Source organism: Pelophylax lessonae (assembly GCF_965119305.1).
Source record: "Pelophylax lessonae genome assembly, chromosome: 2".
Classification (NCBI taxonomy): domain Eukaryota; kingdom Metazoa; phylum Chordata; class Amphibia; order Anura; family Ranidae; genus Pelophylax; species Pelophylax lessonae.
Genome location: NC_138769.1, coordinates 237,306,747 through 237,450,925, shown reverse-complemented (window position 1 = coordinate 237,450,925; position 144,179 = coordinate 237,306,747).

Here is a 144,179-nt window from a genome sequence, read left to right as displayed (position 1 = left end):
GTCAGTACCCTGTTCCCACTTGCTGCACCTAAGCTGCCTTTAACCCATTGAGGATGATCTCCTCACCGCTGTCTGCGACAATTCCACAAAAACCCTCTTTAGCAACTGCTCCCTCATTTTCACCATTCCTCAGCTCTTCTCTTCCATCACCTGCCCCTCTAACTCCCAGCCCTGCGTTCACATGCAGAACCTCAGTGGTTAAAACCAAAAAGAAACAAACATTTTTTTCCAATTTGCACAATCCTGCCATCATCCAATCCTGCTTCTATGCTAGCCCATATGTTTCAGTCTGCTTCCACACTGACCGATCTGCTCCAGCCCGATGATCTGGTGCCTGCTGCCCAGACTGATGTGCCTCTGCCTGCTAACTTGTTTTTATGGCTCCAAAGCCTGGTGGCCTGGACATACCCTTGGTAACTGGTTGCTGCATTTGCCTTCATGACCCTGGTCATGGTAAGCTCCTGGGGAATGGCAGAGCACTATCTGTGCCTTGCCATGATCTGGATGCAATTGCTGCAGTTCCAGGTGCACTAGGGGACCCAGGTCGGGTAAACAGTGCCTCAGAGGTGCCTAGGTGGCTTTTGAAGTGCAGAGTAAGTCCTGGAAACCAGGCAAGCTACTTGGTTATGGCGAGACACTTCAGTGTCAGAGTTCTGGTATTGTCAAATGACCTCAGGGCAAAGTCTGCAGATAACTCATGGGACCCCCAACATTGAGTTACCTGATGTTTTGAGGGACTTGGAGTATTGAATTCTGTACATCTCAGAGGATCTGGCCACCCAGTCATTTGCTTGACCCGAGCGGTAGGGTACCCAGTCAGTCACCAGGCCCAGGCGGTGGAACACTTTGCCTATTGTTAGATCTTGGCAGTGGGGCATCTCATTAGGAATCCGGCACTTCTTCAGCCTACGAGATACTTATGTAACAGATGACTGTCTTTTATGGACTGGTTTAGCTATGGCTGTGTGGGGTACTGTCAGGAAAGGGCTCATCTGCTGGTGGACCTGTGGCTCAAAGATCCATAGGCTGCAGTTCCAGCATCCACCAGCAGGTGTCTCTCAGCAGCCAGAAGCTCATATCATTAGTAAATACCTGATGCTCATTGCAGGAAGTATATTTAAATCCTGTCTTTCCTTCTTGTTGCCTTGGTGTTGTCCATATGCGCCCACATGATCACATAGCCTCTGTGCTTACATCAGGGAGAATGACAGACGGCTGTGTTTACATCAGCCGCCCGTCCTTCTCCCTCTCCTGTGGAAGATCGCCAGTGGCCGGTGGACATCGGAGCCACCGGTCACACGTGCGAGGAAGGCAGGGAACGAGCGGGGGTCAGAGCGTGCCTCTGGCATAGGTCTATGTGGCTTTGCCCAGGAGTGGCTGACTGCCGCAGTAAATAGTCCCCGGAGGATATGGCTGCTCAAAGACCAGGCCCTAGTTTGCGATTCGGCACTGCGTGACTTTAACGGATAATTGCGTGGTCGTGCGACGATGTACCCAAATTAAATTGGCGTCTTTTTTTCCCCACAAACAGAGCTTTCTTTTGGTGGTATTTGATCACCTGTGTGATTTTTAGCGACAATTTTGAAAAAATAACAATATTTTTCATCTTTTTTTTATATGAAATTCTCAAAAAAATATGTAAAAATCATAATTTTTTAACATTTTAGGCCAATTTGTTTTCTCCTACATATTTTTGGTAAAAAAAATCGCAATAAGCATATTTTGATTGGTTTGCGCAAAAGTTATTGCATTTACTAACTATGGGAAAGATTTATGTAATTTTTATTGTTTTTTTTAACTAGTAATGGCGGCAATCTGCGATTTTTTTTTGCGGGACTGCGGCATTTCGGCAGACAGATCAGACCCCTGACTGACATTTTTGACACGTTTGGGAGTACCAGTGACATTACTACAGTAATCAGTGCTATAAATATGCACTGCTACTGTAAAAATGTCACTGGCAGGAAAGGGGTTAACTTTATTGGTGATCAGTGGGTTAAATGTATCCCTAGGGGCATGATTCTAACTATGGGGGGGGGCGTGGCTTGTGATGTAACCACAGAGACATACGATCCTACGTAGCAGGATCACATAGCCTCTGTGCTTACATTAGGGAGAATGACAGATGGCTGTGTTTACATCAGCCGCCCGTCCTTCTCCCTCTCCTGTGGAAGATCGCGAGTGGCCGGCGGACATCGGAGCCGCCGGTCACACGTGCGGGGAAGGCAGGGAACGAGCGGGGGCGGGAGAGCGCCTCTGGCATAGGTCTATGTCACTTTGCCCAGGAGTGGCTGACTGCCACAGTAAATAGTCGTGCGGCGGTCGGCAAGTGGTTAAGTCCTGTCTGTCCTTCTCTTGTGGCCTTGGTGTTGTCTCCATGTGCCCCTGACCTGCGTTCCTGTGTTCCTGTATTTTGCATCCTGTTTCCTGTTCCTGGACCCTGATCCAAGCCCTGCCGCCTGTATGTGGTGTTATGGAACAGTACAATGTTCAGTGTCAGCAACATTGTATTCTGACATCAAATATTTTGGATGTATGATTCATTTTTTATTATTCACAGTAAGGTTAGCTTGAATAAAGCAGCAACACTGTAACCAATCTGATTGATTTTAACTTGAAAAAAAAAAATATGTTTTTTTCGTAATTTTGGCTGCATCACCTGATTTTTTGAATAAGTAGTAAAAGATCCTAAATGACCAGTAGCAGCCACAACAGTTCTAACAACTTTAAGAAAGTTTTTCTTTTAAAAAAAGGTCCTCAAGTTCATACAAATTGGCCATTTACAAAAAAATTTTGTAGTATTGTTTGTCAGCTTTTCCTTTATTTAATGCAGCACCACACTGCCCTGTGTAAGGCTGGGTTCATACTTAAATCTGATATGGCTGACAGCAGGGGTCCAGTGCGTCCCTGTTCTCCATTTTAGGGATGAATCAGGTACACATTTTTGCCTGAATTCAGACCTGCAATGGAGCCAAAGACACACAGGACCCCTGTGCAATTCTCTCCAATGCCACCCCAGAGGCGGTCACAATCTCCCTTCATGCGAATTGGATGCGGGGAAACCTTAAAAGTTTAGTTAAATATCAAAACACCACCCACAGTATATGTACATCAATATTTAGACGTCTAATACTGGGGTTATGGCAGCAGCTAGTTTTTTTCTGTGGCCGATTCAGCATCTGATGAAAGTGATCCCAGCGACACATTTCCCGCTGGATCACTTTTAGATGCGGCCGGAGAGGTGCCCTCTTCCTGCTGCTTCCCAGTCATTTCTGGGTTTACCAGAGCCGTTGGTAAACCCGAAAGCAATCCAATGCGCAGGCAGGAAGTCGAGTGAGGGCAAGATGGCTCCCACTCGGATCTATGTCCTTGGAGGACCAGAGAAATTTCTGATGTCACTTCTAGTTTTCGGGAACAAATAAATTTTTTTTTTTTTTTTTTTGTCAAATGTGTCAAATGTATTTTTTTTTCTTTTGCTCTTAAAAAAGAGGACCTGCCATGCATATTTCTATTACAAGCGATGTTTGCATTCCTTGTAATAGGAATAAAAATGATAAAAAATGATAAGTAAAATAAATAAGAAAAAAAAAAGTGCCCCATCCCTCTGTGTTTGCGAGCAGAAGCACACACATACATAAGTTGTGCCCACATATGTAAATGATGTTCAAACCATACATGTGAGGTATCACCTCGATCGTTTAGGCAAAAGCAAAAATTCTAGCACAAGACCTCCTCTGTAGCTCTAAACAGGCTACCTGTAAAAAATATTAAAGAGTCGCCTATGGAGATTTTTAAGTACCTTAGATTGTCACCATTCCATAAACGTGCACAATTTTAAAGCATGGCATTTAAGGTATCTATTTACTCAGATGTAACCTCATCTTTCATATTATACAAAAAAAATGGGGGTAACTATTGTGCTTTGTTTTTTTTATTCATTAAAGTGTATTTTTTTTAAAGGATTCCATTGCCAAAGAGTCTGTTCTTATTGTGATTAATGACATGGGTACTAAGTGATGGCACACTGCTGTTAGTGCACCTTCTGCAGCATGGCCAATGTTGAGGTCTATCATGTGGGGGTGTCACAGGTGAGGAATTTTGCAGGATGAGCATGTTGGTGTTGCATTTCTGCCAGATGTACCATGGCTGGATATGACTACCTAAGTAGCCACATACTGTAATCTTCTGGTATGATTAAAAACTTCCTGAAAGTCAGGCTTTCCAACTACCAGGGTGAGGACATGTGCCAGGCAAGGTACATGTGTGTTTTTTTTCCAGGCCAGAAGGTAAGTTACTTTGTCACACACATTCTTCATGGATGAATATGGTGTAGGTTCTGCCACTTCTCAAACTGGGCCTGGAGAGCTGTAAGCAGCTGTGACTTCTGTCCCCAGTAGAGCAGTAGAGATGTCGCGAACCTAAAATTTGCCGTTCGCGAACGCGAAACGCGAACCTCCGCAAATGTTCGCGAACCGGGCGAACCACCATAGACGTCAATAGGCAGGCGAATTTTAAAACCCACAGGGACTCTTTCTGGCCACAATAGTGATGGAAAAGTTGTTTCAAGGGGACAAACACCTGGACTGTGGCATGCTGGAGGGGGATCCATGACAAAACTCCCATGGAAAATTACGTAGTTGACGCAGAGTCGGGTTTTAATCCATAAAGGTCATAAATCACCTAGCATTCCTAAATTGTTTGGAATAACGTGCTTTAAAACATCCAGTGTGTGTATACGATCAGGTATGATGTTGTATCGATCAGGTAGTGTAAGGGTTACGCCCGCTTCACAGTGACAGACCAAACTCTGACAGACCAAACTTAGTGGTGGGCACTGCAATGGGCACAGTACACTCTGTGGACCTGACACTCACTGGCAGCCCAGGCAACTGCAATTAGAAAAAATAAATATTTTTTTTATTTATCAAGGTGCTGTGCCACCGTATATATGAGTGGTTGGCACTGCAGTGGGCACAGTACACTCTGTGGATCTGACACTCACTGGCAGCCCAGGCAACTGCAATTACAAAAAGTATATATTTTTTTTAATTTGCAAGGTGCTGTGCCACCGTATATATCAGTGGTGGGCACTGCAGTGGACACAGTACACTCTGTGGACCTGACACTCACTGGCAGCCGGCAGGTAACTGCAATTATGACAGAGCTAAAAAAAAATATTTTTTAAACTGCAAGGTACTGTGCCACCCGATATGAGTGTGGTGTGCGCACAGTACAGTCTGTGGTGGGTCTGTGACCTCTCACACACGGCGGGCAGGCAACTGCACAATAGATATATAAAAAAAATTGACTGAAATACCAGCCCTAAAAAGGGCTTTTTGGGGTGCTGTCAGGATGCTGTCCTTACAGCAGGAGTGGACCGAGAACACTATCTAACAACTGTCCCTATTAACAGCAGCAGCAGCAGCAGCACTCTCCCTGCTCTCACTAACACACTGCTTCAGAATGATCTAAGATGGATGCTGCCCTTGCTTTTTTATAGGAGGTGGGAGGGTGTGGGAGGGAGGGTATGCTGATTGGCTGGAATGTGTCTGCTGACTGTGAGGTACAGGGTCAAAGTTTGCCTCAATGATGAAGTATAGGGGGCGGACCGAACATCACATATGTTCGCCCGCAGCGGTGGACGCGAACAAGCGATGTTCACCGGGAACTGTTCGCCGGCGAATAGTTCGGGACATCTCCATATAGCAGCTGCACAGCAACCATTGTAACATATAGCCTGTGATGTTGCACATGTTCTGAGGCACTTGGAGGAACTTCTGGGGCCCTTGGGGACCAGTGAGGAGGAGGGGGTACTTACCATCCTAACATAAGCCAGTGCTTCTGTCACACAAACAGGAATGTGTCCTGGACAGGAGATATATGTCCCCATTATTTAGATTGTGTTCCATTTAAGGGGAATGACGAAAGACATTTTTTATAGTACTCATGGGTTCTCAAAGATGCAGGGGGAAGGAGAGGATACAACTGATACACAGTTCTCTCAGGATAGGTAAGTCCTTATTTTGGACCTAAATTAAGAGGCTCTGAGAGACTTTGGGTGTGCCAGAAAAGAAACTGGAAACAGCCAGCAGGTGTCTGTGATGTGGAGTGTGTAGCAGGACACATTTAGGAGTCAGAGTGGTGGCTGTTGATTGCTGCTAAGTGGCTGGAGAAACCCTCTTTTGGATCCTTGAAGCAGATGGGGATGTAACCCTGTTATGGGATAAGTTTTTGGGCAGACTGTTTGTATTTACTTTGCTGAAGAAAACTTTTGTTTGCTTGATTTGAAGTAAAAATACAGATTGTTTACTTTTACAAGCAGCTGGCTGGTGATCCCAAGCTATCCATATTACAATTGGTGCTTGGATGCGGGTAATCCAGCAATAAAAGTAATTTGAAGTAAAAACTTACTTTCAAAAGGCCAGTGCCTGTTGTGTATGTCTTGGGTTAGAGCAGCACAGGTGCTGTAAACCTGTGAGGGCAACATGGAGGAGGTTCTAAAGCCTAGATTTAGGCCAAAGTTGCCCAGCAAGAGGCCACCCAGGCACAAATGCAGGCCCAGCAGGAGGCTGTTTTGGCACAACAGGTCACAACAATTAAGCTCAGGCACATCAGGACCAGTCCCTGGTCATACTAATACAGGTAGTATAGCTGGAGTGTTAAAAGGAGTCAGTGCAGACCCAGTTGACCACTATAACAGAGCGTCTAAAGATGGGGGTTGCCCCTAGTGACCCAGTAACAGTGAGGGCCAGCCACTTCCTACAGAAATGTAATTCCCATGATTATCCAAAGGCTTTTTTGACCACATTAGAGCACATGAGGAAGGCGTGTTCTCAAGATCAGTGGACCAGCTTTAACCACTTTAGCCCCGGAGGATTTGGCTGCTCAATGACCAGGCCCTATTTTGCGATTCAGCACTGTATGATTTTGAAGAACAATTGCGCAGTCGTGCGACGCTGTACCCAAACAAAATTGACATCCTTTTTTTCTCACAAACAGAGCTTTCTTTTGGTGGTATTTGATCACCTGTGCAATTTTTATTTTTTGCGCTATAAACTAAAAAAGAGCGACAATGTTGAAAAAATAACAATATTTTTCAATTTTTTTATATGAAATAAAAAAAAATGTAAATATCAAAATTTTTTAACATTTTAGGCAAATTTGTTTTCTGTTCCATATTTTTGGTAAAAAAAATCACAATAAGCGTATTTTGATTGGTTTGCGCAAAAGTTATTGCGTTTACTAACTACGGGAAAGATTTATGTCATTTTTATTGGTTTTTTTTTTACTAGTAATGGCGGTGATCTGCGATTTTTTTGCGGGACTGCGACATTGCGGCGGACGGATCGGACCCCTAACTGACCTTTTTGACACTTTTGTGGGTACCAGTGACATTACTACAGTAATTAGTGCTAAAAATGTGCACTATGAAAAAAGTAAAGGATCTGCGCTTAGGATATTTTAGATTCCTATTATAGCTGGCTGCAGCCTACCTCTGAGACTATAATCCTAGGATTAATAGTACAGTGATAGAATAGGAGGGAGGTTATGGCGCTGCCTGTAGCTTCCTGATTGGTTAAGATAAAAAGTGCTATGGTGCAAATAAATAGTCAATGACCTGGTGTAAAAAGTGCTGTAGTGCAAGTAAACAGTGAGATAAATAGCTGCTATTAAAACTGATATAAAAAAATTGGTGAGTAAATAAGGTATTAAATACATATAATGTATGCAAAAAATGTATATATATATGTGAAATATCAAATTGGGTGATAAAAGGGGGCGGAGCCGGCAGCCGGAGCGGATGGACGCCTGATCACACCGCTCTGCTACAACGGGACTGATTAAGCCTTCCTAAGCGATCAACCAGCTTCTCCATCCGGTCGGTTACCCCGTTAAAGGTGCCTGGAATCGTTATGGCCTCAACCGGGAAGCGCAAACAGCGTGACAAGCCCAAAAAACTGACTGAATTCTTCAGCCCTGCATCGGGCCGCCTCAGCCAAAATGGCGCCGGCGCGAGGTCCGGCACTCCCGCCTCGAGCAGGGGAGGATCAAGCCACTCCACTACGGCAACCCTGGAAACTGGTGAGTCCTCAACAGACCCTACTGCACAGCCTTTCTCTCCCTTTAAAAGCCCTCTCAAGCAGCGGAGACGGCTGACAGGAGATAGTGAGGACAGGGAGCAGGATGGCCCTGATATGGAGGAGGGGGAGGATATGGAGCAGACCGTTTCATATGGCCAGCAACTTGATGCTTATCCCACCACTGGACAGGCTATTACAGATACGGCAATGAAGGACATGATGAGGACACTGAGAGGGGCTCTACAGCAAGACATGGTAGCTTTCATGAGGGCTACTAAGAGAGAAATAGCTTCTTTGGGAGACAGGGTGAACTATACAGAGAATAAGCTGTGTGAATTCACTGGAGCACATAATGACTTAGTGGATGCCCACTTTGAATTGGAAGACAAGCTCAAGAATCTTAAACTGAAGGTAGCTGATCTGGAGGATAGAGCACGCAGAAATAACATTAAATTCCGGGGGATCCCAGAATCAGTGAAGCCAGCGGAGCTCACCCCCTTCCTGCAACAACTTATGCAAGCTGCTCTACCCACGCTTAGCCCTGCAGACCTTCTCATTGATAGGGCTCACAGGTTACCGAAGCCATCTCATATCCCTGATGCGGTCCCTAGGGATGTGATTGCCCGCATACATTTTTTTCATGTAAAGGACCAATTAATGCGCTTCTCCAGGCAGCATCCTGCTCTCCCAGACCCGTACGCCGGTATCTCTCTGTTCACTGACCTATCTCAGGCCACCCTCTCAGCCAGACACAATTTGGTTCCTATAACCAAGATACTCAGGAATCACAAAATCCTGTACAAGTGGGGTTTTCCTGCCAAAATCACTGTTACAGTTAACAACATGTCCCACACTATCTCATCCCTAGCCAAGGGTCTGGAACTCCTCCGGAAGTGGGGATATCTCCCTCAGGATGAAGACAAGAATGCAGTTCCACCCCAGGGACACCCACGTCACGCATTCACCTCCCAGACAGCAACTACTTGAACCTGCTACATGCCATCCAGGCATCACCGATCTTTTAAATCCACAAGCCGATCGGATAACAGCGTACCCGTTGTGCGGTTCATATGACTTGGTTTCCCCCTATGTCTGTGTGCGGGATTGCCCGCACCCTTGTTGGAACTCTTTTGTTTTGCCTAACTACTTGTTTCTCTTTTTATGATTATTTTGCACTACTCCAGGTTCTATGTTTCCCGTGTGAATTCCTGACACTCTCCATGTCTACCTGGACTTGGATGGGCTGCATCGGCGCCCAATGTTCTTTTTTCTTCCCTACCCTTCTTTTCCCTTCTGCCACCAGGAGCTATACTCGCTTTGTCTCCCACAGCAATGGTCGTTAGAGTGATGTCCCTCAATGTCAGGGGTCTCAACAGCCCTTACAAAAGAAGAAGCCTCTGGAAAACAGCATTACAGCAACACTGTGACGTTCTCTGCATAGAAGAAACACACTTTGCAGGTACTAAAGCCCCTTTATGCTCTCACCCTAAATTCCCTCACGTCTTTTCGGCTAATAACTCTGGCAAGAAGAATGGAGTCCTTGTGGCTTTTAACCACTTTAGCCCCAGCCCTATTTCGGACACTTTTTGTTCACAAGTTAAAACCAGTATTTTTTCCTAGAAAACTACTTAGAACCCCCAAACATTATATATATTTTTTTAGCAAAGACTCTGGAGAATAAAATGTCGGTCATTGCAAAATTTTTTGTCACGCGGTATTTGCGCAGCGGTCTTTAAAACGCCATTTTTTTGGAAAAAATTAGAAAAATCACATTTCACTGCATTTAAAAAATACTAAACAGTAAAGTTAGCCCATTTTTTTTGTATATTGTGAAAGATGATGTCACGCCGAGTAAATAGATACCAAACATGTTACGGTTTAAAATTGCGCCCCCCCGTGGGATGGCGACAAACTACGGTCAATAGAGATCTCAATCTGCGACGCTTTAAATTTATTTAACGGTTACCAGTTTAGAGTTAGAGTGTAGCTCTTTTTTTTTAATTATTGCCCACGCTCTGGCGATCGCGGCGATACCTCACATGTGTGGTTTGAACAGCGATTTCATTTGCGGCTCGACTTGCGTATACGTTTTTTTTTTGTGCGCGAGCTAACGGTGACGGGGACGGCTAAATTTTTTTTTTTTTTTTTTTTCCTATTTATTTTTTCTTTTTTTTTAAACTTTATTACAGGTTTTTAAAAAAAAAAAAAAATCTGATCACTTTTATTGCTGTCACAAGCAATGTAAACATCCCTGGTGACAGCAATATGTCGTGACAGGTACTCTTTATGGAGGGATCGAGGGTCTAAAAGACCCTAGACCCCTCCACTACACTTCCCTGTATGCAAAACGCCGAAAACGGCATTTTTGCATACAGCCGTTTTTCAAATCTGCCGCCTTTTGCAGCACAGTAACCCGGACGTGACGTCATGGACGCCGCCTCCGGGTTACGTCATCGGAGACCCGATCGATGCCGTTTCCGGCATTCATCGGGACTCCATCCAGCCGGCGGACGTGCCGGCTGGGTGCTCGGGGCTCCCGGTGGGACGGTAGCCCCGAGCAAAGCCGCGGAAGGCGGCGGGAGGGGGGGGACGTCCCCTCCCGCCCCCCCGGGTAACGATCGAGCGGCTCCCGAGCCGCATCGATCGTTACCGACGGAAAGCCGACCGTCGGCTTCAAACAACGGTACCGGGATGATGCCTCTAGCTAGAGGCATCATCCCGGTATAACCCCGCAAAGTCTGATCACGTAGAGGTTACGTGACTGGTAGTAAAGTGGTTAAGGATACATTGTCATTTAAATTGTTACATAGAGCGGAAGCTCTCCATGGCAGGGCTCTCCTGCTGATGGTTGAAATTAACGACACGTTATATACTATTGTGAACATTTACGCACCCAATCGGCATCCACTGAAATTTCTACGCAAAACTTTCTTGTGGGCTAAAAAACAAGCTAAAGGGCGTCTGTTGTTTTGCAGGGATTTTAATGTAATTATGAATGCGGATTTGGATTGCTCATCAGTGGGGCGTAGACGCAGACCAATTTTAGGCCCTCTTTGTGTAGAGGAGGAATTGTACGATCCGTGGAGGTGTCTGCGAACCACTGAGAGAGACTATTCATTTTTCTCAGCTGTTCATGGTAGCTATTCTAGAATAGATCTATTTTTGACGGATAAGTACCTTTTACAGCAGGTTGTCAGGGCAGACATCCATTCTATCACATGGTCGGACCATGCCCCTATCACTATGGATATAATGGATGGTTCTAACAGACGCCATGCTCCCATCTGGCGCAATGATACCTTTGTGTTGGCCCACCCGGAGTACAGTGCAGAAGTTAAGGCTAAGATTGATGAATACTTTCTTATTAACGCTAATGGTACAACAGCCCCTGAGGTGGTCTGGTGTGCCCACAAGGCGGTGGCTAGGGGTCTCTTAATTCAGCAGACGGCTAGAGATAGGAAGAAAAGAACAGCACACATTACAGATTTACAATCTAAAATTGCAGAATTGGAGAGAATCCACAAAGCTGGGGGAGCTACTTCCCCCGACGTTGTGACCGACCTCACAAACTTAAGGAACGACCCGCGGGCTACCCTGTTACGTGACCATGACATTTTTTTTAAGAGGTTAAAATTGACTTGGTACTCCCAAAGCAATAAAACTTCTGGCCTCTCAGCTTAGGAAGAAGCGCCTTAAATCTAATATCCCCCTGATTAAACACCATAATACGGGCAAAGTGTTCAAAAACCCAAAGGATGTAGCCAACGTATTTAGAGATTATTATAGTTCCTTGTATAACCTTAAGGATGACCCAGACACGTACGCCCCTTCTGACCAAGACATTGACAAATTTCTGTCCTCACTCTCTCTGCCCTCAATAGATGACGCCTCACTGGAAATCTTGAATAGACCCATCACCCAGGACGAAATTCATAAAGTAATCGACTCCCTCCCACTACACAAATCTCCGGGACCAGACGGATTTTCAGCAGAATATTACAAATTGATGGCCCCAGTAATTGTTCCCCATCTAGTCCCCCTTTTCAACTCGGCCCCGATGACTGGCAATCTCCCGCATGAAATGCTCCAGGCTACAATTGTGACTATACCTAAACCAGGAAAAACGACGGACACCCCCCTTAACTTTAGGCCCATATCGCTTTTGAATGTAGACCTGAAAATATATGCAAAGGTAATAGCTAATAGACTCCTGTTATGCACACCCTATCTGCTGGGATTAGACCAAGTGGGATTCGTGAAGGGCAGGCAGGCGACGGACGGCACCCGTCGCATGATTGACCTTTTATCGTATACTGAGGAACATTCCACTCCAACGGTCTTTTTGGCATTAGATGCTGAAAAGGCCTTTGATAGGGTCCATTGGGGCTACCTGTCCAGGACTCTCGCTAGGTTTGGGCTTCAAGGATTTATACACTCGGCTGTTATGGCCCTCTACACTAAGCCCTCGGCGAGAGTCCTCACAGATGGCATCCTATCGGACACATTCGACCTGACCAATGGCACGTGTCAGGGGTGTCCCCTCTCCCCAATCATCTTTTCCTTAGCAATAGAACCTCTTGCAGAGGCTATTAGATCCAATGTTTGTATTAAAGGTATAACAATTGGTCAGACTGAACACAAATTAGGACTCTTTGCCGACGATATAATTCTGACCCTGACTAAGCCGACTGAGTCGTTGCGCAAACTTCAATCTATTATCCAATCGTTCGGTCAAATATCGTATTATAAGGTTAACACTGCTAAATGCTGTGCCCTTTCGATCTCTATCCCGTCTGCTGACCTCACCACCCTTACAAAGATGTTTCCATGTAACTGGGAGGCACCCTCGATAACTTACCTGGGCATCCAACTCACCTCACCGGTTGCGAAGCTATATGAATGTAATATGTTGCCACTATTGGATCGTGTTAAAGAGGAATTCTCCCAAATCAGGAAGGTCCACCTTTCCTGGCTAGGCAGAATTGCAGCGTATAAAATGCAAGTGCTTCCGAAGATACTGTACTTTTTTAGGACGCTCCCCATCCCTATCCCCCAATTGTTCTTCAACAACCTGGCTTCTCAATTGAGAAAATTTATCTGGGATGGGAGACCTCCTAGAATAGCACTATCCACTCTATATAAACCCCATAATTTGGGGAGAGTGGGTCTTCCTGATGCGCAGGCTTACTACCGTGCTGCAGTCTTGACACAGGCCCGCTATTGGTTTGTGCACCAGGAAGATAATCTATGGAATCAGATAGAGAGACGATATATATTAGTAACAATCAAAATAAAAAAGTAACCAGTGTATGCGTCATAGACCAATAGGATGTTAAGAGATACTCAGTATATAATAATAAACTTATAAAACAGCAGGGAATCCCACATAAAACCTGACAGGATTCAATTGTTTGGACGGCACTGGACTAACAGGATGAATCCTGTTAGTCCAGTGCCGTCCAAACAATACTCCTCTATGTGAGGCCCTTTCTTCCCCATATACATCTGCGGAGTGCATATGCAGTGTACAGTAAAAGTGGACCCGGGCAGGCTATAGGACAGCGCACAGGGTAGAGAGGATCGGCTGGAGAGTCCTTCTGGTATCCGGAGGCATCTGAGGCGATACTATACCCAAGGCTTGTCACCCCTGCAGGGGTAATCATTTCTGGTGAGTGCGGCATAGGGGTCATGGGGAGCACTGAGTGATCACCATAGCCAGCACCTTAAGGAATTACTGGAACACCTGCACTGAAGTCACCTTATTGGGAAATTGTTTCTCTCAGAGTCATTTGGGACAGTTATATTTCTGCTCTGTGGATTATAAACTATTGGACATTTATTGTGGGACTGTGTATATTCAGCTTCAATTAATTTTTGATCCTATTGATTGAAAGTGGTTTTTGTATTTTTATATATTTATTCCTGCACCTACCTCAGGTTTTATGTGGGATTCCCTGCTGTTTTATAAGTTTATTATTATATACTGAGTATCTCTTAACATCCTATTGGTCTATGACGCATACACTGGTTACTTTTTTATTTTGATTGTTACTAATATTTATTGATATAACTTTATCACAGATTTACATGGATTCACCTTTTTATCACCCAATTTGATATTTCACATAATTATATACATTTTTTGGATACATTATATGTATTTAATACCTTATTTACTCACCAATTTTTTTAATATCAGTTTTAATAGCAGCTATTTATCTCACTGTTTACTTGCACTACAGCACTTTTTACACCAGGTCATTGACTATTTATTTGCACCATAGCACCTTTTATCTTAACCAATCAGGAAGCTACAGGCAGCGCCATAACCTCCCTTCTATTCTAAAAATGTGCACTGTTACTGTAAAAATGACACTGGCAGGGAAGGGGTTAAATGTGTCCCTAGGGGCGTGATTCTAACTGTGGAGGTGCGTGGCTTGTGAAGTAATCACAGAGACATGCGATCTTATATAGCAGGATCACATAGCCTCTGTGATCACTTCAGGGAGAATGGCAGACGGCTGTGTTTACTTCAGCCGTCTGGCCTTCTCTCTCTGCTGTGGGAGATCACGTGTGGCCGGTGGCCATTGGAGCCACCGGTCACACGCGCTGGCTCACCAGCTAACGAGCGGGGGCGGGAGTGTGCCGATGCGCGATCGCCCCCTACAGTCTCCTGAGCGAGCGACATAGTACTACGTCACTTTGCCCAGGAGCGCCTGCCTGCCACATTAAAACTGTGGTGGGCAGGGCTGAAGTGGTTAATGCCTCATTCCTATCAGAGGAACCACAAAAACCATACTATGACCTGCTGGTGGTGGCTGACATCAAGAACTCCACTATCTACATACGGGTGCTTCCTTAAGAGCTACAGCATTGGGTCAGCCATGGAGACAGCCATGGGTCAGCCATGGAGAGCCCCAGACGATGGAACCAACTGATGAAGTGCCTGGCTAGCGATATTGCCATAGATAGATAGATAGATAGATAGATAGATAGATAGATAGATAGATAGATAGATAGATAGATAGATAGATAGATAGATAGATAGATAGATAGATAGATAGATAGATAGATCAGGTACTTTGTATAAAAAAATGTTTAAATAGAAAAAGCGTGTGGAAATTTTGAAACAAGTAAACAAGGATACACTAATTTACTAGGCTATTTAATGTAATCCCAAAAAATGCCCTATAAACATTAGGTAATTTCTCTGATACACAACTAAGAAGCATGAACAAAATATATAGAAAGAAGTTGCTGGAAGCGCACAATTCCGAACTGTATGAACAACTGCTGATTAGTGACATGACCACTAGGGGGGCTATATGGTTAAAATTACTATAATGGCAGAAATGATGTAGCAATTTGGAAATGATAATCTGTCAAATAGTTAGTAAGAAGTAATCGTTAATAGCCAACAAAGCACTCATGAATGGGGGGTGATGATAAGGAACTAAAGTAAAATATAGAAAACACAGAAATTATCTGAGTGAGTAAAAATGGCTACTAGCTGTGCTGCTACAATGAGCTATGGCTGGAGTGACTGGATAATGGAAGACAAAAGAAAAAAAGGAGTGTTGATGAGTAAGATCAAAACAATGTGTAATACACTCACAATTGTGGCAGGATGAAAGCCATTAAGCATGAGAAGTCTCTGTATACTGTATATAGCACAGTCTCTGATGAAGACTGATGACGAGGAGTTTTTTTGCTCTCTGACACCGGCAGGAGGAGACCCGAGCAGAAACTGGAGCGGCAGGTATGACCGGAGAAGTTTTTTGCAGGCTTGGGCCACAGTGTCCACCAGCACACCAGCGACAATCAATGTCTATCTCTCCCCCCCCCCCCACAATTGTGACCGCATTACCCATTGTTTTAGACATGACTATGTTAGGAGGCTGTTGACACCCGTCTCTTTCTTTTGTCTTTAATAAACAAAATTTAATAAAATTATAGCACAATAAAAAGAAATACATGTGCTGCGTAGCTTATTGTTTGATTAATGACATACATTTTTCTACAAAATGTCAGCTTAAATGCATCAGAGAGGTGATGTGGCAGATTTGACAGTATGTTTTCATGATAGAAATTCAGTCATCTGGCTATTGAGAAATGACAAGATAACTAAAACATGTAAATGCAATTAAATGATCCTCGTTAATTTATTAAAAAGTTGAAATAAAGTACAGCATGTACAACATGCAAGACAAGCAACAAGAAGTGATTATATTGCCAAAATATTCACATCAAAGAAGAATGCACTTGAATACTATTTTATTAGCACACATATTTATATATAGGGGTTTCAAAGATGTTCTTTTATTATCAGAATGTATCTGGTAAACAGTATCTATAGGGATATAGAATTTAGGATAGAGCTTCAAGCAGCTGTGTTACAAATAGGACTAGATTAAAATATTTTTTTTTCTGACTCTAGTCAATAGGTATAAAAAAACATGCTTCGACATTTTTTTTATTGCTGCAGACCCTTCAATTAGATGCACACAAAACTAAAAAAAAAAAAAAAAAAAAAAAACAATTGAAAAAAAATTATGCTAAGTCTCCTTCCTGCCATCCTTGTTAAAAATAACAAAGGCATGAACATTACATGAAAACAGAAAGTGCAAATTTTAGAGTAATAAAAACATTTGTTTATCAATGTTTTCACCCAAGATTCACACATTTTTCATGAATGCTTTGTGAAGGGCTAAGTAAAAGAGGAGATTTAAAAAAAAAAAAAAAAAGAATTTTGGAATGGGATAGAAGAGAGGGAAATTTAGAAAGCTCAGGAACAGTATGTCTCTACTGGGTGTATTCAGAAAAGTTGTTTGAGAATGCAAGGCTGAAACAACCTAATTAAATGCTAATTCCAGTATTTAGTAAAATGTGATATAAAAGATCAATTCTTGTGGGATCTAGTAAGTGTTTAAAAAACAGAGTTACTTTAAAAACATATTGAGGATAACTTTTCCCATCACCCTGTTCATCTCAAAGAAATGTGTCTCCACTGAAAAAAATGAAAAGTAAAATTAATCAAAAACGAATATAGATGTAATTTAGGTTTCTTAACTTTACACACGTCCCATTGTCGGAAAACAAGGCTCCTGATGCATTAATCAAAATATATACCATATTTTAGAGGTTTATTATAATAATGCGTATTCCCTGCCCTTGTTAATATAGAAACATTACAGTACTACAGTATTACACTGTAATTTAAAGTAACAATCTATTATGTAAGAATTTTCTAAACCTTTTGTTCAGATTTTGAACTTGTATCTGGTTGACACTCTAGTCCCCGTTCACACTGGGGCGACCTGTCAGGCGACCTGGTCGCCTGACAGGTCGCCGTAGGTCGCCTTCCATAGAGAAGCTGCGGACCCGTTCTAATAGGAGCGACACAAGTCGCTCCGACTTAGAAAAAGGGTCCGGAGCTTCTTTGGGGCGACCCGGAGCAACCTGCATAGACTTCAATGTTATGAGGTCCGTGCCGGCCGCTCCGAGGTCGCGGTGCGAGCAGCGCGCCGCGGCCTATGAGGTCGCCCCGGCAAGTAGCATTGCCCCAGTGTGAACAGGGCCTTATAAGAAATGATTGACCTTCATTTATTGAATGTTGATAAAACAATTTATTTAAGGAAAAACAAGACACATGTTGAACAAATGCAGAAGCAGATTATACTTGGATGCCTATTGTTTGACAACACATGGAAGGGACTCAGTGGATTCAGCAGGCAGAGTACAGTTACCAGTTTGTAGAAGGCTAACTATAGCCTGATACAAGGTTACAGTGGAGTGCTTGTTCAAACAGCAAGAATTTATCACATAGGGAATAAACCCTTAGTGACTATATCATAACTAGGACATATGAGCAGCAAGAAACAAGTGATCCATTTGATTCCATATTTAACAGCATTACTCAACGTTGATCTTCAATAACCACTAACAGGTCCAGTTTTCTAGATACTCCCTAATATTAGTCCTTGTTGCAAAACTTGTTACAATATGTATGTGCATAATATGTGTCCCAACATCTGATACAGGCTTGATCCAGTTCACAATGTAGTGAAGGCAAAATAAGTATAACTACACATTGAAAAGCTAGGTAGCCAAGGTGACTCCTATGTTTTCAGTCCTTACTTTTTAAGATGGCACTTACCTGAAAGGTTTCATTTAAATTGTGTAGACTGTGTAAGTGCCTTGAGGTTTGGAAAGTAAGACCTGCTAGTGATTCTTGAGGACTGTAAATGAGTAGTATTTTATTATGCTTTCACATTGACCCAAATTGTTGTCGCTACATCCTAGCACTAAAGTAATTTGGTGTGTACAAATCATTATAAAAAAATTGCTTAAGTGACAATGTTTATACACAAGGTGAAAACATCTGTTAAAGCGGTAGTAAACCACGGCAGGGTTTAACAAAAAAAATAAAACCTGTAAGGCAATTACATAATGTGCTAGATTGCATTGAATTCTAGCACATTATGAAATACTTACCTTAGAATGAAGTCCTCCAGTGGCACGCTGTCACCACTGAGGGGGCTGACATCCTCCCCTGTGTCTTTTTTCTGGGTTTGCGGGCTCCGGCGCTGTGAGTGGTCAGAGCCGCTGGAGCCCTTGGTTCCGGCATGACCCTCTGAAAGGTCTGGCACAGCATGCCTGACCTTTAGAGCGCATGCGCCGGTGATATCACCGGCTGCATCCAGGGTGAATATCTCCTAAACAGTGCACATTAAGGAGATATTCATTTTACCTACAGGCAAGCCTTATTATAGGCTTACTTGCAGGTAAAAATCACAAAGCGGGGTTTACTACGGCTTTATGTATATTGTCCTCTAACCCAGTATTCTAACACAAGCCAGAAAAACCACATTACTGAAAAAAATATCCTAAATACCTGAAAATGTCTTTTATTAATTATTATTTTTACTTCCATCTTGACAAGGACTTGGTGCTTGGAATTCATCCACTAGTATTGATAACATAACTCCAGCCAGGAGCTTCTGTTATTCAGGCTCTGAAGGTCTGGATGGGAAGTGTGTCACCTTGTGATGTTACAGGTTGACAACTAGACTACAGTCCTGTAGGTCTCAAGGACAGCACACAGGATGCAACCTGACAATGGTACCAAAGTCAGAACAAAGCAGAAAGCCATGCTATGTGGAGGGGACTGGCGGGATCACAAGGTTTTTGTTGTACAGAGTGAAGTCCAATAAAAATTAAAGCCAGAAGGGGGGGCGTGGCTGCCCGAAGACTAAGATGGATGCTGGTCTTTGAGGCTCTGCCCACCGGACCGGGCAATAGCGAATACCTGCCGCATCCAACAGCACTTGAACCCTAGTAGAAGGGTCCTCTAAACACTGTCCATCCCCGCATAATGGCAGCGAAACAGAAAGAGGAGTGGCGGCACCCTCAGAAGCTCACTGTCTTCCTCTTCCAGCTGGCAGAGATGGCACGACTTACTGTCAACCACGAGCGACTCCCCGGCCATCCCCAGCTCACCAGCAATCTACATCAGCAGCTGCTGAATGTGACAATATGGAGCTGCAGCACCAGGCAACCCACCCAAATGGCTCTCCTCCTCACACGCCGATATCAGGCAGCCCTGCCAAGGCACACATGAGGCTTAACTCCCCTGCTCCAGACACAGACCACATGAGCTATTCTTCTCCTTTCAATGGGTTACTACCAACTCCCCGTGATGCAATTTCCACGTTCTCTACTTCAAATCAGCCAGTGCTAGATTCCACCCTCAAGGAAATGTTACAGTCACATCTTAGCTCCCTACAAGCTGACATTCTCCATCTTATACAGCAATTTAAACAGGATATTTCCACACTGGGAAACAGGGTTGAACACATGGAGACAAAATTGGGAGACTATGCAAATACTATAAATGATGTAATTTATGCTCAAGAAGCTTATGTGGAGGAACAAAATTGGATTAAAGATAAAATAGCTGACATTGAAAACCGGTCCCGCTGGAACAATGTCAAGATAAGAGGCATACCTGAAGAGATACAAGACCTGTCCACGTATGCCCGCTGCTTGAGCAAAACACTCCTACCAGAGCTCAATAGACACCCCAAACCTAAACATCTACCTGACTTGATACCCAGGGATGTCATCATGCGTATACATTTTTTCCATACCTGAGCCCTATGTGAATATACAACTCTTCGCGGATCTATTGCAACATACCCTACAATGCCAAAGGCAACTAAATACCATTCCAAAGGCATTACGCAACTATCATATACCATACCAATGGGCCAACCCAGCCAAACCCTGGTCCCCTATCATGGTTCCAAACATGATATCTACTCTCTCCATAGTGGTCTCCAACAATTGCATGCATGGGGCATAATTCCTGATCCTTCTGTCTCGCAGAACCCATTCTCACTACAAGCAGCACCCACTTATTACCAACCTCAAAGGATTCTTACAAGATCCAAACCCTGCTAGAGGGCACTATGGGCCACCTGTCAACAAACTGCCCACTATGGCAAACCTTAGCCTCCGGATTCTCGCAGAACTTATTTCTCACCCGATTGTTCTTTTAGGACACTGCAGTGTCCCCGCTGTTGCAAGCTTTTCTTTTTCTTTTTTTGCAGTAGTCAACTGTCTCTTACTCAGCTTGAATACACATCCACTGACATCCTCACTTAATTGGTATTGCCATACCTTAGTCTTTAAACTCCAATTGCTTCCTTTGCCACACTCACTTTAATTGTCGACCACATCCTTCGGCCCCAACAGATTGCTCACCTCTGACACGATGACCATCAAAATCGTATCTATTAATACAAAAGGACTAAACCACCCAGTTAAAAGAGCTTCTCTTTGGCAATTAGCCTTGTTTACCAAAAGTGACATTGTTTGTGCACAAGAAACGCACTTTCATTCTCAGCACCAACCCAAATGCTCCCACAGATCGTTCCCGAAAATCTTTAACGCTAGTGCCCCAGCAAAAAGAAAGTGGGTCCTACTGGCGATCAAGGACACTATCTCCTTTCAATTACAAAAATGCATTGAAGATACTGAGGGCCGTTATATCATTCTAGTATGCCTTCTAAACAACTCGCCCTACACAGTTGTCAATGTGTACACTCCCAACACCCACCAAATCCGCTTTTTGAAGAACCTCTGCAATAAAGTCAGCCAAATCCAACATGGTTCAACTATCTGGTGTGGAGACTTCAATATTACTCTGGAACCCCAATTCGACTCCTCCAACCCTTCTAAAAGAAAAAGGCCATCCTTAAAGGCCTTTCTCTGTGATTCCTAACTCCACGATATTTGGCGATGCCTACATGCCTCAGAGCGCGATTATACATTCTTGTCCTTCTACCACAATGTCTTTTCCCGTATCAACCTCTTCCTAGCAGACAAATGAACTCTGCAGAAAATATCAGCATTGAATATTCTTCCCAGCACATGGTCTGACCATGCATCAATATCTATAACTATTGAGGACACCTCAAGCTCTAACCAGGATTTTAACTGCAAAATGAACACTCATCGCACCCTCTTAGTCGAAAGATCTCTGCCGCCACATTGAAGAATTTTTTTAATTAACTCGACCCCAACAACAGATCCGGCCGTTATTTGGACCGCTCACAAAGCATACATGCATAGGATCTTTATCCCATTAGGAGCAAAAATGAAAAGGGAAATGGCGCAGCACGTTGAAAATGTATTGAAAGACATCCAATCTACAGACACCCAAAACAAGCATCACCCTAACCCGCAATTAAAATCTAAATTGGGTAATCTTAGACTAAAACTTAGAACATTTTAAAGAAATATTGCTAGAGATGAAGTAGAAAGCACCACATCCCTTTGTTTAAAGTAGCTACAATGGAGGGGGGCAAAGTGGGACTTTAACGGTGCAAAATGATGGAGAAAAATGAAATCTTCTAAACCCTGCTTCTCTCCTTACATCTTTTGTATATTAGATGCTGACTATGTCCTTCCATGCCTCTCTCTTCTTTCTCCTCCCGTGCAGTCTCTTTCATTTTGAGCGTACTATTGGAAAATTTGTTCAATTACAATGGCGGTGAACTTTTGAATACTGCATGATAATCCATGTGCCCAATTTTGCCAATTTTGGGTAAGTATGCATATCCTCAAAACTTGACAGACCCGCATTGCGTTTGTCATTGTCATTAATAAACTCCATTTTTCTCTTTAAGGGATACCTCCCATTTGGGGATACTAAGGAAACTTTGTTTTCTCTCCCTGCTTTTTTACATTGGGGTACCTAGTGAATCAACTGCACATTCATTATAATCAGGTGAATATTTTAGCAATTTTTCAACCTGATATTTAGTCCTATACAACTGGAGATATAGCAATCTTGGGTTGAAGTGTATTTCCATGCTCTGGTCTCATTATTTCTACCCATCATTCCTAGCTTGGCTGTCACCCTCTCTATGGGTCAACTTTAAGAGGTTGGATGTCTCGGTTCCCCTCCCCCTCTGTGCTCGCTTGGGTGGCGTCACCTTTATTGCCTCCACCTTCGGCATAAGAAAGGGTTCAGGTCATCTTAAGGTACTTTTATTGGTATCATTGTCTTTCTAATATGTAAATCAATTGGGCACTCAACTTTAGGACCATTGAGATAAGCCCTATGTATATACACATGCTATGTCTTTTATGTTCTTTCCTTTTGTTACCTAGAAATGTTCACTCGAGAAATGTCTATGAAAACTCCTGAAGAAGCTATTATGAAGATGGCGAAACATGTAGAGGTGATATTTTCGAGTGCATTTTCTTGATTTTATCATTTTATATTGATGTACTGTCTTGTCCTCACCTCCTATGTGTAATAAAATTTACAATTTTTGAGAATTCAGATTTTTCTCCATCATTTTGCACCATTAAAGTCCCACTTTGCCCCCCTCCATTGTAGCTACTTAAAACTTAGAACAATTCTGCTAGAAAAAAAATTGAAAAACAGCAGAAACGCGTAAAATTATCTTTCTACGCATCTGGCAATAAAGCTGGCAAACTCTTATCTTTGCAATTAAAATGCCACTGCCAAAAATCCCACATTCCCTTCCTATTCGATCCAACCACAAAATAAATTCCTAACTAATCCACAAGGCATTGCAGATGCATTCAGTATTTATTATAGTACTCTATATAATTTGAAAGAAGACCCTTCCTTCCCAGTTCCAAATTCTGACAACATTTAGTCTTTTCTCGATGCCATTAAACTTCCAACCCTTACCCAAGCCCAATTAACAAACCTAAATCTACCCTTTCGTATTTCAGAGATCAAAAAGGTGATAGGAGCCTTACAAAATAACAAATCCCCAGGCCCAGATTCGTAGGGGAATACTTTAAACAGTCCATGGATATCCTCTTAAACCCTTTGTCCCAATCTATTCAATGCTGCTGCCTCCTCGTCCTTTTTGCCACAGGAAATGGTGAATGCCTTGATTGTTACTTTGCCAAAGCCAGGGAAGGAGCCTACCTACCCCCAAAACTTTAGACCCATGTCCCTCCTCAACCAAAACCTTAAAATGTAGGCCAAGATCATAGCCAATCGCTTAATTGATATCCTACCTACTTTAATCCACGAAGTTCAATCATGCTTTACCAAAGGCCGGCAAACATCAGGCACCACACGGCATATGATTAATATCATCCACTCTGCCAAAAAATCTCAAATGCCCTCCATGCTACTATCCTTAGATGCAGAAAAGGCATTTGATAGGGTTCACTGGCCCTACCTATCCCGTACCCTACAGAAATTTGGCTTCCAAGGTCATATCTTATCCACCATTATGGCTCTATGCTCCCCCCCTCCCCCCGTCAGCCCAAGTCTATAATTTGTGAATGCTTTCTAAACCTTTCAAAATTTCCAGTGGGACAAGATAAAGTTGCCCTCTTTCCCCTCTATGTTTTAATCTTTTAATGGAACCCCTAGCTGAAACCATTAGATCTCACAAAAACATTTCAGGGTTAATCATCGGCTCCTCCGAACATAAGATACATTTATTCATGGGTGATATTACCCTAATATTCATGAACCTGGCTCCTTCCCTGGCTTTGATTCAAAAAGTGTTATCCAATTTTAGTGATATATCTTATTACAAAGTAAATGCTTCTAAGTCTTCAATATTGGACCTAGGAATCCCCATATCCCTAAAATCCACTTTGAAAACACAATATCCATACCAATGGGCCACAGACTTAATCCCCTATCTGGACATACAATTAACCAAATAAACATTGTCTTTATATCAAGCAAACTATTCTCCTCTTCTACACTCCCTCCCCAAAGATTTGGATGTCTTAGCCAAAATATCCCTTTCCTGGGCAGGAAGATTAGCTGCATTTAAAATTACTATATATATTTAGAGCTCTCCCCTTCCCCATCAAAATCTCACAGTCTTTTTACAGCACCATCCAAACTATCCTTGGTCTCTTTATCTGTAAAGGAAAACCTTGATGCTCCTGCTCTTCACTAATCAAACATACGTGATCCTATGTTGGTGTCTTTGGTGCCATCACTTTGTCAGCACTTTGGAAATTAAAGACAATTTGAATTCCTTGATGTGCGGCCGTTTTTATCTTACAAGTTTTCCATGGAGGCGGGCCGGGGCTAGCACTCTGTGGGATATTCCACCTCCAAGCCACCATCACACACCTGGAGCAGCATTTTCTCCCTTCAGTAAATCAAACTGAGGAGAGTGGGCAGTATGGGCTTAGTAGGTATTAAAGATTTTTATCATGCAGCTGTCCTGGCTCAACTCAGAGCTTGGTTTCTGCCTGACCACCATAGTCCCTGGAAGGTCATAGAATCTTCCCAAATGGTATATTTCAACCTTATTTCTTGGCTACATGCTCTCTCCTCCTCCAAATGATCCGCATCCAATGTATTACCTACCATTCTAGCCTCAGCAGCTGCATTTTATCACTTGTGGTACGATGTACCTCTGGGGCCTAACAACTGCAAACCCTCTCTTCCTCTCACCATACTCTACCAAGGAATCCCAAACCTCTCCCTTCAACTATGGTTGCTTAAAGGTATCACTTATCTGTCAGACTTATATATGCTTGACTTGCTTAAACCTTTTCCCCAGCTACAAGAAGAATATGCCTTATCCAAATCAGAATACTATAGATACTTGCAGATAACCCATTGTCTATTACATAATGCTCATCTACTCAAATCACTTCCTACGAAAGCATGGCATTATCTAACCTACAATGATGCCGAAAAGGCATCACAATATTTTATGACCTACTACAAAACAAATTAAGCTTCCAAAAACTACCTCCTCTGAACAAATTAGAAGAAGACCTAGGTCAAACCTTTACAGAATCCCAATGGCTAACTGCCACTTTTAAAACTACTCGCTGCACCAACTTATGGGAACTATCCTATTAAATCACCCTATGTTGGTACCTAACCCCTTCCCGAATTAATGCTTGGGACCCCTCAACCCCATCTAAATGCTGGAAGGACTGTGGGGAACCATCATCACATTTTTTTGGAGATGCCCTAAACTATTTAGCTTTTGGTGTGAAGTCTCCCACTTACTCCAAGAAATTCTAAATATGCCCTGCAACATAACCACCCATTATGACAACAGTCATCACACTAACCTACACTCATGTCAGCTATCAACCTTTGCTCTCCTCTGCAGAAGAGATTGCACTGAAATCTGAGAATGATTGGTCCCCTTGGACCATATGGTACAGATACTACACCCAATCCTTACTATAAAACGATGCTCTCTCTTCCAATTTCATTACCCTTACACTTTAACCCGAGCAACCTAAGACAAACATCTCTTATTATGGAGTTTACTGAACCAAATCTATATTATCCGTTTCAAATGGTTATCGGTTTTCTCTAGTTGACTCTGTGTACATTTATGCATTGTCTTTTCTACTTGTAAAATTGCACGCCATCATCTGAAAATGCTTGTCGTGCACTTGTTGTTCACCTTTCTTTTAAAACTCAATAAAAAACGATTGAAATGTGAAATTAAAGCAAGCAATAGTATTTTTGTGAGAGACAGAGGAATTGACTTCCTTTTTTAGGTTTAGATACATATTAGGGTAAAGTTGAACTCCAGGAAGCAGCTAAAAATATACAGTAGATAAAATACATACATATATAACAGCTGTTTTACCTGCTAAAGGATTTGTATTTATGTCTATTCAGTTCAGAGATTTACCCAGAACTGCAAGACATCACATCCAGCCTGAAGATCTAACTTTACTTCAGTTAAGGCATGTGTCAACAGGTTTTGGTTCTGTGGCATTGGTGTCAGTTCAACATCCGAGGTGCTTTTTAGATCTCAGAAATGCACTTGACCTGGGGGGCATGGCTGGCTTGCAGGCAAGATGGATGCCTGACTGAGGAGCTCCTGATACCGGGCTGTATTCCCAGCAACTGTCAGCGATCCACAGAGCTATTCACCACCCAGCAAGCACCTGATCTGCTCTGCAACAGCGGTGGGATGTCCTCCGAAAGAAAAGGAGAATGGCACCTGCAAAAAATCATGGCTTATCTGCTCCAGCCGGCAGGCTGGCGCCTCCAAGATGACGTAGAAGCCAAGCTCATAGCAAGGAGAACTTTGAATCCAGTAATGGAAGCGATCTCCCAGGATGGATCTATAGCAGACACCCACAACACAGCCTGCTCCTCTCCTTCACTTCCTGGTACTTCAGCATCAGGCAGCCCTGCAAAAGCTAGATTGAGACTGGATCCTCTCCCTTCTAAAAAAAACATGAGGTGAGACACTTATTTTCTTCTCCCGGGGCACAGGACTCACGTCAGGATGCCATATCATAGTTTCCCACCACTAACCAGCCTGTCATGGACACCATTCTCAAGGATATGCTAATGTCCCGAAATTGCTCCTTACAAACTGACATGATCTCAAGATCTCAATTGTGCAGCCGTTCAAACAAGATATCACTTCCTTAGGGAACAGAGTGTGCCACATTGAAATAAAAATGCATCCACTGTAAATGATCTTGTCAATGCTCATGAAGACCATGTTGAGGAACACTAATGGAATAAAGATATATTGGCAGACCTAGAAGATAGGTCCCGCCACAACAATATAAAAATTTGCGGTATATCCGAATCGGTACAGGCTCTTAAGCTATCGTCCTACGTTCACAACTTGATAAAAAAAATTACTCCAGCTCATCGCAGACTTATTCCAGCATATGCTCCAACATCGCAGACAGCTTAATACCCTGACGAAGGCCACGGGGAACCACAAGATCCAATACCAATGGGTAGCCCCAGCTAAGTTGCTGATTACGTATAACGGCGCTAAACATGCAGTGTCTTTACTACCCGATGGTTTGAACCTACTAAACACAAGGGGCATCCTCATTGAACCTCCTGATACCTCGTCAGCAAGACCAACTGCAAATAATACACGTTAAGACAGGCAGCTGCCCCAATGTACCTCCAGGTGCCACCATCACGGATTAAGCACTATCGATTCAATGCTTCTGAAACACACAGTCTGGTGTAGGACCACCCCAGGCCTTTTGGGCTTTTTCACCCCCAAATTCTCTTTCTTGACACAAGGAGTGCCTACCGCTCAGGAAGTTACTTATGGCATAGACCCTCCTTTTTTCTTTTCTTTTAGTTACGTTCGCTGTTTTATTTGTTTTTTTCTACTTCTGAATACACTTCTGAAGCATTTTTCTCGCACAACTACAGTATATAGTGTGCTAAATAAGAAAATCCATCTTAGCAACACCCTCTCAGAGCTTTCAGTATGCATGGTAAACAACCAGCTCCCTTAGCCCACTGTCACGTACCTGACTGGAGGCTGAGCTGATGAGAGGGCTCCCCTTGAAGCTGAGTGCAGAGTACCCCTGAAGGTGGTGACAGAGGGTGCTTTGCCCAAAGGTGCATGGGTTGCCTGCTGGTGAAGCTCCCTGATGAAACCAGATGCAAGGACACCCACGGGTAGAGAAGGTGGTCACAGCAGCCAATGGTTCTCTGTAGGTGCTGGCAGATCTTGACAGAGGAATAAGCAGGAGCAAGGTTAGAAGCTAGGCCGGGGGTCAAACATAGCAAGTCAGCCAGGAGCAGAGGCAAGCAGCGAAGTTGAGATCAAGCCAGGGTCAAACACGGGATATCAATCTGGAATAGACAGGAGCAAGTCCAAGAAGCAAGCCGGGTTCAGAGCCAGGAGAGAAGCCAGAGCAGGTCAGGAGTAAGCCGGGTTGGTAACTGGTAATAAAACAGAAGCACAAGGCACAGGAACACAGGATACAAAGCTGAAGATAATCTATTAATTTATAATAGCCACTGTTGTCCTTATATAGGTCAGTGAACGCTGGCAATTAGCATGCTTTGTGTACGCCACTGCGTGCCTTTCGCTAATGTGCATGTGCAAATTAGCACGACCATATTGGGCATTGGCATATTTGCCACTTGCTTGTACTTCCTGGACTTCTTCCCTGACACCCACTGGGAAACCAACCAGCACCATGACCATACAGCTTCTCTCTATCAATGCTAAATTGCTGAATCATCCAGTGATAAGATCATCTCCCTGGAAGTTAGCCAAAGACTCTCATTGCAGCATCATTTGTGTGCAGGAGACACACTTACATGTGTCCCATCAGCCTCTCTGTACCAACAAAAATGTCCCTCACATATTCACAGCGCTTGCCCCGGCGAAAAAAAAGGGAGTCCTCCTGGCAATTAAAACACAATATCGTTCCAACTCCATGATGTCTTTGCAGATCCAGATAAATGATATATTATCCTCTTATGCACTCTTAACATCTTCTGATTAACTATAGTTAACGTGTACGCACTTAACACTCACCAGTTGAGCGTTCTATGGAAATTCCTCAAGAAGGTCAATACTATGCAAAAAAGATCTCTTCTGTGGTGCAGAGACTTCAACTTAGTCCCTGACCCACAGCTCGACTCTTCGCCCTCAACCAGGCAAGGCAAACCTAATTTAGGGCCACTCCTAACAAAGTTTCAACTGCACAATGTTTGGAGATGCCAACATGCAGGGGACATAGATTACACATTTTTTCAGCATACTCTCGAATCGACCTCTTTCTAGTGGACCAATGGCTCTTACAAAAAGTGGCATCACCCCATCACCTGGTAAGACCATTCGCCTCTCTGCATCACCATTGCAGATAACCTAAAATCCAACCCCTCATATCTATGGCGGATGAACACCCACATCTTGCAATCTGATCCCTATACTAAAGACCTCAAGAAAAATCTAAAAGAGTTCTTCTAGATAAACAAAGACCCGGTTTCTGACCCAAATATGCTTTGGGTCGCGCATAAAGCCTTTATGTGTGGTCTCTTCATTCAGTTTGGTACCAGAGCAAAAAAACAGATGACGCAGCGCATTGATAGTCTATTTGTCGAAATTAGGGTCATCAATGCATTAAATAAACAACAACCCCATTCTGACCTCAAATCCAAATTAGGTAAATTGAGACTGGAGCTTTGATCCCTCTTTTTAGAAGGGTTTGCGAAATCTCAAAAACGTCTTAAAATTACCTTTCATGGTACCGGAAATAAAGCAGGAAAACTTTTGGCCCAATAAACCAAAGGCATTCGCATTATCCCACATATCGCACATATCCCTCATCTTTACCACCCAACTACACAAGAAAAGCTGACCAATCCACAAGCAATAGCTAATGCATCAGAGAATATTAGATTTGACAGGTACCCACTCACACTTCCGCTCGAGCCGCCTAGGCGGCTCGAGCGGAAGTTCTCCTCTCCCCATGCAATCTTCTGGGACAGGTCACAGGTTCCAGAAGATTGCTGGTTAACTCAGGATGCACACAAGCCGGTTAACTCAGGTTGCGCACAAGCCACAAGCTGTCCAGCTATGTGACTGCACTAGAGATGCCGATGCCAGGGAGGAGAGGAAGAGAACCGAAGCTCCCGCCGGCCTTCACTTTAAGTACTGTACAACATTGTGTATAGAGTGCAGTCAGGATGAGAGGGGGAAAGAAGGATGCAAAGAGAATGGGGGCGGGGGGGCTGAGCAGGAGGTAGAGAGAAAGGGGGAGGGAGAGGTGGAAGAGGGGATGGAGGGAAAGGGATGGAAGGAGGGAGGAGAGAGGGGGATAGAAGAAGGTACGGAGAGAGAGAGAGCGGAGTGGGATAGAGAAGGGGGCTGGGAGGAAGAGAAATGGGGGAAAAGGGAAACAGGGGATATAGATGGGGAGGCAAGAGAGAGAGATGGTATGAGGGGAGGGAGGAAGGGGGAAAAAGAGGGGGGGAGAGGGAAGGAGAAAATAAAGTGGGATGAGAGAGAATGAGCACAGACTGGTTTACAAAGGTACAGGTAAATAATAATAGTCCAAAATCAAATGACACATATTAGTAGCGCAAACAATAATAAATTGTCAAAAACTCTTGGCATAAAAGATAGAGACACCAGTGAACAATGATTGTATAAAATCACTAAAAACACTAAACAGTCCCACAGTCCTTTCAGCCAAATAATGCAGGAAAAATGATGTGAAGTGCACCAGGGATCCACATTTTCGTGAAGCACAAGAGGATCACCACTGTTTCCACCACCAAGTGCCAGGGATAATGTGAAATGGCAACTCACCAGACACCCATGCTCATTGACTCTCGTAAATGAGCAAAAATCACTTAAAGCAATGTGGTCCAATAGAGGAGTAATCCTTCTTATTCACCATTCATTCACCATTAACCGGAACTCCAAACATGTGGGGAAATAAATAAAGCCTCCACTAGTGCAGCATGTCCAAACTGTCATTTATTAAAATACACAGTACAGATTGCACTCACTTGTAAAACGCTGAAAACAGGCACATCATCATAAGTAGCGGTGGGGATAGACAGCCCTTGCCGCCTGTACTGTGTATTTTAATAAATGACGGTTTGGACATGCTGCACTAGTGGAGGCTTTATTTATTTCCCCACATGTTTGGAGTTCCGGTTAATGGTGAATGAATGGTGAATAAGAAGGATTACTCCTCTATTGGACCACATTGCTTTAAGTGATTTTTGCTCATTTACGAGAGTCAATAAGCATGGGTGTCTGGTGAGTTGCCATTTCACATTATCCCTGGCACTTGGTGGTGGAAACAGTGGTGAACCTCTTGTGGTTCACGAAAATTTGAATCCCTGGTGCACTTCACATCATTTTTCATGCATTATTTGGCTGAAAGGACTGTGAGACTGTTTAGTGTTTTTAGTGATTTTATACAATCATTGTTCACTGGTGTCTCTATCTTTTATGCCAAGAGTTTTTGACAATTTATTATTGTTTGCGCTACTAATATGTGTCATTTGATTTTGGACTATTATTATTTACTTGTACTTATTTTTAAAGTAGCAGCATTTATAGATTGGTCAGTTAGCAACTGCAGCTGACACCTCCTAAAGCGCAGAGATTTCTCCATAGGTACTCGGCGGTTCTGTGAGATTTATTATACAGTTTGTTTACAAAGGTCACTTCCAGTGGTATACATGCAGTGGTTACTCCTTTTATAAGACTCTGCAGCTGTGCTTTTGTTTCTCAATCAAGACTATTTCACATGTGTGGTTGGAGGCAGTAAAACCATGTAGTTTAGCAATGGCTTTACTGCTCCCCCTTTAGTAGCACCACATGCATGAGGACTGTGTTGGGTGGCTATTTCAGCACAGTCCCACTGCATGACAAGGCAAAATGCCTTGTCTCTGGTATGTCCGGTTTAAACCACTGCATTGTACATTTAAAAAAGTAGTGCATGCACTATGTTTTTGAGCACAGTGCAGTGAGAGGCAATCCACCACCTCCTACTGTGCCAACTGAACTTTTGAACTTTTTATGTAACATTTTAATAAAGTTGTTTAAAGGAACAGTATGATGCACCACAATCAGTGCATTAACAATGTACTAATGCTACACCACAAATCATTGTCTCACCATGCATTATAACACAGTGGATGTTGTAAATGGACCCTTTACTAAAAAGGTCAGTGCCCGGGTGTACTAAAGTGGCAAATAGCTGTGACAGGAATTATACCCACTGTTGCATTTGGTGAGCACTACTGCCCACTGAATGTGACCTATTCAAATGAAATGGTCCCCACAAACATGTGTAACATACATAGTTGTGTGAGTGGTGGGTGGTGGGTGGTGGAGCATTTAGAGGGTTAAAGCAGGCAGTGAAGAGGCAAAATATCTTCTCTTCACTATCTATCAAATGTCTCTGAGAAGCAAGCCTTTTTTTCAGTCAGAGCAGCAAAGAGAGGGACAAATGCAAATGTCAAGAGATAAACCACAACACAATCCACTGGAATTCATAATGTGTAAAAGTTTGTCATGAAAGTGTGCCCCAATAGGCCTATATGGACACCCCTGGTAGGGGCACTAACACATGGCCAAACATAATCAGGTAAGCAAAATCCTCCAAGTGATAGCCAAACTAGAATGAATAGTATAGTAAGGGTACAGTGTCATCTAGATGTTGCCAACATATCAAGATCAACTGGAAGGCTTGTTGTAACGGAACCACAACCCCCACTGTACTTGTGCACTTCCATCAGTATACGGCTTCCTCCCAGTTGTGAACATAGATATCAGATTTTTCAGCTGCACCCATACAAAGCTAGCTGACAACTTAGCTTGTACTGTAATCTTCTGTTTATTGAACAGTCACACAGAATTTATATACAGCATGGACCTCCCCCTTCTGAACAGATTACCACACACAGGTCAGGGGATGCCTGATTACATTATCATATGCAGATAAAATTGTATACAGAAATAGAATTAACCTGAACTAATTATCTAGCCATCTGGACAGAAACAATATGTGAGTTCATTAACATTTAACAATGGGACAGACAAGCTTAACAGAATCCACATCACATCTCAATACACAAACAATAGGGAGAGCCTGTATCTGACATTGAAGTTCAATACACATTATCATAATTGTAAACACAGAACCCATTTGAAGCAACTGGGATGTTCATCCTCAGCAGAAAAGTCTATTAAATCCCCAGCCTCTGGAATTGCTGAAAGTCCAGGGCATGGGCTGGTGGCACTCGGGCCCAGTGTCAATACTTTGGCAGTGATTTATCATCTATATCATCTTCCGATGGAAAGTCAATTGAATCTGTGATCAGTTATTGTGGAATAAAGATGGCTTCCTCTTCTCCCATATCTTTATCCAGTGGTGGACAGATGCATTCCTCTATCCAAGCTCGTCCTGTGCAGAAACAGGTTCATCAAGGTGAGTCAGCACTTGCTGCATCCGCCATAAGACCTCCGCATCATAGACCGTGGGTGCAGGTGAGCAAAGCACACTATTACTGTGCCACATTGTCCATTCTTCAGTCTGGATTTCTAACTGGTACTTCTGGATATTTCCAGACAAGGGGAGCCCAGGCCCAGTGCTGAGCAGAGTTCAGCAGCCGTTTTGTAGGCAATCTCCAGCTCCCATTCCTGATTGGCTAGAAATTTCAAATCTTCCAGTGCCCAGAATACTTCCAAGATGTTCAGGATCTCTTCTCTGTAATCCTCACTTTCCTCTAACCACCACTCCAAATCGGCCTCGAAGTTGGGGTCCTAGGACAGCCTCTCTAGTAACAGCGTTGGGCCGCTGTAGCAAAATCCTTCCATTGGGCTGTTGTCTGCTGTCCATGGGCACACTTGGGTAACATACCAGCAAGGGGCTCTGTAGCTCTCATCCAACAGCATCTCCACCTGGACCAGCCTGCTTAACTCAGCTTTCCATTCCTTGTGCGGTTATCTCCCCAAAAACACCATTCAAACTTTGTACTGCGACCAGTACTTTTCCTGGAAGGAGGGGAGGATTTTTCACTGGTGTCGCTGCTCACGGGCTAGCGCTTTCTTCCAGAGTTCCCAGTGGATTACATCATGCCATCCTAGCAGGACCTTCTCTGACACTCTTCCTCTGTGCTGTATCTGCATCTCTCACAACCTCCTTCCGAATTCCTCTTTTATGGCGGCTGATATCTGTACCTCTCCTCTTCAGCTATCTGGACCTTGGATCCCGGGGGAGGTTTGGATGTTCCAGACTGCAGGAAGCATCCCACCGTTTGCCACCAATGTAACGGAACCACAACCCACACTGTACTTGTGGACTTCCATCAGTATACGGCTTTCTCCAAGTCGTGAACATAGATATCAGATATTCCACCTGCCCCCATACAAAGCTAGACGACAACTTAGCTTGTACTGGAATCTTCTGTTTATTGAACAGTCACACAGAATTTAAATACAGCATGGACCTCCCCCTTCTGATCAGATTACCACACACAGGTCAGGAGCTGCCTGATTACATTATCATATGCAGATGAAATTGTATGCAGAAATAGAATTAACCTGAACTAATTATCTAGCCATCTGGACAGAAACAATAAGTGAGTTCATTAACATTTAACAATGGGACAGACAAGCTTAACAGAATCCACATCACATCTCAATACTCAAACAATAGGGAGAGCCTGTCTCTGACATTGAAGTTCAATACAAATTATCATAATTGTAAACACAGAACCCATTTGATGCAATCCAAACCATTAAGTATCTGTCTTTCACTCCCAGTTACCATGAGAATCGTCACACTTGTATACACAGATAATACCAAAGGCTTCCAATCCAAACCCACCAAACAAAGGGACATATCTATAGATGCTAAATCTTCCACATCATTCCAGCATATAGTGAACCCTTTATTGTATCAATTCACTCAATCCATCATCATTTTTTAAAAGGATTACATTAAAATTCATGGAAGTGTATGTTTCCCTAAAATTTGTGTTTGATAAATGGCTGCACCAATATCATGCAGCATTTTACTGTACATAGCCTGCACTTTCAGAAAAGATATAATGCTTGGAGTTTCTAAGTAATTTTCTAGCAAAAAATGCTGATTTTAAGATGCACGTGAAAAATTTCAAAATTGTTCTGGGTGGCAAGTGGTTAAAATTCATATGCACATATCCATAAGGAGTCATTTAATAGTGGAATACTAGAAGATTACCCTTCACACATGGGTATTCCTGAAGAAATCACAAAGACTTAATGCATAGGGTGGAGTCTTGAGTAATGACAGCACATTGGAAGGAAATAGTGGTTGTATCTGAGGAAAAGATGAGAAATACTGCATCTATTAAGACATTTATCTGAGTGTACAGATTTAGTGCTCTTTTAATGTGGGCATCTCCTCTTTTATAATGCATTAAAGGTTACAGTACAGAAAACATTGTGCTTTTGTCTTAATGAAATACCTTGTTGGGAAGAGAGTATTTGCAATGTGACCGGACAATGGCGTGCATTTAACCCATTAGGATAAATAAGCTCTATTTAACCTTTTACTCCATATGAGGTCTACCTAAGGGGGTATACACTGGAGGAGCAAGTCTTACACATTTGGTGATATTTCTATATGTGTATTCAATCACTGGTCACATTATTAAAATGCCAGTGATGCACTGTTGCTTGTTTAAGTTATTAGCATACCCATTACACACCAGCCCATTGTATGTGATGCTGAACCTTTTCATACTTTAAACTAACCACTAAATAACTATAAGAAGGCATCATTTAATACTTGAACACAAGCTCATTACCCACTACACATTAGTCTATTGTAGGTGGTGCTGAGTGTCCTGCAAATGCTAACATATAATACCGCTGTCCACCCTAATCTTGTTAACCTGTTGGTGCCGACGGCATGCAAATATTTGGCCTTTTGGTGGGTGGGCCTTGGTGTCAAGTGGCCGCATATTTGCGTACCACATTGCAAACATAACTATGCTGAGAGCATGCATCCTGCTCGCTTCGGCACAGTTACCGGTGGCTAAAGGAAAGCTCTTGATTGCTGCTTGCAAAAGTTTTGTGATCATGTGACTGCCATGATTGGATTATAGACCCTGCCTCATCTTCCGGCATCTGGAAACCCTTAAAGGGCTGAGATGTGGGCAGTACATATAAACCATAATGGGTCATTCAATGCTGTAATACTTGCCAATTACGTTGTACACAATAGTACATAGTAGGTGGTGCTGATTAGTCTGCAGACTCTAACTTCTTGTATTACTTGGTAAGCTTATTATCATGTAACCTGTGTGGCTATTACATAAGCCTAAGGAGACAATTCATACTGAAATACTAAAACAATTAAAAGGTATGTTTACCCTTTTAGGCAAACATAATAAATGCATGTATATTTGCAGGATAAAGAATGTCCATGTATTATTATTTTTTTCCTACAGGAGGCAGCAAAGCATTGCACCTGCAATCAGTGGATCGCAATGTCAGGCTCCAGCACACTCCCCTTCCAACTCTCTGTCTGTACCTCTGTATGGGCTTTCAGTTAGAAAGCTAGGGGAAGTGTGAATGGACTATGAGCACACTGATCTTGCCCTCATAATCCATTGAGAACTACAAGTCTGTCTGCTGTGGGACTTGTAGTTTCTTCATTCACAGATCACTGTGAAGGAATGACATGGATGTGCAGGTAGGGTCCTGTACAGCCACATTCATTTTAAATATGATAGCAGCTGTGGGGGAGGTACCCTGATTATCTTCCTACAGAGGAAGGGAGTCAGGGGGAGGGGAATGAGCTGAAACATGTATAGCACCCTCTAGCTTAGTAAACCAATAGTTTTTTAGAGTAGGTAAATTGTTTGGTTTGGCTACCAGTCAAGCCTGTGTTGAATCTGGGTCAGGGTGAGTGACTCAGGGAGATTGGATGACTCATCAGACAGCACCTCTGGTACCTCCCCTACTTGCTGGAACCTTGGAAAAGTTTCCAGAAGAATAGAAGGACAGTTAGGAAGAGCTGTTGGATTATTGAGAAGGGCCCCAGCCAATCTCCAACAAATGGGGGTAGGCCCCTCTTTTATACTCAAGGTTAGCCCAGTCGGGGCAGTGGTGATGGGTGAAAGATTGGAGATGGAGTGCTGAGGAGGCTGGAGGAGGCCCTTGAGGGTGCCCCCCCAGTCTGAGGGGGGGTTGACCTCGGGCCTGGGGCTCGGGTGCTAAAGGGAAAACAAAGCTGCTAGACTATTTCCTGACTCAAGTGTGCCTGTGGAATTCAGTGTGCCCAGCTGTGCAGAGTCGGGGATACTATTCACCAGCGGCTCCTACCAGCGTCGCTGCACATGTTATAAATGAACTTATCCTTTAACCATTTTTAGACTAGCTTTAAAACATCATGGTCTAAAGATGGTCATTTACTGTTAGTTATTTTTTCATTCAGTCAGTGTCCTAGATGAAAAAAACAAACAGATTCCTCCGTTCACACAAACAAGGTGGATGGAGGAATTCCCCCCAGCCAGAACATTATACTCTGACATGAGTACCCGTGCTGTCAGAATATACTGATCAAAGGCTGTACCTGTTTTTTTTTTAATCATGTCCCTGTTGGGATTGGACTGCCACACACCAATCATAATTTAGCCAGTCCCTGCTCTATAACTTCATTAACTGGTATTGGAAGACTGCAACAAGTTAAGTGGTTTACTCATTTCTAATTTGGGAACTATTTTTTAATGATGGAAAAATATTCAATGATTTACAGTATACCAAGCTTAACAATAAACACACAAACTCAAGTAATAGAACATCATTTTGTTTCTTATAGTTCTGCCTGTCTTATAAAAAGAAAAAACATTTGTATTCTGAACAGCATAAAATGTGTCTGTCCTACACCAAGTATAATAATTTTGTATTATATTTTCTGCTGCTACAGACAACATTTTCAAAATGTGATTTTGTCAGCAGCTCTCAAAAACACACATCAAAGATGACAAAAGCACAGGATATTTATGACAATAAATTGTACCAAACAATCCAAAGGTTGTGCTCATATTTGGGGGAAGTTTAATAAGTCTGCGCAAGCAGTAAATAGAAGGCAAAAGTGTTTTCTTTTCTTTGTTTTATTCTAATGCTGCTGTAAGTAGTGCTTAAGTGTCAAAATGCTAAAACTAAATACGATTAAGTAATTAGAATTTTTATAAACTGTTGAAAAATAAGTTGTTAATATGTTAGAAAGAGTTGTACTTTGGTAGGTATTTTACAAAAAAGGCTGCAAGTTATTACATAAAGGAAGACCTTAGACTAAAGCTGGATACACACTATACAACTTTTGTTGTTAGATTTCCTTTAGATTTAAGCCCCGTACACACGTGCAGATTGTCGGCCGAACGATCGGCCGTCTATTGTCCCCGGGCTGTCGTGTCTGCTGAAAAGTGCAAAAGACTGCACACGAATTTTGTCCGCCAACAACAGCCGACTGCAGAAGTGATGTCATGTGATGGTTAACTTTCCCTGTGTTTTTTCTTTTCTGAGCATGCCCAGTCTTGCAAATCTGCTGTCTGTCGGCCGAAATCTGTACTGACTAGCGAACAATCGGCCGTTCTGGTGTCGGCATACAAAAATTTTAATGCTTGCGTGACAGATTCTGTTCGGCCGAAAGTGCGCTGTCGGCTGTCGGAAGCATCATACTAACAAGCCGAAAATCGGCCGATCGGTCGTCGGCCGAATCTTTTCGGCCGACAATCTGCACGTGTGTACGGGCCTTTACCTTCAACTATGTAGTGGGCCTGCCTGATTGCATACAATTGGAAAGTGATTAGATTTGACCTCATTTTATATGGTTTTGGTAAATCTAAAGACAATTTTATAGTGAGTATGGCCCATTAGCCTTAATGAATAGAGATGATCACTGGTTCACAGAATATCCAATGGGTTCAGAATTGGTGGTCCTGACAAATTATTGTAGACGTTTGCTGAAATGAATTATTTGTAACTATAATTTATTGCCTGACCTTTGAACTGTAGACAGGAGGGTTAACATTAAAAGAATGTGGGGGAGGTAGATGGCGCTGCCTGGAAATATCAATGGTGTGATGGTATGTGTGAAAAAAATCTATTAAATTGATAATCAGATAGAATACCCAATAAAAAGGTGAAGTAAAAACCTGGTCTTATTGGGGACTTTGATAAATGAATATAGGTGTAGGAGGCCCAAAAAAATTATATATAAATCTTTAGAAACTATCAAATAATGATGTTCCTACAAACTTTCCTGCACCACCTTCCATTGCCGCAGGTCTCCTCCAGGGATCGAGCCATGCTGGACTCCCCCATTAAATTGGAGGAACTCCAGGAGGCGCTAGCATCGTTCCCTAACTGTAAGGCTCCTGGGACTGATGGAATCCCTATCGAATTGTATAAAACCTTCAGGGGGGGTTCTGTTGCCCGAATTACTTACTGTTCGGGCCGCTTATGAGGAGGGGGAGCTCCCCCGCTCTATGTATGAAGCGGTGGTAGTGGTCCTCTTGAAGCCTGGGAAGGATCCGACTCGTCCTGACTCTTACCGCCCGATCTCTTTATTGCCCACTGATCTGAAACTACTGGGTAAAATATTGGCTAATCGTTTAATAGTAATTGCTTCCCTGGTGCATGGGGACCAGTCTGGGTTTATACCGGGCAGGTCCACAGCAACCAACATTCGCAGACTATATCTTAATATGCAATTGCCTCCAGATAACTGTGGTCAGAGAGCTATATTGTCGCTTGACGCTGCTAAGGCTTTTGACAGCGTGGAATGGCAATACCTTTGGGCGGCCCTCGAGAGCTTTGGCTTTGGGCCTGCCTTTATTAAATGGATTTGATTACTGTATAGGGCTCCCACCGCTAGTCTGCGGGTTAACAACTCGCTATCACAGTCATTTCCGCTGCATAGAGGCACTAGGCAGGGGTGTCCGCTGCTGTTTGCCCTGGCGGTGGAGCCACTGGCAGCAGCTATCAGGGCGGACTCTGCTATTGTTGGTTTCCATAGGGGTGAAAAGGAGGAAAAAATAGCATTATATGCCGATGACGCACTTTTATTTTTGGGTGACACCTCGGGTTCCCTGGCTGCATTGATGCACCTGATTGGTAGATTCGGATCCTTCTCGGGCTTCCAAATTAACTGGGACAAATCAGTCTTACTACCGTTAGACCCCCTTGAGAAGGCACTGCCTACTGTGGCGTCGCAGATCCTGGTGGTGGACCGGTTCCGGTATTTGGGAGTGGTGATCCATCCTGATCTGAGACAATACGTCAAACTTAATGTTATCCCTCTCTTACATAAATTCAGAGAGAAGCTGGCTAGCTGGATTAGGTTGCCTCTGTCGGTGGTTGGCAGATGCAATCTGATTAAGATGATATGGAATCCACAGCTGTTGTATGCGTTACATAACGCGCCGGTGTGGATCCCCATTCACATCTTCAAGCAATTCAACACGGTTTATAGGTCGCTCATTTGGAGGAAACAGTCCCCTAGAATTCGATTGGAGACGCTTCAGGAGGCTAGGGATAGTGGCGGATTGGCGGTCCCAAGCCCCTACTATTATTTCCTGGCGGCTCAGCTCCAGCACCTAACTGTCTGGTCGCGAGGCAGTGATTCTGATCCTGTCCAGCGAATCGTCCGGACTTATTTGAAGGGGGGGAATTAGTGGAGTCTCTGGAAGCGGGCATCTTGCGGGGCTCTCCTGGTTACCTCACCCTGGTGCTCCTGGGCAAGATATGGCAGAGGGCTAAGAAGCATTTTGCCTATGAAGGTTTCTCCAGATTCTCTCGCATTTTGCATAATTTAAACTACCCTGAACTGAATAAATTGCAAGACTCCCTTAAGTGGGATGATTATGGGATTCGGTTTATCTCACAGCTGTACAGTGGCGGGGTTCTCAGGGACTTCCAGACCCTTCGTGAGGAGTTCGGCCTCCCCAACTCTCTGTTTTACCAGTATTTGCAGCTGCGACACGCCCTGGTGTCGCAGTCTAAAGTCTCTCCCTGAGGTCTGTGCAATCCTGTGGTGCTTACTGATCTGGCGAGCACTTCTGTAAAAAAGGGTCAGATTTCTTCACTATACACTGCTTTTATGGACCGAAGTTCTCGAGCTATGTCATTCAGGTGCCGGGAGGCGTGGACTGAGGATCTGGGTCCTAGTATGGACCGGCATACTAGATAATGTACCTAAGGTACCTCTGCCCTCGCTGCAAGGTGCATATGGGTGACCTGCTGCACATGCTCTGGCGGTGCCCGAAATGCGGTTATGCGTACAATTAACGATATATGGAAATTGTCTTCATCTGTAGAGCCGAAACTGTGTATACTGGGATGGCTGGATGAAGAGCTCTACCATCCTGCTGTACACACTGCAATTCTCAGAGTTCTCTTCCTGGCCAGGAAGCTGATAGCTTGTAAGTGGATCTCAGCTGTGACACCCTCACATACTGAGTGGATAGAGGAGGTGAAGGTGCTACTGAATAGAGAACATCTCACATACAAACACAGGGGAAATGCACTGAAATTCGACCGCATCTGGGGTCCCTGGCTCGATGTACCGGGCCTTGCGTCTGTCCATTTAGTTGCCAATAGGATTTTGGGTGGGGTGATTACATCATCGTAACGTGGCTCTGGGTTCTACTCTTATTTCAGGGCAGGCAGGGAAGACCTCTGTACACTTCTTAGCTTCCTTCGGTTGCGCTAGAGTACTCGGCACAGCCGTCGGTATGGTTCAAATGGGAGGCACACTGGAATTCACCGGGTTTGTCTGTTTTGTTTTGGGTGCAGGCCACGGTCAGCTTACTTACATTTCTGGTCAGGTATCAAATACAGTGATGGGCGAGTGTCATTGCTCAATAACCGTAGGGAAAGTAATGTACTGTTATACACTGGATGTATGCTCATTATTCTGATACCATAGTATATTCTTGAAATTGTGAATGTTTTGCTGCACAGTAGATGGCTTGTCACCCTACTGTTGTTTTTTTTTTTGGGAAGAAACAGATCCAGTAATTTAAATTATGATAAACTATAGTCTATAAGTTGTTCAGACAATAGAATGCAATAAAGTGCTTAAGGTGGAAATAGTGCAGGGTGAGTGTAAGTAATTTAAGTTGTGATGTGACATATATCAAAAGTCTAAAGTGACAAGAATGGAATGGCACGTGGATCGATCAGGTGTAAGTTTAAGGTGATAAAGTGCTGGATGAACAAGTGATAGACTATTTTGATACAATGGAAATGAAAACAATTAATTGGTAATAAATTAATAATTAATAATAAAACTCACAATCCCAAAGCAATTGGGTGTGGAGTGCTGGTGTGACCAAAGTATTGGTGCAGGATAAAAAAAACAATAAGATGGTGTAAAAGGAGTAAAAAGGAGGGTTACAATGACACATAATGAAATCATTGATATGGGCTAGTCCCCTTACTATAAGAGGCAAGGTTCCAAGCAACATGGTGTCATTGTGTGCTGAAGTAGTTTAGGTAAAGCTGACAGTCAGTGTTGGGAGAGTTAGTCGTTATATGCTGCTATACTGTGTTTTTTTGGGGTTTTTTTTGCAATGAGTTACTGTGGATTGCAGGGCGGTGCACACAGTTTAGAGACCAGCGCACTAGAAGAGCATCAGCCCCCTATGTCTCAAGAGATTGTTTCTTGCATTCCATGGATCCACAGTGGTTACTGTGGTCCCACAAAGCATGCCTCCTGAGAGATCTGTATTGTTTACTGTGCTCCAAGGCATAGTAAATGAGGTAAGGATACCCAATCACATGCACGGAAATTTAAAAAAACAGCCTTTTTGCTTGCACATAATTGAATGATGGAAGTAAGCAGAGCTTTCCCTCATTTACTAAGTAAAGTGCACAGTTTATTTGCCTTTAGTAAATCAACCCATAATGTTTAACTATTTTAGCATTATAGCAACTTTTTTCATTTTTTTGCACACATGTAAAAATCTTCATTTTTGCTATAAAATGATGCTAAACCTTCAGAACAGTATATATTTTCTGAAAGAAGAGACCCTGAAAAAAAAAAAAAAAGTGACAGTTGCAATTTTTATATGTTGCATCATATTTGTGAAACTGTTTATTAAATGCATATTTTTAGGAAAAATATACTAAAATTTAATTTAGTGTAACCACACACACTATAATACCCAATTATTTGTTAAAATATAAAATATGTGATTGCGTTGAGTAAACAGATACCAAACATGTAAAATACTAAAACTGCATGCGCCTGTGATATTGCAAGAAAATACATTACTCAAAAATCTCCATAGTTGAGGCTTTAAAAGCCTTTACTCCCGAGCTTAGAGTTAAAGTGATTGTACATGATCACCTTGTAAAACAACCCATTCAGTTTAAAATAGAAATGAAAGGCAAAACATTTTTGTATAGATATAAAAAAACATTATAGAGTAAATAACTTTTTTTCCATTTTTGTTATAAGTGATCACATTCCTTCTGTATAAGAGCTGGGAGGAGGAGAAGCAGCAGCACACTGAACTTACCAATGAATGGCTGAGCAGTGGGGGCATGTCAGGAAAAGTCTGATCATTGGATGAGAGTAAACTGAGTTCCCAGCATAGCTAGAGAACTGACCACGATGTGCCCTCCAGCTTAGTGTGGTCAGTTTTTAATAGGAAAGGAGAGGGACTAGCAGGAACACCAGGGATTTCACACAAAGGAAGCAATACAAAGGGAACCAGATTTTTTCTCATACAAGTACGTACATGGTACTGCAGGCACATATCAGTGTTGGGGTAACAAACACTTTAACCAAGAGCTTTGGTGCTAGAATTATTACTCTCAGCAATAAGATAACCACACTTCTATTTGGCAGAAAAAGTCTCTCTCTCTCTCTCTCTCTCTCTCTCTCTCTCTCTCTCCTCTCTCTCATCTCTCTCATCTTTCTCTCTCCTCTCTCTCTCTCTTTGTTATTCCAAAAATTCAAGAATATTGGTGATCTCAGTTCTCTGTTTATCAAAAATAGACAGCAGATCGTCTATGTGTATAGAAAGGTTGGCGAGCAAGGGTGAAAGCTTACTCTGATGTTTGTGGTGATACCTCACATGTGTGGTGCATTTGTGGTTAACATGCATGTGCAAATCCTGGGCCTACGTTTGCATTAGCAGGTGTGTGCCAGGCTACAGGGGTTACAGTCCTTTTTTTAATACATTTTGTTATAATTTTGTTTTTACTTTTTTTTATTTAACTTCTAACTTTGCTATCACGAGGGGTTAACAAACCTCCATGTGATAACATTGAGCAGGTGACAGGTATTCTTAATGGAGACATGCCCCCCAAAGCTTTCAAAACGAGTAAAGATATGCCAAGTTACAGGCTGGATTTACGGGTCCTCCTGAAACCCAGACACACCTGTCGCTGTACACCTCTTGCAGTTTCTCTCCTCCACTTGCCTTGGTACCGGGTGGAGTATGTATACAAATATATATGAGATGACATTTTGGAGAGTACCCATATCATGGGTTCTTTGGACTGTGTGACTGCATAAACCTGTGGAAGGGATTGGTCTTCTTGCCAATACCCTAACAGTCTACCTTATGCAGAGCATATATACCATTTGGTACACGGGGCTGGTGTTACCACTAGGCGAACTAGGCAGCCGCCTAGGGTGCATTGCCACCTAGGGCGCAGCCATGGCGAGTGCCACATTCCTCTCCTGTCACCTCCTCATTCCCGGTGGAGGTCACCTCTAGAGAGAGGGGCTGTGTGTACAGGAAGGGGGTGTAGGGTTAAAGGGGGGCAGTGTGTATAGGAAGGAGGGTGTAGGGTTAAATGCGATGTAGCATTAAAGGGGGCAGTGTGTGCAGGAAGGGGGTGTAGAGTTAAAGGGGGAAGTGTGTGCAGGGAGGGGGGCAGTGTGTACAGGAATGGAGGTGTAGGATTAAAGAAGGCAGTGTATACAGGAAGGGCAGTGTAAGTTAAAGGTGGGGCATTATGTGCATAAAGGGGGGCAATGTGTACCCTTTTTTTTGGGGGGGGGGTGCAAGTCTTGCCTAGGGCGCAAAATAGTCTAGCACCTTGTTGGTACAGAACTCCATGCTGTTCCACATATGTGTATGAGGCCAGCAAGATAGTCTGTTGCTTGAAGTCTCCTCTTAGCCTGAACACACCTGATGCACTTTATATATGTGGAGCTAGACACGGGGTAAGAAGCGATGAAGTAGTGGACTATACTGCGAAACATATAGTCAATCTCCATGTGATACATTTCACGCCACGTCTGACTGCTCTCTCTCTATATATATGATTTTATACTGTATATGTTTGTGGGCCTACTTTTGCCCTTTTTGGTAAACAATCTTCCTCTATGTACTAATAAACCATTTTTGTACTTATGTGCATTGATGTCAAGTTTATTGAAATACCAAGGGTCCACCATTTAACGCCTGCTGATGTTTGTTCCCTTCCCCCTCTTCTCCTCATTTGTTATTCTCAAGTTACATGCTCCCTTGACTGTACTGGCCACAAAATGAATGCTCTGAAACTGGAAGTGACTCTATAGCAGAATCTCCCACTGCACCAAATACCCTCTGTGGCAGCACACAGCCACCATCTTATTCTCATACTGTGCAAGCTTTGGCAAGTAGACTAGCCTGGACACCCAAAAGTCCACGGAGTCCTCAGTTTGAAGGTTGTCTGCATTCACCTGGACCCCAGATAATCTGAGATTAAGTTGTTAAGGGGTTTTAACTATATCCTACTTTAAATCTAATAAAAATAACATTTCGGTTAGAAATACATGTTAAGATTTAGCACTATATAAACTAATTTATGTGTTGCACTTAATGGTTCTTTAAGGCTGAATTAACACCGGCATTAAAAATGCCTAAAACGCAAATGATACTATAAACAGTGCACAGTGTTGTGCACACTATCAAAACATGAAGTGTTAGCCTCGCCTTGCTTCACATTGAAGCCCCATGTCGAGACAGGAAGCGTTTGAAGCCTTTCAATGCCTCCCATTCAAGTCTATGGTAAGGCTTCAGAAATGCACTTCAAGGTGCGGTTCCATGGCGTTAAGATTAGCCTATTACCTGTAATGGAATAGGCATTTGTGGAGCAGTTTTAACATGCCTTAACACTCATCAAATGTTTCAAAACTGCCCATAGGGCATTTGGGGAGCATTTTTAGCTCCTCATTAACTCTTGTAAAACGTCAGTCTAACACCCATACTAAAGCTCATTTAATCGAGTCAAACGCCCATACTCTCACTAAAAGAGCACTTGTTAAGCATTAGGGATTTAGTCAAGTGTGAACAAGCCCTAAAATATTTTCAACTTTTCAGGTCAGGTTTATAATATCATTTTGCATATGTTGGTGTGCTACTATTCATTTTGAATTGTACCCCGCTACCCTGCTGCTCTGGTGCCTTTCCTTGCATCTCATGCTATGCATTGCCATTTGTTGCATTCCAGAAATAAAAGACAGATATTGTTTTAGCTGCATTGGGGTATGTTGGCAGCCCATTTAAAATGAATGCACTGCTTTAACACAATGCACCAGAGGCCTAACTAGAACCTTCAGGGCCTCGGTGCAAGAAACCATATAAGGCTCCCTGGACCCCTAGCCGGGGCCCTTCCCTTCAAGCCTGGGGCTCTTCCCACTGATCCTGGGGCCCTTTATTACAGTCCCGCAGCGGGACCCTTTCACAAGTTCTGCAGTGGGCCCCCTTCTTGCAATCTTGGGGCCTTTCCACGGTGGTGGAATGCCAGGGCCCAGTCGCAAGTGTGACCTTTGCGATCCAGGAAGTTCACCCACTGGTGTAAGTAGTCTTTATTTTTTGGTATTTTAATTGTATTTTTTTTTATTTTATTTTATTTTTTTTATAATGTCACTGACTATGACTCTGTCCATTCAGAAAAGGAAGGAGCTGGTAAATTACATATTTATCGACCCCTTCCTGGTTCTCTATTGTGACACATCCCCTGCAGCAGCCGGCAGGAGAGGGAAGGGAGCACAGTGGGGGGGGGGGGGGGGGGGTGGCAGGGGAGCACACAGGGGCCTAGAGACAGCAGAACACAAGTGAACTGGATAGGAGGAGCGGCGGGGGCAGCATACAGAGGAACCAATCTCCTCCATTTTCCTCCAGCAGCTACAGGAGGAAAAAGGAGGACAGTGATTTCTCTACATGCTGACCCCGACGCCCCTCCTATCCAGGTGTACAGAGGAGCCGCACAGGCCCCCTGGAGCATGACGCCTGGTTGCAATTGCAACCCCTGGAACCCCTGTAGATACACCCCTGCAATGCACATTAACATGAGACATAACATGTGTTAACACCAGATTAAAGTTAAAGCAGCTTCATAATTTATAGGGGAAATTGTGCATTTGCAGCCATATACAACAAAACCACACTCACTGTCATCAAAAGATTCTGGTTTGTAAAAAACAGTATTTAGAATGGACTCAGCAAATCCTTTCTGAATACAAAGGGTTAGATGTCTGACAAGTGTTTTAATTCTTCAAACTTTTTCTACCTAAGGCATTATGTGTACATTTCCAAATTATTTCTGCTCGATAACTTTAGCTATAAAATATAAATGTACATTTTGCTAAAGATAATTGTTTAACACACATTTTGAACTAAACCATCTGTAAAATATTTTTTTAGGTATACATGATTTAAAAGCATTAGAGAATAAGAATTCAGATGGGTCAGTAAGAGTCTTCTAGGGTGACAGTTCTGATCTTGTTTAAGATCTCTGGGATGATGAAGTTTGATTATAGCATGTATTTTAAAAATGTATGTGAACCCTGGAGCACTAGAGCATAAAGCTTTTGAATTGAATATGTAGACATACACATGTTAAGTTCAGAGTGCAATCTGTGATAGAATACATTAAACAGCTATTTTAAAACGTTGTCAGTTCAAGTAGTGAACCACAGCATGTTGAAATTAAGGCAAGAGCAATACACACATCTACATTAGTCAGTTTTACATGAATTGTCTTTTTTCACTAAAGTGGACCTATATTTAAAGTTTCCTGTTAAAAGGAATTAATAAGCACAGTTTTATGTGACAAAAAAATAAATGTACCTGGAGCCGCCTGACACATCGGCTTCCCCTAGCCTCCTGAGAGCGAGCGATGTATACCTACATCACTCTGCCCAGGAGCGGCTGCCTGCCGCAGTAAATCTGTGGTAGGTGGTCGGTAACTGGTTAATAAGACAAGAATAAATAAATAAATAAATCCAGTAAATTAATACAATTTATAAAATTCACAAAATTCATAAAAATTCATAAAATACTGAAAAGAATTGATCACAGAAAGGAATTTTATTAATTTACTGGATTTTTTTATTTATTTATATAAGGTATTTATTTATTGTCACCACATCTTTACAGCACATTTCAACTTATCCTATACACCACTACGTTTTTGGAGTTATGCACTGTCTTGTTAATATTCACAGCATATTTATACTGTCCAATTAACCTACAAAAAATTTCTGATATTTCAGATTATTCACAACACTGTCCTTGATCAGCGCAGCTTCACATTTCTAGATGCTATATAAATATACTTATATATACATTAATACCTTGGTTTGCAAGCATAATTTGTTCCAGCAGCATGCTTGTAATCCAAATCACGGGTATATTAAAGCAAATTTTCCCAATGGAAATAATGGAAACTCAGATGATTTGTTCCACAACTATTTAGTGGTATAAAAAAACATATGCTGCTATCATATCTAAAGTACAGTAATGTACAGTATAAGCATGCCATGCCCTCTGTTAAATAACGTTATGTGTACCTGTGCCTATACTGTATATAAAAGATGCTGATTTCTACTATATCAGAGCGTCTCCCCGCGCTCACGTGACTCCTTGGCTCTCTACTTCTCTTTTCCCCTCCTCCCCGGATGACATCAGCGGGAGTGCTCGGCCCTGCCCGCCAGGGAGAACAGAGAGACGAGGAGTCATATGAGACACACTGATACAGTAGAAATCAGCATATTTTATATAAAGTACAGGTACAGGGACACATAATGTTATGTAACAGAGGGGATGGCATGCTTATACTGTACTAAATCACTTTAGCATTGTGCCTAATACTGCTCATATATCAAGACAGTGCTCGCATATCAAGGCAAAATTTAAAAAAAGATGTTGCTCGTCTTTCAAAACGCTTGTAAACCAGGTTACTCGCAAACCAAGGTATTACTGTACTTATATATGAGGATATGTAAACATCTTATATACTTATATATGAGGATTTGTTTTATCTCTGTGTATCACCTTGTAATGTTCCGGTACCTTTGGTACCCTAAATTACTCTTTTCACAAGTGTATGCGCCCCACCATTCTCTTTTGGAAAGGTGCGCATACACCTTTAAGACTGAAGCTGTCATCACTCAGCGCCGGACTAGATGGCTATTTAAATCGCCGGTTCTCACTCACATGTGTTCGTTCAAACACCCTTACCTGGATGCTAACTTGGCTTGAAGCTTTCGTGCTTGCAAGCATACCTCGCTGACGGAACCTCGCTGCGCTGATCCCTGCGTCCCGCTTCCGGATCATCCGCTCCTCCTGAACCAACCTTCGGCTGTATTGCTATTGGTGCTAAGTACCCCGCAGGGGAACCCTCTATAAACTTATACTAAGCTTGCACTGTCTAGCTCTGCATAGTGAAGACTATTTATCACATCTGCATATCTAGATTGCTGGCTCTTGAGACTGCTGCTACTTGTTCCTGCGCTGGGTTGGTCTCTCTTGTATGTCCACCTGCTACTCTGTCATCTGCTGCCATACATGATTGCTAAACCTACCTTCATCCATCTGCTACTGTCTTACCTTCAAGTGTCTGTCACCTACCACCTCCACTCAACCTGTCTCTTAAATCTTCATCACTGTGTTACTACATACATAAAGTCACTCTAGGAACCAGCTTGTTGAGTGTGTGTATTTACTAGCTGAATTAAGACCTTCCACACATGATGAGTCATTGAGGTTGGGAATGGTATCTCAGCATCTCTCTTACATGACTACTGAAGTGGAATATTTCTGCAGCTGAAAATCCACACCATACATGAAACGCAGGAGCGTTACAGATTGAACGAACCTACAAATGGATTCAGCAGAAATAACCACTCAGGTGACACAATTAAAACAGCAAGTAACTACGTTAATACACGCACTTGCTGAATTAAAAGAAGACAATCAGGCTCTGTCGCAGCAGGTAATTAGACTGACACAACTTACCTCTGCTCAGTCCCCTGAACCCAAGATAAATCCCCCTTTGGTATTTACAGGCGATCGCAAAAAATTTTGCGAATTTAAAAACGCATGTGAGTTACTTTTTTTGCTAAAACCTCGTACCTACCTTACTGATCACATTAAGGTTTGTACTATTATTTCTTACCTAACAGGCGATCCTCGAGCCTGGGCAGACTCTCTTTTTGAGAAAAACGACCAGCTTCTCAACTCCTATGCCTTGTTCCTAGCAGAACTCACTAGCCTATATGATGACCCCAATAGGCAGAGTACTGCCGATCTTCAATTAAGATCCTTGAAACAAGGAAGGAGGCCTGTAGAAGACTTTGTCGCGGAATTCAAGAGATGGACCCTTGATTCAGAATGGAATGATGCATCTCTGAAAACCCAATTTAGGCTTGGCCTATCAGAAGCCGTTAAGGACGAGCTCGCCCGAGCGGATCTACCAAAAACCCTGGATGCATTAATACAACTCAGTATTACCATAGATAGAAGACTACGAGAAAGAAAGGCTGAGAAAATGGGAATGCCATTATCCGTTTCCTCTCGGATTCCGGCCGTTAACCCCGTTCCTATGGAGGTAGGAACCATACGCCCACCGCTATCAACTATGGAAAAAGCCAAAAGACGATATGAAAATCTCTGCTTGTACTGTGCATCCCCGGATCACAAGATAAATGTCTGTCCCCTAGTCAACAAAAAGAAGGGTGAGTGTTCACATGTCCTCCTAGGGGGATTGACAACTTCATTCACTAACCCTTACATTTTTGTTTGTTTGACATTACAGTGGGACCAGAACAGGATTACTACTAAGGCCATGATTGACACAGGATCTTGTGGAAATTATATTGATATATGTTTTGCTGCTTCAAATAAAATTCCTATTATTTCTAAACTTAAACCTGTCTCAGTAAGTCTTATTACCGGTGTTCCGTTATCCTCTGGTCCGATCACCGATCAGACACAAGCACTTCTAGTCACTATTAACGAGTCTCATAGGGAGCTACTACCTTCGATTTAATACCTTCACCCCACTTTCCCATTGTGTTGGGACTTCCCTGGTTACACACACACCAACCAACCATAGATTGGAAGGAACGGTCCTTGGCCTTCCTCTCTTGCTATTGCCAGGATACGTGTAACCTCCCGTCTTCCGGGGAGATTCTGTCTATGGTGACAGATGAGATTGCACCACTATGTTATCAGGATCTTTCTGAGGTTTTTCTTGAGAAAAATGCTCAAGCATTACCTCCTCATCGAGACTATGATTGTAGCATTGATCTACTCCCAAATAGCAAATTGCCGTTCGGTCATGTTTATCCTCTTTCACAGGATGAACTTTCCCATCTCAAAACCTATTTGGATGAGAATTTGGAAAAAGGTTTTATTAGACCTTCCACTTCTTCCACAGCAGCAGGACTCTTTTTTGTTCGCAATAAGGACTCAAGTCTCAGACCTATCATCGATTACAGGAAATTGAATGCTATCACAATAAAAGATCGCTATCCTCTACCGCTTATCCCTGAGCTCATTGAGCAGGTGCGTGGAGCTACCTATTTTTCAAAATTGGACCTAAAAGGAGCATACAATCTCATTCTAATCCGTAATGGACACGAGTGGAAGACTGCATTCAGAACCAGATACGGATTGTTCGAATATCTTGTGATGCCATTCGGGCTATGCAACGCCCCTGCAGTTTTCCAACGATTTATAAACGATATTTTTAAAGACTTACTAGATGTCTGTGTTGTGGTATATCTGGACGATATACTTATATATTCACGATCCCTGTCTGAACACATAAGACGTGTAAGACTTGTACTATCGAGATTGCTTGCACATAACCTTTATGTGAAACTGAAGAAATGCTTGTTTCATAAAGACGAGGTACTCTTTCTAGGCTACATCATATCCAAAACAGGAATCGAGATGGACATGAGTAAGATATCCTGCATTCAGGATTGGCCTACACCAACCACACGCAAGGCGCTACAGCGATTCCTGGGATTTTCAAATTTCTACAGGAAGTTCATTAAAAACTTTTCTGCTATTGTGAGACCCCTCACACAGCTCACTAGCATAAAAAAAAACATTCAAATGGTCAGAAGAAGCCAATAAAGCTTTTCACTTGTTAAAGACAAGGTTTACTTCCGCTCCCATATTACGCCATCCAGACCCATCCCTCCAATACATTCTGGAGGTAGATGCGTCAAACATGGCAGTAGGAGCAATACTCTCCCAACGACCAACCCACACTTCACCACTTCATCCAGTCGCCTTTTTTTCTAAATCCCTAAGCAGTCCCGAGATAAATTACCCCGTGGGTGAAAAGGAACTGCTTGCTATAAAATTGGCTCTGGAGAATTGGCGACATTTACTCGAAGGCACCCAATTACCAATAATTATATACACGGACCATAAAAACCTCCAATATCTTCAGACTAGCAAAACTCTCTCGCACCGACAGGTACGATGGTCACTATTCTTTCTAAGGTTTAACTTCCTAGTGACTTACACACCTGCAGATAAGAACAAAAAGGCGGATGCACTATCACGACTAACTGAAGAAAACTACTTTGAAATCCCTTCCGTTCCTATAATACCTCACAAACGCATTATTGGAGTTGTCCGTTCCTTGAAGGAAGAGGTTTTGCATGGTATAAGTTTGGATTCACCCCCACCACAACTAAATACTGATGCAGAAGGCTTCCTCTACTACAACGACAAACTTTACATACCACCTACCCTACGCACCAAGATCTTGGAATTATCTCATGATGTGCCTATGGCAGGACATATGGGTATGACAAAGACTCTTAATTTGATTTCCCGGCAATTCTGGTGGCCTGACATGAAAACATCTATACAAAAATTCGTCTCTTCATGCAATGTCTGTGCCAGGTCCAAAATTGACACTACGAGACCATCCGGTCTACTATGCAGTCTACCAATACCCCAAACTCCATGGGAAGTTTTGTCCTTGGACTTCATCGTAGAATTGCCTCTTTCCAAAGGATTTAATACCATCTTGGTGTCAGTGGACCATCTGACAAAGATGGCACATTTCATTGCTATTCGCAGACTACCTTCGTCCAAACAAACGGCAGAACTCCTGATGAAACATGTCTTTAGATTACATGGTATCCCAAAAACTCTTCTGTCTGACCGTGGATCCCAATTTATTTCTAAGTTCTGGCAAGAACTATGTCACATACTACGGATCGAGCGGAAGCTCACTTCTCCTTACCATCCGCAGACCAACGGACAGACTGAAAGAGTCAACCAATGCATCGAGCAGTATTTACGTTGTTACACTTCTTACCAACAGGATGATTGGGTGGATCTTCTCCCTCTGGCAGAATTTGCCTACAACAACGCAACCCACAGTACAACCAAGCAGAGTCCGTTCTACTTGAACTATGGGTTTCATCCCTCTATTCTTCCACCACGCATCCTTCCTTCAAACAACCCAGTAGCCTCAGACTATCTTACCCAAATAAAGGATTCTCTGGGTTTATTAAATACTACCATTGCACACGCTCACAGTCAACAAAAGAAGTACTATGATCTTCGCAGAAGACCTTCTCCACAGTACACTATCGGGGACCTCGTTTGGCTCTCAACAAAAAATTTAAGACTGAAGATCCCTAGCAAAAAGCTTGGACCTCTGTTCTTGGGACCTTTCCCAATCAAAAAACTTATTGGAAAAGCTGCAGTACAGCTTACATTGCCAATAGACCTAAAAATCCATCCCATTTTCCATGTGCCGCTACTGAAGCCCCATGTTCCGGACCAAGGAATAAGGCCTAATATTCCACCTCCACCTCCTGTACAAGTTGAAGGTGGAGAAGAATACGAGATAAAAGAGATTCTGGATTCTCGTATCTACAGAAGAAGACTTCAGTACTTGGTTAGATGGAAGAACTATGGGCCCCAAGACGACACCTGGCTAAACACCTCTGAAATACATGCCCCTAGATTAATCCGCAATTTTCATGCGAGATACCCAGACAAACCAGCTCCAGAGGCCTTCAGGAGCCGGCCTTAAGGGGGGGGGGGGTATTGTAATGTTCCGGTACCTTTGGTACCCTAAATTACTCTTTTCACAAGTGTATGCGCCCCACCATTCTCTTTTGGAAAGGTGCGCATACACCTTTAAGACTGAAGCTGTCATCACTCAGCGCCGGACTAGATGGCTATTTAAATCGCCGGTTCTCACTCACATGTGTTCGTTCAAACACCCTTACCTGGATGCTAACTTGGCTTGAAGCTTTCGTGCTTGCAAGCATACCTCGCTGACGGAACCTCGCTGCGCTGATCCCTGCGTCCCGCTTCCGGATCATCCGCTCCTCCTGAACCAACCTTCGACTGTATTGCTATTGGTGCTAAGTACCCCGCAGGGGAACCCTCTATAAACTTATACTAAGCTTGCACTGTCTAGCTCTGCATAGTGAAGACTATTTATCACATCTGCATATCTAGATTGCTGGCTCTTGAGACTGCTGCTACTTGTTCCTGCGCTGGGTTGGTCTCTCTTGTATGTCCACCTGCTACTCTGTCATCTGCTGCCATACATGATTGCTAAACCTACCTGCATCCATCTGCTACTGTCTTACCTTCAAGTGTCTGTCACCTACCACCTCCACTCAACCTGTCTCTTAAATCTTCATCACTGTGTTACTACATACATAAAGTCACTCTAGGAACCAGCTTGTTGAGTGTGTGTATTTACTAGCTGAATTAAGACCTTCCACACATGATGAGTCATTGAGGTTGGGAATGGTATCTCAGCATCTCTCTTACATGACTACTGAAGTGGAATATTTCTGCAGCTGAAAATCCACACCATACATGAAACGCAGGAGCGTTACACACCTGAGGATAGTACCTTCACTGGGTATATGTAAGGATTTTGAACCACTTTATGCATTTCATACCTAGTTAGAAGCAGCAAGGCACTCACTTGCTCACATACAGTATGACACTGCCAAAACACCTCCTTTCCTGTCCCCTCACAGAAGCCTTTTTAGAGTTTTACACAATCACAAGCAAATACATTACAAACACAACATTGATGATGTGTAAGAACAGAAAAACCTTCCTAGTAATAGCTTGTATCTACAGTGATATAGAGACTGCCTGGCCACCACACAGCACATTTTAAATTCGCTCTAAAAAAAATAATAAATGCACATATTTTAGCCAGAAGTCCTCAAATCTTGTGCATAGTAATTTCAGAGTATCACACTGTTCCCTTCTCCCATCCCTAATTTATCAATAAAACACAAAAACAACTTCATACCCCTGGATTGTTATTGAATGACGCAAGAAGGAAAATGAGAGACTGTTAAAGCGGAGTTCCGGCTCAAAAACAACTTTGGCCCATCAGCTTGCTGTAAATCCCCTAAAAAACAAATGGATACTCCCAATTTTTTTTTTCTTTAATTACCTTGTATTTGAAGAAGGTATACTTACCTTCCTTCTATTTCCTCCCTCTTTGGCCATGGCCCGCGGCGTCACTTCCTGCTTGCGATGACTTCTGGGAGCTGAACGTCATTGCTCCCAGGAGTCAATGCGCCTACACCGGCCCCGCTTGTCAGTTCAGGTGCAGGCGTGTCATTCCTAGCTAAACAGCTTCTGGGCATGCCCAGAAGCTGTGCAGGGATGACGCGCCTGCCCCGGAAGTGACCAGCGGGGCCAGCTAAGGGCATTCTGGGACGAAGAGGACACGGAAGAGGACGCAGAAGAGGACACGCTGGCTTCAGCTGCACACACCTGAGATGGCAGTGCTGAAGAAGAAATTTTAAAGATAAGTATTTCTTTTAAAAGGTAAGTGTGACCTGGGACAGTTAAGAGGCTATCCATTATGGAATGTACTAGCCCTGACTGTCCCGAGGGTACTTTTATTGAAAAAACATTTCCGAGGCCGGAACTCCGCTTTAATATTAAGTTTGCTAATGGTAGCCCATGGGGGGACCCGTAAGTGTGAAATCCAGCAGTCCTCAAGGGGGCAATGCTACAGGTAGTTCATTCATTCACAGTATGAGTGAATGATGATTTCAAAAGTGTCTGCTGTGGGAGAGAAGAACCCCTGCACACTGTCACAGGGGGCTCTTAGTGCAAGGGAATTTCTTAGTAAGATGTTATATGTTACACCTTAAATACTGTCGGGACTATTGGGGGTGATTAAAATAATAATAGGTAATTAACTAATAGAAAATTTCATATTATGCATAAGAGATTCTGAATGGTACAGCGTCCATCTTGTTTTTAAGGTCAAAGAAAGTTCATTATGTACTGGTTAAACAAAATGTCTCTCACCGGCTTACAATAGGGTTTTATACTTTCAGCAGACATTTCTATTTTCTTTTGTCATAAATAAGGTGATACATTGACATCTCTATCAGATAAGACTCAGTCAGTCTGATACCAGATGTTAAGGGGATGGTAGTGCCACTCTGTCTGTAATTATTTAACAATGGACAATATCCCGGTATATTCTAGTTGTATTTAAAGATGAACTATATAAGTTTTTAAAGATACATCATTAGGTGTGAGAAGATATTAGCCATAATTATGTCATTATATTATGTAAGGCATATACATATATATGTAGGAATGTTATATCACATTTTGGGTTTATATTCTTACAGTAGTAATCTTACTTAGAATTAAGACTAGAGTGAATACTAATTACTTAATTTTAAGGCATGTGGTAGGAGTGTTTATATAAGAATTGCTTTGGACTAGTTTAAGTGCTCAAGGTGTCGTAAATATTACAAACTAGACGCTCTGCCTGACAGCCCTTTGGCATGGTCAAATAAGTAATGGACTTTCACTAGCCAGAGGTCAAAGATCATCAGATAACAAAATGTTTTAATTAGTCTAAATACGCTGAATTTAATAAACGGTACGACACTGCCTCCTATAGACGAAATACCAAATGCAGTTTTGGGATATTTCAGATATTCCCAGATAGAGATATTATATTGTATTAAAAATAATTATTATTAAAATGGTTTACCAGATCCAATACTTGCCAAGGTGAATGATGGAGATACAGATGGACATTTATGTATGTACTGGGAGTCTGGACAAAGTTTTATATGTGTTTTATGATTACTCTTACATATAGAGAAATCATCCTTTAATTTTATTATACCAAGTATTGGGTTAATTATCAAAAGAGGTGTGACTCTGACCTCACCAGTTTAGGTATAGAATATCCCAGCCAATGGAGATAATGTTTCATCCCTCTGGGTTTAACTTATGGTAATTTTAATAGCCCTTTGTTCTTACCATATAAAAGACCAACCCAGATGAGAGATAGAACACATCACATCATTACATTACACTACTGACAACACACCTTACACTTACATCACACACGCTACTATGTCCATCTATAGACTCATCCAGACATACTCTATTTGGTCCATCATTCATCTGAAACTTGAAGGGAAGCCACCATCTTAAGAAAGGCATCCATCTTAGGACTCTGGTAACGCCCATTTGAAGCTAGCGGCAATCTTAAGTGTGGTAAATATGCCTTGCTATGTTATTTGATTTTATTCAATTGTTTATTTCCTTCCTTATATGTTTTATATTGCATATTTAAGGGTAATGAGATTACAATCCCAGCCGTATAAACCATAGTAGATTTTTCTCTAAAAAGCTGATTTTTGTTTTTATATATATTTTTATTGATATCAGATTTAGTGCATTATTTGCAATTTTAAGTCTTCCATTTTGCATGGCTTATTCTCACTCATCTGCAGTGAAGTGACTTTCGGCTATGCATTGCACAGACCATTGTAGTCTGTTTATATAGAACATTTACCTATGGCTTATGCTATACCTGGGAAAAAATGGTAATCTTGCTTTCATTTTGCTTTCACTTTCATTTTGTTTCACTTTCACTTTCATTATTGAGCTAAACATCACATTGCATTGATTGTTTGAAGTTAGTATTTTCTGTAGAAGTTATCTTTTTGTGTCATTTCTTGTTTGATCATATATCGTGTTTACATGTCTTGAGAATAAATATTTTTATATATATTCCATACTGTAGACTGTACTCACTAAGATTGGTATATGCTTTTAAAAAGAAATTAATCAATTAAAAAGAATTCACGACATTGATTTGTGGCAATAGGTGAAGACTCTCCTTTCTCATAGATCTTTGCTTATTAACCATAAATAAATACACTGCTATTTTCAGAGCAGTATAAATATTCTGACATAATTAAGTACGAGCGCAAGATATTTATTATTAAATATTCTTACAATACACGTGTAGATTGTAACATGTTGCAAAAGGTAGAGTTAGCCTTTAACCCTTTTGCTGCCAGGTCCGTATGTTGTACAGACCTGACAGTGGGGGTTTTACACACCACTAGGACTGTTTGTAAACCTGAGAAGCAGGCTCCTGCCTCTCAGGTGAAGGCATTCAGGTGGCTGCGTTACCACCCAATTGTCCCTACACGCTCTGGTAACATGTCCCCCCCCAGGGGCAGCACTAGGTGGGTGCTTGGATGTGCTGAAGCACCCCCAAAAATTCTTCCAGCAACACCATAAAAGCATAATCAGAATCTAGCATCCATAACATGTCTCAGAATTTCACCTGTCTTTACATATTTGTAATTGACTGGATGCAAACGGCACTAGTTATAAGGGACTTGTTTCTTTCTGTGGAGGGATACAGATTCTTCTGACCGCATTTTCTGAGGCTTTGCTTCTAGTTCCGGCTACTGGTGCCCTCTTAGGGCTGCCCACTCTAGCAGACTGATATAGTGGAAAGGAGCTGTGAGTGTGTGTGGGTGGGAAGATGAGGAGCTGCATGGACTATGAGGGGAGGAGAGAAGTTGGCTGCCCATTACCAGACTAATTATGTATGTATTTATCTTATAGTATGTTGTGCTCAGTGTATGTATGCATGTTTGTGGGAATTTGAGTGCAAGCAAATATCTCAGTGTGTGTATAAAGTATATCTGAGTGTGTGTGCATATATCTGAATATATACTGTATATGTGTGCATATATGTTTCTATATATGTGTGAATGCATACATCTGAGTGTGTATATGTGTGTGTATGCATGTATTTGAATATACATGTGAGTGTGTATACAGTTGGGCAAATATTGTGCAGCATAAAAATTCCAACTATCTTTTTATTGTACTGGGCCTCTGATTTCAGAAAATACATCATTTTCTGGGGGGGGGGGGGTTCAGATTTTTAGCTTTTTTGTTAAACATAGTTAGTCAGGTTGAAAAAAGACACAAGTCCATCTGGCTCAACCAATAATAAAAAAAAAAAAACAGTAATATAAACCCAACCATACAATCCCATATACACAATCCATTACCCGCAGTTGATCCAGAGGAAGGCGAAAAAACCCCAGCAAAGCATGATCCAATTTGCTACAGCAGGGGAAAAAAATTCCTTCCTGATCCCACGAGAGGCAATCAGATATTTCCTGGATCAACTTTACCTATAAATATTAGTACCCATTTATATTATGTACACCTAGGAAAGAATCCAGGCCTTTTTTAAAGCAATCTAGTGAGCTAGCCAGAACCACCTCTGGAGGGAGTCTATTCCAAATTTTCACAGGTGAAGAAACCTTTCAGTATTTGGAGACAGAATCTGTTTTCCTCTAGACGTAAAGAGTGCCCCCTTGTCCTCTGTGTTGACCTTAAAGTGAATAACTCAACACCAAGTTCACTATATGAACCCCTTATGTATTTATACATGTTGATCATATCCCCCCTTAATCTCCTCTTCAAAACTATACAAAACTATACTCCCAGAAAGCTTATGGCTCAAAAACGTTGATACAGTGCCTTGCGAAAATATTCGGCCCCCTTGAACTTTTCGACCTTTTGCCACATTTCAGGCTTCAAACATAAAGATATAAAACTGTAATTTTTTGTGAAGAATCAAAAACAAGTGGGACACAATCATGAAGTGGAACAAAATTTATTGGATATTTCAAACTTTATTAACAAATAAAAAACTGAAAAATTGGGTGTGCAAAATTATTCAGCCCCTTTACTTTCAGTGCAGCAAACTCTCTCCAGAAGTTCAGTGAGGATCTCTTAATGATCCTAAATGACCTAAATGACTAATGATGATAAATAGAATCTACCTGTGTGTAATCAAGTCCCCGTATAAATGCACCTGCACTGTGATAGTCTCAGAGGTCCGTTTAAAGCGCAGAGAACATCATGAAGAACAAGGAACACACCAGGCAGGTCAGAGCTACTGTTGTGGAGAAGTTTAAAGCTGGATTTGGATACAAAAAGATTTCCCAAGTTTTAAACATCCCAAGGAGCACTGTGCAAGCGATAATATTGAAATGGAAGGAGTATCAGACCTCTGCAAATCTACGAAGACCTGGCCGTCCCTCTAAACTTTCAGCTCATACAAGGAGAAGACTGATCAGAGATGCAGCCAAGAGGCCCATGATCACTCCGGATGAACTGCAGAGATCTACAGCTGAGGTGGGAGACTCTGTCCATAGGACAACAATCAGTTGTATACTGCACAAATCTGGCCTTTATGGAAGAGTGGCAAGAAGAAAGTAATTTCTTAAAGATATCCATAAAAAGTGTAATTTAAAGTTTGCCACAAGCCACCTGGGAGACACACCTAACATGTGGAAGAAGGTGCTCTGGTCAGATGAAACCAAAATCGAACGTTTTGGCAACAATGCAAAACATTATGTTTGGCGTAAAAGCAACACAGCTCATCACCCTGAACACACCATCCCCACTGTCAAACATGGTGGTGGCAGCATCATGGTTTGGGCCTGCTTTTCTTCAGAAGAAGAAGATGGTTAAAATTGATGGGAAGATGGATGGAGCCAAATACAGGACCATTCTGGAAGAAAACCTGATGGAGTCTGCAAAAGACCTGAGACTGGGACGGAGATTTGTCTTCCAACAAGACAATGATCCAAAACATAAAGCAAAATCTACAATGGAATGGTTCACAAATAAACATATCCAGGTGTTAGAATGGCCAAGTCAAAGTCCAGACCTGAATCCAATCGAGAATCTGTGGAAAGAACTGAAAACTGCTGTTCACAAACGCTCTCCATCCAACCTCACTGAGCTTGAGCTGTTTTGCAAGGAGGAATGGGCAAAAATTTCAGTCTCTCGATGTACAAAACTGATAGAGACATACCCCAAGCGACTTACAGCTGTAATCGCAGCAAAAGGTGGCTCTACAAAGTATTAAGTTAAGGGGGCTGAATAATTTTGCACACCAAATTTTTCAGTTTTTTATTTGTTAAAAAAGTTTGAAATATCCAATAAATTTAATTCCACTTCATGATTGTGTCCCACTTGATTCTTCACAAAAAATTACAAATTTATATCTTTATGTTTGAAGCCTGAAAGGTGGCAAAAGGTTGAAAAGGTCAAGGGGGCCAAATACTTTCACAAGGCACTGTAGCTGTGTTTTTCAGTGTTTTTTTTTTTTGGCAATGTTCAACTTTTTTCAGCTTTTATCAGAGTCAGAGCATTTTATAGCTGAAAAACTCCTCTCAAAACCCACTAGTTATGGGTTCTTTTCCAGCCAGGAAATGACCCTGCCAAAAACTGCTGTGTGTATGGACACATAGGATAACCTGCTGGGGAGTTTCCTGGCTGCAGAAAAAAAATGTCTATAGCCAAAGGCACCTTTCACACACTCCGTCCGTTGGAAGGAGTCCGTTCTTCTCAGCGGGGGATCGATCCGCCGATCCCCCGCTGAGCAGGAGGATGACAGCTGTGTCTCCGCGCTGTGTACGGAGACATAGCTGTCAGTTCCCCATGCATCTCTATGGGGGAAATCGGATGGGAACGGACCATCGGTCCGTTCATATCCGATCCCATCCGATCCACTGGACGGATGGAAAATAGGGTTTCCATCCATCCAGCTTTGACGGATCGGATGTCAGCGGACATGTCTCCGCTGACATCCGATGACCCGTAGGAATGCATGGGGGGACCGTTCAGATCCGCCAAAAAAACTGACAGGCGGATCTGAACGGTCCACCTGTGTGAAAGGGGCCAAAGGGTTACAGGCCGTGCAACCAAATCTCACAGATTGAAACTCACATAAGCACATCAAGGAGAAACGGGATTCACAATAGTGAAATACCATCAAAATTTTTTATCAAAATGAATAAAAGTGTGCGATCACATGATCAAAACTCTAAAAAGCATCTGAGGACATACAGTAGATGTCTGGCATAAAAAGAAAAAACTTGCTGTCCCATCCTTGCCATCCCTCAAAATCTGTTTTTGAGTTATTGCATGGTGGATATAGAAACATACAGTATACTGTATTATGAATTCATTGAATACACATATGATTTTTCTTACTTTTTGACCCCTTGCCACTTGCCTGAACAGTGACATGCATCACTTATGGCCATACACATACCATGGCCAAGGCAAAACGTAACAGCAAGTCTTATTTGGTAGGTGTTACCACTACCTAATGTGACTAATGCAATTTTTAGGGCCAAACCGCACCTGCGTGCAGTGCACATGATTGCAGTGTGGTAGTGCGGCATTTAGAGGGTAAAAGCGGTATTAAATTCCAAAATGTAAAATGTCATATATTGCAGCTTTCCAGTAATTAGATGTGGTGACTGCATTTTAGTCTTTTTCTCCTCTGTTTTCACCTGGTGACCTGGCTAGTAACACACCTCCTGCATTAGAGCGCCCCCACTCTGTATGAAGGAGAACAGGGGGCACCTTTGGACAGCAGCATTGTCAGTCCGGGGGGAAGGGAGTTTCAGATGTACTAGCAAATTTAAATACACTAACAAATTGAAGCCAAGCTCCAGCTCCCACTTTATAATGTTATAGCAAACAGTTTTTTTTTTTTTTCCCTTTTGGGATAAAGGATTAACATAAATAAAGGTTGCTCACATCGAGAAAAAAAAAAACATGTAAGAAAAAGGCATAATGAGCTAGTATGCATTGCATACTAGCTCATTATGAAATACTTACCTTAGAATGAAGCCCTCCAGAGGCGTTCACACACTTCTGAGACAGCTGACATCTTCCCAGGTGTTTCTTCAGAGTTTGCAGGCTCCGGCACCAGAGCGATGATGTCACAGTAAGCTGAACTGTCAAAGCGCATGTGCCGATGACGTCATCAGCTGCATGCACTCTGAATATCTCCTAAACTGTGCACGTGTAGGAGATATTCACAGCACCTACAGGTAAGCCTTATTGTAGGCTTACTTGTAGGTACAATTACAAAATAGGACATTACTTCCTCTTTAAGTCATAAAAATGTACCCTATTCCTCACTTCAGCAGGCTCCTTCCATCGCTGCAACCATTTCTCACAGCTGCTTATAAGCAGTGACCAGCTCTGGTCACATTCCAACATCTTCAGTGTACAATATGGGGTGAAAGAGAGGCCCGGAGGAAGGGAGAGAAAAGACATGGACGGAGGGCCAGCATGACAGGGTTTAAAGGGGTTTGGGCTAGCAGGGGGTGTCAGCTTAATCTGATAAGTAACAATGGATTCTGGGACTCACTTGATGGGGCTAGACCTGGAGTGGGTAGAGCCACTGGGAGTGGTCAAACTGGGGGTCGGAGTAGGTCTTCAGTCGGAGGGAAGCTACGTAAGAAAAAACTTGCCACCAGGTTTGCTGCTTTGGTGATTTGAAGAGCCTTCTGGCCTCCCTGCAGGCTGCAGCTTTTGTGTGCGGTAATGCGGGGGTACAGTCTGCGTTAGCTGACTGTTTGAGGGGAGTCAGGCAGGGTGACCTTGCTCATTCTCCCCTGCTCCGGCACGTGCTCAGTGGCTGAGGCCTCTGGAGTGCTTCGATCCCCCACATGGCTGCGGGCCAGCATCAGTTTAGGATCCTTTCTAGCAGTGTCTTGGGGCCCCCTCTGGGTTCTGCACCAGGCTTGCCACACTGCTAAGGCTCTGGTGCGGCCCAGGAGGAATCATCTGCCACTGCATCGGCGCCTCTGAGTGGGGGTTTCTGCTTTGGGGTGGCTCGGCGCGGGAGTTATGGCCCCTGGTGCGGCTGGTGACCTCTGTCCAGCGGGTGTCAGCCATCCATGGGAGTGGACTTCTCGGCAGGCTGCGGGTGGAAGACTGCGGCTCGAGGGATGACTGTCCGGTGGGAGCGGCTTCCGGGCACCTTCTGGCGGGCGGAGAGCACGGCGTGTCCATGGCTGCATCGGGTCTGGGCTCCGGAATGATGTCAGCGGCGGCTGGGATATGTGTCCCAGCCTGTGCGGAGTGGCGGGCCGGGACCTCGACTATCCAGCAGTGGTGAGCGCTCCTCTCTGTAGCAGAGGGTGAGCTCGGCGAGGCAAGCTTGGAGGCAGCTGGACAAGTGTCGGCGGCGATGGAGGTGTCTGCAGCGGCTGGGGGATCTGTGCGTCCTGGTCAGCCTGGTGAGTATAGGTTTCTTTCTATCCTGCGGTAGCTATGCCTGTGGCAATGGGGTCTGGGTGGACAGAGGTTGCTTGAGGGTCGCGGTTTGATGGACATTGTGGGGGGTGGCGCAGTCGTGGCGTTTTTCAGGACGGATTTCTTAGGGCGCTGGGGGTTTTGGTTATTGGCAGGCCCTATGGAGGTTGTTTCGCGGCTTAGTCGTTTGCAGGGGGGTAGGTGGTCCATTACAGCATGGTATTTCTCAGGGGGACAGCAGCAGTGCAAGTGTGCGGTGATGTCATTGTGTAAGCCCTCCTCTTATTTCAGCTCTGACTAGGATTTTAGCGGGTAACGCAGAGGTGTTGCAGCTGCCTACGTTTCAGCTGGCGCCGAAGCGGTGGTTAGGATACGGTTATAGAATTTTGTTAAGTGTGGGGGTACTGATGTTTTTGTGGGCTCATTAGGGGCACCCCCGAAACCTGGTGGTTTTTTACATTAAAAAAAAAAAAAAATAAATAAACATTATGTTGTGAAACAGTGAGGATGTTGCAGAATTTGTGGCCGCTGCGGGAGATATTTTCCATGTATGGTGGAGGGGTTCTGCTCTGTTCTTCTACCTGGATGAGAGTGACGTGGCTTCTTTCAATTGTGGGGGACTTGCTTGGTTGTGGTATGTTTCAACATTAGGTCGGCACCAGCAGTCTGTTGTCGTTTCGTTGGGATCACGTGGCCGTCGGTTTTAGGGCTTCTGCATGGGATAGCTATTGTTTTATTTTTTCAGCCTGAGGCCAGGATCCGTTGCTTCGTGACCGACGGGGTAGTTCTTCAACAAGAAACTATGGATGTTTCTTGTTAAACAGAAACAAGACGCCTGTGGGTCTAGGGTGTTGATTTACGCGTGAGCGCCTTGGCAGTTGGTTCCCACTCTTGCTCCGTGCGTTCCTGGAGCTAGTGGAGTGATCGCTGGATGGAGGTCGGTGTTGTGCCCCAATTGTGGTTTGGGGAAAACGGTCTTGGATGGTTGCTTTCAGGTGCAGGGGGGTTCCCTTTTTCTTCCTCCCCTCTGGGAGGGGTGTTGCTTGTTTTATCATTTGTGGGTCACCCCCACGCAAGACCCTGACAACTTCCGGTTAATACGTTTTCCTGTCTTTTGCCGGTGGTGGGTCAGTCACTGGCCGTTTTGCTGAATTGGGGTTCAGTGTCATCTCTGTCATATGATAAGGCAGGGCTTGGGGTCCGACATGTTGACCGGGGGGCCTATTTGATTAAAAAAAAAAAAATAATAATAATAAAACATAGAAATCTACTGTTGCCTTTCTTTGGTTTCTGCCTGTGCTTCCTGACAGGCGCCATTTGTTTGTAGGTCGGCGACAGGGTTCTTAATTTTTTCCATCTCTGCCTGCCCGATGGTTGTCCTTTTTGTTTTTTGTTTTTTTTTTTGTTTTTTTTTTTTTTGTTTTTTTCTCATTTTGTTGTTGGGTTGGGTTTTGTTGGGTTGTTTTCCTGGCACAGGGGTATCTTGCTTTGTTTTTTGCAGCCACTGCTTGGATATTTCATTGATATAGGCCGGGTTGCTTCTGCTTATTGCAGGTTCCGGTTGTTTACTGTGCGTCAACTGGTTCCCCGGGTGCTCCACATGCGACGGGCCCTTCATCGGGGCTTAGCTTTTTGGGGTTTCGGGCTGTATTTTTGACCATGAGGGGTCGGATTGTGGTGGAAAGACTGGCGTGTTTGTCTCCCGAGATGGTGTCGGTCGGGACTGTAGAGGGACAGTGCTTTTGCATCAGCTGCAGTTGCATGAACTCTTCCCCTGGCGGGTCATGCCTATTGCTGGGGGGATTTTTCAGTCCTCCTTTAAAAGCGGTCGTTTAGGACATACGGTCGGGGTAGTTGGCTTGCCCGGTAGTATGCTGGGTGCAACGTTTAGCTTTTTTATGGAGCTTTCGATCCGCCGCGGGATCGGCGGATGTGGTGTGTATTTGGCGGCTTTGGACTGTGGCCCCCTGCCCATCGGCGAGCAAGGGGGTGGGGGTTGACGTGGAATTTTTTCATTTACTTTGTTTGTTCTGGTTCTCTTTGTTTGGCTGTGGGTTTGTCCGTTTGTGATATACGATTGTCTCACTATGGCGATTTGGGGCGGTGTTGGGCACGAGCAGGTGGCACATCTCATGGTTCGGTCTCTTAGGCATGTGGTTTAGCTTGTGTTTGCTTGCATTCCTTGGTTGTTGTGGTTCTTGCTCCTGTGACAGCCCATTTTGGTCGCTGCCCCATTCTCGGTTTCAGTAGGGACGTTTTTTTGCAAGCTGGGCTGCGTGCGTTGCGTATCTGGGAGTTCCTTGTCCTTTCTGGCTGCGTAAGGGGGCGTTGTGATGCCGGGTCATCCAATTTATGTTCCGGAGCACGCCTGCTGAGTGTTACATTGCCAGGCGAGGCAAGAAGGTTTGGGTTTGGTTATTGGTTGGGCAGTGTGGTTTTTTGTGCCAGCGTTAGGGACACGTGGTGCTTTGGGTACTTGGGCATTGTGGTGGCAGTTTTTTGTCCCTTTTTTCCACTGGAATATTCACAGTACTTGGTTTGGTGAACCGGGAATGGTCTCCTGGTGGCTTTCTACTTCTGATCATAGTCGTATGCTTTTGTTATGTTACTTGTCGGGCCTTTTTCCCGGGTTTCTTATTCTTCTTAGCACCGTGGGTTGTTTGTGACGGCCTTGGTGTTTACCTTCCTAAAACCTTGTGGTGTGGGCAAGCTGGTTTTTTCTTCAGGATGGCGGACAGGTTGCGACGGGCGGTTTCCGTCCAGTGTCCCCCTGTTGGGGTTTCCTATCTTAGGCTTTCCAGAATTACCCAGGGGGTTGCGTAGTTGGGCAGTGTGTGTGGTTCTCGTGGCTGTCTAGTTCAGGTGGTTCATCTTATTTTATCGGGCTATAGCTCTTGCCTTATTCAGTGGGCTGGTTTGGGCACATTATCTCTTTGTTTCTGGTTTTGGTGGTTTTTGTCGACTTTGTATCTTTTGCGCACCTGGTGTTGCTGCCTCTTTGTTTCGCTTTGGGTCGGCCATGTATGTGGTACAATAGCAGTTTTTGCGTGAGGGTGTTTTTTATTTGGGGGCATTGGTGCTGGGTGTTTCGGCGGTGTTGTGGTTATATTCCCCGCCTCCTTGGTCCAATTCTGTCTTTGCCGTATTGGGATTTTATGTTTGGTTTTACGTGTTTGGTCACCCTTTGTGTGCCTCTGGGGTTATTGGTCGTTTCGCCTAATGGATGGCGGGGCGGGGGATACAATATGACGGCTTGGGGTTCCTGGTCATGTGTGGCAGGGTTGTCCGTGGTTTATGGTTTTGCTCAACTGTATTTGGCCCCATATATGCTGTTGGTACACGCTCTTTGTCCTGATTTGGGCCATCGATCCATACACAGGCTTATCCAATAGATTAATTGGCTTTGCACCGTTGTACTTTTTGTCTGGGGTTGGCTCTGGTTTGACCTGATGTGGGGGTTGGTACTCCATGGCAGTTGGGCGATTAACATCGGGCCTGATCTAGCTCGGGGGTAAGTCAACGGGAAGGTGTTCTGGTTTGCAGTCAGTAATGGGGTTCTTTTGGGGTGGTGCTGCAGTTGGCGTTGAAGTGTGGGGATATTCGCCAGGTGATGGGATTTGCTTAAATGTTAGGGATGAGGACCGTAGTGTTTCGGTGTGTGGGCTGGGTCTTCAGAGGCCCCTGTGGGTGTGGGGGGCCGCACGAAACATAAGGTGTCATGTTTGTGCGGTGGTGGCGGGGTACAAGGTCCTGGTAGGCTAATATGGGGCAAACATATACTTGGTAGGGACCCGTCTGAGGTACGGCTCCCAGTAATTGGTATGTTGGTATCTGCGACAAGTTGTCTCCGAGTCGGTGCTGTGGCGGCTGGAGGCCTAATAAGTTGGACGCAGGTACTTTATTCTTTGATGGGACCATGAGGCCCCAGTTAAAGGTAGGGACCCGTCGGAGGTACGGCTCCCAGTAAATGGTATGTTGGTATCTGCGACTGGTTGTCTCTGAGTTGGTGCTGTGGCGGCTGGAGGCCTAATTAAGTTGGACGCAGGTACTTCTTCTTTGATGCCTACTAGGACCTTAACGCCCCAGTTAAACTGTTTTTAACGTGTTATTTATCTGTTTGGTTTTAACGTGTTATTTATCTGTTATGTATACAGTTTTGTTAATAAAAGGCTGCTTTGGCCATTTAACTCCAGCTTATGGTCACGTGGTTATTTATAAGGGTTAAAGGGAATGATGGTCAGAGCATTATACAGACAAATCATCTTTAATACCCTAGTCAAGAGAGGCCCGGAGGAAGGGAGAGAAAAGACATGGACGGAGGGCCAGCATGACAGGGTTTAAAGGGGTTTGGGCTAGCAGGGGGTGTCAGCTTAATCTGATAAGTAACAATGGATTCTGGGACTCACTTGATGGGGCTAGGCCTCTAGTGGGTGGAGCCACTGGGAGTGGTCAAACTGGGGGTCGGAGTAGGTCTTCAGTCGGAGGGAAGCTACGTAAGAAAAAACTTCCCACCCTCCCTCCCCTTTTTTCTTGTTCCTGGTTCCTTCTGGGGTTCCCTCCTCCTACCTTTTTGTTTTCAGGATGTTTTTGTTTTTATGTGGTTCATTGTCATGGCAGCTGGCGGGGTACAAGGTCCTGGTAGGCTAATATGGGGCAAACATATACTTGGTAGGGACCCGTCTGAGGTACGGCTCCCAGTAATTGGTATGTTGGTATCTGCGACAAGTTGTCTCCGAGTCGGTGCTGTGGCGGCTGGAGGCCTAATAAGTTGGACGCAGGTACTTTATTCTTTGATGGGACCTTGAGGCCCCAGTTAAAGGTAGGGACCCGTCGGAGGTACGGCTCCCAGTAAATGGTATGTTGGTATCTGCGACTGGTTGTCTCTGAGTCGATGCTGTGGCGGCTGGAGGCCTAATTAAGTTGGACGCAGGTACTTCTTCTTTGATGCCTACTAGGACCTTAACGCCCCAGTTAAACTGTTTTTAACGTGTTATTTATCTGTTTGGTTTTAACGTGTTATTTATCTGTTATGTATACAGTTTTGTTAATAAAAGGCTGCTTTGGCCATTTAACTCCAGCTTATGGTCACGTGGTTATTTATAAGGGTTAAAGGGAATGATGGTCAGAGCATTATACAGACAAATCATCTTTAATACCCTAGTCATGTCCCTATTGTATGTGATGACAACAAAGGTCCACCCACAGACCAGCACTTCGAATGGAGGAGGCCCGATTTTGATGCGGTAAAGCATACTGTATTGCATTCCTTAGAATACTGTTCATATTAATACTTGTATAAGGTGCAGTGTCCATATAAAATAACTATACTAACTTTTTATCTTCACATTATGTATGATTGCAATATAAATGTCAGTATGTTGAATAATGCCCATGTTTTATGTACTCTTTTAATTGGAATTTTGACACATACTATATTTCTTGTATTGGCTGTTAATAATACTCTACAGTATACCAGAATCACTGTTTATTCTCATTGTATCTTTCTCTCAGTTTTATTGGTTACAGTAAAATATGCCTCACTGCAAAAGAATCCCTATGCAAACTGTCAATCTCTATTTTCACAAAGTTACTACTCCCCATTTATATAAATATTATCATTGCTACTTTATATGCATATTTTGTAATAACTCTCCCCCTCCTGTTTGTCTTGCTGAACCAGCAGATTCTCCCTATAGTAAACTACAAGCCCGATCTCCACTCTGCCTCCACACATCACTCCATTTCCTTAATCTTTATGTATGCATGCCAATTGGGACACAATATGCCAGCAGAGTTCCATATGGATTGCACTGGCATCCTTAAAATGTATATGAACCCAAGAACAAAAAGTGAGAGTATTGCAGCTTACCAGTTAATAAATATGATGGCTGCATATGTTTTTTTTTTCATATCTCTCCGTTATTTTAACCTGGCAATGCCACTATTAATACATTTCCTGTCCTATGGTAACCTAGATTTGTCGACCTAGGACAGGAAGTGTGTGAGGACTATAAAACACTGTGTTGAGACTACATAAAACCTTCCTCTCTTCTCCTTACCCAGTGAGGTGTCTTGCAGTCCATGGAGATAGCAGGGAACAATGCTAACTGATAACAGTGCAGAATCAAAGACCACCGGAAGGTACTGGCTCAAAAAATTTTCGGTTGAAAGAACAGCTATTTTTTTTTGCATATGTTGAGCAGATATAATAAAATATTTTTAATGATTTACATAAAAGACTAAAAAGGAGCAGTGACACAAAGGTGTGTAGCAGGTTTGATATCTCTTAGGCGTCTGTAACATTAAACATGATTTGGCATTGCTGGAAGACTGTATGTTACAACAGAACAGCCCACTAAGTAAAAACATAACCTTTATTAAGGATTTTTCAACCACTTGCCGACCACACTATAGCAGAAAGACGGCTGCAGTGCGGTAGTCTATTAATGTCCTCCCAGAACCCCACACCCCTGCACGCCCTTCCGACACAGCTGATCACAGATCGAGGTAAAAGGAACAATCACAGTGGCCCTTTACCATGTGATTTACTGTTTCCAATCACAGCTAAGTAAACAAATGGCATTTCCTTTCCTCAGCGCTTTCACTGTGAGGAAAGGACAGCCAAAACCTGGCTATCCTGTGATAAGGGGCATTTACACTGATAATCAGGACACTGATCATTAGTGCCCTAATTAGTGCATCCCATCTGAGCCAATCATTGTAGCATATCAGTTCCTTTAGTGCCGCCTATCAGTGCCCTTTTGTGCCACCTATCACTGCCACTTTATCGGTGCAGCCTCATCAGTGCCGCTTATCAGTGCCCACCAATGCCACCTTGTCAGTGCCCATCAGTGCAGCCTCATCAGTGCCACCTATCAGTGCCCATCAGTGCAGCCTCATCAGTGCACATCAGTAAAGAAGAAAACTTACTTATTTGCCAAATTGTTGGTCTTTTTTTCCTAGTTTAGCAAACAATAAAAAAAAAAAAACTGTGGTTTACTTTAAAATTTTATTTGGGTACGGTGTTTCATGACTGTGCAATTATCATTAAAATGCGACAGCACCGAAAACTGATAATTGATCAGGAAGGGGGTGAAAGTACCCAGTAGGCAAATGGTCTTAAAATATGACTAGAAAATGCCAAGACTCCAAAAAATAGTATAGGTAGAAAGGAACCATATTTTCTCTATCAGAGAGGCCTCTCCCACATCTGACTGTATATACATATGTGTGTTAACAACATACATAATATTAAGGGATCTCCCAAAGGTGAATAAATAGGTGTATGTCCTCATACCCAGTTTGGGCAGAAGCATCTGTGAAATACAGGGGAGAAAAAATTGCCTCCATTATTTACCTAATCTCCCCTGTAAACTGTACCTCTCATTCCATACAAAGATATTTAAGTAATATTCAGGTGGGTTCCACCAACCTAAATGGGAAAATATTAATATTGCCCTTAGGATTTGACACCACTGCATCAACCCTTTGGATACTTCAAGAAAGTCAACCTCATAAATTCATCAGTAGGAGTCCTCCAGTCTTCAAATAAACTATGGGTGCCCCCAAAGTTATAAAGTGCCCCGAAAATTGCACAACATGTTTCATCCTAAACAGGGCTTCATCCTAAACAGGACTTCATCAGGGATGCTAAAAATTAAAGTGAATGAAAGAAAGCAAAAAAAAAAAAAAAATAGTGTGCCACCTATCACCCCATTGTCAAAATGGCTTCCTAGTGTGGTGTTCCTCTATTTATTAATATATGCTTTCACAATGGCTGCCACCATCATCCCGTGATGCTATATTCACCCAATGCGAAGTCATGATGTACACTCATGCGTTCTTGAATCTCAATGTCGACATCTACAAGCTAAAAATAAAAAAGGAACACTTTACACAGATGGAGGGAGTTTTCATTGCAGAATTAATATGCATTAACATGTAAACTATTATCGCCATTGTCTGCCATTTTTATAATTAGGTTCTTATTATTCCACAATTCCTCTAATGCCTTTTATTCACAATATGTGGAGATTAAAATATTTATTTTACCTTTTATTATATCTGTTTTTCCAAAGGGCACCCAGATCACGTTCCAACGGTTTAACAACTAGATATAACTGCCCTGAGGAAATGGTGGAGCGTAACCTACTTTTTGGTTTCAGTGTGGAGAAGGGCCACATGACCTCTGCACTGCCACCCTCACATTCTTGTTGTAATGACTCAAGAGTCAAGAGGTCTTAGTGATACAAGTAGGTTGGGTCAGGTTGTCCTTGTATTCTTTTATTAGGGCCAACTTCCTAGCAAATAGGTTTATGTCCTTCACCCACTCAAAGAGGCCTAAATCATGAGTTGGTACAGGACAACCCTCTCTTTAGGACCGCTTTTATCACCAGTATTATCAGTGTAAAAGTGTGGTCTAATCCTAATTCTAAGTTCGCGAACAATTAACTTTTTTTGATATACATATCTAAACTGGCTACCTCCCACCAACTTCTCATGTGCTTTTTGTAGATCCTTGGTATATGTTTGAATGTCTAATAAATTATAATTTCTTTAGTTGCCATAGGCATTTAACTGGAAAATACTTGGTTAGCATCTAAGGAGAGAGAATCAAAATCAATCTCTCTCTCCAGAAAGCCAGCCATTTCCAGTCTCAATTAGACCCAGGCTCGGGTACCACAGAATGCAAATGAACTCAAGAATGAATTAACTCACTAAATGCCTTCACAGTGTTATATATGTAATTCTCTTCATATGTGGCAAAGTGATTTTACAACAGAACAGGGGTGCATGTATCCACGCACCAAGGGTCACTAAATTAAAATGGAACCTTTATTAAGGATTTATTAACCACTTCTGGACCGGAAGGATTTTCCCCCTTAATGATCAGGCCATATTTTGATATTCGGCACTGCGTTATTTTAACGGACAATTGCATGGTCGTGCGAAGCTGACAATTGATGTCCTTTTTTTCCCACAAATAGAGCTTTCTTTTGGTGATATTTGATCACCTCTGCAGTTTTTAATTTTTGCGCTATAAACAAAAAAAGAGCGACAATTCTGAAAAAAAAAAAAAATATATATATATAAATATATTTTACATTCTGCTTTCTAATATTCCCAAAAAAAAAACAAAATTTAGATCAATTTTTTTTTAACATTTTAGGCCAATTTGTTTTCTGCTACATATTTTTGGTAAAAAAAATTGCAATAAGTGTATTTTGATTGGTTTGCGTAGAAGTTATCGCGTCTACTAACTACAGGAAAGATTAATGTCATTTTTATTGTTTATTTATTTTTTTTACTAGTAATGGCAGCGATCTGCATTTTTTTGCGGGACTGTGACATTGCGGTGGACATATCGGGCCCCTGACTGACATTTTTTACACTTTTGGGGGACCAGTGACATTACTACAGTAATCAGTGCTAAAAATATGCACTGTTACTGTAATAATGACACTGGCAGGGAAGGGGTTAACACTGTGGGTGATCAAGGGGTTAAATGTGTACCTAGGGGCGTGTTTATAACTGTGGCGGCGTGTCTTGTGAAATGATCACAGAGACCTGTGTTCCTATATAGAAGGATCACAGGCGCTCTGTGATCATTCCAGAGAGAAGAACGGTCAGCTGTGTTTACAACAGCTGACCGTATTTCTCTCTCAGCGGGGAACGATCGCAGGTGTCAGTCTGCAAATGGAGTCACCTGCCCCACGAAGCTGATGATCGGGGGTGGAAAGGCTGGATTCATCTCTTTTTCATGGATAGTGTAGGACCCACTGATAATGGGGTACTTTGACGCAGTAGTGGGCTTGAGCACGATATGGCCATATGGTGGGACCAAACCCCCATTTTTATTTATGGACTCTCTTCAGATTTGGTAGTAATTTCTTTTGCATTTGCGCGCTATTCTTTTTTAATAGATAACACATATCAGGAGAGACTTTAGATACATAATAAGTAGAGAGTGGAGGAAAGAAGGGAAAGGAGAGATATGATTGAAATACATTAAGGGTGTGAATCACAATATCAATATGAAGCCAAGAACACAGAGACGCAACCTCAAACTATCAGGAGGAAAGTTCAAAACTAATCTTAGAAAGTATTATTTTACTGAAAGGGTAGTTGATGCTTGAAATAGACTTCCAGCAGAGGTGGGAAGTCAACAGTAAGTGGATTCACAAATGCTTGAGACAAACTGTCACTTTAATTTCTGGCAAGTGATAGCTCCCACCTGCTTAATTCTGTTTGCAAACAAAGGCCTGGGATTCCCTATGCTTATGCTATATTTGTTTGGGCTCACTTTTCTATTTACACATTGTGATCGAATCTCCCAACTGTAATTTTTTTTATCTTCATACATGATTTTTTTTTTCTTGCCCCAGTATTACTGACCCTTGGTTTGTTTATATTTTTACTGTTATGGCATCGATTTTACAAGGTGAGCTTTACGATATTGTATCAGTTTGCTTTCATCATTTTTATCTTTTTGTGTTTTGTTTTGTTCCACGATTAACTAATTAATAAAATATTGTTATACAGGGCCTGATTCATAGTACGGCGAATTAGCGTTTCGGCGGGATTTTGCAAACCGGCGATTATTTAAGTCTGAAATTGGCATTCAAAGAACGGCGGGCAGAAAATAGCGCCTAGTGTGAGATTCATTAAGATGCAATATGGTCAGAGCGCGACTTAAAACCACGCCAGCTAAAAGCTCGACTAAAGTTTAGCCAAATTTTCCCCTGTACCCCCAAAAATCCCAAATCACTGTGGAAGGTGTGGAAGTCAATTTGGAGATGACTTGCGTTTAAAAAATGTCAAAAACTGACTTAGAAAGAGAGATATCTGCGAAAGTGTAGAAAGGTTAAACAGCTCCTCCAGCCTCGAGCTGCGAACGCGCGAATGTGCGCATGCGCAACGCCAAATAGGCTCAAAAAATTTCGCCAGCGCGATTTTGGGTCAAATTTTTTTTGAATACCGCTTGGAAATCCGCTGTCTCGCCCATAGAAAATGGCAAAAACCGGCGGAATTGGAAAAACATGCACACTTCCAACAAGGGATCCCTTAGTAAACACCATCACATTCCATACACCTTTCCTGCTAACTCAGAAATCATAGCAGTCAAATCTACAGTGTTTATATAGAACCTCCACATTATCTGAAAAAACCCACAAAATATTACATTGGGGAATTGGTCGTCAGATAGAAAAAAAATAGATGTAAAACATATTTCAAAGAAAGATTATTAGCATTTCACACATATCAAGGAAATGTCACAATTTTGACAATATTTTATGTGTTTCCAAAGAATTTTTTTATAAATATATTGCAAATACTACATTTTCTTCCATATGGGTATGGCCAAGTGTTACCATTTTACTACACATTTAACTGAAGGTATATATATATATATATATATATCTCATACTTGGCTAATTAGCAAAGTATGCCCAACAAACAAATAGAGCTTTAGCTCACAATATTGCTACATATTGACTGGCATCTTTTGTATTTTGTTCATGTCTTTAGATTAAAAGTTTGCTGATACACATGCCTTTTTCAAACATGAACAAAATTATTGATGTCAACATTTGGAGAATTGGAGATATCCAAGTGTTGCCCATACAGAGGGCTCCTTCCGGATTCGAACTTACAAACCTACAGCAGGAAGGCAGACTCCCTAATCATTGTGCTATTTCTCAGTGAGCGTTGGGTGTTTTCCTCATGCCGTCAAAATGCTCACATGGGAACAGGGGCCATTGAACTGAATAGGATTGGATTTTTTGCCTGTTTTGGGAGTTGATCCTTGAGCTGGACAAATCCCCCTCAAACGCCCCCAAACGGGCTACGTTCACATGTAGGTGTTTGTGGTCTGTTTTTGGGGCTTTTTTAGGTGATTTCATATAACAATGCCTGCCCAAAAAATGCATGTCAAAACGCCTGTGAAAACGCCAGCCAAAACGCACATAAGAACGCCTGATATAATTGCCACGCCAAATTTAGGGATGTTCATGAGTGATGAGTCAGATTGTTGGCTTACATATCTGTTCAATCGTCACAATCTCACTTCCCAAATCCCAAAAGGTGTGTTTCAATTGTTTCCCTAAATATATATTTCTCTCTCTCTCGCTCTCTCATGTAATTGTATATATATGTATGTATTCCTGTATCTAAACATTCTAAATAATGACTAGCAAACTTGAAGAGAGAATTTTATCAATTCACATATACTATACACACCTACATACATACATACATGGATTTGGGCAGTTTAGGTCTCTCTCCTCCTCCTCATTTCTATTTCCCTTGTTTTGGCAACTGAGCATGCTCCAAAACACACACAGTTAATTTTTGGACTGGGCGTTACCATTCTGGGTGTGTGTTTGCTTGGATTATATATAGCTCACTCAGACATCAGGAAAGATTTGACCTACGAAGAGGTCCAAAATATTTGTGTGTCACATGCTTTATGGTTCACATTTGTGGCCCTTTGTTATTTATGGAGGTGAGATTTGGCTGTGTTGTGTGTTGACTCTCTGTAAGTATTTATTGCTGTTAACATAATTCTGTCAATCTGCACATGCATCTGTTGATTATGGGCTCTTTGTCGATGTATATGGTCTAAATGTTGTACAAAGGTTGTTTTTGTTTGAAAAATAGAAATCTGTGGCTTCAATGGGATACTGTGGAGACTGTGCCAAAAATATGTCATGTGAAATGTTTGAGCTGTGTATTTGTGTATTAAACAGCATGTTTACAATCTTTTTTACAAATGTCTTCATGTGTCTAAATAAAGTTTTCTGGTGTCCACAAATGTATGTATTTGTATTTCTTTTTCTAAGTTAAATATGCTTAATGGTTGTGTATGGTGACTATTCGCGAATTCGCGAATATACAAACCCGCATTCTCACATTTATACATGAAACCGGAAACAAAACTTTTGGTGCGTGCACACGTTTCCGGAAATTGTCCAGGCCCTTATCGCAATCATGGCTCCTGCGCTCTACACGTCCGAAATTGTGGCATTTGTGTGTAAGGTAAGGAGGGGGTGTGAATGTGCGGGATGGGGGATGGTGGGTCGCTTATCTAGCGGGTGTGCAAGAAACTTTTGGTCTGCTGATCTGCGCATGCACTTTCTGCCTATTAGACGTGATCTAGAAGCTTCCTGTTATAGAAACTTCCTAGATGTGAACCTGTTCCCTATATATATATATATGTATGTATGTATGTATGTATGTATGTATGTATGTATGTATATATACACACACACAAAATATATATTATAGAAAATATATATATTCGAGACAATATATATACTATGTATATATTATATACAATATATACATTATATACAATATATACATTATAGAATATGTTATATACCATATATTAGTGTATATAATAGGGAACAGGTTCACATCTCTGAACTTTCTATATAGATATAGATAGGCATACCCTGCTTTAAGTACACTCACTTTATATACAATCGTGAGTAAGGACACAGCTTGTTCAGCTTGCCATGACACTGCTCACAAACCATAAGTGACAGGGATAACAAACTTAGGGAGCAACGAGAGGGTACCCAGGACTACACCATATCCATTTTGTGGCTGGGCAGCTTGCCTAGGTAATCTATCATGTCATAGTCCTGGATCCCCTTAACATGCTCCCACATGGTTTCGGAGTAAGGCTATGTCAATGTGGCCAAAATTTACAATGGAGCTGGTGTATTTTCATGCATTGAGAAAAGAAAAAAGGGATTGCTTCACTTTAAGTACATTTTCAGTTTACATACATGCCCTGGTCCCATTGTGTACTTAAAGTGGGCTATGCCTGTATATAGATAGATTTGATTAGTTTCAACGTTTACACAAAATGAAACACAATTATCTGTGACGCTTTGGAATCTGTCTAGATAAAGACAAATGTATTGACCCTTTTCATATATGCAAGATTAGAAACATTATATTCCCTAAATGCATAATGCCAAAAATTATTGCCTTACATACATCCATACACACTGCAAGCTCGGCACCGTTTGTCTTGTCTGACACTCTTACCATCATAAGCTGGATCTGCACACAGCAGCTAATTGGTTCACCTGAGATGGAATCAGTGATCCCAAAAATCTGGAATGGTCATGTCTTCAAAGGATTGCCTTGAACAAATCACCTCTAAAAGAAACACATGAGTGTATAATCACTTTTCTTAATGGATCACATTCCCAACACACCCATCTCACACTGCCATATGATAATGAATGGGGGTGTCCATTGCAAGTTAAATACACCCCCAGATCACATTGCTTTGTTAATTTACAGATCTAACTGGAATTTGATGGCACTGCTGTGAACCACTATGCCATCAAATTCTGCTGGGGACCTTTAAAAAGGATTATGTGTGATTGTGTGGATAATTATGCCACCTTAAATTCGCATCTCCCACATACCATGTGCAACTCTTGCAGGAATTGCGAATCAAGGATAATTCAGCACAGCATAATGAACAGACACATTGAGGAGTGTAGGAGCACACCGTCAGATTCCCCGATCACACTATGGGGTTTTAACTCCTCCATAATTTTGCCACTTTGGAAACCAAGTGCTTACTTTATGTATACTTTTTAGACGGAACTCCAATTTCTAATAGGGTGATATCATTGCATGAGATTTCCCCTCACTTCCTGTCTTAGTGTCACCAAGACAGGAAGTGAGGGGAATATCACTGTGGGGAAATAGCTTGCAATTGTTGCCTTATAATGTCCATAGTATATATAAAAGGAAAGAATTGCTGGCTATATCCCCACGGGAGATTCCCTCATTTCCTGTCGTGGTGACACCAAGACAGGAAGTGAGGGGAAATCTCATGCAATGATATAACACTGTTACATGTTCTAGTTATGTAGCAAACTTAAGAATATACAAAGCAAACCTCTTTTTTTTTCCATTTTGGCAAAATCATGGATTAATTACAAAACTATCTTTGTTTGTCCCGTGGCTTGCAGGAAAAACATTTTGCCTTGATTCCACCATCAACACAGACAGGGGAAACCCTCCTGCGGAGCCATTGTGTTCACCCGGTGCTGCCCCTGCCAGGAAAACACAGTGATTATTGCTAGTGGCTACAAGAGATGCTAGCGATAAGTGTGTGTAAAATCTGACAGACTGGTTGTACGTTGTCCTCCAGGTGATCGAGCAATCCACTTGGGTACCTTCAGTCTGGCCATACATAGTTTAAATCTGCACCTCAAATGAAGCAATCCCATTTACATATCACACTCCATAAAGGAGAATTGAGGGGCTTATCAGGTCTGCGTCAAAAATTAACAGCCACACCCAATCAGACAGCTCATGTTAAAAGGGACCTGAAAAGCAATCTGCATGGCTTGCTTTTCCAAGCATTGGCTAGTTTAGTGAGCCTGGACTAATAACAGTCACTGTAATGCTACCCATACTGCTGTCCTTTTAACATGGTGACAAAAGTTGATACCTATGCTACATGTGTGTAAAGTTACTTGCACCCTGCTAAATGGACAGCAATAAGGTTGTAAATACAGTGACTGCCTGTCCCCCCCTGATGGTGGCCCTGGTTGTGTCATGAAAGGCCAATTGAGAAAATGGCTATATCATGTAGAGGAAATCACCAGTGTGGGGCAACCTATGTCATGGAGGTAGATTTGGACATCGATGTATATGTATCACCAGAAATGGAATTCTTTGTTCTACAATATCTCAAAGACGACCTAGCATGTTATTTGAAGACTGTACTATTTTGGACATACTTGGACTCAAACATACACTGCTCTTTCCACAGCTCCTCCTCCTCTGGGGGTATGATAGCATTAATATGCATCTTCACCAAAAGCACAAGATGATGTGTCGTGTCCGGATGAGGCTGCAGCGGAGATTTCAGTTCCAGGCTGATATGGTGGATCTGCAGCGGGCCTGGAGTGATGCCAAAAGGCGCTCACCCAGGCTCCTGCTAAAGGCTGTGGAGCAAATCTCCGGTAAGTAAAAATATACATTACATGTGACCAGATAGGTTACAATTTTTTGGGTAGGTGGACATGTGTTTAGCTATGCAACAACACTAATACCAACACACCCCCCCCCTCCCTCTCGCTCCTACCTTTCCTACCTCCATCAAGTGTCTCTTCACAACCTTTAATACTACTATGTACATTCGTATTTTTTATGTTTCTTTTTTTTCTTCTGCTTCTAGCCAAAGCGGACGGCCGGCACCCTCTTGTGCTTTTGGGGAAGAAGGGGAGGAGGAGGACGGCCACACTCCAATATGCCTTACGAGGCAGCGAGCCATTTGAGCAGCTGAAAATTGTGGATCGTAAGTAGAAAATAAAAATGGTAGAAATTTCAAATCTCTAATCACATTTTACAGAGCCCCCTTTACATCGGAGTCTCCAGACTTACTACACTGTAAGAGGGAAGTGTGAAGACTCTGATGTAAGGAGAGTTCTGGGAACCATTATTTGAGGGGGGAAGCTGTGGACTCTGGTGTAAAAGGGAACTCTGTGGTCCCCAAAACTCCCCCATAAATCTGAGCTTACAGAGACCCTCTTACACTTCCCTTCCTCAGTCCACCACAGTCAAGGGCACAACAAGTCCCACTGCAGAAGGCTACCTGCTTGGACTTGTAATGCTCTCTGTAGGGGAATGAGGAAATACTGCCTGCTATGCTAAGACTTGTAGTGCCCTCTGTTAGTGACTAAGGATTCCTCAGTCCTCAACATTCTAGGGCACTATAAGTCTCAGCATAGTGGGCTGTCATACCTCAGTCCCTCACAGCTCGGGTCAAAAACAACACAGTTAAACATCTAAAGGACAACTCCAAACAAAACTACCAATAATGGACAGAGTCCATATGCTCTATAATGTCAAATACCCGCTACCACTCACCTTCCACCTCCGGTGCTGTCATTGTGTAGGGCAAAGGGCTCCATCTACACCATGTTTGGCTTTCATGTCAGATAGGCAGGACTTGCTCAGCTCCACTCTCTTCCTTGGCAATTGACTCTGGCGTCATTGTGGATCTTTCCTCCTCTAGAAAACCCCCAGGGGCCCTCTCCTTGTCCCCCAGCCACCCAGGGCCTTCTTCTCCTCCTCCTCCACCAACCATTTTCAGACTCTTCCAACTTCCCTGGGGCTACTCAACCCCTTTGCATAGTGGACACAACAAATCTATGACCAGCCTGCAAAATATCAAGTCTGGGCCTGGTTACCTGTATGTTCCGGGTCCAGGGCGGAGCTCTCCTCCCAGAGCAACAACTGATGATAGCAGAGTGAGTTGACCGGCCAGTCACTTCCTACTGGTGCAGGTACACACCTACCGATTCCTCCACATCTTAGGATAACATGATCAGACGGCCAATCCCCAGGCAGAGAAGGAGGAGTAAGTGTCAGCGGACAACAGACACCTGGCAGACGCAGTGAAGGGACTGCAGCACACTGCTGCAACTTTTTGATCCGAGGATTGAAAGCAATCTTTTACTTGGGAGATTTCCCTGACTGCGCCCTTCGAAATGTTGGTGCTCCGCCACTGGCCGCAAGGCCCCTGTAGGTGCGAGGCCTTAGGCGCCCGCTTAATTTGCATGGTGCCCTCCTGTTTTAAAACATGGTCAATGCATCTCATTGGTGTAAGTGCACTTCTATGTTCTGAATTGTAGGGGCATTGAGTATGGTGCTAGCATGATGAGAGGTTACTGCCTATTTGTGTCCATAAATAATATATAATGTTTTTCTTTTATTTTAGAAACCAGTGATCAGGATGTGGAGGCTCAGCCTTCTCAGGCCCACTGTAAGTAATGTGGATGTGCTGGTGTGTTGTGTATTAGGTCGAACTTGGAGGAATGATTGTTTGTTTTGTTTTCTTTTGTGGTTGATGTAACTTCAGCAAGAGAGGAGCCTCAGGCAGGGCCAAGTCGCCTGGATCCGGGCCAGGAAGACATTGTTGCCCAAGAAGAGGCCAATTGGTCTGACTCGGATGAGGACCTGGGCTCTCCTCAAATGGGAAGTAAGTATTCTACATGTGTTTGTGTGTTCAATGTGTCCTGGGAAATCTAAGGGCTGTAATATCTATATTTTGCCATTGGGGTTATGTAGCAGCTGACATTGAGGATGTTAGTTGTGGAGGACTGGGGAAGAGGGGCCGCTGCTTACCCAGTCCAAAGTAACTACTACCTTCAATGTTTCCCAACTACTTTCTGTGTGCCTTTATCAAATAGCTTTGGTTCAAGGATTGTATTTGTGTCTTTGTGTTTCTAGGAGATACGACGCCATCCCCCCATGAAGGGACACCATCCCCCCATGTAGGGTCTCCCCCATCCTCCCCCACTCCAGGCTCCCCTGAACTAGTCTGTAAGTAGCTAAAATTAGATTCTCACATGAATTGTGTGTGCTAGGATGATGTGTATCTAGGATAATCTAAGTTGGAGTCTAAGCAAGTGTAGTTTTGCTATATGTGACAGGAAGGTTGGTCATGAAACACTCTTGCTTAACCTTCATGTTTGAAAGGTGGTTTTGGGGAGCTTTACAGGACATGTTATCTTTTGTAAGTTATCTCAAGCCACCCTATTCTAAATTGGTGTTAGTTTCTCTACATTGGAAATGGTGTGCTTTGTACTTGTACATTTTTTGTGGACATTGTAATTTAATCATGTCCTGATTTAGTCAACACTGAAAATGTGTGTTTGTCAATCTTTCATAAATACTCTTCCTTGGTAATGTACCACATTCCAGCCACGCCATCCACTTCAGGGGCCCAAAAAAAACCTGATGATGGTAAGTTGTGTGCTTTTCCAGTAATGTGTCTACTTAGTAAGTGGAGAAATGCTAACTGTGTATGTCCCCGCTCAGGCTTCAAGTTGTTCTAAAGGCAGCAGGTTCTTTATGTGAATGCATTCTATGCATTAGTATTCCAAGTGATAGGTGTGCATATTCCCCCTAAGACTTACTGGGACCATTTTTTACGGTCCAAATTTTTGCACTAATACTTGTCTGGAACAGACTCCCCCTCCTCCTTAACTGAGGTGACAGCATGCCAATATTGCCTCCTGATGCTGTCACTCCTAATCATTGAGACCATTGGAAGGGAGGGGGGCAAGGCTGGCTCACAGCCTAGTGCCTGAACAGGCACAGGGTGCTTGGCTTCATCTCATGTGCCTCCATAGCAAGCTGCCTGCTGTGGGGTCAAACAACAGGAGGGAGGTGCCTAGAGGTGTGTACAGGGGCCATGTAAAAAGGAGGATTGTTATTTCTCTTGTCCCCAAAAACCTAGAGAGTGTAAGTCTAACCTGATTAGTTTTCCGCAGCCCTCCCAAAATGATATGTTTCCAACACTTAGAACAGGCAGGGCTGAGGCACAAAAAACATCCGAAAAACACAATCAGCACCAAAGCAGGGAGTACGTATCCTTAACGCTACAAGCTTCACCCAGTAGAATGACGCTTGCACTGTACAAATCTGCATCACCACCATATCAAAGTCTAAATCTAACTGTCAGGGAAATGTGGAGGGGTAATGAGTGGGTGTTAGAGCGTTTTCATGACTGCGTAACCTACAGTTAGCGTGATTCGATTTTTAGATACATTTTTTATTTTCTCTTAACACAGCTGGGATGGCGGAAAAACATAAAGGGGAGCAGACATATCTCCTCCGGCCAGAACTGGCCCTCCGAATTCCAAAGGGTAAGTCTCTACTATGTGTCAGGTTCAATCTATAGACAGTAAGAGGGAGAGAGAACGCTACACAAACTCCAATGGTGATAGAGATAAATGTGTGCACATGTATCGTGTTGACCAATTGAACCCAAAACACCTTACATTCTTCTAAATGATTGCTTGTGTTGACATGAAGAAAAGCCTTTTACTTAGCTTTGGTGGAACTGCTACTAACATTCCAAGCCATCTTATGTAACCTTTTGACCAATTTGCTGTGAAAGTCTGAGTTCAAGGTTTACAACAGCAATTTAGCATATTTGCTTCAGAGTGTTGATAAAAGCCAAACAATAGACTCCTAAGCATATTTGTTGAGGCACATTAATTACAATCGTTGTTTGGATCATTTTGGCTAAAACTAATTGTTATGTCTTTTTCTACCCAGGGCACACCCACCTCACCTATGAGGACCTTTTGGAGTATGTGACTTGGTGTATTGACCGAATTCTAGTTTTAGAAAACATTTCGGGGGTTGCTCCAGACCCAAAGGAGCCATTTGTGAGGAATGTCACCCCGTTAAAAAGATCATAGTTTTTTTTCATTGGTTTTGTTATTGTACCCAGCAATGTGACATTTCTCCCTTAAAAAAAAAATAATTAAAAAAAAAAAAATTAAAAACCCTTTTTTTTGGGACCCAAAAAAAAAAACAAAAAAAAGCCTTGTTTTTGGCAACCAAAAAAAATATAAAAATTAAAAAAAAACCCTTTTTTTGGGACCCAAAAAAAAAAGAAAAAGCCTTGTTTTTGGCAACAAAAAAAAATATAAAAATTAAAAAAAAAACATTTTTTTGGGACCCAAAAAAAAAAAAAAAAACCAAAAAAAAGCCTTGTTTTTGGCAACCAAAAAAAATATAAAAATTAAAAAAAAACCCTTTTTTTGGGACCCAAAAGAAAAAAAAAAAGTCTTGTTTTTGGCAACCAAAAAAAATATAAAAATTAAAAAAAAACCCTTTTTTTGGGACCCAAAAAAAACAAAAAACAAAAAAAAGCCTTGTTTTTGGCAACCAAAAAAAAATATAAAAATTAAAAAAAAACCCTTTTTTTGGACCAAAAAAAAAAAAAAAAAAAAGCCTTGTTTTTGGCAACCAAAAAAAATATAAAAATTAAAAAAAACCCCTTTTTTTGGGACCCAAAAAAACAAAAAACAAAAAAAAGCCTTGTTTTTGGCAACCAAAAAAAATATAAAAATTAAAAAAAAACCCTTTTTTTGGGACCCAAAAAAAAAAAAAAAAAAAGCCTTGTTTTTGGCAACCAAAAAAAAAAAAATGTTTACAAAAAAGCCTTGTTGTTTTTGGTAACAAACTAAACCAAAAATGTTTACAAAAAAGCCTTGTTGTTTTTGGTAACAAACTAAACCAAAAATGTTTACAAAAAAGACTTGTTGTTTTTGGTAACAAACTAAACCAAAAATGTTTACAAAAAAGACTTGTTGTTTTTGGTAACAAACTAAACCAAAAATGTTTACAAAAAAGCCTTGTTGTTTTTGGTAACAAACTAAACCAAAAATGTTTACAAAAAAGACTTGTTGTTTTTGGTAACAAACAAAACCAAAAATGTTTACAAAAAAGACTTGTTGTTTTTGGTAACAAACTAAACCAAAAATGTTTACAAAAAAAGCCTTGTTGTTTTTGGTAACAAACTAAACCAAAAATGTTTACAAAAAAGACTTGTTGTTTTTGGTAACAAACTAAACCAAAAATGTTTACAAAAAAGACTTGTTGTTTTTGGTAACAAACTAAACCAAAAATGTTTACAAAAAAGCCTTGTTGTTTTTGGTAACAAACTAAACCAAAAATGTTTACAAAAAAGCCTTGTTGTTTTTGGTAACAAACAAAACCAAAAATGTTTACAAAAAAAGACTTGTTGTTTTTGGTAACAAACTAAACCAAAAATGTTTACAAAAAAGCCTTGTTGTTTTTGGTAACAAACAAAACCAAAAATGTTTACAAAAAAGACTTGTTGTTTTTGGTAACAAACTAAACCAAAAATGTTTACAAAAAAGCCTTGTTGTTTTTGGTAACAAACAAAACCAAAAATGTTTACAAAAAAGACTTGTTGTTTTTGGTAACAAACTAAACCAAAAATGTTTACAAAAAAGCCTTGTTGTTTTTGGTAACAAACTAAACCAAAAATGTTTACAAAAAAGCCTTGTTGTTTTTGGTAACAAACTAAACCAAAAATGTTTACAAAAAAGCCTTGTTGTTTTTGGTAACAAACTAAACCAAAAATGTTTACAAAAAAGACTTGTTGTTTTTGGTAACAAACTAAACCAAAAATGTTTACAAAAAAGCCTTGTTGTTTTTGGTAACAAACAAAACCAAAAATGTTTACAAAAAAGACTTGTTGTTTTTGGTAACAAACTAAACCAAAAATGTCTACAAAAAAGCCTTGTTGTTTTTGGTAACAAACTAAACCAAAAATGTTTACAAAAAAGCCTTGTTGTTTTTGGTAACAAACTAAACCAAAAATGTTTACAAAAAAGCCTTGTTGTTTTTGGTAACAAACTAAACCAAAAATGTTTACAAAAAAGACTTGTTGTTTTTGGTAACAAACTAAACCAAAAATGTTTACAAAAAAGACTTGTTGTTTTTGGCAACGGAAAAAACCAAAAATGTTTACAAAAAAGACTTGTTGTTTTTGGCAACGGAAAAAAACAAAAATGTTTACAAAAAAGACTTGTTTTAGTGAAAACCTCAAAAAAAACTTTTAAACACATAAAATATGTTTATCTAAATAAAATTAAAGTATGTTGCTCTTTGCAACACAAATGTTACATTGGCAATTTAGTTCATTCTATTATATATTGTAATATATTTTTTGTACGCTACAGTTGGTAGACACCCACATGTGTTATTAAAACATTTATTTTATTACCCAAGTTTTCTTTTTGGTGTACACATCGAATGTCTTTTGTGTTGTATTTGTTTAGTCGAGTGGTGTGGTCTGTAATTGTTAGTATGTTGGCTTTGGTTTATGTTAGCCTTGAGACTTGTTTTGAAGCTACATTTGAAGGGAGACCTTTTCTTGGGTCGTTATGTGAACATTGAGTTATCTAAATTTACATGAAATCATATGTTTGGAGATCGAGAAGCACGTGTGTATAAATGCCTACATTAACCAGGGCCATTACTTGGCCACCAACACTCCTAAAAAACCAAAGAGCAAACACAAACTAATCATTTTGCATAAAATTTTATTTCATCCCCAAAAAAAGCACTATAATAAATCATATTGTGCCACCCTCAAATTAAACAAAAAAATGGCCCAACAAATTGGCCAATGTAACAATCATTAACAAAACTAAACCAAATTAAACAAAAAAACAAAAAATTAAGTTGGTGGTGGTGCCTGAAGCAGTGTGGTGAGCACTGTTAAGGTTCCTGCCATCAAATGGTGGGCCAATAGTTCCATCTGGTCTGGGGTTAGCTGTAGAGTTGTGGTCAAGTGGCCCATTAGGATCATATCTTGTGTCTGAGGCTGCTGATGATGCAGGGTGTTGAACCTTGGAAATGTCCCAGACAGAAGATGTTGTGCCAATAGTCTCATCTGCTCTGGGGTCAGCCTAAGAATTTGGGCAACGTGTGCCATTAACATGAGATGGGATAGTTGCTGCTCCGAGGCTATTTGATGCTGCTGGTGGTGCAAGGGTTGTGAAGATGTGTGGGGAGTGGTGGTTGATTGGTTGTTGTGGTCCACGGTGCGGGGGCAAACGACATGTCGCATTGGTGACAAAAAAGAAGAACGGCCTGGGGAGGAGTGAAGTGATAAAGGTGTGGAGGGAATGTAGTCAGGTGGAAGGGGTACTGTGGAACCAGTGCGCATTGAGGTTGTGCAGGAGGATTGCTCATTGAGGGGTGTGGGAGTCCGAACGGAGTGTGAAGTGCTAGGAGTGGCTACAGGAGGAATTGTCCCATCCCCAGCTGCCTGACAAGTGGCCAACACTGGCATTACCCTCCCACTACCACAACCTGCAGTGGCAGGTGAGTGAGATGTTTGGGAGGGCTCTGCCAATGGGGCATCTTCAGATCCAAACAGGCATTGGCGTGTGGCCAGCACCTGAGTGTCAACACTTTGCCGATCCCGTTGATGCTGGTCTGCTAAACTTACCAAGCTGTTACGCATATCCTGTTGAACCTGTACCATATCCTGGTGAACCTGTACCATTGTTGCTACAGATTCCTGTATGAGCCCGAGCAGACGTACTGCCTCAGTAGATTGCTGAGTACGCCTCCTTAACTCATTTTGGATCCGAAACTCATCAAGCAGCCTCTCGGCTACATCCAGCATAGATGGACGAAGTTGGGTAGGTGACAATCCCTCTGCATCTAAGGCTACCTGAAAGCAGAATAAATAGACCAAATCATTATCAAACATCATGACTAAATATTTCAGATTAGTTTGACAACTTAACACCCCAAGCAGAACGTTGAAAAGTTTGATGTGCTTCTAATGAGTACTTGTTCATTGTAAGATTATCCAAGCTAGCAACACTTCTGATAATGGGTACATATTATATTGGTAGGACTAATATGACAAAGGCAAAAAAGATTCAACATGAAGGTGTTCCCAATTAACCCTGGTGTGGTAGGTTGTTTATGCTTTTGGTAAATCTGTTACTACACCAATGACTTTATACATCTACGTATGTTGTCTAAAATCTTGCCATCAATCGGCTACAGGACAACCCAACCAAACGATACCCATGAATTTGGACCTGGAAAATCAAAGACTGGCCGGACTTTAAAGATCCTGGATGTTTTTGGAACATTAGTGGCACACCAAATTATAACATAATTCCCTGATGTTCAAGATAGAACTCTTGTTGTGCTGGTGCATCGTCAGAATGTCATAGCACTAATTTAACACACACAATGTAAGCCACATCTAGTCCAAAATCAATGCTACCATTGAAATGTTACATGTGCACCTTGTTCCCTTATATCACATACCACAGCACTGGATGCAGAATCGTCGCCAGCTCCTGATCCAACTCCAGCTGCAACGTCAAGAGGGGCCTGATGTTCTTTTAAAAACAAAAAAAAAAACATGTTTAGTACATAACCTTAGTCAGTAATGATTATGGCCAGATTGCCCTCCTAGCTTCATGAATGAAGCATTGAGGCCAAACATTCAAAAGTGCTTTCCTGGGCTCATAGGACACTTGCTAAACCCTCCCAAAGGTTAAGAAGGCTTGGTCTGCCTACTAATGACGGCACCCATTAATGCTGTCAACTGTGTTTTGCAGGGTAAACATCTAAAAGGCAACACTCTTTCATAAGAAAAAACATGTGTGTTAATGGGGTTAATAAGATTCCAAAAAACATTATTTGGCTAGACATACCAACACCTTCCTCCAGGCCTAGCTGCACTGGGTGTGTTCCCTGCTGCGGATCTTCTGTAAAGGACATAGCAATATGAGCTATCTTGGAAAAAAAAAAACATCTACATTGTTTGGCACAGTATGATATTGGACCTACCAGGAGGAGGGTCAGCACTGATGTCAACACCTGTGAGTCCGTCTGGTTCGCCAAGCTGCATGGGCTGTGGAGGGGCTGAGATCCGTGCTACAGATGAACAAATTGCAGGTTGGGGAAAACAAAAAAAGGACAATTGGAAGGGCAAGTATCACATTCTATTAATGTCACACATAGGATAGTAGTTAATCTTTTCCAAACAACTCACACAATTGACATCCAAGATAATATCCTACCTCGGTGCAAAGCATCCGAATCTAAGTCCTCTCTGGTAAAGATGGTATCAGGTCCTATGATGTTCAAGAAAGGTAATTGATAATCCCAGAGAGAACTTCGTGCACGTTCATCCAGCCGACCTTGTCGGTCATAAAGACCCTCCGCAGCCCATGCAATTAGCTTCTTCCGAACGGACCCACAGATGTCGTTGACCTTCTTCCGCACACTGTCACGGTGGCGAGGTGCTTCACCCAGTGCATTTACAGCATCCCGGATTTCATCCCACAATCTGTTCTTCTCTGTTACTGAGTAAGACGCGGCCCTGGTCCCATGTATCGCCTGATATCTGGCCATATAGGCGTGGACCAGGGCACAGCACTGATTGTGGGTGAAACGGGGAAGCCGGGATAATGTGGACAAGCTGACTCTGGTGGACGGACCCGCTCCAGGACTACTGTCAGAAGAGCCAGCTTGTCCACTTGGTGTGTTACCACCTCCCCCGGCTTCCTCCTCCGGGATGGGGATGGTGGACTCCCTCATGAATACAGCTGGAGCCTCCCTCACACCAGAGCCAGACGATCTGCCCACCCTGCCCCCCCTGCCCCCCCTGCCCCCCCTGGCCACCCTGCCCCCCCTGGCCACCCTGGCCACCCTGGCCACCCTGGCCACCCTGCCCCTTCTCATCCTTCCAGTGGGTGGGGCCATGGGAGCACGAGTTGGGCAGAGAATCTGGCTGTCCAGCAGCAGCAAAGAGCCCCAAACTCCTAAATCTGAAATGACAAAAGAGAAAACAGAAAAAACAGGATTTGCAGATTGCTCTTCATATACAGTATAATTAGTGAACAGTTACAGAACACACTTACCTAATGGCACAAACAGACTTGGTGGTGGTGGTGGTGGTAGTAGTGGGCAAAGAGCAGAAGAGGCTGCAAAGAAATGGAAAAAAAAAACACATAAGAAAACGCATATGGGTACAAATCACACGAGGCCCTCCAAACACTTACCTAATGGCACAAACACGGTGGTGGTGGTGGTGGCAAAAAAAGCAGAAGAGGTTGCAAAGAAATGGAAAAAAAAAACACATAAGAAAACGCATATGGGTACAAATCACACGAGGCCCTCCAAACACTTACCTAATGGCACAAACACGGTGGTGGTGGTGGCAAAAAAAGCAGAAGAGGCTGCAAAGAAATGGAAAAAAAAAACACATAAGAAAACGCATATGGGTACAAATCACACGAGGCCCTCCAAACACTTACCTAATGGCACAAACACGGTGGTGGTGGTGGTGGCAAAAAAAGCAGAAGAGGTTGCAAAGAAATGGAAAAAAAAAAACACATAAGAAAACGCATATGGGTACAAATCACACGAGGCCCTCCAAACACTTACCTAATGGCACAAACACGGTGGTGGTGGTGGTGGTGGCAAAAAAAGCAGAAGAGGCTGCAAAGAAATGGAAAAAAAAACACATAAGAAAACGCATATGGGTACAAATCACACGAGGCCCTCCAAACACTTACCTAATGGCACAAACACGGTGGTGGTGGTGGTGGTGGCAAAAAAAGCAGAAGAGGCTGCAAAGAAATGGAAAAAAAAAACACATAAGAAAACGCATATGGGTACAAATCACACGAGGCCCTCCAAACACTTACCTAATGGCACAAACACGGTGGTGGTGGTGGTGGTGGCAAAAAAAGCAGAAGAGGCTGCAAAGAAATGGAAAAAAAAAACACATAAGAAAACGCATATGGGTACAAATCACACGAGGCCCTCCAAACACTTACCTAATGGCACAAACACGGTGGTGGTGGTGGTGGTGGCAAAAAAAGCAGAAGAGGCTGCAAAGAAATGGAAAAAAAAAACACATAAGAAAACGCATATGGGTACAAATCACACGAGGCCCTCCAAACACTTACCTAATGGCACAAACACGGTGGTGGTGGTGGTGGTGGCAAAAAAAGCAGAAGAGGCTGCAAAGAAGTGGAAAAAAAAACACATAAGAAAACGCATATGGGTACAAATCACACGAGGCCCTCCAAACACTTACCTAATGGCACAAACACGGTGGTGGTGGTGGTGGTGGCAAAAAAAGCAGAAGAGGTTGCAAAGAAATGGAAAAAAAAACACATAAGAAAACGCATATGGGTACAAATCACACGAGGCCCTCCAAACACTTACCTAATGGCACAAACACGGTGGTGGTGGTGGTGGTGGCAAAAAAAGCAGAAGAGGCTGCAAAGAAATGGAAAAAAAAAACACATAAGAAAACGCATATGGGTACAAATCACACGAGGCCCTCCAAACACTTACCTAATGGCACAAACACGGTGGTGGTGGTGGTGGTGGCAAAAAAAGCAGAAGAGGCTGCAAAGAAATGGAAAAAAAAACACATAAGAAAACGCATATGGGTACAAATCACACGAGGCCCTCCAAACACTTACCTAATGGCACAAACACGGTGGTGGTGGTGGTGGTGGTGGCAAAAAAAGCAGAAGAGGCTGCAAAGAAATGGAAAAAAAAAACACATAAGAAAACGCATATGGGTACAAATCACACGAGGCCCTCCAAACACTTACCTAATGGCACAAACACGGTGGTGGTGGTGGTGGTGGCAAAAAAAGCAGAAGAGGCTGCAAAGAAATGGAAAAAAAAAACACATAAGAAAACGCATATGGGTACAAATCACACGAGGCCCTCCAAACACTTACCTAATGGCACAAACACGGTGGTGGTGGTGGTGGTGGCAAAAAAAGCAGAAGAGGTTGCAAAGAAATGGAAAAAAAAAACACATAAGAAAACGCATATGGGTACAAATCACACGAGGCCCTCCAAACACTTACCTAATGGCACAAACACGGTGGTGGTGGTGGTGGCAAAAAAAGCAGAAGAGGCTGCAAAGAAATGGAAAAAAAAAACACATAAGAAAACGCATATGGGTACAAATCACACGAGGCCCTCCAAACACTTACCTAATGGCACAAACACGGTGGTGGTGGTGGCAAAGAGCAGAAGAGGCTGCAAAGAAATGGAAAAAATACACATAAGAAAACGCATATGGGTACAAATCACACAAGGCCCTCCAAACACTTACCTAATGGCACAAACAGACTTGGTGGAGGGGGGGTGGTGTAATCCTTTATAGGCAAAAGGAGGCTGCAAACATTAAACATACATGAGAAATCGCATGACCTACATACGTGCACATAATAAATTACAGTTATCAGGAAAGCAAAAATGGTGTCTTTGGAAGCTGGGAAGGTAAGGGGGCAGGTTTAGATGCCAAATCTAGACTGCACACCTTTAACAAACATGAGAAAACACATGTCCAAACCACATGCACATGGGGCCAACTGCCAATGATTAAAAGACACTTGAGGGGTTCCCAAGCTATTGTGGGTTGGAGGGGATTCACCATAGACAACTTAAGCACACCCAAGATAAGTACAAATTCTCTCCTTCCTTTTTTTTGGGAGAGAGAGATACAATTGTCTTACCTCCAGATAATGTAGGTTGTGGGTCACAGGGTCTTGCTAGCACATAAGAAACATCGATCTATAACATCCAGCAGCCATATTGGCCATGTGGTCCTTTTATAGCTGGCTCACAGGTGTGATAATTAGCAGCCGTTTCTATATATATCTGCGCATTCGCGAATTTGCGCGTTCAAAATGGAGGACGATATCCCAGACGCATTAGATGGTGCAATGCTGGCATTTATCGGTGCCTTGTTTGAGGAGGCCCTAGCACAGGAGGCAGCAGAAGGTGGGGAAGCTGCAGCAGAAGGTGGGGAAGCTGCAGCAGCAGCAGCAGCACCTCCAGCAGCAGCACCTCCAGTCCGTGTGCCCTTACCTCGCCAGCCACGCATTTTTGCTCCAAGGATCTATTTGGACAAGCTGCGGGATTCTGATGTCAGGAGGAAGTTCCGGCTCGAGCGAGGAACTATTCTACACCTCTACCAGCTCATAGCAGACAAAATTGACCCGGACACACAGCGCGGCCATGCAGTGCCCGGCATGGCCAGATTGCTGGCCACTTTGTATATTTTAGGGCGTGGCAGCTTCCAAGCCACTTCGGGAAGTATCATGGGCATTAGCCAGCCCACAGTTTCAAGGGTGTTCATGTTGGTCATTAATGCCATAGTCGATATAGTGCCCAATTTTATCCACTGGCCACAGAATGAAAATGAGTGGAATGAAGTCAAGTTGGGTTTCTACCTGCGGGCACACATGCCGCAAATCCTAGGGGCAATCGATGGCACCCACATAGCCATTAGGCCACCAAGGAGCCACGAAAGTGAGTACCGGAACCGCAAGCAGTACCACTCCGTGAACGTCCAATTAGTGTGTGACGCCAAACAGCGCATCATGAGTGTCAACACTGGTCACCCAGGGTCGTGCCATGATTCCAGTATGTTAAGAACCAGTACTCTGTACGAGGTGTTTGAAAGTGGACAAATGCCCCAAGGGTGGCTTATTGGTAAAGTATTTTGTCTTAACAACATAAACTGTAAGATTACATAGACATAGGAATAAGCTACATCGGTGTACACCCTGATTTAAGCAAAGCCTACCTAAAATGGATGTGTTAGGAGTTGTCAGGCTGTTCACACACAACCAGATCAGCAGCTTAGCAGCTCACAAAAGAAAGATTTGCAAAGTTGTCTTTGAGTCCAATGAAGGTGGTTAACCAATGTGTAAATGGTGTCCTCTAGCCACCCAAAGAAAACCTACAAATGATTCCAATGGTATTGCCATATCCCCAAAGTACTTAGCATAAGTGAGTCAATATTGGTTTCCTCACTCTAGTTGCAGATATATTCCAGAAGTAAGACCTAGGCTAATGTAATAGGAACAAAATAGGGGCCAAGTTGGAACTTGCAAGAGAAACCCACCACTTTGTGTGTCCTTTTTCCCATTTGTATTAGTGATTTAGGCAGTTAGACAGAGTTGAGATGTTTCATATGAGTTTTTGCAAACAGACGAGCAGGTTGTTTAGTAAAATGCCTAATTGTCTCCCATTTTGAGGAGTCATCTAAAGTCACATGATAGGAAGAACTAATGTATATTTTTCTTATTTTTCAGGGGATGCTGGTTACCCGCAGCTGACGTGGCTGATGGCTCCAATCAGGTACCCCCAGGGCCCAGCAGAGAGGAATTACAACAGGGCCTTGCGGAGAAGCCGGAGTATCATTGAGTTGACCATAGGTCTTCTCAAATCCCGGTTTCTCTGCTTGGCCCGGCCTGGGGGTGAACTCCTGTACTCTCCTACAAAGGCTTCCAAGATCATCCTGGCGTGCTGCGTGTTGCACAACATGTGCGTTGCCCGGGATGAATCTTGGGAGCTGACGGAGGAGAGGGAGCCAGAGGTCCGTCAGCCGGCGGCCCCCAGGCGGCGGAGCACCGCTGCAGGTATGGCCACCCGGAATACCCTGGTTGCTAGCCACTTTACATGTAAGTACTGTAACCGGTCAAGATAGGGCATGTGTATTAATTAGCTAGTTAGCAGAGGTGCCACTCACAGGGAGACAGAGGGTCATTATCATCTGCCAATGACACTTGCCATTGTAGATAAAGTGTAGTCAACATTGGTAAAATTGTGTTACTTGAGCAAAAACATGCACCTCTAACCATAAACATGTTGGTATTGTGAATAGTGTAAAGGGCTGAGAAGAGCTGGCAGGTGTTTATTTGTGTCTATGCCACCTGTGTAGTTATTGATAACATGAACGGCTGCTTGGTATCTTATGGTGTTGTAATTTTCCAGAACATCAACATCTTGGAATCATGGCACGTACCATGGGAAGCCTGTGGTGATGGGCTGTCTGGCGTCACAGGTGTGTATTCAAATGTTTACATTAATGATTTCTGGTTTGTGTAAGTTGGCATAAAATGTGTTATTTCACTCGTGATGTCGAAATTAAATGAAGTTCAGAATGAAGCAAACAGGCATTAAGATGTGATTTTCATAATGAAATGTCTTATCCTTTGTTTTATTTTTCCAGGAGTGGTACTGCTTGCGGGTGTAGGTGGTAGAAACCCACCTTGATGGACTCCACTCATCTTCTTTTGTGGTCAGTGGATATTTGGTAAGGCACATGGCCAATGACCAACATGAACACCCTGGAACTTCGAAAGTGGCTTGGAAGCTGACCAGCAACCTTGCCATGCCTGTCCCCTATGAGCTGGTAGAGGTGCAGAATGGATTCTGAACTCTGCCTGAAGTTGTGGAAGACATCAGAATCCCGTAGCCATGGAGCAAAGATCGTGGTCTGGCGCTGTAAAGGCACACGGACTGGAGAGTGACAATATTATTTTGCTGCATCCCTCCTTCTGCTGTCATTCTCAAATAAATAAAGACTTTAGAATTGAACATGTGTTTTTTTGTTTTGTGTGGGTGCCTACAGACAAAAGGGCCATCCACACTGTAAGATTTAGAGAAGACTTTATCCTTCAGATTGACATTTTCTATGTAGTGCAAGGGCCTGCCTGATTGCATCCAAATTGAAAGTGTTGAGGTTTGAGCTTATATTATATGGTTTGGTTAAGTCTACAGGAAAAAGTCTAGACAAATTGTTAGTGTATGGCCCATTAAGCTGCCAAGGCCGGAGTTTTGCACTTTGCATGCTGCTTGTACTGGTGATGTGAGGGGTTGTAATGTAGAGTAGGGATGTGACAGTGTTGTGTTGAGGTGTGAGGCAAATGTAGTGTTGGACTATGAGGGTCTGTGTTGTTGAAATATGGAGAGAGTCCAATATCAGACACCTATGTTTATTGGTCAAGAAATTGTAAGAACCATGGTAAATATGTAAAGAATTGCATCTCGATAAAACTAGGACCACACTCATAAAATCAAAATTGTGTTGTTTCCATTGATGTGCTTGAAATTTGGGTAGGACACCCCCCCCCCCCAAATTCAAGATAGTTAAAAAAAACTGTTAAAAAAAATGAGAGTGAAAAGAGATCCCAAGTGTAGTGATGTGATTTGAACCCATGACGTTGTTAACTGCAGTGAAGTTGCAAAGCACTTAGCTATTGTGCAGAATAAAGCTGTATGGTGGAAAAAAAGGAGTGTGTTAAGGCTAAAAAGCACATATAGCTAAAGAACTAAACATTGTATGGAATGTGGGAAGAAGACCATGGTAAAATTGTGAGGTTTCATCTTGCCCTGAAGTAGGGTAGGGGTTTGGTCACTTGCCTTTGGTACTTTCAATCATAAGATCGATTCGACACACAGACAAGATCAAAAAAACACTTAAAATGGTGTAAGCTTGCAAGCGCTTCTGAGTGTAACATTATTTAGCAATATATATGATGTAATCCGTTACATTTTAGCAATATAAACAAAAAAAGAAAATAAAAAAAGTAGGTGGAGATGGTAAGCCTCGAACCTACAGCAGAGGGAGATGAATTACAGACGTGTGATGTGTGCACTAATCCACTACCCCACATCGCTATGTGAAACTGCTATAAGCACGAAGACATAAGTTTGCGAATTGGCTAAGCCGCGATCGTAAGTGAATCCCGCTGACGGCGGAATTTATTATTGCTGTTTCACTAGCCAATTCGCTGCAGCGCCAGTTAATTGATTTGAACGCGGCGAAACTGAAACACGTCATAGATGTTTGAAGCTGCAGTTTCTTTAAATCCGGCCCATAGTATCTAACTTTTCAAACTATGCGGTTCTATTGGCTTTCACCAAAGGCTGCTGCCAAAATGTAAAAGGAAACTGCCAGGCTGAGAGAATATGGATTGCTATCATGATGATCCAATTGACTTCAATCAATAATATGGGGGTGCCCTGGAACAAATATGTACATCAGGAGGTCAAACTTTTGTCTGGCTTTCTAACCTGCAAGCTTGTTGAAGCCAGAGAAAGCCAGGCAACTATTATTAGGATATTGGCAATGGCAGGCCAATATGGCCCCATATTAGGCCCCATATTAAGATACAGCTAGCTAAAACCTGCCAGAAAATATCACTGCTATCCACTCCTATCCAATGTTTTTGTTACAGTTGACCTTTAACCCCTTCCCGCTGCCGCCTCCTGGGCATTTGGGTCATGTGACTACTGTGAACGGAAACCTGATTGCAAGTATGCATCAGGAGTTTTCTGGTCCCTGCCAGCGACTGTACTGGGAGGGCGAAGGGTGAGCGCTGTCAGCACAGAAAAATGTTTACATAGGCCGCATATATGTGCCACCCACTGAGAGGCTGCATATATGTAAACGCTGGGGGGAAGAGGTTAAGTTGGATGGGTGCCACTTTTCATGCTCTTTATGCCCTTTTTATGCTCATGTGAATGAGTATAAATTTGTCTACCTCTTCAATAAGCATGTTTGAACTAAACAAAAGATAGAAACACAGTGACACAATCACATTTCTCTTGCAAATATAACCATATTTAATATATTCCAAAAGCCAAATTTTCTATACATTTTTGTAAAATACATAACATACACAGGTTGAAAGTTTATATTTATGATGGCAACAGTTCAGCAAAATGCCAGCCCACCAACACCCCACCAATATATGGCATAAAAAAAACACTATAATTGCTGTAATTCTTATTCATAAGGCACAGCATGCAAAATCTGTCTGAACTGTTCATAATTATTTGACCTTTCCATTAATTAGTTATTCTATGCTTCTCATAATTATGCACTTGACCATTCTCTAGGGAGCACTTTTTTCTATTATTTGCAGCTCTTGGCAAATTTAGGTATTTATTAAAATTGTTATTTTTAATGCTTAAATGTATGTTTAATTGTCCTGTAGGTCTCTATAGGCTTACACTGTACCAATAAGAATTCATTTACTTAGGAGCTTATCGTTTCAGTTTTTTTTTTTTTTTTATTTAAGACACACTGTTTCTTTCTTTTTTTTTTTTTTTCATAAAGGTAATTGCAGTACTTTTTGAGACATACTGTATATAAGCAGATTAAATCACATACTTTTCACAAGCATAAATACTACTTTAAATTTGCTTGAAATCATTTAACCACTGGCTTACTGGGCTACCCCCTTCCCGACCAGGCCAATATTCAGCTTTTAGGGCTTTCACACTTTGAATGACAATTGTGCAGTTATGCAGCACTGTATTTAACATTGTTATCATTTTTTTTTCACACAAATAGAGCTTTCTTTTGATGGTATTTCATCATCACCACTGGGTTTTTATGTTTTGCTAAACAAACAAAAAAAGACTGAAAATTTTGCAAGCAGGTATTTTTTCTCCTTCACTGATGGGCACTGATGAGGTGGCACTAATAGGCACTGATAGGCTGAACACATGGCCACTGAAGAGGCATCACTGATTGGCATTGATGAGGTGGCACTGGTGGGCACTAATCAGGAGGCACTGATGAGGCTGCACTGATGGGTGACACTGATTGACACTGAAAGGCAGCACAGAGAGGTGGCACTGATAGGTGGCAGTGATTGGTACTGATTAACAGCACTAATGGGCACTGATAGATGGCACTGGGCACTGATTAGCAGCACTGGATGGCACTGTTTAGTAGCACTGGTGGGCACTAAGGGGGCCAATGTCCTGTTAACAGAAGTCAGTTAACGGCTTTCTTCTTTTCTTCATGCTGACAGCGTGAGGAAAAATAAGCTGATAACTGGCTTCTGTTTACTTCCATGATCAGCTGTCATTGGCTAACAGCTGATCACATGGTAAAGGGCCCTGTGATTGGCTCTTTACCCTGATCAGTGATCAGCCGAGTCCCAGGAACTCAGCGATCACAGACCACGCCGCCATTTACGCCCTCCCGGCATTTTAAGCCCATGCTGTAGCCGTCTTTCTGGTGTAGCGTGGGTGCCAAGTGGTTAAAGTAAACCTGTGTTGCTGACCATTGTTTCTATAAAATGTATTCAATAAATGCAAGTTTCCTGACTCCCGTGCAGCCTCTGACTTCAATACACATGCAGAGTAAGTACACAGTTCAGTAGTTACATGCCGCGTAGTAATGTTGAAAAAAAAAATATAATAATAATAAGTTAATTATTGCCAATTTTTCCACATAGGAGAGAAAATTTTAGCCCTTCAAAGTCAGTAGGCTTAATTCTGGGATCATAATATTAGATATCACTCTAGCCTTTCTATAGTTAAATATTTATATTAGTATCAATTGGCAAAATTCTATTTGCATTTGAAATTGGTTTAAGTCGAATTTGAGGGGCATTTCACCTGTAGTTGACCTTTTTTTGATCTCCATTTGACCTCCTATGTTTCATCAACCTGCTATTTTTTCCCCCTTTTTTTTCCTTTCAGAGTGATAAATAAGCATTTTCAAGAAAAATGCAATAGCATGACAGTGCCAGAGGGGTGGGAGGGAATGAGCATAGGTTTTACATCATTTCACTAAGCTCCTGAAGATTGAATAGCATGCTTTCAGTCTAAAGGCTGTGGGCAGAGCTAGACAAGGCTATTTACTGATACCCCATTGATAGCCCCTATCAAAAATGACACCATATAAGCAGTTACAGGAGCAGCAAGAGTGACAATACTGCAATGATTTCACTGCAGAAGGAAGAGTATTGTTACACTATGAAAGTGATTATGCAATGGTTCTAATTACAGAATCAACTGGTAGTTACAAAATGTTCTAGGGGGAACATAGAAAAACAGTAAAGAAACCTCTGTGTGCAAACCAATACGGGCCAGTGGGCCAGACTCCAATTATGTCATAAGATTAAGATAAGTGGGGGGTGTAGCCAACTGTGGAAGTAAATGGCTGCCCTGTGAGAGAGCTCTGGACCCAAGGCTTCCAAAGTGGTAAACCACAGTGACTAGAGAGTAGTATAGTTCATTAGCCAGAATTCACAGAGCAGAAACAGGAGTGAGCCATGTCAGCAACGAGATATCAGTCAACAAGAACACAGGATCAGGAGTGGATCACAGGGAAGCTAAAGAACATCCAGTGATTACAAGACATTAATACTTTATTTATCTGCCTAATATAAGCCTTCCAGGGATCTCATAAACTGTCAGGAACATACTGGTCACGATACTGCAGTAACAAGGAGACACTGGTACCCATCCAGGTGCAAATAGATGTGCAACAGTGCGCATGTGCATGTAGAGAAGCAAGCACACGCGATCGCGCAGATATGCGCATGCACGCTCGGTAACTATTTAAATGAGCGCCTAGTGGCCTATATAAGTGCAGCAGCTGCACTCGTCCTTTGCTGTTTGATCTCCAGCTGTTCCTGTATTCTTGCATCTGATCCTATTGATTCCTGTGTTTTGACCCAGCTTGCCCCTGACTTCGCTTGATCGCTACCTATCCTGACCTTGGCTTGCTCTGCACTTCGCTTTGCCTCCTGACATCTGCCTGATCCTGTGTTGCCGACCTCTGCCTGTATCCTGGTTATCCCTTGCCTGCTGTCTGTGCCCGCATCTGCCCATTTGTTTCCGACCTGGCTTGTCCGACCAGGCTTCCAGTCGCTACTGCTGCTGTCGCTACCACCAACCTGGTATCCTCTGTGTGCTGTCCTAAGTTCCAGCTTATCATCCAGCTCTGGTGAATGATCTGCCATTCACCTCTTCACCCAGCTGAGAGATCACACGGGCACCTGTACCTCACCACACTCCTGTGACCAATGTCACAACATCAGTGGTTCTCGAGTCGGGGCTATACCAGAGTCCTCCTTCTGCACGTCAGGCTCAGCCAGAAGGTACGTGACAGTATCAAACAGCATGTCTGAGCCTGTAAGAGGGACCTTTCCTATGGATGAGATCTGCCAGCACCTTGCAGCCCTCACTCAAGCTGTCAAATCTCTACAAGATGGTTACGTCCAACTTCAAGAACGTGTGCAGTCCTTGGCTACTTCTGCAAACCCTACCTTGGCTTCGGCTTCTTCCACCACCGTGGCACCAACAGAGGCTACTACCGTACCCACAGTAATGATGTTGCTCCCTGAACCCAATGTTTCCACACTAGAAAGGTTTTCTGGGGACCAAAGCAAATTTGACCGCATGTGAACTGTATTTCCCATTACAACTTCTGACTTTCTCTCTGGAAGCCACTAAAGTGCGGTTCATCATTTCTTTGCTCCAAGGTGAACCTCAGTCCTGGGCTCACCGACTGCTTAAGGAACACAATGTACAGTTGGACTCCTTGTCATTCTTCTTCAATGCCATGGCCCAGTTGTATGACGACCCACAGCCTCCACTGCAGAGGCTGATCTTCATGCGCTCCAGCAAGGCCGCAGAGAGGTTGAGGACTACGTATCCGATTTAGGCGCTGAAGAACAGACACTAGATGGAACGATGCAGCTCTGCGACACCAGTTTCACCTTGGTTTGTCAGATAGCCTAAAGGATAAATTGGCTCGACTCGGTGTACCAAAAAACGTTGGAGACACTAATTACTTTGGCCATCCAGATGGACGAATGGCTCAGTGAACGCAGAGCAAAAATATCTACCAAGCAGCCCCATCCAGTCTGGATGATGCCCCGGATTCCAGCTCCTTCTCACGTTGCTCCCACCAGTTCTGTTCCAGCCAGCCCTGTTTCTGTTAACTCAACACCAGATACTTCGGAGCCCATGCAAAGGAAATTCAGTACCAGATACCATCTTGTCCGAAGGTCATTTTCTACTTTTACAGACTAACTTTATGTCTTATATGAAACAGGCTTCAGTGAATGAGTCCTGTCCCCCTGGAGTTTCGTTGGTACCCAGGGAGGGGTTGCTATGGCTGGGAGACAAAGTTTTTGTACCAGAGAGTATCGGTGTAACAGTTTTGGGGTTTTGTCATGGCTATCCCCCGACAGGTTATTTTGGAGTCAACAAGAACCTCAATTTTTTTAAACATATGTTTTGGTGGCCTGATTTGGACAAGAATTTTAAAGAATACGTGAATGCATGTGCCATCTGTACCCGGAGCGAGACTGCTAGAAGCAAGGCCTGGGGCTTGCTCAGACCACTACCAGTTCCTGACAGGCCTTGGAGAATGATTGCCATGGATTTTATAGTGGAGATTCCCCCATCAGAAGGATGTTCAGCTATCTTTGTAGTGGTTGACCGCTTGTCAAAGATGGCCCATTTCTTGCCACTAAAGAATGCGCCTTCTGCCATGGAAACTGCCCAGGTCTTCATTAAGGCGATTGTAAGGCTTCACTGGGTCCCAAAGAATATTGTTATGTATAGAGGGGTTCAATTCACGTCTCGTTTCTGGAGAGCACTGTGGGAGAAATCTTAAATACTGAACTGTCTATGTCTTCTGCTTACCATCCTCAGACTATTGGGCAAACAGGACTAATCAGATGCTCTAGCAGTATATCCAGTGCTTCACCACAATTGTACAGAATGATTGGGTATTGCTCCTACCATTGGCGGAATTCGCCTACAATAATGTCAAGCACTAGGCTACAGGTCAGTCTCCATTTTTTGCTAACTACGAGTTCCATCCATCTTTCTTACCTGGCTTTGTTCCAGAATCCAAAGGAGGAAATAAAACGGTTGGAATCAGCGCTACCTGGTATATGTAATAATCCAAGATCCTACAGAGTGATCTTATTGTAAACCATATAGATTGTGAATCAATATATAATAAATTAGTGCAAGGTAAAGTGCAATGTGCAATGTGCAAAATGGCAGAGACGGGTGTCTGGGCTAAATTCTGTAAGCCCTGAGAAGTGCTTAAAGTGCTATAAAAGATATAAAAACTGATAACACAAAGTGCAAATAAACAATTTATTGTGAGGTGCAAGAAATATATATATCTCTAAAATTGTGCACCAGGATCTTGATAACCTGAGCAGTGATAAAATAAGAAATCAGTGACAATATAAAATACGGTGTAGAAAAAAAGGAGAGAGGGGCGAAAAAATCCCCTATAAAAAACTGTGCGTGGACTAATGTCCGTGATGGGTGTGATAAAATAGAGGTGAGTATAGTGGAACACAGGTGCCTGTACCTGTAGTGTCCACTAGGTGTAGCACTCACCCTTTCTTTCCACTTTAGAATCGCAATTCAATGCTATAAGAGAGGATAGGATTCCAAAGGGGTAAATGGGGTGCAATCTGTGACTGATGAGCCGGGTTCCATAAGAATCCTCACGGATAAGCAGGTCCCATCTAGGTGCTCTAACACAGAGAGATCCTCATGGTGTAGTATATACTGTTAACATATAATGGCAAGTAGTAGTGACTCACGATTCAGGCTGATCGGTTCAGTAAGGTAGATGCAGCCCCGGAGTGCTTCCGCGTTCCAAAGCTGGCAAACTGCAGACCGGAAATGACGTTGACGTAGAGTACCACCCTACGCGTTCCGCTCCAGTAGACGTCCAATGACGAAGCGCGTAGGGCGGTACTCTACGTCAAAGTCACTTCCGGTCTGCAGTTTCCCAGCTTTGGAATGCGGAAGCACTCCGGCTCTGCATCTACCTTACTGAACAGATCAGCCTGAATCATGAGTCACTACTACTTGCCATTATATAACAAAGAGAGAATGGATGGTACAACATAGGTTGTCCAAACATATATTGTGGCGGACTTTCAAGGCACACGCTGAGTAAGCACACTCCTTATTTAAAATAATTACTTTTATTAAGAAAATTTAAAAAACACAAAGAAAATTATTTTGGTGAACATTGACATGAATATTATTTCCTATACATTCAAAAAATAGTATACAGACATTGTTGACGGTTGGTGAGGGTTACAGTTGTTATACAGATCTGATAAGGTCAACGCGTTTCGCATTTACGCTTCCTCAGGACCTCAGATAGTTGGGTAACCTCTTAATAAAACAGAAAACATATCATACATTACTTTTTCATATATATATGTATAGATGCATCCATTTACAATGTTTCGTATAGATATAGGTTCGTTACATATGCATGCATATTACTGTATGGTCACGTGGACAACAAAAGAGCGGATAGACCCACCTCCTCACACAACAGTGTATCATACTGTTCGACCGGGGGCTAGACTCGATGGAAGGGGCCACCTGGGACCATAACCACCTAGGTTGGTAAATTTATCAGATGACATTATATGAAATTCTTTTTTAGAGTTAATTCTGGCATCTATTGTATGTGATATTCTGTAACAATTCATAATTACCTTTTAGAAAATATTGATGGATATGGGGAGAGATAGGACGGCTGGGTAGAGGATAGTATGTAGGTCAATTGAGCTTGTTACACCTAAATGTGAACAATATATTTATATTCATATTCTAGTGAATTCTTGATATTTATGAGATAGTATATTTTTCATTTTGCCACAATAAAGTACGTGAGTGGACATATTTAGTCCTATTCTGTAAAGTAGATATATCACACCAATAGAGGGAATAAAAGGAGGAATGCCTTTTTCCTTCCCCCCCCCTTCTGCCCTCTTCCCCCTCTCCTGTATTCTCTTCTTCTCCTTTTCTTTTTCTTCCCTAATTCCCTCTTCCTTTCTCATTTTCTTAATAAAAGTAATTATTTTAAATAATGAGTGTGCTTACTCAGCGTGTGCCTTGAAAGTCCGCCACAATATATGTTTGGACAACCTATGTTGTACCATCCATTCTCTCTTTGTTATGTAATATTAGGATTATGGCACTTAAGGGGTAGCTCCCAATCTGTATCTAGTACTTGCCATTATATGTTTACAGTATATACTACACCATGGGGATCTCTCTGTGTTTGAGCACCTAGATGGGACCCGCTTATCCATGAGGCTTCTTATGGAACCCAGCTCATCAGTCACAGATTGGACCCCATCCTATCCACTCTGATAGCATTGAATTGCAATTCTAAAGTGGAAAGAAAGGGTGAGTGCTACACCTAGTAGACACTACAGTTACAGGCACCTGTGTTCCACTATACTCACCTCTATTTTATCTCACCCATCACGGACATTAGTCTTTGGGCTACCTCCCCCCAGGTTTGAACTCTATGATTTCTTTCCAGCCCTTTCTTAAGTAAAGTGATATTGGTATGATAAGTTTATGTTAGTATTCCTCCCCCCTTTTTTTTTTTTGGAACAAGATAACCCTCATAGAAAGTGCACTTCGTTATGCACTTATTAAAAATTGCATATAGAAATTGTATTGTTATCATTGTAGTACTCATGGTATGTTCTATATGTAAACTTTTGGCTGTTCATATGTGTGGATCAACAAGTCTGTGGCTCTGCCTGATGGTACTGCTGGGTGTCCTCCGGCTCCATCCGGGGTCGTGTTCGAGCGCCCTGCAGGAGTGTGAGAGGCTTTGGCTTCTCCCTGTCTCCTTGCCCGGCCCTCCAGCCGGGTCATTCGGGCGGGGCTTTGGCCGCCAAGGACGGCTCACATCATGGGCTGATGTGGGTAACTGCGGCTCCGCCCATTGGCACCCACACAGGAAGTGATAGGCGGGAGGGCTCTTCCGCCAGGTCCCTTCCGGTGGAGTCCCCTCAAATAGTGGAGGCGGCCGGCATTTCAGACGCGGCCGCCGATCCTTCAAGAGATACTGCGATACCAGATCCTTGGAAGTGGCACGTGCAAGGCAAGTTATGACACTGGATGGGTATAGCTTTATATCAGGCATTATGCATACTTTTTTACTCTCTTGCACGTTAAGCGGGTCCTCAAGTAAGGTGCACCAATGCTTTCTGGACTATTTTGATCTCTCTTCCGTTACTATTGGTGGCAAGTTTTTTTTTACTTTTCTTTCTTTTCTCGGCATGACCTATCACTTTGCACTCTGCCTTGCTCTATGGTTATGGCACTATAATGGTCTATGGAGAGCAGGCTTAACATCATTGTTGTTAGGGGCTCTCAATTGGTCCCCTGCCCTCCATGCATATGGTTCTTCCTTTCTGGACATTCATGGGCATTTTCTATATACTTCTCACTTGATCAAACGGTGGATTCCTTATATCACCATTGTTTGTACCAAGTGGACCTCCATTTTTCTTTCTCTATTCACTTAATCTCTTATGTTTAGGTGGGATCCTGCTGCTTTATGCCCTGATCTATATACAACATAAGGATATTTGGGATTTCCCATCCCCTATTCTTTTGTATCTGTTACTATACTTATCTTTCTTACCATCCCAGTCCCCTGTTTCTGATCGTTACCTTGAGCATATACTTTCTCCCTTTTAGATTCCATTGAGTGGACTTTTTGGTGCTCATGCAAGATATTGGTTCTTGCTTAGCCCTCCAGTCATCTTCCTATACACTTGACATAATTATCTTAACCCTGTGAAGGGGACTCAGCACCTCCCATATTGAGGTACCTTGGAATCCTGGGAATCCTCTACCGTTGGTTGCCTGCGGCCATCCATAGGGGCGATCACTGGCTTGATCCGCATAAATGTGTCTGTCTATCTATATAACATTGGTGAGCATTATACATATACATGTGTGTTTAACCCATGTCAGGATATGTAATCAATTTGTCATTAGTTATTGCATATTGAAATATGTTTACATTATAAAATATGTCTTGTGTTTTCTTTATATGTAAAGTTGTCTGGTCCTTAAAAAGGATCTCTGAGGAAGCAGATTTTGAACTCAAATGTTCAAGCGAAACGCGTCAGCCATTTTACACCCTGGTCAAATCTGACTGACTTTGTCTAATTGAGGATCAACTATTTGTATTAACATGATTGTACCAATGTATACATTGTCTGATCTTTTGATCAGTACATTTTAATGTTAAACTAATAAAATATTATATTTTTTATATGTCCTGTCTTGGCTGCTTGTCTACGAATATTGCACCCTCACATCCTCTAAAGTCCATCAATTTTACTAGATGTGATTGGGACCATTCAGTTTCGACCAATTCACACCTGTATTTTATTTATTTTATTTGCACTTTGTGTTATCAGTTTTTATATCTTTTATAGCACTTTAAGCACTTCTCAGGGCTTACAGAGTTTAGCCCAGACACTGTCTCTGCCATTTTTCACATTGCATTTTCACTTTACCTTGCAATAGTAATTTGCTGCAAGAAGCGGTGATTAAGGCACAGGCAACTAACAAGGATTTTTGCCTTGGCTTTGCCTCCTGACATCTGCCTGATCCTGTGTTGCAGACCTCTCCATGTATCCTGGTTATCCATTCCCTACTGTCTGTGCCCACATCTGCCTGTTTGTTATCAACCTGGCTTGTCCGACCACTCATCCAGTTGCTACTGCTGTTGTCGCTACCACCAACCTGGTATTCGCTGTCTGCTGTCCTCAGTTCCAGCTTACCAATCGGCTCTGGTGACAGATCTGCCATTCACCTCTTCACCCAGAGAGATTGCACAGGCACCTGTACCTTACCGGACTCCTGCGACCACTGTGACAACATCAGTGGTTCTTGAGTCGGAGCTGTACGATAGGCCTCCTTCTGCACGTCAGGCTCAGCTACAAGGTACATGATATAAACTCTCCACCTTAAGGAAATCAATACACAAAAGAGCAGCATAGAGAGCAGAAAGGGGCTTGTATAAATCTAACTTGGTAAGCAATTGGTAAGCAATTCTTCAATCAGGTCAGTTTGAAGGAATGGCATCTGAAGAAACTGCGATCTGGTAACTGGAAGAATCGAAAAATCAACAAACCTGGTAAATTAAATGTATGCAAGAGCTTGAAGGTCAATAGAGATCCCATTGGCATAATATCGCTCAGAGTCTTAATCCCATGTCTGGTCGAAAACGGAGGGTCTGGTACAGTACGGGAGTGTTGGAGGTTAGAATTAGCTCAGAGGGGCTGTACAGGCGACCATTGATTTATTATAAGAAACCTATGGCTAGCCATCCCCACACTCTTAATGTGGTTTTGGTAGGGACCAGAAGCACAGCATAGGTCCAGGGTCTCTGTACAATTAATTACTCAACTAAGAAAGGGACCCCAGAAAGGTAGCCACCAAAAAGACAGCCACATTGGATTGAAATACAAGAAACCACCAATGGGTAGCTACTAGAATGGATGCCCAATCGTATACCTGCATGTTTGGCAGAACTAGACCCCCCACAACGCAGCACAAGCTGAAAAGTAGATTTTGCCAATGTGGGAAGGGACCCATGCCATATAAACTAGATAATATAATGGTCAATCTCCCAAAAGAAAGAGTTCAGAATCCAAATCGATCAATTCTGAAAAAAACATATGCAAATTTGGAAAGGATCAACATCTTAAGGAGGTTTATATGCCTACAAAAAAATAAAAGAGAGTGAGGACCAACAGGCACATCAGAAGCGAGAGAGAACAGGCCACCCCGATGAGTCCCAGAATTTAAGGGAAATAGAAGGGATTTAGACCAATTAATATGGATTCCCAAATACTGTACATACAAAAGATGTCAGTTTCCAAGGGTGCCAACAAAGAGGGTCTGCATCTTGCAAGTACAACAGGGCATCATCGGCATTGAGAAACAATTTCTCCTTGAGCTGCACAAAACTGAGACCTTGAACCCGAGTAGAATCCCAAATCAAGATCGCCAAGGGTTCCAGGGCTAAGGCAAACAAACTAGGGAAGATGGGCAGCCTTGAAGCCTTGATGAGTACCCATCTGTAATGAAAACAAGGGTTCCGGGGCTAAGGCAAACTAACTAGAAGAAAGTGGGCAGCCTTGATGAGTACCCCTCTGTAATGGAAACAAGTGGGAATTGGTACACACTCAGGAAGGGGGTAATTGATAGGGAAACTTAAGCCACTGCAGAAAGATGGGCTCCACTGAATCAAATGCCTCTCGGCATTGAGTGAGGCAATGACTTATGTACCCATATTATCATGAGGTACAGATAGATTTAGAAAGAGGCACCTAATATTGATATTTGTGCCCTTACCAGGCATAAAACCCATTTGATCTCCTGTGGAGAGTCGAGTAAATAACATTTTTGCGAGTATCTTCACATCCACATGGAATAAGGAATTTGGCCTGTAGGAAGCACACTCCTGAGGGCCTTTGCCAGGTTTGAGCACCAACAAAATTATTGCCTCTGCCATAGAATCAGGGAGAGAGTCCAATAAGCGATACCAAGAAAATAAATCTGTAGGTTTGGGGGCCAGAAGTGTAACATGCTGAGAATAAAACTTGGTGGGTAGACCGTCAGCCCCTGGAATCTTCCCACCCTGCAACCGCCCTATAATTTCCTAAAGCTAAACTTCCTCCAATGAATTAGCAGAGTCAAGCTTTTCATGTATGGAGGGCTATCGGGTGGGAAAGGAGATGGCGTCCAAAAAAAGTCTCTAGCTCAGGCACTCCATACTGCACATGGGAGGCATAGAGGGTCTGATAGGATCACATAAACTGGGTACTAATCTGATAAGGAGGGGTAATAAGAGTGCCAGACACATCTTGAATTGTGTCAAGATTAATTGACCCTTAACCAACCATGTCAGGAAGTGTCCCATTTTTGTCCCTGCATTTCATGCAAAATGCAGAAGTGATTTCTTAGTCAAAGCTACCTGTAGGATGGAGAGCTCTCTCAATGCCTGCTGCCATGCTAAATACCAGGCCTGATCGGGAACCTTAACATATGTTGCCTCCAACCGAGCTGCTTCAGCCTCCAACCTCTCCCAAAGGGGCAGCCTAATCCTGCTTAAGTGCAGAGATATGTGTAATATATGTGCCCCGAAAAAAGCTTTAAACACATTCTATATCACTAAGGGTGAGGCGGAAGCTTCATTCTGTACCCAGTAATTATATCTAACAATTGAAACATTCAGGATCTACAGATCAAAATAGTCACTCCCCAAGCATATGAAGAATAAATAGTAAGGTATTGTGATCCTACCCAGGCCTTATTTAAACTTAGAACCTTAGAACCCTGCAGGTGGGTCTCCTGAAGGATACACACATGCGGGCTATGTTTTTGCTAAAAAAAAAGAAAAAATGAAAAACCAGTGATTGTTTAATTGTAAAATTAAAGCCGTGAACGGTCCAAGAAACTATACAGATCTGTGACATACAGTAAGCATGAAGAAACAATAATAGATTGGATTAGTACATGTAACAAAAAGATCCAGGAAAAAGTGACCCAGAAAGCAAAGAGAGGTGATTCATGCCAATAAGCACGTGCGGGAACTGTAGACTCAGCTATTAAATAATGGTAGCACAATGTCAAAACAAAAAACGGACAGGAGAAGGTGCCCCCTGTAAAAACAAATGTCCCCAACAAGCCTAGCAACAGCTATAAACCCATCCCCCCAACCCACATCCCTACCAAAATGTGGGAGTGCTCAGGAGTCCCCAGAAATTCACAACAAAAAAGTAACGAGGGTGTGAGCATCATTATCAATGGGAGATGCTAGAGAAAATAGGAAAATAACATTCTCCTAGCCTAGACAAGGGGTGCAAACTTGAAATCACTAACTCTATCAAAAAATCAGTAGGGCAAAAACTAGCACCCACAAGAACGCAAATATCATAGTAACCTAGCAGATTCCAGGAGGGAGCCTCCATCTATAGAAAGAGGGTATAAAGACCATCTCAGAGGGTTTCAAAGATGGGGTGGAATGGTTTCCAGCCAAGATGCAGTTTACTTGGATGATGTAAATAAGTGAACCCTTTCCCCATCCTGGACACAGAACTTGGCAGGAAAAAGGACACTGTAGGTGATCCTGCAGTGGCTTAAAACAGCCTTCACCTGATCAAATGATCTACATAGCTTCTGGGTTTCAACAGAATAATCAGGAAAGATGAGAAGCTTGCAGTTCTGGTAGTAAAGGTCGCCAGCAGCTCAGGCAGCTTGGTGGACCTCATTGCAGTTACAAAAATTCAGGAGCCACAAAATAAGGGTGCATGGGGTGCACTTGTAGGATTAGACCTAGATGGGATACGGTGCACCCTCTCCACAGTAAAGGGAGGGGAGGACTTGGCAGCAGGGAGAAGGGAGCACAGGAGCTCTTCCACATACAGGGTCTGGTTCTGACTTTCAGCAACCTCCGCAAGGCCCACTACTTAAAGATTATTTCTCTTGCATCTGTTCCCTGCATCCTATGCTCTATATTCCAAAGTCTTCACTTTGGTTTATAGGTAGCGAATAGCAGAAGTGTCCTCCGCCACTGTGTCCTCAACATGGCCAACTCTCTGCTCTGCATTAGAGAGCTGGGACCTGAGTTTATCCAGATCCTGCTTGATCAGGCCAACATCCAGCTATACAGCATCAATATTTGTGGTGAGGGCTACCTGAAAGGCAGCTTTCGCCATCAGCACATCACTCAGGGTCAGCTTCTTTAGCTCTGGGGATTCTGCAGGCTCCACTGCTTCAGTTTGAGTGGCCCTGTTGCCGAAGTGCTAGGGACTGGCATGTACCCGGTGAGTGATCCTCACCTAAAGAGGAAGGCCTCTTGTACAATTCCAGCTTGGGGGCTACTGGTATTGAGACAGCAGCCATGGGAGCACGGTGAGGTATGAGTGCCTGTAATCATTGCAGTAGTCTGCATGGCCAGCAACAGTCAGCAGGTGAATGTGACAAAGGACATCTTCCAGTGTTAATTGAAGAGGCCTTCAATGCAAACCTAGATCCTCCCAAAAAAGAAGGATTGGACCTTAACATTGGATAATGCCACAAATGCAATCAGGTTTATCACTATTTATAATGATAAATATAGGTCCATCTCTCAAATTATGAATAAACACTACAGTATTTTACAGTTGGATCAAAGATTCGCCCTATCTTATCTCCAGCTCCACAGGTAACCTTTAGGAGGGCACATACCATAAAAACATCTTAGCCCCCAGTAAATTACAGGCCCAGGGTAAGAAGTCAATATCTTACATTAGATCATATTTGGATAACAGGACTGGGGTCTTTCAATGTGAGAAAAGGGGATATCTCACGTGCCAATTTATAACACATGGATGGACTGAAGTAGTTGATAAAAAGGTAAAACTTTTCAGATTAACCACTTAAGGACCAAGCCTATTTCTAACACGTTGTTTACAAGTTAAAATCAGTATTTTCTGGTAGAAACCCCCCAAACATTATATATATTTTTTAGCTGAGACTCTGGAGAATAAAATATTTTTTGCCCCGCAGTATTTGCGCAGCGGTCTTTCAAAAACATATTTTTGGGAAAAAATACATTTCACTGAATTAAAAAAAAACTAAACAGGGTAGTTAGCCCACATTTTTGTATATTGTGAAAGATTATGTCACACCAAGTAAATAGATACCTAACATATTATGGTTTAAAATTGCGTGGACTGGCGACAAACTATGGTATTTAAAAATCTCCATAGGGGACGCTTTTAAAAATTTTAACGGTTACCAGTTTAGAATTACAGAGGAGGTATTTTGCTAGAATTATTTCTCTTGCTCTGGCGATCGCAGCAATACCACATACCTGTGTGATTTGAACACCGTTTACATTTGCAGGCGTGACTTATGTATGAGTTTTCTTTGGTGCGCAAGCTCACAGCAACTGGGGGCGCAATAAAAAAAATGTTTTCCCATTTATTTTATTTTTAACACTGTTTAAAAAAAAAAAAAAACAATCACTTTTATTGCTGTCACAAAGAAAGGAAACATCCCTTGCAACAGTAATAAGCAGTGACAGGTACTCTTTATGGAGGGATCTGGGGTATAAAAGACCCCAGACCCCTCCACCGCACTTTAAAGTATTAAAAAAGCCGAAATCTGCATTTTTGAATACTGACACTTTTTTTAAATTGCCGCCGTTGGCAGCCAAGTGAACCAGAAATGACGTAGTTTCCGGGTTACATTATCAGAGACCTGATAGAAGCTGAATCCAGCTTTGTTCAGGACTCTAACTAGCCAACAGACATGCTGGCTGGTTGCTTGGGTCTCCCTGTGGGAGGGGAGACCCGGGCAGAGCCATGGAAGGTGACGGGAGGGGGAGGGACACTCGCTGGGCAAACGCTGAGCGGCTTCTGAGCCGCATCGATTATTATCTCCAGAAAGCTGACTGCCGGCTCTAAAAACAATACTGGGATGATCACCCCAGCACAACCACTTCTTCAAGCCAATGTACAGGTACGTCAGTTTGCAGGAAGTGGTTAATCAATTCATCACATGCTTGACAGAGTTCGTCATTTACGACCTGCAATGCCCATGCAACCTACTGTATGTAAGTTGCACAATGCGTACATTGCGCAAGTGAATAGGTGAAGACCGCATATTTTTTTTAAAAGGGTCGTGACTAACATTGTGTTCCTCGCCATTTCCTCTAGGGGCATAATAAGAATGTTGGGTGACAAAGGTTATGGCAATTGAAACCATTCCTAAGGGCAAGCTCACTGATATCGAGAGGTTCTCCCTCCTATGTAGGAGGGAAGTGTTTTGGATTCATAATCTTGAATCTTTGTCATCCAATGGTCTTAATGAGGACTTGGAAGTATATAATGTGGTCTAATTGTAGAGCTTTTCTTCAGTTTTACTTCTATACAAATTTTTTTATTATTATTGTTTATTGTGATTTTGTATTTTTTATCATCTATGAGATATTGTTATTAAGTATTAATTATTGCTTAGTAGTTATTTTCCATAATTTTTTTTTATTGTATTCATTTCTCTTTTGTTTATGTTTTTTTATATTTTACTTATTTTTGCAAGTTTCTTTATATATATATATATATATATATATATATATATATATATATATATATATATATACACATTTTTTTTTTTAAGTTTGCAATTTTTGTTGATTATTTATTACACGTTCTTCCATTTTAATACTTGGTGTTTTTTTTTTTTTTTTAAAGAAATTTTTATTGAGTTTTCAGCATTACCAAATTATGCAAACAATCCACTCAAACACAAGCACATAAGTACAACATTAGAAACATGTGTGGTATACAGTGGGAGAAATAGAGGCCTAAGAAATTGGATCAATAGCAGAAGAGTCGGTGTGATTAGGGGCCAAGACTTATGTCAGCAGAAACAGGAAGGAGGGAAAAGGGGGTGGGGGGGTGGGGGGGAATAGCGAGAGCAGGACAGATGTCCCGAGGAGAGGGAAGAGTCAGGTGTGGGAGAGCGGTAGAAAAGGGGATGGGAAGAAAAAGGGGGGGAGGGGTAGGAGTGACCGGATTAGCAGTCAGAGCAGTAGCTAGGAACCTTCCAGGTATATCACATGTGGTTAATGAACAATTACAGCCAGAGGGGAGAAAGGGGGGGGGGATAGAGATACCAATTGAACTTGTAACAGGTAATGGTAGTAGAGGGCGAGTAAAAATCATATACAGAACCCAGGAAAAAAGGGGGAACAGGGAAGTGTAAGTCAAGGGGTAAACTATTGAACTGTATAAGCCTTCAGGTGCCCAGTGGGGGCAAAGAAATGTTCGGGTGAAACCGTAGCAAATACGCCTGCCATTTCCTCCAAAACTTAAGTGGGTTGGACTTGAATACAGTTAAGTCCAGACGATCCTTAGTGAGCAGGCTGTCCAAGTCCGAATGAAGTTCACTCACAGTGGGGGGGGGAGGGGGATATCCAATGCCTGAGAATGGTCCTACGGGCAAGCATTAGGCACGTGGAGATCCAAGCTTTATGGGCAGCCAGTATAGACGCCTGGGTTTTGTCGTGTGTGATGAATGCAAGCGGTGGTTTATTGTCCAGGAGACCGAACAGAAGTGAAAGGGGGTTTTTCGTGGGGAGGAGGCCCATGACCCTATATATCAGAAGTTCCACGCTGTCCCAGAAGGATGACCCAATTGGGCAGCTCCACAGTCAGTGATGTAGCGTGGGGTGGTGAACTGAGCACCAGGAGCACCCCTGGAAGGGGACATGGAGGAGGGAGGAGGAGAAAGGGGAATAGGCATGGTGAAGTATTTTCAATTGTTGCTCCCTCCAAAATTCGTTGGTGATATACCCCGCTATTAGGAGCTGTTTGGATCCAGTGATATTCAGGGCCTTGTCCCAAGAAGATTTGGTGAAGTCCATTCGTGTGTCCAATAGTGTGGCCTGAAGAGGGCGGTAGATATGAGCAAGTTTAGGGTGTTCCACAGAGAGGATGGTGTCCAGAATGGAAGGCATAAATCTCTTCGACCTATCCCTACACAGCCCCATGGCATGGGAAGAGACCTGGTGGATATACAAGAAATGGTGAACAGGGATTTTGTACTGGCGTTGGAGGTCCTGGAAGGGGAGAGGTGCTCCTGTTGAAGAGTCAAACAATTGAGCAAAAGTCTTTAGTCCTTCCTGAGCCCAGGATGAGTAGACTCTTTCCAGGTCCATAGTGTGCAAAGATGGGTTACCCGCAATAGGGAGATGCTGAGAGATGTGTTGCGGCAAGCCCAGCCTTTTCCTAATCTCCCTCCAAGCCACAAGAGTATCCCGGAACAGGATGTTCTGCTTGAGACTTGAGGGGAGACCGTTCAGTTTGCTATGCAGGAGGCCCGGTAGCGAAAAAGGGTCTGGAATTTGAGACTCCAGAGAATAATTCGAGAACCTAGAGGACCCCTTTAGCCAATCCATACCCACTCTCAACAGACAAGACAAGTTATAGAGTCTAATGTCGGGTAGATTTGCACCCCCCAAGGGACTTTGGGGGGTATAGTTTGGGGAGGGAGATCATTGACCTCTTGGTTTTCCACAGGAATCTGGTAAGGGATTTGTGTATAGTGGTAATATCAGTGTGTTTGATGAGCAGGGGAAGTGTTTGCATAAGATACAACAATTTGGGGAACGTGACCATTTTAAAGAGATGGCACCTGCCTAACCACTTAAGCCCCGGAGGATTTTCCTGCTAAAAGACCAGGGGGTATTTTGCGATTCGGCACTGCGTGACTTTAACGGACAATTGCGCGGTCGTGCGATGCTGTACCTAAACGAATTTGACGTCCTTTTTTTCCCACAAACAGAGCTTTCTTTTGGTGGTATTTGATCACCTGTGCGATTTTTTGATCACGCGCTATAAACAAAAAAAGAGCGACAATTTTGCGAAAATAGCAATATTTTTCACATTTTTTTATATGAAATTCCCCAAAAAAAAATGTAAAAATCAAAATTTTTTAACATTTTCGGCCAATTTGTTTTATCCTACCTATGTTTGGTAAAAAAAATCGCAAAAAGCGTATTTTTATTGGTTTGCGCAAAAGTTATAGCGTTTACTAACAAAGGGAAAGATTTTTGTCATTTTTGTTGTTTTTTTTTTAACACGTAATGGCGGCGATCTGCGTTTTTTTTTGCGGTACTGCGACATTGCGGCGGACAGATCGGACCCTTGACTGACATTTTTGACACTTTTGGGGTTACCAGTGACATTTCTACAGTAATCAGTGCTATACATATGCACTGTTACTGTAAAAATACACTGGTAGTGAAGGGGTTAACTTTATTTGGGAGGGAGGGGCTGTGTGTGTCCCTAGGGGCGTGCTTTCTACTGTGATTGGCTGTGGCTTGAGCTGTAAGGACACTGATCAACGGATCTACATAGTAGATCCGTGTGATCAGTGTCTTTACACCGAGGAGAATGACAGGTGGCTTGTTTACACAAGCTGCCTGACATTCTCCCTCTCCCCCGACGATCGCCGAGTGACCTGCGGACATCGGGTCCGCTGGTCACATGCGCGGGGGGGGTCCATGACCGCGCGGGAGCGGGAGCGCGCCTCCGCGGGCGCGCGCTCGCTCCCCAGACCCTCCCAGGCTAGTGACGTTAATTAACGTCTCTCTGCCTGGCAGGGGCTGACCGCCGCAGTAAATCTACTTGCGGCGGTCGGCAAGCGGCTAGGAGAGACAGGGGAAGGGAGACCCAATTGTCTAATTCTATGGCTAATTTGGATATCAGCGGAGTATAGTTTAGTTGGTATAGGGATGCAGGGGATTTACCTATGTGAATACCCAGGTATTTAATACTGGTTTTGGCAATGGCAAAGGGGGAGTGTGACGTCCACTCTAGAGAGCGCGGTTGGCCGAGAGGAAGTATTTCACTCTTCGTATAATTGATACGCAGACCTGAGCATAATTTAAATCTGTCAAAGATGTCCTTGACATGATGCATGTCCCGCTCTGGGTCGGAGGTAAATAGCAGAATATCATCTGCGAACAAGGTGGATTGTATTTCCTCCCGGCCAATCCGAATGCCCGTCAGGGGGGATGAGAAGGATAAATGCCTGGAAAGGGGCTCTAAAGCTAGATTGAATAAGAGTCGGGAGAGGGGGCAGCCCTACCTGGTGCCCTTGTGCAGGGGAATGGGATCCGATAGAATATTAGAAGTTGCGGAGCGTCCCTTGGTGAAGCCCGCCTGGGATGGATGGAGGAGAGATGGCATGATCACGGCCAGTCTGGAGGCTATAATCTTTGATAAAAGTTTAGCATTAAGGTTGATCATCGAGATTGGACGGTAGGAGCCTGGCTCCGTGGCATCCTTTCCCGGTTTCGGGATGAGCTTTATGAAGGCCTGCGAGCCCATGGGCATGTACCTCCCTCCATCCATGATATGTTGGAAGACAGTGGTTAGCATGGGGGTAAGTAGGTTTTTGGACAGCTTGTAGAACTCGGACGTATACCCGTCCGGTCCGGGAGCCTTACCAGGGGATAGAGACGCAATGGAAGATGCTACCTCCTCAGGGGTGAGAGGAGCATTCAGAGCAGATAATTGGTCCGCAGTGACCCGGGGGAGATGGACCTCCTCCAGAAAGTTATTGGCTTCAGTGACATTTATCGGATCGGGGCCATATAGTTTAGCATAAAACTGTTGCATGATAGAGTTAACCCCCTTCGGGGTGTAATTTAGAACCCCCGACTGGTCTTTGAGGGAGGTGATATGGGTTGGATGGAAGGGGCCCCTGCACAGTCGGGCTAAGAGTTTACCGGACTTATTACCATATTTATGATATTGGAGGTCTTGTAGAGAACGATGAAATTGCTTGTGAGCCAAGGCCCACTCGTCAAAACATCGCTTTGCCTCCTTCCATTGGGTCCTGTGGGCAGGAGTATCTTGCTGCAGGAGGTCAGAGTGGGCCGAGCGCAAAAGGGCGCTAGCGGCTTGGTATTTTGCCTCCGCATTCCGCTTGTATGCCGATGCAAAATCGATAATTCTGCCCCGAAGGACAGCCTTCCCTGTCTCCCACAGCAAGATAGGGTCAGAGGAGTGAGAGTCATTGTCACGTAGGAAATCTTACCATGTGTGGGTCAGGATTGATAGGAGTTCAGCATTGTTGGCAAGATAGGAGGGGAACCTCCAAGGCTTGCGGGCAGAAGGTGAGTCTGCCAAGGACAGGTCCACCAAAAGGGGAGAGTGGTCCGAGATTACCAGGTCAGAGATTGATGGATTATGCAACGTAGGGAGGAGGGGTGCGGTACAGAGGAAATAGTCTATGCGTGAGAACGTACCATGAGGGGAGGAATAGAAGGTGTATTCCCTGTCTGTGGGGTGGGCTAGTCGCCACACATCAGTCAAGTGCAGGCTATCAGCAAACGCCGACAGCGTGGGACCTGTGGAGTGGGTGTGAGGAGCGCCCGCAGGCGATTTCAATGATCTGTCTTCTGTGTGATTCATGACCGCATTAAAGTCACCCCCAACCAGCAGAGGGAGGTGCACGTATGGGGCCAGTATGCCCGTGAGGGTGTGGAAAAATGAGTGCGTCGGAGGTGTGGGAGCATACACGTTGGACAGAATGATGTCCTTAGGGCCATGGGTCAGTTTAAGGATTTGGATCCTGCCCTGGTCATCAGTGTAGATGGGGGTGCATTTATATGTAAGGCGTTTGTGTATCAATATGAGAACACCTGCTTTGCCTTTGGATGCAGCCGAGCCAAAGACTCGACCCACCCAAAGCTTACGCATGCGATCAAAGTCGGCTGAGGAAAGGTGGGTTTCCTGCAACATGGCAATGTCAACGTTGAGACGTTTTAACTGTGCTTATTAGGCGAGCGGAGACCCTTGACATTCCAGGAGACTATCTGGAGATTAAGGAGGATCATAGGGAAGGGATCTTACAGTATGAATTGATAAGGTGAAGGAGGGGAAGAAGGTAAGCCACTGGCTGAATGTGGCAATACAAAGACACGTGGGGGTGACATACCAGGACCCTGTTGAGGTGAGTATGGATATGGCACTAACCCGGCCAACAAGGTCCAAAACTGTAGTGAACCAACTACAATATAATGCATAGTAATACATCGCAACATATAGTAATGGAAGCATGGACTTCTCTTTTTTCCACATGAAACTCACATAACCCACAGCGTTACCGGCGTTGAGGCTGAGTCCGCTCGCCATCGGAGAAACGGTGGAGTCGCTTCCAGGGAGGAAAATACTCGGAGGACATGAAGAAGTGTTAACCTGTCACCTATAGCGAGAGGACCAGTGCTCCGATAAGGCTGCGAAAAAGCATAGGTTAATACATAATAACATGTCGAGAGCAAAACTAGTGAACATAGCATCAAGAGTGCAACAGGCATCAATGGCAAGTAAAGGAAAGCTCAGATCAAAAGCAGGAGCAGAGAATACTTCCCAAACAGCAAACCTGCCTAAGGTTTCTCAGGGCCCCTGATAGCAAACTTATCTGTTAAGTGGGAAAATAAACAAAAACCGTTGAAGAACTTCAGCGCGGTCTGCCCTGGCGGGAATTGTAGTACACACGGGGTCTTTTAGGCGAGTCTCTCCTGGGGCTCAGGAGGTCTCTCGTAGAGGGGGAAAGGGAAGGGGCAGCATGGGTGTCCAAGTTGAGATGCAGATGGGATTTAATGTAGTCAGCCGCCTCATCAGGATGGGAGAAAGATAGCGCTTCTCCAAATTGGTCCGTGAACCGCAGGATTGCGGGGTAAGCCAGTGTAAATTTTATGCCTTTATGGAACAATGCGTTGCAGGAAGGCTGGAAAGCTTTGCGCCGATGGGCAACTTCTTGTGAGTAGTTGTCAAACAACAGTAGCTTATGACCATCCAGTACAATCGATTTAGCATTCTTGAAGGACTTGAGGATAGCCAGTCTGTCCGAGTAGTTGAGGTACCTTACAATAACTGGGCGGGGGGGTCTTGCGATCATTAGAGGGGGCACCCAAACGGTGTGCCCGTTCTATCGTGCAGTTAGTGGTGATGCCCAGAGCGCGCGGTATCTGCGTGGTACATACCTCCGTAAGCATGCCGGTGTTGACAGATTCAGGCAGCCCGATGATTCGTAGGTTATTCCTTCTCGACCTGTTCTCAAGGTCATCCAGCTTGTCAAGGATATAGTGTTGTGTCTGAGCAAATTTGGCTTCCTTGGTAAAGGACGATTGGAGTTCATCTTCAATGTCTGACACCCTGTGTTCCACCTCTGTGAGGCGTTTGGCCTGGTCAGCAATGTCCTTGCAGAGCTGTGCGACTCCCGCTGCCACCGCCTTCTCCACAGCCTCCGTGATGGTGGGAGATAGGAGTGCCGCTACTGCCTGAGCCATCTTATGGCACTGGGCATCCTCCGGTGTGTCAGGGTGTACAGCTGGCATGGAGGGAGAGACCGCGCCATCCATGGGCTCTGCAGCGGCCATGATGCCTGGGGGGAGGGCGCTCTCTGCTGCGGAGTGTCATGGCGTGGCTGAGTGGCGGCTCCGGTCCCGGTGTGGACCACAAAGTGGTCCATTCATACGGCAAGGAGGAGCGGATCCTCTAGGGGTGAGCGGGGCCGGTCGCCGAGTCGTCTGGAGCGGTGTAGAGAAGGCTTTGTATGCCGATGATGCCGGAGCCGCTGCCCTTCACTCCTTCTTCATGTGGCGCCAGAACCGGAAGTAATACTTGGTGTTATTAAGATACTATTCATTTATGTAAGGTCACTGATGTTTTATTCTGTAGTCCTTTAGTTCTTCCCACTCCCTGCCCCCACATTGGGTTTAAATCCTCTGATTGCCTTGTCTTCCGTGACTTGAAAATGTGCATGAGCGTGAAATGCTTTGTCACGGCAACAGTGACGCATTAACTCAATGCTGGTTCTATGTGGCTTCCTTTTTCCAGGTATTGTGCTTCCACCCAGCCACTTGCACAATGTCACTTGCTGGTGCCCTTGAGGTCTGGCTTCGATTACCCTGCAGCCCATTCCATCTCCATGGACATGGCGATCAGCGCCTCCCCATTCCTTCTCTTTGCCTAGGACACAGTGACCCATTGGTGCCCAAGTCAGCGTGTTAACATTTGCAATACCGCACATCTTTCCTTTTAGTTACAAATAAACTACAAGTGTTTTCATTGGTTTTTACTGTGGACATACCTGTATTTAAGCTACCATATCTCATGGCTTGTGCTAATTCTTACAGTTGAGCTAGAGAGTGCTGTCTAACTTTATTGTTCTTAACCATTCAGCATTATTCTAAAGTGATCTGACAGCTGCACAGTTAAGCTCTGACTCCATTATTGTGTCCTCCTATTCCAATTTATATACAAGTGTTGGATTTACAGTTATCAGCACATGGAGCACGGTTTTCTTTTCTCCCAACTCAATATTGAACCCTACAGACTACGACTGGGATGCCATTAAAGTTCAGGTGTGTGTAAAGGCAGGTGCCCCAATATTTTTGGTAATATAGTGTGTATAACTAGTAGTAAAACTGGCATAAATAAAATAAAATGAAAATGATATTTAAATTGCTGGCGATACAATACAATTTCCGCAAAAATGTGAAAAAAAATGGCGTGGGCCCCACCCTATTCATACCAGGCTGTTCGGGTCTACAATACTATTTCTATCAATGCAAAAAGGAGGCGAGGGGGTGAGTGCCCCACCTCTTGAACCATACTAAGCCACATGCCCTCAACATGGGGGGGTGTTTTGGGGTGGGGGAGCAAGGGCCTCTTCCCCACAACCCTGGACTGTGGTTGTGGGAGTCTGCGGGCAGGGCGCCTATCGGAATCTGGAAGCTCCCTTTACAAGAAGGCCCCCCCGATCCTGCCCCCCCCCCATGTGAATGAGTATGGGGTACATTATACCCCTATTCATTCACCATAAAAATTGTCAAAAACAGTACACAGGTTTTTATAGTCCTTTATTAAAAAAATTTTAAATATACAAAAACTATGTCCTCTGATGTAGAGCCATCAATAATCATGATGCCACCACCACCTCCAGACCTATAAAAAGAAAAAAATAAGTTTTGCCCCCAAGGAAGGCTAACCGCCTACTGCAGGCTCCAGTGTTTGACAGTTCTTATATAGTTAAGGGACGGAGCCACCTGGTGATGTAACCTGGTGACACCCCCCTGTGATATCCCCGACCAGTGCATGCTGGGTTAGTGACATCACAAGGGGGCAGTGCAACCAGGGGACATCACCAGTTGGCTCCGCCCTTACCCATAAGGGAACTGTCAAACAGCAGAGCCTACGGAAGGTGGTTAGCCTTCCTTGCGGGCAAAGCATTTTCTTTTTGGCAGTGGTGGCGGCGTCATAACTGATGATAGAGCTACATCGGGGGACATTTTTGTTTTTTATTTCAAATAAAAAGACTTGTCAAAAACCTGTGTACTGTTTTTATTTACTTTTTTACACTTTGTGTGGTAAATGAGTAGGTATACAATGTACCCCATACTCAATTACATAGGGGGGCGGGGGATCTGGTGGTTCCCTTGTAAAAAGGGGCTTCCAAATTCTGATTAACCCCTCAGCCCGCAGAACCCCACAACCACAGCCCAGGGTTGTCAGGAAGAGGCCCTTGTCCCCATCAACACAGGGACAAGGTACTGTGGGGTGGGGGGGGCAGAGCACTGCCAACCTAAAGCAACCCCCCATGTTGAGAGCATGTGGTCTGGTATGGTGCAGGAGGGTGGCCTCTCACTCCCCCTCCCTTTTCTAAAATTCTGGGCTGCATGCTCGCAATAGGGTCTGGTATGTATTTTTGGCAGAACCCCATGCTGATTTTTTTTTATTTTTTATTTCGGTATGAGTTTTCCTTTAAAACCCATACCAGACCCAAAGGGCCTGGTATGTACTGGAGGGGGACCCTAAACCATTTTTTTAAATTGTGTTTTTGTATCGCCAGATGCTGGCAATAGCTTGCAGCGGCAAAGTACATTTAAATGCATTTTTTTCTTTAGAAATGTCAGTTTTGCTGCAGTAGTTTCTATACACTGTACAAATGCGCCACTTTACATGCAGTGGGGACCCCCCAGGCACTATATTTAAAGGAATTTTTTATTTTTTCTTGTTTTCAAATTTTCAACAATTTTTTTTTGTTTCACTTTAAGCATCTTTAAAATCACTGCTCCTTTAAAAAATTTTTTTTTTTAATCGATTAATACATGTCCCCCAGGGCAGTACCCAGACCCCATACCCTTTTTATGACAATAACTTGCATATAAGCCTTCAAAATGGGTACTTTTGATTTTTAATATTTAGGTCCCATACACTTTAATAGAGTTTGCTCCTCAGGGCTAATGTTCAGCCCATCTCTACAGATAAGAGCTTGAAGTGAGTTTTGAAGATAATTCTCCCATCCTTATTACAAAACTCTAGGTCAAAAATATTAAATAATACTGGACCCCATACATATGTGAATGACAGACCCATTGAACTACTATTGCAGTACTGTACAAATGATTCAATAATGGTGGAAGGGCTGCCCCATATGACAATGATGTCTTCTATATAGCACCCAAAAAAAAGATATAGTATGCAAAAAGACTGTTACTCCAAATGGAATGTTCCTCCCAATTAGCCATTGATAAGTTGGCATGATAGGGGGCAAAACTGGTGCCCATAGCAGTACCTTGTAGCTGCAAGAAGAACTCTTGGTTGAAATCAAAATAGTTGTGCTTTAGACAGAATCCCATGCTTTCCAAAATAAATTGGGCCTGTGTGTAATGGAGCCCTGAAAGACTCACTACAAAAATGTTAAGAGCAGGAAGGCCAACCTTGTGGAAAATAGAGGTAGAAAGAGCTGACATTTAAAGAAGTGGCAAAGAGTGTTTGATGTAAAAAGGAAGAGTCTCTACTAATGGCTTTAAAAAAGAATCAATATACTATCCTGAGACAAGGCTGTTAGTGAGACAATCCATTAATGCTATGATAGGTCTACACAGGGGATGTGTAGGTATTTTGTGTACCTTGGAAATAAGATAAAAATATGGGGTGGGGAAAAATCCTTACATAGAAAGGCAAAATCCACTTTATCAATCATCCTATTGGCCAAGGCTTCAGTAAGAAGGGACTTTAATTTACTTGTATATCCCCTTAAAGGATCTTAAAATAGCTTGCAATAGGTTTGACTGTCTGAAAATAATCCATAGGCTTCTGATATATAATCAGATGTGATTGTGAACTACAATCCCACCCCCTTTGTCTGCCTGTGTGATGCTAATGTTATTGTTGGTCATGGGGACATCAAGATCATTTTTCTTCTCTATGTTCAAATTCTGTTGATTCCAATAATAACCATGGGTTTTGGAAACAGTATATCATTTGGTAAACTCAGCATGTGTCATGTGGTAAAAGGTTTCTTTGAAGGAACTCTTTGCATTAGAAGGATAACAAGACGACCTGGGTTTGAAGCCTTTATGTTGTATTTGGGCTTCCCCATAGACAGAAGGATCAATATCTGTCACGTTATCACTGGAGAGGAGAAGAAGCTCTTCCAAGGTGCCAAGTGCTTCTAGATATCTATTATCTCAAAGTGTTAGTCCAGTTTCAGAAAGAGTGTAAGAAGGTGATTCTGTATGAGATAAAATTACATAGTATTCACAACTGTATCTTTTTCACATGTATGTTCACAATTTCCAATAAAACGTTTTACAAAAAAAATAAAAAATTACATAGTAAGTTACATAGTTAGTGATGTTGAAAAAAGACACCAGTCCATCCAGTTCAACCCATGATGAGTGTGTGTGTATAAGTGTTTATGTCAATAGTACATCGTATACACCTGTATGTTGTGGTTGTTAAGGTGCCCATCTAATAGTTTTTGAAACTATTGATGCTCCCTGCTGATACCACTGTTTGTAAAAGAGAATTCCACATCCTTACCACTTTGACAGTAAAGAACCCTTTACGCAGTTTAAAGTTAAACCACTTCTCTTCTAATTTTAGTGAATGTTCGCAAGTTTTTTTAAATTCCCTTTCCTTGAAAAGTTTGTTCCCTATGCTAGGGTCTCCAGTAGAGATGGCTTTGCGGTTCGCCCAGCGGTCGGTTCGCGGCGAACTTTGCAAGTTAGCTGTCCGCCGATCATGCGAACATATGGCGATGTTCGCGGCCGTCATATTTTTTTACATTGTGAAGAACTTTGACTCATGACACATCCATCAGGTGGTACAGGACAGCCAATTGAGACATTTCAGCACATGGACATACCCCCTACCTTATAAATAGACCTGATCTGGCTGCCATTTTACATTCTGCCTTTTGTCAGTGTAGGGAGAGGTTTGCTGTGTGGAGCAGGGACAGATTGTCAGTGACACAAATCGCTAGCGAATAGGTCCACAAAAGTCCTTTTAAGGACTGGTATAGGTGCTTTTGTCAGTGTGGGGAGAGGTTGCTGTGTGGAGCAGGGACAGACTGTCAGTGACACAAATCGCTAGGTAATAGGTCCACAAAAGTCATTTTAAGGAATGGTATAGGTGTACTATTGTTTGGCCTATATTCTGCCTTTTGTCAGTGTAGGGAGAGGTTGCTGTGTGGAGCAGGGACAGACTGTCAGTGACACAAATCGCTCGGTAATAGGTCTACAAAAGTCCTTTTAAGGACTGGTATAGGTGTACTATTGTTTGGTCTATATTCTGTCTTTTGTCAGTGTAGGAAGAGGTTGCTGTGGGGAGCAGGGACAGACTGTCAGTGACACAAATTGCTCGGTAATAGGTCCACAAAAGTCCTTTAAAGGACTGGTATAGGTGTACTATTGTTTGGTCTATATTCTGTCTCTCGTCAGTGTAGGGAGAGGTTGCTGTGGGGAGCAGGGAGAGACTGTCAGTGACACAAATCACTAGGTAATAGGTCCACAAATGTCCTTTTAAGGACTGGTATAGGTGTACTATTGTTTGGTGTGCAGTATATAGGGGTTGTAATACACTTATAATATACTTTCTAATATAGAAAGCATATTATAGTGGATTTGGGTACTGCAGAAATGTTGCCTCTTTCGCTGTGTTAACTCTGCTACACACAGTGACAAAAGTTACTAGAAAATATTTTTCATAATTGGTGTGATAAACCAGTGGCCCCCCAAAACGACAGATTGAAGCGGGGTGTTATATACCTTTTTCCACATATACTGTGCTTCTCTAGAGACTTTTTTCACAGGGTCATTTAAAAAATGAGGCAGGCCCTTCCGCAGGGGTGGTAGGGGTAGGGCAGGAGCACTAGGCGGGAGCCAAAGTAGGAAGTTGCAGAAGGTGCGTTTGATTACGTCAAAGGATGCACCAGACTTGGTTGAGTGGCTCTTCTGCACCCTCCTCATCCTCTCTACCTGCACCTCTCTGCTGTGTGCACCCCCAAAGACACCACCACCACCACCATATACCCTCCGCTTGAGTCATAGGAATTATTTTCCGATACATCACAAGAAATTTATGATGCGCAGCCATTCTTGGTATCAGATCAGGAAGAGGAGGTAGCAACAGCCACCACTCAGCAGTCTGACGACAGTACCCAGATCAGCCCAAGGAAGTTGGTCCCCACTGTCGTTGCCTACTCCCAGATCTCTAATGTTAGAGGTGGGGAAGGTCACTTCGATGATGCAGAGTCAAAATTTCTGCAGTACCCAAATACACTATTATGAAAATATATTGTTATATAACACCCCCACTTCAATCTGTCATTTTGGGGGGCCACAGGTCTATCACACCAGTTATAATATTTTTTTCTAATTGCGTTTGTCACTCTTTGTAGTTGTAGTATCGCTGCAGAAACACTTACCAGTCACAAGGCTGCACAATACAAATCCACTATAATATGCTTTCTATATTCATCCAGCATTGAGGCTTCCTCATCTTCCTGCTCCTCGACGGCTTGATCAATGACACGACGCAATGCATGCTCCAGGAAGAAGGCATAAGGTATGATGTCCCTGATGGCGCCCTGGCTGTGACTGACCAGTTTGGTGATCTCATCAAATGGCCGCAGAAGTCTGCATGCGTCGCGCATGAGCAGCCACTGGTGCAGTGAAAAAAACCCAAGCTCCCCAGAACCTGTCCTGCCGCAGAGTTAGTATAGGTAGTCATTAACTGCACGTTTCTGTTGGAGCAGCCTATCAAGCATATACAAGATTGAGTTCCATCGCGTCAGGCAGTCACAAATAAGACGCCTGACGGGCAGGTTGTGTCACCGCTGAATGTCAGCAAGGCGAGCCATGGCTGTGTAAGATCTTCTGAAATGGGCCGATATTTTCCTGGCCTGCCGAAAGACGTCCTGGACCCCAGGGTATTTGACAACAAATCGCTGCATGACCAAGTTCAGGACGCGTGCCATGCATGGCACGTGTGTAATTTTGCCCTGTTTCAGCACGCTCAGCAGATTGGCACCGTTGTCGCACACCACTTTACCATGCCAACTGTCAAATTGAGTGGTGTTAGTCACTGATCTGCCTGTGAATGCATGGCTTCAAGGAGTGCATTACCAGTGTGGCTCTTGTCTTCCAGGCAACATCTCACCTGGCATGCCAAATAGGTTCTGGGGATCTTGGGCAGTGCAGCGGAAGAGACGGTAGCAGTGGAAAAGGTGGAGTCAGCTGAGTAGGAGAGGGAGCATGGAGTAGGAGGAGAAGAAAAGGCAGGCCTGCATGCAATCTGTGGCGGTAAAACCAAATCTACATGGCTCCCATGGGTTACATGCTTGACAGCCGTCAGAAGGTTCACCCAGTGGGCAGTAAAAGTTACATAACTTTCCTGCCCATGTGTGCTAGACCACGTGTCTGTGGTCAGATGTATCTTGGCACCGACACTGTGTGCCAGAGATACATTCACCTGCCGCTGAACATGGCCATATAGCTCTGGGATGCTCTTCTGCGAGAAATATTTTCATCCTGGGACCTTCCATACTGGTTTTCCAATGGCCACAAATTTTCAAAAGGCCTCCGAGTCCACCAGTTTATATAGCAGTAGTTGGCGGGCTATCAGTGCCGACAATCCAGTGGTCAACCGTTGGGCAAGAGGGTTATACGGCTTCATAATTTTTTTACGCTCGAACATTTAGGCCTCGGAAGCCTGCCTTTTTCTAGAAAAACATGAGGACGGCATGATGGAAGGTGGAGTGGAGGACAATTGTGAGTAGAGAGGAGAAGGAGAAGAGGCTGGACGGTGAGAGCCTGGAGTGTGGCTTTGTGGGTTCTGACGGCATTGCTCCCACTGGGCTCGGTGATGGGAATCCAACCTGCCTTCTTAGGCCCCTTTCACATAGGTGGACCGTTCAGATTCGCCTGTCTGTTTTTTGGTGGATCTGAACGGTCCCCCCCATGTATGTCTATGGGGCATCGGATGTCAGCAGAGACATGGCCGTTGACATCCAATCTGATCCGTCAAATCTGGACGGATGGAAACCCTATTTTCTATCCGTCCAGCGGATCGTCCCTAGGTGAGTGTCACGAACCTGGTTGGAGGCTGAGGTGACGAGAGGACTCCCCTTGCGGCTGAGTGCAGAGCACCCCTAGAGATGGTGACAGAGGGTGCTGTGCCCAAAGATGCACGGGTTGCCTGCAGCTGTAGCTGTGTCAGGAATCGGATCCGCAGTAGATAAGACAGCAACTTGGATCACTGGAAGTGCAGGCAGGTTAGTGCAAATCAAGGTCAGAAGCCAGGCCGAGGGTCAAACACAGGTAGTCAATTAGGAGCAGGCAGGGAGAAGTCCGTAAGGCAAGCCGGGTTCAGAGCAGGAGAAAGCCAGAGCAGGTCAAGGATAGCTGGGTCGGTAACGGGTAATCAATCAAGCAGGAGTTTCAAGGCACAAGGAAATCAGGTACTAGCTGAATATAATCCAGCAATGAATGGCAGCCAATGCTGAGTTTATATAGGAAGTGGATGATGATAATTGGCACTAATTAGGACGTCCCACATGGACATTTTGGAAATTAGCATATATGTCATTTCCTGACAGTCCCGCGTGGCCATTTTCGAAGTTGGCGTTTTGCCATTCTTTATCAAGTTCTTTGACAGTGCCCCCCCCCGGGGGGGCAGCCTCCGGAAATCTGTTGAAGAACTCCTGAAGGAGTTTGGGGGCATGTACATTACTTGCTGGTTCCCATGAGTTTTCTTCAGACGGGAACCCCTTCCACTTAATGAGATACTGCACTTGTCTTCCTCTTCTTCGACCATCTATAATGGCCTCCACTTCAAATTCCATGTCCTCCCCTACCGTAACCGGAGGTGGAGGTGGCTCCTCCCTGTTAGGAAATTAACTAGTCACTGCAGATTTAAGTAAAGAGACGTGGAAGACTGGGTGTATCTTATAGGAGTTTGGAAGGTTCAGTTCAAATGCCACGGGGGTTAACTTCCCTTTTGATTTTAAAAGGTCCAATAAACTTAGGACCCAATTTCCGTGAGCGACAAGTAAGTTTGATATTTGCTGTGGAAAGCCAAACTTTGTCTCCAACCTTAAACATAGGATTTCCCTTCTTCTTTTTGTCAAAGTGCCTCTTATAATCCTCTTGAGCCTTCATTATTGCTTCTTTAAGGGTCTGGTAGTTAGACTGTAAAGAGGCCACCCTATCCTGGACTGCAGGTACTAAAGCCTCCGGGATGACATCCAGCAAAAAGGAGGGATGGAACCCATAATTTTCCCAAAATGGGGATTGATTCGTGGAGGCGCGAACCAAATTATTATATGCAAATATAATAATTTCGGCACACAGAAGAAGAAATGCCCAGTTGTCCTGGGTAAAGGTAGAGAAACATCTCAGGTATTGCTCCAATGTTTGATTGGTCCTTTCTGTTTGTCCATTACTTTGTGGATGGTATGCAGACGACAAACAGACTTGGATTTGTAGAGTCCTGCACAATGATTTCCAGAATCTGGAAGTGAACTGCACCCCTCTGTCAGACACAATACTACTTGGTAGTCCATGTAGTCGGACAATTTCTTTAATGAATATATGTGTGGTATCCATAGCTGAGGGGGTGCCTATCATAGGCAGGAAGTGAGCCATCTTGGACAGTCTGTCGACTACTACCAAGATGGTGGTGAATCTGTCTGAAGGGGGTAAGTTGACAATAAAATCCATTGATATCATCCTCCATGGCTGTTCCCGAACAGGGAGAGGTCTCAGCAAGCCCCAAGTCTCGGTATTGTGAGCTTTACTGTGGAGACAAGTTACGCAGGAGTCCACATAATGTTTACAATCCTGTCTGAGATTGGGCCACCAGAAGGATCTTTGAACAAGATCACATGTTTTTCTGACTCCAAAGTGGCCGGTAAGGAGGTGATCATGACAAGCCTTCAGGACATGGGGTCTTACTTCAGGAGGGATGAAAATTTTGTTATCATGCCATAAGAGATTCCAGTCTCTTTGTAATGCCAAGGTTTTGGCTACTGGGTACTGGGCAGAGGCTTGCTTGATACTTGTGCTTACATCGGTTTGGAGCAGCAAAAAGTTGTGTGGTGACAGGATCGTGCTGGGAGTAGGTGTTTCCAGGGTCTCTGGGAACATGCGGGAAAGAGCGTCAGCTTTCCCATTTTTTGATCCTGGGTGATATGTAAGGTGGAAGTTGAACCTGGAGAAGAATAAGGCCCATCGGGCTTGCCGTAGTCTAAGTCGCTTGGCGGTCCTGAGGTACTCTAGGTTCTTATGATCTGTAAAGATCATGATGGGGTGTGTAGCGCCTTCCAGTAGGTATCACCATTCCTCCAGTGCCGACTTGATGGCTCATAGCTCCCGGTCACCCACATCACAATTCTTCTCTGGTGGAGTGATCTTCCTGGAGAAGAAAGCGACAAGGTGAAGCAGGGCCTTGGGCCCCTGACGTTGAGACAGAATGGCTCCTGTGGCAACTTCAGAGGCATCTACCTCAAGAACAAAGGGCAAAGCTGGATCTGGGTGTTGCAGTACTGGAGCGGATGTAAAAAGGATCTTAAGCTGATCAAAGGCTAACTGGGCTTCCTGAAACCATTGGAACCAGACCTGCTGGCGGGTTAACTGGGTAATGGGAGAAATGATCGTAGAAAAGTCCTTGATAAAGCGTCTGTAAAAGTTAGCAAACCCGACACACCTCTGGATGCCTTTTTTGTCAGTGGGAACTGGCCAATTGATAATAGCAGCCACCTTCTGCGGGTCCATAGAGATCCCTTCTGTGGAGATGATCAGTCCCAGAAACTGAATGGACAGTTTTTCAAACTCGCACTTCTCTGCCTTTGCATACAGTCCATGTAGCCTTAATGTGGCCAAGACCTTTTTTACATGCACCCGATGAAGAGTTCGGGGACTGGAACTCTGGGTTCTGGAGCTGGCATGACCACCGAGGAGGAAAATGAAGGGTGTTCGTGGGCTGAAGCAGAGGGTACAGCAGGTGGATTCTGGACGACTGGTGCAGCAGATACTGCAATGTTCTGTAAGCAACCCTCTAATTGAAAGTATCCATCTTGCAGATTCTTCACTGTTTGGGTAAGGCCGGAGACCTGCTGGCACAGAGCCTCCCGCGGGGAAGCACCTCTTTCAGCCTCAGACATAATGGCTGGATTATGCTGTCACAAACCTGGTTGGAGGCTGAGGTGACGAGAGGGCTCCCCTTGCGGCTGAGTGCAGAGCACCCCTGGAGATGGTGACAGAGGGTGCTGTTCCCAAAGGTGCATGGGTTGCCTGCAGGTGTAGCTGTGTCAGGAATCTGAACCACAGTAGATAAGACAGCCACTTGGATCACTGGAAGTGCAGGCAGGTTAGTGCAAATCAAGGTCAGAAACCAGGCCGAGGGTCAAACACAGGTAGTCAATCAGGAGCAGGCAGGGAGAAGTCCATAAGGTAAGCCAAGTTCAGAGCAGGAGAAAGCCAGAGCAGGTCAAGGATAGCCGGGTCAGTAACGGGTAATCAATCAAGCAGGAGTTTCAAGGCACAAGGAAATCAGGTACTAGCTGAAGATAATCCAGCAATGAATGGAAGCCAGTGCTGAGTTTATATAGGAAGTGGATGATGATAATTGGCACTGATTAGGATGTCCCACGTGGCCATTTTGGAAATTAGAATATATGTCATTTCCTGACAGTCCTGCGTGGCCATTTTGGAAATTGGCATATCTGCCATTCCCTGACAGTCCCGCGTGGCCATTTTGGAAATTGGCGTTTTTGCCACACTAAATAAACAACCATTTCTGATCTTTCACAATGTTAGAGGCCTAAACTTACCAGAGAATCGTGTCTCCTTATTCAGAGAACCCGATAAACTAAAGCCACTTGTGGTTTTCCTTCAAGAAACACACTTTACCCAGGTATATCATTCCACAAACTCCATCTCTAAGTCCAATGGAGTGTCTATATTACTTATGAAATAACTCAGCAGCTCGCTGACCCAAATGGCAGATTTTTGTTTCTGAAAGGACATTGGGCTAGAACAGTGATGGCAAACCTTGGCACCCCAGATGTTTTGGAACTACATTTCCCATAATGCTCATGCACTCTTCAGTGTAGTGGAGCATCATGGGAAATGTAGTTCCAAAACATCTGGGGTGCCAAGGTTTGCCATCACTGGGCTAGAATACCTATAACGATAGCGAATGTTTACTTCCCAAATATGGCTCAGGTCACTTTCTGTCAGAATGTTGTTGGAGAAATAAAAAGCTGTGCATAGTTCTAGGAGGAGATTTTAACATACCATTGGACCCATTACAAGACAAGTCAGATTGCAAGTCAAACTTATCTTATGAAAACTAAGGAAAATTAAGGCTTTATTACCATCTCTTACGCTAGTAGACACCTGGCACACAGTCAATTCCACAGGGAGGGATTTCTCCTACTTTTCCATCTTACACAACAAATTCACACACATAGACTACATTTTTATCTCCCAGAGGGATTTGCCTCTTCTTCAAGATGCCAAAATGGGTATCAAATCTTTTTCAGACCATGCACCTACATTGATATCCTTACAGGCACCTGCTAAACGCCAAAAAAACAGCACATGGCGGTTATACCCATCATTGCTTACTGACATGGCAGGACAACATAAAATAAAGGAAACAATACAATCCTATTTTACTTAAAATGATAAAGAAGATCTATCTACTGTCACAATTTGGGTCGCCCATAATTGTGTAAGCTCATTAGAATGGGTGCAACCAGAAAAAAGGCAGCAGAAAAAGAAATGAATGACTTAGTGTCCAAAATAAGCAAACATAAAGCCCAACACAAACAATCATTGGCGATGGAAACAGCCACTGAACTTTTAGAAAAACACTGCAATAAATTCTGACCCAGAAAGCCCAAAAGATTCTCTTTTTTACGAAAGGGCTTCTATTATGAGCACCGAGAAAAAACTGGAAAATTTCTCGCACAAGCATTAAAAGATACCCAATTGGCTACAAACATACATGGCATTAAAATCAAAAGCGGCCATATAGTACTTGAAACTGACAGAATTGCCCCGCTCTGTCATGACTACTATACTAACCTATATAACCTTCCAAAAACACATAAGCCTGCAGACCTACAGGGATCACAAGCACAAATAATACAACAGTTTCTTACAGATAGCAGATTGCCTACATTGAAAGACAGTGAATCCCAGCAATTGGTAAATCTAATCACAGAAAATGAAATATCACAGGCTATTAAATTGCTCTAATCGCTCAAAATTTGGTAAGAATCCCAGCCTTGATGGTTTTACTCTCCATTACTAAAAATCCTTCTCTACACTTTTGGTACCACACCTCTCAAAAACTTTTAACTACCTAAAAGATCCCCATGAGATTCCAGAAGACTTTTTAAGGGTGCACGTTACTGTGCTACCAAAACCAAACAAGGATCCACTAAATTGTTCTAGTTATAGACCAATTTCACTACTTAACCTTGACTTGAAACTATTTACCAAAGTCCTAGCGAACCGAATACGTCCGCTACTACATCCATTGATTGGCCTAGAACAAATGGGCTTTATGCCAGGCAGAGAGGCCAGGGATAATGTAACAAAGGCTTTAAACTTAATCCATAGAACACAAACAGATGATTTTGCAGGTATGTTACTTTCCACAGACTGAGAAAGCTTTTGATCAGGTGTCATGGGATTTCTTTCTTGCTACCTGCACACATATAGGGTTAAAACCACATATGCTTTCTTGGATATTCACCTTATACCACAACCCAACTGCAAAAAATAAGGATTAATGATGCCTTATCGGATACAATGTCAATTCTAAATGGAACACGGCAAGGATGCCCTTTTTCACCATTGCTCTTTATTCTCTCTTTGGAACCATTGATTAGGGCAATTACCAACTCTCCATCCATGGATTCCAGATAGGGGGCAGACACTACAAAGCCGTGGCATACATGGACGATCTTTTGTTTTTGATAACTTAGTCACACATTACTATGCCTAATCTTTGCAAGGTATTCACGCATTATAGTTATGTGTCTAATTTCAAAGCAAATTACAAAAAAATTGGAGGCATTGAACCTATCCTTAAAGGCTGACGATCTATAATTGCACCTTTAAATGGGAAGAGACAGCTCTTAATTACTTAGGGGTACGACTAACATCAAAACTTGATGCATTCTACACAAATAACCTCAAACTTCTGCTACAAAGTATAGGCAAGGACCTGGAGAGGTGAAATTTAAAATATTTATTGTGGTTCGGTAGGGCAGCCATAATTAAAATGACAATTCTACATAGAATTTTGTTATTTTCCAGACTATACTGATCCTTCTACTGAAAAGTTTCTTACAATCTCTAATGTCCATGCTTAGGAGATTTTATGGGCAAACAAAAACCCCCACATTAATCTTCATTTACTTACACAAGCTAAACACAATTGTGGCATGGGCTTTCCAAATTTTAAATACTACTATTTTGCTTCACACCTGACTCAAATTATAGATTGGAACTGCTGTTCCAACTGATAATAAGGATTGGATAGCTCTGGAAAACAGTATAGGGCCTATACCAGTGACGCACTCACCTTGGATACCATGGGAATCATGCCCTGACCAATTTAAACAATATCCGCTTGTAGGGACTACGCTTAAAGTTTTTCAAAAAAACTATCAAAGACACAGATTTAACTTCATCCCCAGGTCCCTTAACGCCATTAGGTTTCAATCCAGACTTCCTGCCGGCATGAATGTATTATCGCAGAAGTATGCTGATAAAAATAAACCCTTCCTGGCCATACATTGCATTAAAGAGATACAATTAAATCTCTACTGGAGCTCAACACAGAAAGAGGAAGGGTTGATTTAATGATCTGGGCTTATCGCCAAATACATAGCTATATTTCTAACACTAAGAGGAGCAAAAACTTTACCAGATATTTAACACTATTTGAAAATGTCTGCTTCAAAGCCACCAAGACAGATAAAACCATCTCTCTAACATATAGCTGGTTACAATCCTCCAACGCTCAAAAATGAATCAAACATAAAGAATGTTGGGAAACTTCTGCTTTAAACGCCACATTTAGCAACGATCAATGGTTTCAGGCATGTGTGTTTGCCCACAAGTGCTCTATTAGCACACAAATCCAAGAAACCGCATACTGTATAAACTCCTAACACAATGGTACACCACACCAGTCAAACTACATAGATGCTTCTCCACTGGATTGTATCTTTGCTGGCGATGTAACCAAGTGAAAGATACCTTAAAACATAAATGGTGGGATTGTACCCTATTACAGCCATTCTAGCAGAAAGTTTGTGAGCTTTTTAATGGCATCACGAAAACCTCAATTCCATTGAGGGAATGACGGTAAACTGCTGTTTACTGCATATCTGTAATTGTTCAATGAAAAAAATACAAACTAGGTTCTTGCTTACTGCCGCAAATTCTATAATTCTGAGACACTGGAAAACTACACACACCTACAATTAATGAAGCACACGAAACAATTGAGAATTTCAACAAAAAGTGGAACGTTTGGGTTGTTTTTTAAACCATCCAAAGATTTCAAATCTCTGACAAAAACCTAAAGTTTTAACTTTGACTTTGGCAACACTTACACTTTTATTATACCTATTCTTTCATTACTCTGTCTTATTCTATGATTTCCGTATCTTGTTGGGCATAACCTACACAAGGATTAACGGTCTAATAGTTATAGAACCATGGGCAATAATAAACTGTTGAATCACCTAGAAAAAGTTTGATGATCAGACTTTTTTTTTTTTTTTTTTATCAACGGTTATAGATGCGTTTCCTTATCTTCTGCTGCAATTGTCATTTGATTGTAATGCTGTTATAAACATGTGATACTATGTGAATTTATGTGCTCATTGACATGCTCTCGTTACAAAGCTTATAGCTATATTATTGTTATTATCTTTTATTGCTCAATAAAATGTATTAAATGGAAAATTCCCCATTATAATGACATTTCCTATCTGTGCCGGCATTCCAAGCTGTGATAGAAGGTCCACCTTCCCCTCCTCCCTCTGGTAAGTGGGCCTATAGCATACTTCCATTATTACTTCCCCCCTAGTTTGCTCCCATTGAAGCTCTACCCATAAGGATTCCACCTCCTCCCTAGCTCCATTAGTGATATTGTCCCCCATATTCACTTTCACATCATTCTTGAAATACAGGCATACCTCTCCCCCTTTTTTTACCCCCCCCCCCATCTCTGCAATATAGGGAGTACCCCTGAATGGTTGCCAGCCAATCATGAGAGCTGTCAAACCAAGTCTCTGAAATTCCCACAAAATTGAAATCCTCCTTGCACATTAGCAGCTCCAGTTCTCCCATCTTGTTAACCAGACTTCTAGCATTAGTATAGAAACCTCATCATTTTGTCTGGTCGCATACTATATCCTTGTTAGTTGTTATGAGGCTGCAATTTAGATTTGTCAACTTACTTACCTTGGGTTTTGGAATTCTGGTCACCCTACCGCTAATGCCCCCAATATTACCCACTGAACCTTGCTCCCCGCTGGCCAGCTCTACATCTTGACCCTCCCCCATCACCTAGTTTAAAAGCCCCTGTAACATTTTGGCCATATTCTCTCCCAGCAGAGCTGCACCCTCCCAATTTAGGTGCAGTCTGTCACTGCTAAAGAGCCAGTAACAGACTGAGAAGTCGGCCCAGTTCTCCAGGAACCCAAATCCCTCCTTTCTACACCAGCTCCTCAGACACTTGTTAACTTCCCTAATCCCTAATGCTTCTCTGGCATGGCTTGTGGTATCTCTAATATTTCTGAGAATACTACCTTGGAGGTCCTACTACTCAATCAAGCTCCTAAGTCTCTGAAATTGTTTTTTAGGACTCTCCATATTCCTCTAACTTTGTCATTGGTACCCACATGTTCCATGACAGTTGGGTCCTCCCCAGCCCCACCCAATAATCTGTCCACCTGATCCATGATGTCCCGAACCCGAGTGAGTGGTGAACAACATACAGTTCAGCGCCTAGGGTCTTTGTGACAGATTGTCCTCTCTGTCCTTCTAATAATTGAGTCCCCTTCCTTACCATTAGCCTTGCAACCACCCTCACTGGAGGAGTTCTTCCTCTGGCAGCTAGGGGTGTCACTCTGTTCCAGTAATGCTGGTCCTAGACTGGTTTCTCCAGCATCATGCAACAGGATGTACTTCATGGGATGTTTTAATGAAATAGAATCTTCTAATAGATTCCGAACAAACCTATTTAAATCTTTAAAGAGGGTAAGTTCATTTGGATATTGGGTGGGGGCTAAGTCCCTTTTTTAGTAATGTACTCTCATATGTGGAAAAGGAATGAGATGATAAATAAAAATGTTTTAGCATTTCTAGGAGTGCTCTTTTTTTTTTCTTCTCTCTTTTGTGCTCAGTGTTATCTATTTGGTTAAAATCTGAGTTTAAATCAGTTGTGTATGGAAAGGAAGAAGGGATGGATGAGGATACTGATTGTGATTTACCCAACCTGTTGTTACTAAAGTGAAAACCTTTAAGTGGGGCAGCTGCATTCCTAAGTACAGAATTATCTGTATTAATAGGTTTTTGGACTTTAACTCATATTTATATATTTATATTTCCTCATCTATCCTACATCAAAATTGCATGTAGGTTTTAAACTCACGGGTGGAGGAGTTGGCTTTGAGGGGTCACTAATAATGTGAGTTTGCCTCCTGGAGTGAACCCAGGAAAACACTTTATCTTCCCTATAATCTGTCAAATCTTTCTCTAGTTTAAAAGTTTTTTTGGAAACTAACTCATCCTCTGCTTTCAGTATTTTCTATTGCAGGATAGCACACCACTTGCCAAAAAGGCAAAATGATTGATATTGTTCTATTTCAGTTTGAAGACCTTGAATAACCTCTTTATATTTATTTGTCTTTCTCTCCCTTTGTTGTACAATGATTTCATTTCTTTTGAAGGTACAAAACGAATATCTGGCTCTATTATTTACTTAAATTGATGTCTAAAAATTCAAGTAGTTTACACTCTCGAAGACCTCTAAGGACGATTCTTAATTCTATATATTTTTTAAGAAAGAAAGGAAATATCCCACCACTGTATTCTCCTATTTTGGATTATCGTCTAATTTAGGAAGCATTTTTTTTTTTGCATTTTCAAAAAATGTGGGTGTATGAGACTTTAAGGGTGCTAATCATTTTATCCTCAGAAAAAGAGCATAATATACCAGTATAATAAAAACATATCTTTATTACGAATTAACAAAAATGTTAAAAAAAAAATGGACTCGTAAATCCTCATAAAAAAACATATTAGATGCATATAGTGGTATCTACACCCCATACACCTTCGTAGTTAGATTCAATCCAAATTGTCGCAATGTAAATAATAATAGCTTTTTAAAAGTAAAAAAGATGACAATGGAAGGTGCAGTGTCCCAATGCGTTTCACTGGTTTAGCTTATTCAGGGGTTCAAGGGATACAGCTATTGAAAAGGAAAACAATATGTGTAAAAATGACAAATACTTGACAAAAAAAAAAGAAATGACAATGTAACAGCATCATAAATGTACATATATAACAAATATACCAATTATAGTTATGTTCAATAAAGAACTCACAAAACAACTATCCATTCATGTCTATCCCTTGGCTACCCGTGCCTTGAGAATTATGCTGAGTGTGTGGTCAGCAAGCCACTTGGAGGGATGCATCATATCCAGATGCTTTCTATCCAAGCGGATCCGGGGTTGTCCACTAGGGGCTGCTGTGCCCTGCAGAGGATACCCCGGAAACACCGTTGTTCCATCATCCGGAGTGGTGCGGAGGAGCTTCTCGCTCCGTCTACGCACGCTCAGGCGTTCCATCAGGACTCGTGCATCTCATCGGCCGGGGTGGGTGCTGTCACTGCCGGCGGCGGTGGTGCCTCGTCCAGGAAAAATTTATAAGGGAGCTAGTTATGGGTCCCCTGTATACAGGAAGTTTCAACCACTCCAGTACTGGAACATTATACCCCCCACCAGGTAAAGTCATACTCCATACTCTATGTATGTAAGCCTCAGTGATAAGTATATGTTTATTGGCAAACAATCTCTGTGGTTTACTGCTGGCCCTATTTTTTTACATTGTTGATGGCTATGTCTTTATATTATGTCTTCCTTACAGATCCTCAACTTAGAGGACTGACTTTACCTTATGCCTTAACCTAGCAACTACCCTTTCTCGGGATACCATCAGCTGTATATGGATCCATGGATTAATATAGGGCTGAAATGTAATTAACCCCCTAATAGCCTAAACCATATATATCTATCCACCTCATCGGGGTCATACATATATATATATATATACACACAACTCCCAGTTGGTGGGCCTTGGCTGATATCATCGCTAGGTAAGTGTGGGTACATTTTCACTCTAAGCACCTTTTGTTTTGTTTCTAAATGATAGACCCGCTTTGTATTACTGTACTCCATGTTCAATGGCCTTTTTAATTGTAGACTGGCCTCTTTAACCCGGGAATTTGGTCCTCTTTCTGTCAATATACCCATCTCTAGCTAATATATGGTAGACCGGTCCTCCCACATGTAGCTATATTTTAGGGTAGGTGCTCTTTACTACTTTTTTTAATTATTTTCAGATATACCCCTACCTTTATACCTTTATCTACAAAGTACCTGGTGGTAACACATTTTATAGTTTGGAGGTTACAATACATCCTCTTTTTCTCTGGGTACTAAGATTGTACTAAGATTGTTAACAAAGTGTCCCCACACTCTTGCATATCCCTCACTGGCATGCTGGGTTTTCTTGGGTGACCTGGGACAGCGAAACATGAATGATGGTTATATCACTTTTATGCAATCCTGTATTACATATATGTATGTTTAATGTATTTTGTAATCTTGTTGTCAGGTCACCTGTGGCCAGGTGACAACTGCACCCTGTTGGAGGCAGGGGCGCAGTGCAAGGTAGTGAACCCGATAGCAGACTGCTGCAGATGGACCGGAACGTGAACCCAAGATTCCCCAGGGCACGGAGTCTAAGACCCAGTAGGTGTTCACCAGAGCCTCTAGTGGTGAGGATGGACTTGGCTGCAGCTGGGCCCAGGTCGCAGCCCCTGGGGTCCCCCAGATCACGCTCCGTAGGGAGAGAAGGGAAGCAGCCACTCAGGACACACGGAATGGTGAAGGGTAAGCCGAGGTTGGGGTAACAGGCAGACAAGGGTAACCAAGGGACAGGCCAAAGGTCAGGGTAACGTCATACGCTGAAGAAGTCCCGCCCACAGACGATACGCGTGCGGAAGGGGGAGGAGATTGTGACGTCACTCGCAGTCCCTGTCGGCAGAGCGTTCAGCTCTGTCGGATGATCGGCTGTTCGTTTACTCTGCTCGAGATTCATATGTTTCAAGTAAGAGGCTGTCTATTCACAATAAACGTTCCTGTTATTTGGTTAATGCACTATGGTCTGCCCCTCTTTATCTTCTATTATGGTGATCATTGTGATTATCTGAGACGGAGGGATGTCCTCAGAAACCGCTGTCCTGAACAGGAGATTATTATTGCTGGAATTTGTTTGAGGCTGTTTTACCACAGCCCTCAGGTGAGAGGCTTGTATCTCTGGTGGAGGATTACACAGATTGAAAGCACTTTTTTTCCTGTGTGCCATTACAGCACTGAGCACCTTCATTGGATTTCCTATTGGACTTTTTATCACCCTCATACATTTTAGACATTGATTGTGCTAATCTTAGACTCTGGTTTATCCATTGATCTGTTTTTAACCTTTTAAGCGCTGCACTTTTCTATTGTATATTGCCCCTGGAAGAACAGTGCCATCAATTGCCGAAACTACTAACGGCGTAGAAAGGGGTGAAAGGGCGAGCTTCATAGAAGAAGCAGTTCTCCAGTCCATAAAGTTGCCGGCAGCCCCGGAATCCAGATATGCAAGAGTTGATTGGGGAGAAGTGCTTACATGAAGGGACACTGGAAGAAGAAGACGGGAAGGCGATACTTCTGGGTTCAATATTCCACCTTCTAAATGTATTACCCGAGCGTTTCCCGGGCGAAGCGAGCAGGAGTCACGAAAGTGGCCCTTGCCTCCACAATAGAGGCATAAGCCCAAAGTTCTGCGTCTAGCATGTTCTTTGGGGGTTAGTCTGGTCCGGCCCAGCTGCATAGGTTCCTCAACAGGCAGAGGATGCTCCGCGGAATGATTTGAGGGGAGCTCAGGCTGGCTAGGACCTAGGGAGTGCTGGCATCTTTTTTCTATGGGCTGCATAGGTTCCCCAACAGGCAGAGGATACTCCACAGGACGAAGTGAGGGAAGCTCAGACTGGCTAGGACCTAGGGAGTGTTGGCGTTTTTTTTTTCTGACGGAAATGGTTCTTCCCACTAATTCGTCCTTCACTCGGTCAGAGAGATCCTGCAAAAAGGTAGCGACCAGGGCCTCATTGTTCCAGCTCAATTCAGTTGAGAGGATACGGAACTGGAGAGCATATTGTTCCACTGAACAGGATTCTTGGCGGAGGCGTAAAAGAGCACTTGCCGCTGAAGAAACCCGAGCCAGCTCCTCGAAGATGTTACGAAAGAGGTTTAAGAAGTCGGACAGGTTGGAAACTACCGGATCATTCTTCTCCCATAGGGGGACAGCCCAGGCTAGAGCTTCACCGGAAAGGAGGGAAATAATATAGGCTACCTTTGCCCAATCTGACCGGAAGTTTTGCGGCTGAAGCTCAAAATGGATGGTGCATTGGCTAAGAAACCCCCTGCAGGCCTTGGAGTCTCCAGAAAAACGGATTGGAGGAGGTAATTGCAGCGAATGAGAATCTGCTTCAGGCGGGACAGGCCCAACCACTGGTTGCTCTTGGGGTTGCGGATTCAGGGTTCCCAACAAGGTCTGAAGCTGTTCAAAGCGGGAAGCCAGATCCTTTAGGAATCACATCACCTGAGTCTGATTAGCTTCTTGCGTCTCGAGTCTGCGAACTAAGCCCTGTAATTGATCGTCTTGAGGGTGAGGCACGTCGGCCGGGTTCATGGCTGTTCAAACTGTCAGGTCACCTGTGGCCAGGTGACAACTGCACCCTGTTGGAGGCAGGGGCGCAGTGCAAGGTATTGAACCCGATAGCAGACTGCTGCGGATGGACCGGAACATGAACCCAAGATTCCCCAGGGCGCGGAGTCTAAGACCCAGCAGGTGTTCACCAGAGCCTCTAGTGGTGAGGATGGACTTGGCTGCAGCTGGGCCCAGGTCGCGGCCCCTGGGGTCCCCCAGGTCATGCTCCATAGGGAGAGAAGGTAAGCAGCCACTCACATGGACACACGGAATGGTGAAGGGTAAGCCGAGGTCGGGGTAACAGGCAGACAAGGGTAACCAAGGGACAGGCCAAAGGTCAGGGTAACAGGCAAACAGGAATAGTCAGAGACAAGCCAAAGTCGGTACACAGAAAAGTAGATCAAGCACATGGCAAACAGGAAACAGGAACCAAACACTGTTGAACAGCAAAGCAGACCTGCAGTGCACTGGTTAATATAGACTTCCTGTGATGACCTGTGTGGGGCAGGAACAAGAAGGAGAGGTGATAAAAAGGAACCAAAAGTGCAGTCTGACCTCTAATACAGATATGAAGGGACAGGTAAGCTTTCCAAACTATTGCAAGTCCATGACACTTGTTATATATAGAGTAAGTAGAAGAGCTCCTGAAGAAGTGTGGAAAACATGTAGAGCTTTACCTTTTAATTTCCTAGTTATCCATACCTTAGCTGGCACCGTCGGGTGTCCTTCCACCATCCTGGACACCTTTGGTTGGGTCTGAGTAACAGTATGGCCTTACAATTTTAAATTGTGATGTACTGCAATGTTTATTGTA